The sequence below is a fragment of the Hevea brasiliensis genome, chromosome 10, assembly GCF_030052815.1.
Source record: "Hevea brasiliensis isolate MT/VB/25A 57/8 chromosome 10, ASM3005281v1, whole genome shotgun sequence".
Taxonomy (NCBI): domain Eukaryota; kingdom Viridiplantae; phylum Streptophyta; class Magnoliopsida; order Malpighiales; family Euphorbiaceae; genus Hevea; species Hevea brasiliensis.
The window spans coordinates 55,864,340-56,008,518 of NC_079502.1; positions in this window are offsets into that span (position 1 = coordinate 55,864,340).

Below are 144,179 nucleotides of genomic sequence, written 5' to 3' on the forward strand. Positions count from 1 at the left end.
GACAAATCCCAATAACGGTCGTCAGAATCAGAGCCGAGATAGTTAAAGTGTGGCAGACGAGATCTCCACCGCACGCCTAAGAATCGCCCACAATGCTGACAAGGTGCCAGGGTATGTCATGACAGTCCTGTACACCCCAATCTCCACCGTTGATCTCACTTGTAAGGACAAACCCGGAACCCTTGGATCAAGAGAGAATACGACAATACCAGCGCCTTTCGCTCTTAGCCCTCAGATCGTTCCGGACAAGAAGATTTGGGACCGTTAGATCGAAAGAAGAGAAGGACAAATATTTTGAAGAGAGATCTCAGCCATTCATTTTGATTCTCTTTAGTTCCTGAACATCCGATCATGTCCTTCGAAATCTTGACCCTCCATCTCCCTCCAAATAAATCCTGACCCTTCATGGGGAGCACCCGATTCCTATAAATACCTGCATGAAAAACTATTCAAAGGACGGAAAAATATAGGCAACAGGCAGTGACTATAGTGGAATAACTCTGAAACTTAATTCAGTTTGTTACTCTGCTATTTTGAGTTTTCGTAGAAAAAACTTTTGAAACTAGTTTTCTGAAGTGTTTTCTTGCAAAAGGATTCGGAATATCAAACTATTCATTTTCAGTTCGTTCATTATCCTGTGGCACTCCCACTTTCTGTCTCTGTTATCCTCTATTTCCATTCATATTATCTAAGCTCAACTCCACTCAAGCTTGGTTATTTTGACCTGTTTACATTTTAACAAAGAATACTTCATTTCGAGGCAAACCACAGTCCTCCGGCTGCCAACCTGCAATTTTGCTACTTTTTACGATTCTGTAGTTAGTTCAATAGACTCGACTCCCTACAAGTCAGTGTTAATATCGCCATTTTATTAAGTCTAGCTCTCGCTTCACGTATTTCCTTTGTTCTCTTTCTTATGCCTGTTGTTTTCTTTAAGTTTATGTCGCGCTAAAAAAAAAACAAAGCAAAAATATGTTCTAGTTTACTCCCGTGCTGGTTAACCCACACTTCCGTTAATCTTTATTATTTCTGAACGTAAGTCATCTAGTCCCGAGTTACGTAGAAACTGCTAGACAAAATGTAGGTAACTGTGTTTGAATCACTAGGCTGACGTAGAAGGCGATCCAGAATAATGCCATAAGGAGGAATAAAAATCAAAACTCAGGTAAGTGAAAGGGTACAGATAGGATACTGATAAAGTGACCTTAGGGGAGATCAGCAAAATCCCGCATGACGCCCCTTATTTAGTCCCAAAATGCCAACGAGTTAAAAGAAGTCTTATTTCAACCTTTGGCACCTTTAAATACCAGAACTCTTAAACTTAGGCTTTTAAGATATACAGCTGCGATCAAATTTCGAAGAGATCGGAGGAGAGTTTTTATCCGGTCTCAACTCAAAATTTTAATAAACATTAAATAGGGATCGGAGGAGAGTTCTTATCCGGTCTCAATTCAAAAATTTTAATAAAGGTCTAGAGGAGATCGGAGGAGGGTTCTTATCCGATCTCCCCTCAAAATTTTAATAAACATTAAATAGGGATCGGAGGAGAGTTCTTATCCGGTCTCAATTCAAAAATTTTAATAAAGGTCTAAAGGAGATCGGAGGAGGGTTCTTATCCGATCTCTCCTCAAAATTTTAATAAACATTAAAAAGGGATCGGAGGAGAGTTCTTATCCGGTCTCAACTCAAAAAATTTAATAAACGTCTAGAGGAGATCGGAGGAGGGTTCTTATCCGATCTCCCCCTAAAATTTTAATAAATAACTTAAAAGGGATCGGAGGAGAGTTCTTATCCGATTCTCACACCAAATCTTAACCTGTACGTAAAATAATCCCAAAACCAAGATGATTCGCGACACCAACTCACTAAGGTTGTCTCATTTACTTATGTATCTGGGTAATCCGAATTTAGTGAAAGATCCAATATTCCTTTTACTAAAAGGACTAACATTCCTATTCAAGCCCTCCTAACCAATTTATAAAGAACGCCAAAATTAAATCTACTTACCCTTATTAAGGGACGAGGTGGGGTGCCTAACACCTTCCCCACCCGTTTACGGACCCCGAACCTAGAATCGCTGTCTTGAAGTGGTTTCATTTTTCCTCCAAATGGTTTTCTTTACTTTCCCTCAAAACTAAGGTGGCGACTCCTCACTCCTTCCCACTTTGGTGAGTGATCGTCCAGGCGATCGCAAATCCCCTTGCGACATATATATATATATATATATATATATATATATATATATATATATATATATATATACATATATCAAAATGAAATACGGAGGTGACACTGGCTCTTATTGCAGATAAACTCAAATCTTCCTGTCACAGAGTCTACTGGACTTCATCACTTGAACCAGCACAAGGAAAAACCATCTTGCAAAATATTTCTGCTAGTGGTGCACTAATAGAATGAAAGTATAATATACAAATAAAGGTAATAATTTCATACTTGAAGTAATATAAAGAAAATGCATATTTAATTAATCATGAATAATTTTAAAGGAAATAAAGACCGTGTTATCAAATTTTTGGTTGTCACTTTGTAGTTTAATCACATAATGAATTTTAAGACTTTTCACCATATTTTTCTTGATCTCTCGTGTTTACACTTTTTTTTAATAGTTAGAAGCATTTATTTCTTTGGGATCTTTCTTTCTTTTTATCTTGATATTTAACTTTCTTATTTCAATTCAATGCCCAAGTAACCTTTTACAGGATTGACCATATTGGATATACGAGTTTTATAGGCACTGGACACATCAGTGCCTCGGGCCATCATACCGTCGAACACATCGGTTCCTACTAGGTATGCTATGTAAATTAGGCGTAAAAGCCAAAGGAATAATCAAATTGGACATATCGGTGCTTGCCAATGATTATTCAAAGAAATCATGAACATGGGATAACCATATCGAACACATCGATGGCTGCCAATGGTATTTAGGCATAAAAGCTAAATGCAGTACTGCTAAATCTCATCCCTTCTTGGCATGGTAATCTATCCAACCCTTACACTACTGTCTAGGCATACTTTCATATTTTGACTCATTAGGTTAACATTTCATAATTTCAAGAGTTATTGTCTCGACTTCTTTGACACTTATGACTAAGGTATAGCTGGAATTAGGCCATATCCTCTTCATGAGATTTGTAAATCTATGTTTTAGGTTTATTTTAGCTTTGGAATCACTCAATTTGTATTTGTGTAGCTTAAGTTATAGCCATTTTACCAAAACTAGTCTAGTGACCAATTTTCCAGTTTTTAGGGCATTCTAGAATTCAGGTAGATTCTGGACCCCTTTTTTTAAGCTATTTTGGATAGGTTATAGTCATAATTTAACTTTATGTTCTTCATATAAATTGTTCTCCTATGTCTTAGGATTACACAGGTTCAATAATCACTCAATTTGGGGTTTTGTAAAGTGAGTTATGGCTAAAAGATCAACCCTGGTTCACTGATGCAGTATCCTATGATTTCCAGGTTTCTAGGTTTTCACCTCAATTTTGCATTCAATAGTTTAGCATTCTACACCCAGAATTTAGGCAAGGTCCTTCAAACAAAGTTGTAGGCCTATATCATAGGTTTCCATAACTTTTTGAATCACTTCAATTAGATTTATACAATGAAAGTTATGCCTTGTTTACTACACAGGGGTCATAAGGCATTTTGCTAGAATCACAAGAAATTTTAGTTTCAGCAATATAGATTTTCTCTAAAAATTTGACCAACTTACAATTAGAACTGGGCAGTTTGCTCTTCATGAAGGTTGTTCTTTTATGCCTCAGCTTTCCAATAAAAACAAAAATCGCCTCATTTGGAGTTTCCTAGTGTAAGTTATACTCATTTTAGTGTGTACTATTTATTTAGTCATTTTCCAGGATTCTAAATTTCCATTTCCAGAGTCAACTCAGAATTCAAGTGACTTTAAGTTAGTTTCAAGTCAAGTGTTCATCATGAAAAAATTTAATTTGGCTTTAGTGTCACATTAATTGGAGTTGTCTAGCTCAAGTTATGAGCATTTGAACTCACTGGACTCAGGCTATCTAAGAGCAATTCGAATCCACGACTCTATATTCACTTATTTGTTTCGGAATTTCATCAACATTTCATAACAATAGCACACCAATTGGTCTTAATTTAGGCATAAACACATCAAATAGGGCATAAAAATTGAAAACCCTAATTTCATGAAACCCTAATTTCAAATTACTATAACTTAGAAATTCATTAAAAATCATAACACTAACCTTAATAAAAAGCTTCAATCAACTCCCAATCAACCTTCAAACCAACCAAAACTTGGTCTTCCAACTTGAATTCACCCTTGACCAAAAACCCTAATTCAATTTCACCCATGATCCAAATCAATTTCATGGAAATTTCCACAATTAAACTTGAATATCATCAATTCCATAACTAATAAAGCTCAAAGCATAGCTTACCTCAATTAGGTAGAATTTCACTTCATTAAATCCTCCAAATTCCTTGAGTTTCTTGTGAGCTTTCTTCAAATCAAGCCTCAATTTAGTGTTTTCTTTTCATTTCCTAAAGAAATTATGGAGGAAATTAGGGTTTTAAAGCTTGGTGGTGAGTAACAATGGTGGAAGAAGAAAAGAAAATGAGAGAAAGAGAGAAAATGGTGGACGGCTGAACTTGGAAGATGAGGCTGTTTTATTTTAATTTTATAGATATTTATGATTATTTATTGGTTAATGGTAGTTTTGTAATTAAGGGAAAATGGCAAAATTGTAATTTAGTTGAAATCTATAATCATTACAATTTGACTTTCACTAGTTATATTTATTTTTTCTTAATCTTGATTAGTTTAATTAATCTAACTTCATTAACTCAATTCATCTCATTTTTTTATCAATTTTGAACTCTTAAATTTGATTGACCAAAATTTTCTCTTACTGGGCTTCTGTCTGTCTTTCCTATAATACCTGATACGTTCTTTTCTTCCTTTTTCATCTTAGTTGATTTACTTATTTGTGCTTATTTCTTTTCATTTTCTTGACTTATTAATTCATAATAATTCCTCAATTAATCCTTTATTAAGGGTCTTGTAAGATCCTACATAAATTAAAGTAGTAACCAGATCCATGGTTACTTCCAAGTGAGGTTACTTATCGTTGGGAACTTGTGCTCATTTAATCAATTTGTACTCCACTTTTTTTATTTTTTTTTTTAACCTTAATTGATCTTTATTTAATTTAATTATGACTCCTCACTCTAGTTTAAGTATAGTTCCAGACATTATAGCCTTCTGAATAGACATTAGTTTCCAGAATAGTGGAATGTACGGAACTGTCTATAATGAGAATGTTAAACAGGAGTTTAATTAAGGTTGACTTTCTTTACTTGTAAATGATTCTTTTTGTATAAGTTGAATAAGTAATTAATGATGAAAAGTTGTATCTAAGTGAATGACACATCATGTAAAGTTTGTATTTTGCTTAAATCACTTTTGGTACAATTTTTATGTGATATGTATGGAATATTCATATGAAATTAATATATAGTTCTTATTATAAGTTGTGGAAATTACAGGTAACACACCTGGTTCAGCTGTTATGCTGCCAAATCGGGGGTTGTTATAATTTTTGGTGTTAGAGCCTCGGTTTAGGTAGTTTTGGAACTAGATAAAGGAAATTTTAATAAGTCACATAGGGTATAATAAATAGGATTTGTGTGACTCTGATGTAGATATACTCTCTTGTTTATTGTAGGGATTAGGTATGGATCTTGCCTCGCAACGAGCCATAGATGAGGCTACAAAAAGTAGTAGCCCCATTAGAATAGGCAATAGATACCAAGAAAATGTTCATCCACAAGCCTCAACTGGCCCATCTAATCAAGGCCAGAATGTCTTATTTCAACAAATGATTGACTTCTTGAAACACATGATAGGGGTTATCCCACTGGCTCAACACAAAAGCCAACTGAAAAAATTTAAAAAGTATGGGGCAGTAGATTTCTATGGCAAGAAGGATGATGATCCCTCCACTGCTGAATTCTAGTTGGAAAGGACAAAAAGAGTTCTACATTAGCTCCACTGTACACCAGATCAGAGTTTAGAGTGTGCAGTATCTCTATTACAAGAAGAGGCATACCAGCGGTGGTTGACAATAATTGATCATGTAGAGAAGGCATAGCCTCCACGGGATATTACCTGGGATCTTTTCTTGACTGAATTCAGAAAGAAATACAACAATTGACATTATTTAGAAAGTAAGAGGATGAAGTTTATTTAGATATGTAACACCCCTATGTTTGGTAGTGAGTTCTACTGTTCCGGTGACCAGTGTCTGTCCGAATAGCTAGGATGCTTGGAATTATATTTAAATATTAGTGTGGAGATGTAAGGTAGTGAAATAAAAGAAAAGAAAATACAAGAAAAACAAAGGAAAAATAATAGCAATGAAATGAAACTAAGTTAAACGAGCCTACACCGCAGCGATGAGTGACCACAGGGAGAAGCTACGGCGCAGGCAATAGCCGACCCCAAGACTGTAGGGAACTCTCAGAATTTAATTTCAAGACATAATTAAAGACTTGTTGAAATAAAAATGTCATTAAAAATATCAAAGAAAAATTAATTAATTAGTACAAAGAAAAATGAGAAATCAAGAAAACGACAAAACTCGGTGTTACCAAAAAATTAGGAATGCAACCCGAATAGGGACATTGTAGTCATTTGACACCCTAAGTTGTCTTTTGACCTAAATTTCCATTAAAAAAATGATATTAAACTTTGAAAATAGCATGAAAATTAAAATGGTGGTACATAATCTAAATAGTAAAAGATATGAGCAAAATGTGGGAAATTGGAAACTTTGGATTATTAAACATTAAAATTCACCTAAGTGCCCCATTAACTCAATCCTTGGGGCACCTATATAAGCTAAAGGGAGCAGATTTCATGTCATCTTCAACATTTCCTCACCTTGCCGAAACCATTTCCACCATTAAACCTCCATTGCCATACCTCAACCAAGCTCCATGCACATCACTTTAAGCCAAAATTTCCTCCAAGCTTCTTCATTAAAGTTGTACTACACACCTTGGGCAGCAATAAAGGAGCAAGAAAGATAAGTTTTGGTGGAGTTCTGAAGAAGTCCAAAAGAGGTAGGTGGTTATTTTCAATTCTTGTTTCATTAAAAGTGTAACTAAGGTTGTGGGTAGTTAAATTATTGAAGAAGTTTGAGGTTTGATGAATTATTGGTGATGGAGCATTTTGGCAGCCATGGAACTTCATCATGTACAGCTTGTCTTTGCATGCAAATGGGTGTTTGAGATGCTAAATTAGGTGTTTAAATGTATTGGAGTTGGTTTTCAAGTATAAAGTTTGATTTGTGAGCTTGAAAAGTGAAAATGGAAGTTGATGTGTATGTGTAATTTTTGGGCAGCCTCAAAATGGAAATTGGTAATGTTCAAATTCATGAATTGTTGTTGAAATATTGTACAAAAATTTGGCAACATATATGTGTGTGGAATAGTAGTGATAGGTATGTAATTTGATGATGGAAGTTTGTGTGATAATTAGAAGTATTTATATGTATACATTGTTAGGATTGAACTTTGTGAATGGTGACTACATTTGGTGTATTTGAAGTGGTTATGTTCTGCCCAAGTTGACCTATAATGTAGAGAATTGAATAGTTTTGGTTAGTGTCAAATGCAAAATGGTATGGGAAGTGAATATGTAATTGGTAAACATGTGTTTGGTTTGGTGTTTAAAAAGCATGTTGAGGGCAGTGTGCAAATGGATCTATAACCCTAAGTGTGTGACTCCAATTGGTATGAGGCCAATTGAAGGTGAAACTAGGGACAAAATGTGCCAACTTTCATGAAGAAAACCTACCTAAATTCTGTCCAGAAAGTAACCTTAAAAATGACCAAATCCGGATTAGTGACTTGAAAGCCTGGAAATTGACCATTTGGGCAGCAGTTAGTATTTTGGCCATAACTCACTCAAAGTCCAATTGACCTGACATTTTTGCCATGAATAGTTTAGACATAGATCTACAATTCTTATGAAGACACCAAAGGCCAAAAATGGCCAGAACCAAGCCAAATAGCTTGCACAAGTTCAGGTACCAAAACTGGCTGAACCAAAAGTGACCTAAAAATGACCTAAGCCTATAATTTTAGTGCATTCTGTCTAGCATTGGTAAATTGACCATATCTTAGTCTACACAACTCAGAATGGCCTGAAATTTTGCCCCGCATGCAATAAGACATAGACCTACAAGTTTGCAGTTTGGACCGAAACCCGAAAACTTAGGGAACTAGGTCGTCCTGCTAGGTCAAAATAGTACGCCGAAATCTGGTAAATTGCAATAAAATGCAATACACTTGAAAATGAAATTGGTAACATATACCAACACTAAAGGGCTCTAAAATGTGACATATTGGTAACATTAGAATTGACTCACTTAGAGTGCATCAAGGGTCAACATTATAGGTTGACTAATAAAATGAAATGAAGGGAATAGTACCAAAAAAATTTAAATATTGGATTTTATTGTTAGAAACAAATTCATTGAGTACTGAAACACTTTAAATTCTGTGTTTCAGCTGAAAAGGATATTGGGAAGCATAAGGAATATTAAGTCAAGGCCTAGGGGCGACTCAAATCAGGTTTGTGCACAACTAGTTTTTAACTTATTTTGTTCTGAATATTTCATATGATTAAATGACATATTTTTCTTATGTATTATGTTTAACAAGCATTGGATTTAATTCAATGATTATTGAAATTGTTATAGTATATATGAATTTAGCTTTGTGAAATGGTATTTCCACAAGTATTAAGCATTGTTGTGGATTTAATGAATTATGTTTTGGAAAATTGTGATAAAACATGTTTTCAATTGTGATGGGCAATTTGCATGGAAAAATGCAAATTTATGATTTGAATTGTGATGAGCATAAAAATTACTGGATATTGAAATTGACTTTGGATCTAATTGTACTGTGATTTATGCTTACTAAAAGGATTGTGATATTGTTTTATATCTCGCTGTAGATGCTTGACTAGGTTATTACCCGTCTCTCTCATTTGTTGAGAAAACAATGGAGTTAGTTGTGTTTTGATTACCATGGTTCGTGCACAGGCTTAGATTCTCCTCTTATTAGAGGTTAGATCCATGTTTTTATGTTATGGCTCTTTTGAAAGTTTCATTATTGTGATGTATACTGTGCATGATGATTCGACCTCCCCGACTATAGGGAGTTAGAATCACCCTGAAGATGGCTCTTTCGGATTAGTCTTGCATAATTAGTGAGATAAAGAATGGTTTTTGAGATAAAGAATGGATTTTGAGATAAAGAATGGTTTTTGAGACAAAGAATGGCTTTTGAGATTAAGAATGGTTTTCGAGATAAAGAAAGGTTATTGAATAGTAAAGAATTTCGATTTCAAATGGGATTTATGTATAATTGATTTTATTGGAATTAATCTTTTTTTCCAATAAAGTGTTGGAATTATCTTAAATGGTTAGTTATGATTTGATAAATTGAATTTTGTGATCAAAGTCGTTTTATACAAATGATTTGTATTATTGGCAATGAATATTTTGAGTTTTGGAATTTGATGAGTATTCAGATTTTCAAATTGTTTGCTGTAAATTTTATCAATGTATATTGTGCTGTGTTTTAAATTATAGTTGTGCACCACTGAGTTCACCACTCAGCGATACCTTTGTATGCTGTCGCAGGCGAAAAGAGTATAGAGCAATTGAGTAAGCTTCTTTGAAGAGACATTCAGATCAGCTCCAGGTTTACCCATGTACACAGGTTTTAATGTATGCATGTAATAATATGTATGTAAATTAATTGAGCAGTTGTATAAAAACTCTTGTAAAATATTTTGGGATGTAATTAAATGTAAATTATTGTGATATAAATGTTGAGTCTTGTAATCAATGAAATGTTCTTTATGATGAGATTGGTTTGAAAATGAATTGATTTGATTATTGAGATTTGAATTCTGAGTTGAAATGAAGTTATTGGAGTTGTATTTGAGAAATCATATTGGAAGTGTGCTTCTTTACAGGTTTTGAATAACTGTTTTCTCAAAATACAACCAGCACTCTGCCGAAAATTTGAAAAATTTTTATAACACCAGATTTTAATCGATGATTTAAATTTCATGAAAATTGATTAAAAATCCCTTGTAGTATATTTAATGGGTTACCGGTAGGCGAAGTATGGTATTTCATTAGGTGTACTATGGGATCATGTTACATCTTACAGAGGAGTAGGGTGTGACATATTTTGTGGTATCAGAGCTTGGTTTTAAAGCAAATTTCGAACTGTCAATTTGAAATATTTTTGTCGGTAAATACAACTGCTCAAATGTTTGATACATATAGTACATTTACGTCATAAATATGAACTAATGGAGAGAAATCTCCTTGTGTTGGTTGTACAGGAATAGAAAATCCTATGAAAAGATATGGAAGAGAAGAATGAGACAATAGAACAGTTTGTGATGGTAGAAGTACAAGTTGAGGCCCCAGCTCCATAAAGTGTCAAAGGCCCGACTGTATCAGTTTTACCTGTACAAATTACTGCACAAATGGCCCAGCAAATGGCCACTTTCTTTCAACAAATGGCTATTCTGTCAGCTCAAGCTCAAGCACAAACCCAACCCCCACAAGGGCCGTATGAAATAGAGAAGAGGGAGAAACCTATGGGTCAGAGCTCGAGCAGTAATTTGGGGAAGAGAAAAGAATTTGTGGAGCCCCGAGCTCAGGAATATAATAGAGGCGGATCATCAGGGTAGAGAACACCAAGATCTAGTCATCGAATAACCAGAAGTTCCTATTCTGCCCGTTTCTGCCATGTTTGTGGTAAGCTACATAGAGGCATTTGTCGTAAGGCCTCTGGAGCCTGCTACAATTGTGGAAAGCTTGGACACTTTGTTAGCAATTATACTCGAGTACCTCGATCTGCTCTCGAAAGTTCACAGATAATCAGTAGAGGTCGAGATAGAAATAGAGTTAGTACTCCTCACAACCATAACATAGTGAACAACCTGAACATAGTAGCGCATCAGTTAGAGCATCCAATATGCGCCAAGGAGAAAGAACAGAAACTTCGGAGGTAGCTGCTAGTAAGTTCTTAATTTTTGAAAGAAACAATTAATTATTTTTGTTTGATCCCAGCACTACTTAGTTGTATGTTAGTGTTAGAACTATATATTTTGTTGTTATTCCTTTACAGGGGAATAAATTTTGATGCATTAGTGATTAGTCCTCTAAGATAAGGAATGTGATAATAAGTGAAATTAGTTTTGGAAGAGTTTATCGGAAAAAGGTATTTTCTAACACACCATAAATTATAAAGCTAAATAGCAAGCCTACTTAATGTAAGGCAAGAAGACGTAACAGTAAGTTGTGGTAATAGACTTGCTCTAGATGAGGGCAAAGATGTTACAGTTAGTAATTGTCAATAGATTACAGTACCGACATGGGATTATTGTGTAGAGCTACGTACTACTCGATAGTACACCAAGATGAGAATAGTTGCCAACGGCATCTGTTTTGGTATAGTTATGCCAGGACAGATTTTTATTGTTGGAAATGAGTTTGGAAATCCTACCTAGGGATTTAAAACTCAAAAGTTAGAATATCGAAAGGTTACAGTTCAGTACAAAAGGAAGTAATTTATAGAATATTACTAGATAAACGAGTTGTGGAAGTGAAAATTTGAATAGTTGATTTAAATAAAATAAGAAATGTTACAAATATGACTAAGATTATTGACTAGAATAGTCAGAGGATCAATAATTAGATAAATAATTCTAACATGACCACAATGGTCATTCGATAAGGAAACATGAATTAAAATATTAGACAGAACGATAGTAAGAGAACAATAGTATTATATGAACAAATTAAATATTGTATTAGATTGTTAAAAGTCTTATACAAATTCAAAGGAAATAAGATTATATGATCATATAGAAAGGAGGAAATAAACGTGTGAATATTGTAAGACGGCTATTGGGTAAAATTTCACGAACAAAATTTATTTTAAAGGGGGGAGAATTGTAACACCCCTATGTTCGGTAGTACGTTCTACTGTTCTGGTGACCAGTGTCTATCCGAATAACTAGGACGCTTGGAATTATATTTAAATATTAGTGTGGAGATATAGGGTAGTGAAATACAATAAAAGAAAATACAAGAAAACAAAGGAAAAATAATAGCAATGAAATGAAACTAAGTTAAATAAGCCAACACCGCAGTGATAGGTGACCGCACGAGGAAGTTAGGGCGCAGGCAATAGCCGACCCCAGGACTGCAGGGAACTCTCAGAATTTAATTTCGAAACATAATTAAAGACTTGTTGAAGTAAAAATATCATTAGAAATATCAAAGAAAAATTAATTAATTAGTACAAAAAAAATGAGAAATCGAGAAAACGACAAAACTCGGTGTTACCGAAAAATCGGGAATGCAACCCAAATAGAGGCATTGTGGTCATTTGACACCCCAAGTTGTCTTTTGACCTAAATGTCCATTAAAAATAAATGATATTAAACTTTGAAAATAGCATGAAAATTAAAATGGTGGTACATAATCTAAATAGTAAAAGATATAAGGAAAATGTGGGAAATTGGAAACTTTTGATTATTAAACATTAAAATTCACCTAAGTGCTCCACTAACTCAATCCTTGGGACACCTATATAAGCTAAAGTGAGCAGATTTCACATCATCTTCAACATTTCCTCACCTTGCCGAAACCATTTCCACCATTAAACCTCCATTGCCATACCTCAACCAAGCTCCATGCACATCACTTTAAGCCAAAATTTCTTCTAAGCTTCTTCATTAAAGTTGGACCACACACCTTGGGCAGCAATAAGGGAGTAAGAAAGATAAGTTTGGTGGAGTTTTGAAGAAGTCCATAAGAGGTAAGTGGTTATTTTCAATTCTTGTTTCATTAAAAGTGTAACTAAGGTTGTGGGTAGTTGAATTATGGAAGAAGTTTGAGGTTTGATGAATTATTGGTGATGAAGCATTTTGGAAGCCATGGAACTTCATCATGTACAGCTTGTCTTGCATGTAAATAGGTGTTTGAGATGCTAAATTAAGTGTTTAAATGTATTGGAGTTAGTTTTCATGTATAAAGTTTGATTTGTTATCTTGAAAAGTGAAAATGGAAGTTGATGTATATGTGTAATTTTTGGGCAGCCTCAAAATGGAAATTGGTAATGTTCAAATTCATGAAATGTTGTTGAAATATTGTACAAAAATTTGGCAACATATATGTGTGTAGAATAGCAGTGATAGGTATGTAATTTGATGATGAAAGTTTGTGTGATAATTAGAAGTATTTATGTGTATACATTGTTGGGATTGAACATTGTGAATGGTGACTACATTTGGTGTATTTGAAGTGGTTATATTCTACCCAAGTTGACCTATAATGTAGAAAATTGAATGGTTTTGGATAGTGCCAAATGCAGAATGGTATGGGAAGTGAAAATGTAATTGGTAAACATGTGTTTGGTTTGGTGTTTGAAAAGCATGTTGAGGGAAGTGTGCAAATAGACCTATAACCCTAAGTGTGTGACTCCAATTGGTATGAGGCCAATTGGAGGTGAAACTAGGCACAAAATGTGCCAACTTTCATGAAGAAAGCCTACCTAAATTCTGTCCAGAAAGTAACCTTAAAAATGACCAAATCTGGATTAGTAACTTGAAAGCTTGGAAATTGACCATTTGGGCAGCAGTTAGTGTTTTGCCCATAACTCACTCAAAACAGGTCCAATTGACCTGAAATTTTTATCATGAATAGTTTAGACATAGGTATACAATTCTTATGGAGACACTAAAGCCCAGAAATGGCCAGAACCAAGCCAAATTGCTTGCACAAGTTCAGGTACTAAAATTGGCCGAACCAAAAGTGACCTAAAAATGACCTAAGCCTACCATTTTAGTGCATTCTGTCCAGCATTGGTAAATTGACCATATCTTGGCCGACACAACTCAGAATGACCCTGAAATTTTCCCCCGTGTGCAATAAGACATAGACCTACAAGTTTGTAGTTTGGACCAAAACCTGAAAACTGAGGGAACTAGGTCGTCCGGCTAAGTCAAAATAGTACACCGAAATCCGGTAAATTGCAATAAAATGCAATACACTTGAAAATGAAATTGGTAACATATACCAACACTAAAGGGCTCTAAAATATGACATATTGGTAACATTAGAATTGACTCACTTAGAGTGCATCAAAGGTCAACATTATAGGTTGACTAATGAAATGAATTGAAGGGAATAGTACCAAGAAAATTTAAATATTAGATTTTATTTTTAGAAACAAATTCATTGAGTACTAAAACACTTTAAATTGTGTGTTTCAGTTGAAAAGGATATTGTGAAGCATAAGGAACATTGAGTCAAGGCCTAGGGGTGACTCAAATCAGGTTTGTGCACAACTAGTTTTTAACTGATTTTGTTCTGAATATTTCATATGATTAAATGACATATTTTTCTTATGTATTATGTTTAACAAGCATTGGATTTAATTCAATGATTATTGAAATTGCTATAGTATGTATGAATTTAGCTTTGTGAAATGGTATTTCCACAAGTATTAAGCATTGTTGTAGATTGAATAAATTATATTTTGGAAAATTGTGATAGAACATGTTTTGAATTGTGATAGGCAATTTGCATGGAAAAATGTAAGTTTATGATTTGAATTGTGATGAGCATAAAAATTACTGGATATTGAAATTGACTTTGAATCGAATTGTATTGTGATTTATGCTCACTAAAAGGATTGTGATATTGTTTTATATCTCGCTATAGATGCTTGACTAGGTTATTACCCGTCTCTCTCACTTGTTGAGAAGACAATAGAGTTAGTTGTATTTTGATTACCATGGTACGTGAACAGGCTTAGATTCTCCTCTTATTAGAGGTTAGATTTAAGTTTTTATGTTATGGCCCTTTCAAAAGTTTCATTATTATGATGTGTGCTATGCACAATGATTCGACCTCCCCGACCATAGGGAGTTAGAATCTGATTCGACCTCCCCGACCATAAGGAGTTAGAATCCCCTCGAAGATGGCCCTTTCGGATTAGTCTTGCATAGTTAGTGAGATAAAGAATGGTTTTTGAGATAAAGAATGGCTTCGGAGATAAAGAATGGTTTTTGAGACAAAGAATGGCTTTTGAGATAAAGAATGGTTTTCGAGATAAAGAATGGTTATTGAATAGTAAAGAATTTCGATTTCAAATGGGATTTATGTATAATTGATTTTACTGGAATTAATCTTTATTTCTAATAAATTGTTGGAATTATCTTAAATGGTTAGTTATGATTTGATAAATTGAATTTTGTGATCAAAGTCATTTTATGCAAATCATTTATATTATTGGCAATGAATATTTTGAGTTTTGGATTTTGATGAGTATTCAGATTTCTAAATTATTTGCTGTAAATTTTGTCAATATATATTGTACTATGTTTTAATTTATAGTTGTGCACCACTGAGTTCACCACTCAGCGATAGCTTTGTATGCTGTCACAGGTGAAAAGAGCATAGAGCAGTTGAGTAAGCTTCTTTGAAGAGACTTTTAGATTAGCTCCAGGTATATCATAGGTATACCCATGGACATAGGTTTTGATGTATGCATGTAATAATATGTATGTAAATTATTTGAGCAGTTGTATAAAAACTCTTGTAAAATATTTTGGGATGTGATTAAATGTAAATTATTGTGATATAAATGTTGAGTCTTATAATCAATGAAATGTTCTTTATGATGAGATTGGTTTGAAAATGAATTGATTTGATTATTGAGATTTGAATTGTGAGTTGAAATGAAGTTATTGGAGTTGTATTTGAGAAATCATATTGGAAGTGTGTTTCTTTGCAGGTTTTGAATAACTATTTTCTCAAAATACAACCGGCACTCTGCTGAAATTTTGAAAAATTTTTATAACACCAGATTTTAATCGATGATTTAAATTTCATGAAAATTGATTTAAAATCCCTTGTAGTATATTTAATGGGTTACCGGTAGACAAAGTACGGTAACTCATTAGGTGTACTACGGGATCATGTTACATCTTACAGAGGAGTAGGGTGTGACAAGTTAAGGCAGAGATAATTATCAGTCACTGAGTGTGAGAGAGAATTTATCAGACTTAGTAGATATGCTAGAGAGATTTTCACACCCTACCCCTCTGTAAGGCATAACATGATCTCGTAGTATACCTAATGAATTACCAAACTTCGCCTACTGATAACCCATTAAATACACTACAAGGGATTTTAAACCTTTTCTTATTTCTTTTTACAGTGGTGAGCACTTTTGACAGGTGTTAAAATTTTTTTTACTCGAGTGAAACCAAATAACAAATCTGAGTATCAGTAATTTCTATAAAAATTTTGGCAGAGTGCCATCTGTATTTTGAATAAAACAGTTTTTCAAAAACCTGTAAAAATCACTTCCAATATATATTTCTTCAATCCCAAACACTAATAATAGTTTAATACAATAAATTTCTCAACTCAATTCAACATCAATTTTCTAGTGTTTCCAAAAGCTGAGATAAAAGAAATATGTCACAATATTTTTACAAGCCAAAATAATTACAATTTTAGTTTACAACTGCTCAAAACCAAGTACAATATATACATACAGTGCACATACATTATAATAAAAACTACAAAATATGGTATACTCAATATACCCGGCGAAATCTCAAAATGTAGCACAAGCAGCCTACTCTGCTGCTCTGTCCGTCTGTCTACCTGCGACAGCAATGAAAAAGCTATCGCTGAGCCAATGTCTCAGTGGTGCACAACATTAAGAAAATGCAATTTAAAATTATAAACCATAAATCAAATGAACTATAGATACTTAAAATTATTGTTAAATTCAAAAGACAGTGAATGTCATAAAGAATTAAACTCCATTTCACAATATCACAATAAATATCAATAAATCGCGCACACAGCTTAATCATGATTCCATAGTCCAATTCATCCCAAAAGCCGATGGCTAATAGCTAGCAAATAAATGAGTACTCATCTTATTCATCCTTAACTGACACACCTCAACACTTCAGTCAAAGAGGGAATTCAAAGTCAATTCATCCCACTAAACAAGCTAGCGAGAAATTCAATCAATATACATGATAGCTGTGATTTCAAACCATTTGCAATATTTTTCAAGCAATAAGTATCCATCAAATATCATTCAAACAAATTTTCCACCATTTAAACAATAACATATAAATTTTCATAATTTATTTCAATTGAAAATTTAAAAGAAATAACTGTTGTGCACAAACCTCTGAAGTGTAACCTCTTGGCCCTGACGCAGTGTTTCTTTCCCCTTCCCTGAGTCTTTGCTATCTGAAACACACAATTTGAAGTGTTTCAGTACTCATTTAAACTGTCTCTAACAATAAGGTTCAATAATTAATTTTTTTAATGCTATTGCTTTTCTTAGTTAACCTATAATGTTGACCTTTAATGCACTCTAGGGAAATAAATTTTAATGTTACCAATATGTCACATTTCGCATTTGAATATGCTACCAATATACTGCAATTTACCATTTTTACAAGTTGGCATTCATTGCCAAATTATTTCAAGCATCATTGTATGTAGATGTCAAGTTCTCAATTTTTGTGCTAGATTGGTCTAGCTTAAAGTCCTATTTCTCTTAGTTTTCAGCATCTGGTCAAAGAAGAAAAATTGTAGCTCTATGTCTTATTGCACTCTGGGAAAAATTTTAGGTCATTCTGAGCTGTATAGGCGAAGATATGGTCAATTTACTAAAACTGGACAGATTGCACCTTTAGTGCAAAATTTGGTCAATTTTAGGTCACTTTTAGTTCTAGTAGTTTTAGTTCCAGAACTTGTGCAAGCTATTTGACTTACTTATGGTCATTTCTGGGTTTTGGTGTCTCCATAAGAGTTGTAGCTCTATGTCTACTGTGTCCATGGTAAAAATTTTAGGTCATTTGGACCTGTTTTGAGTGAGTTATGTCCAAAACACTAACTGCTGCCCAAATGGTAAATTTTCAAACTTTCAAGTCACTAATCCGGATTTGGTCATTTCTCAAGTCATTTTCTAGACAGAATTTAGGTAAGCTTTCTTCATGAAGGTTGGCACATTTTGTGCCTATTTTCACCTTCAATTGGCGTCATACCAATTGGAGTCACACACTTAGGGTTATAGGCTCATTTGCACACTGTCCTCTACATGCCTTTCAAGCACCAAACCAAACACACATTTACCAATTACATCTTCACTTCTCCATACCATTCTGCATTTGGCACTAATCATAACCATTCAATTCTTTACAATATAGGTCAACTTGGATAGAATATAACAACTTCAAAATGTACCAAATGCAATCACAATTCTCAAAGTCCAAATCCAACAATGTACACACATAAACATTCCTAATTATTACATATAATTTCACTAATAAGTTACATACATACTTAGCAACTTTAAAATCACATTACATCAAATGTAACACCCCTAAGTTCGGTAGTGCATTCTACTGTTCCAGTGACCAGTGTTGTCCGGACAGCTAGGATGCCTAAAACTACACTTAGATATGAGTGAGGAGACATAAAATAATGAAATACAAGAAAAGAAAATACAAGAAAAATAAAGGAAAAATAATAGCAAATAAATATAACCAAGTTAAACGAACCGAGAACCCTAGCGATGGGTGACCGCACTGGAAAGTCGCTGCGTGGACCGTTGACTAGTCCTGGACTGCAGGGAACCCTGGACAATATGTTTAGGACTTAAATAAATGTCTATTGAAGTATAGATACTATTAGAATTATCAAAGAAAAATTAATTAATTAGTATAAAGAAAAGTGAGAAATCAAAAAAGGGACAAAACCCGGTGTTACCGAAAAATCGGAAATGCAACCCGAACAGGGGCATTGTGGTCATTTGACAGCCTGAGTTGTCTTTTGACCTAAATGTCCATTAAAAATACAAGATATTACACTTGAAAAATATAATGAAAAATTAAATTAGTGGTACCTAATGTAAATAGCAAAAATGGGGAGTTAAATGTGGGAATAAGGAAAGTTAAGGTTAAACTAATATTAAATTAAGCTTAGTGCTCCACTCATCCATCAAAGTGGACCACTAACTCACCATTTGGACAGATTTCATCTTCTTCCTCACCTTGCTAAAGAACCAGCCGAAATGCTCTCAAGGGAAACCACCATTGCCGTCCACCTTGGAGCTCCATGCATTTGAGATTCAAGCTCCTTTCTTGGCACTTTCCTTCATTAAAGATTGTCCATACACCTTGGGCAGTAGATAGGCAACAAGAATACCAAGTTTTGGAGAGGTTTTGAAGAGTTTCCAAAGTGGTAAGTTTGTGTTTTTGGTTATTGCTTCATTAAAGTTAGTAAGAATGTTATGGGTACTTGAATTATGGAGAGATTTTTGAGGTTTGATGTTTAAAGGGAGAGGTGTATTTTTGGCAGCCATGGAAACTCTTTGAGGACAGTTTATTCTTGCTTTTAAATGATAGATTAAAGGGTTGATTATGTGTTTATATGTGTAGGAATAAATTAAGTGATGTATACTAAGTATATTGTGAATGTATACTTGAATTTGGAAGCTTGGACATTAATAGAGAGAGAGGTATATGAATCGACAGCTTGATTTGGTAAACCATAAAAATGTTATTTCATGTTGGTTTATGGAATATTAATGTTGAATTGTGGTACTTGTTATGGCAGCTTGTGCATATGTATGATGGTGTGAGGTTGGACATGTAAATGAGCTAGGTTAGGTGATTGAATTGTTTGTAATTTGAGCTTGAAAAATTCTGCACTATATGGTGCATATTGAGTGTGATTGTAAGCTGCCAAAATGACCAACAATATGTTATGAATTGTGTTTAGGTTATGGTACAAACCAGAATTGGCATGAATGTGTCATTTGGTAAGTGTTAAAAGTGTCATTTGATGAGTAATGAATAAAATGCAATAGGGCAGTTTATGTTATGGGCCTAGAACCTTAAGTTTGTGGCTCCAATTGGTATGAGACCAATTGGAGGTGAAACTAGGCACAAAAAGTGCCAACTTTCATGAAGGAAGCTTACCAAAATTCTGCTTGTAAGGTAACTTGAAAAGTGACCAAATCCGGATTAGTGCATTTAAGGACTGAAAATTTATCATTTGGGCAGCAGTTAGTGTTTAGGCTATACCTCACTCAAAACAGGTCCAATTGACCTGAAATTTTGACCATGAATAGTTAAGACCTATATCTACAAGTCTTATGAAGACACCAAAGCCAAAAAATGATCATAGGCAAGTCAAAAAGCTTGCACAAGTTTGGTCCAAAAACTGGCCAAACCTAAATTGACCTAAAATTACCTAAAGTGACCAATTTTGATGCATTTTGACCAGCAATAGTAAAATGACCATAACTTGGTCTAGTAAACTCAGAATGACCTCAAATTTTGCCCCGCGTGCAATAAGACATAGATCTACAAGTTTGTAGTTTCGACCGAAACCCGAAAACTGAGAGAACTAGGTCGTCCAGTTAGGTCAAACTAGTATCCCGGAATCCAGCAAATTGCAATAAAATGCAATATACATGGAAATAAATTGGGTAACATTTACCAAGCCTAAAAGGCTACAAATGTGACATATTAGTAACATTAAAACATAATTTACCTAGAATGCATCGACGGTCGACATATTAGGTTGACTAAGCAAATAATAGAATTCAGTGAATTAATTATCAAGCATTATCATTAGATACAGTTTAAATGAGTACTAAAACACTTCAAATTGTATTTTTCAGTTAGCAAAGACTCAGGGAAGGGGAAGGAAACACTGAGTCAAGGCCAGGAGATAGTTATCAGAGGTTTGTGCACAATAAACCTTATTTGAGCCTTTTGTCATTGAAAAATTGATTTAGTGTGATTTATGGAAATTTGAAGTTAATTATGAATTGTGTTGCCATCTTGTGAATGAAATTATGACTTTGGAAATTATTGGATTTCTCATGAATTATTTGAATAAAATGTTTGGAATTGATTTTGTGTTCACACTTAGCATGACAGTATCACATTATTCCTCCTCCATTTATGGGGTTGAGATCGTTTATTTTTCTCCCTCTCTGGTTTACCAGTTGAGGTTGTAGATCGGATGAGTACTCATTAGCTAGCTAGCCACCTCCCTCATTGATTTCGATTAGTGGGGTTGTAGATTGCTTTGTCATGGTGTACAACGTGGCATTGATCGAAAATTTGTGTCATGGCTTAAGTTGTGTATGAATTAGCAACACTGTGTTCTTAAATTATTTGACTAAATTGTGTTATTATGAGCTTTGATAATTTGTAAAATGGAGTTTATATTCTTATTGACATTCACTGTCTTTTGAATTTAACCATGTTTTGACTATTGAGATTTATTGTTATATTATGGAATGGAGTTCAAATTCTTTATGACATTCATTGTCTTGAATTTAACTATGATTTAAGTATCCACTATTTATATGACTTATGATTTGTGATTTAAAGTTGTATTTGGTTAATGTTGTGCACCACTAAGACATTGTCTCAGCGATAGCTTTTCATTGCTATCGTAGGTAGACAGACGGACAGGGCAGCAGACTAGGCTGCTAGGACAACACTGAGAGAACATCGGGTATATTGAGTATACCACATTTTGCATTTTGTACTGTAATGTATGTTCACTGTATGTATATATTGTTCTTGGTTTTGAGCAGTTGTAAATTAAGATTGTACATTGAAGTTGTAAAATAAATTATGAGTTATTTTGACTTGTAAAATTCGTACTATATTTCTTTTATCTCATCCTTTGAAGACATTGAAAAAAATTATTGTGGATTTGAGTTGAGAAATATATTGTGTTGTTTAACTGTTTGAGTTGAGATTGAGAAATATGTTTGAAGTGCTTTTTACAGGTTTTTTTTGAAAAACTATTTTATTCAAAATACAGAGGGCACTCCGCCAAAATTTTTATAGAAATTACTAATAATTCAAATTTGTTAGCTCTTTCACTTAAGTTGGAAAAAGTTTTTAACACCTATAAATAGTGCTTACCACTGTAAAAAGAAGTAAGAAAAGTTTTAAAATCCCTTGTAGTGTATTTAATGGGTTATCAATAGACGAAGTTGGTAATTCATTAGGTATACTACGGGATCATGTTATGCCTTATAGAGGGGTAGGGTGTGACATCAAATAATCTTCATGAATTCAAGCATTCCTCATGACTTTCTCAAGGCTGCCGAAATGCTCCAATTTACCAAAGTTTCCCATACTTTCTTCAACTTCAAGATCAATTGCTTAATCACCACATATACTTAATGCAAATTGGCTACAACAACTTATAACATTAATCAATATATTTTCCCATCATTTAAATGTAAACAACAAGTTAAACATTTTAACTTTCATGACTGCCAAAATGGTACATCACCAATAATTCGTTAAACCTCAAAACATCTTCCATTAATCAAATCACCACAACATTAACTCAAAGTTTAACAAGGATGAAGAAATGGCCACTTACCTCTTATGGACTTCCTCAAAACTCTATCAAATTCCTTCTTTCTTGTTCCCTAAGTGCTGCCAAGGTGTGGTGGTCAAGTTTAATGAAGGGAGCTTAACCATTGGGAGCTTGGGTCATGGATGCATGGAGCTCACCATGGAACGGCAATGGTGATTTGAAAGGGAGTTTGAATTCAGCAAGGAGAGAACTTGAGCAAGAAATGGTGTTGCAGAATGTTAGTGGGACAATTCTAGTTTTTTTCATGTTTTAGATACTCCATAGTGGTCCACTAAGTTATTAGAAAATTTAAATTAATGTTAAGCTTTCATTTATTCAACATTATACCCCATATTTTGCCTTATTTATACAACACCTAAAATTTCATTTTTCATGGCATTTTCAAAGTTTAATATCATTTATTTTTAATGGAAATTTAGCTCAAAAGGCAACTCAGGTTGTCAAATGACCACAATACCCCTACTCGGGTTGCATTCCTGATTTTTCGGTAATACTGAGTTTTGTCGTTTTCTGGATTTCTCGTTTTTCTTTGTACTAATTAATTAATTAATTTTTCTTTGATATTTCTAATGAAATTTGTAATTCAATAGATGTTTATTTAAGTCTTAAAAATATTTTTCAGGGTTTCCTACAGTCCAGGGCTAGTCAACAGTCCATGCCGTAACTTCCCGGTGCGATCACATTTCATTGCTATTATTTTTCCTTTATTTTTCTTGTATTTTCCTCTATTGTATTTCAATATTTTATATCTCCTCACTAACATTTAAATGTAGTTCTAGGCATCCTAGCTGTTCGGACAGACACTGGTCACCGGAACAATAGAACGCACTACCGAACATAGGGGTGTTGCAATTCTTCCCCCCTTAAAATAAATTTCGTCTCGAAATTTTACCAGGCATCAATCTCTGGATAGCTGTGGGTGCTGTCTCCTCATGTCCTCTTCACATTTCCAAGTAGCTTCTTGGCTTGAATGATGGTTCCAAAACACTTTCACTGTAACACCCCTATGTTCAGTAGTGCGTTCTATTGTTCCGGTGACCAGTGTCGGTCCGGACAGCTAGGATACCTAGAACTAGATTTAAAAGTTAGTGAGGAGACATAAAATAATGAAATACAATAATGGAAAATACAAGAAAAACAAAGGAAAAATAATAGCAATGAAATGTAACCAAGTTAAACGAGCCAGCACCGCAGCGATGGGTGACCGCACGGGAAAGTTACGACGCAGGCAACAGCCGACCCGAGGACTGCAGGGAACCCTCAGAATTTAGTTTTGAGACATAATTAAAGATTTATTAGAGTATAAATTTTATTAGAAATATCAAAGAAAAATTAATTAATTGGTACAAAGAAAAACGAGAAATTGAGAAACTGACAAAAATCGGTGTTACCAAAAAATTGAGAATACAATCCGAATAGGGCCATTTTGGTAAATTGACACTCCGAGTTGTCTTTTGACCTAAATGTCCATTAAAAATAAATGATATTAAACTTTGAAAATGTCATAAAAAAAATAAATTGTAGTACATAATGTAAATAGTGAAGAATGGTGACAAATTTTCAAAATTTGGAAACTTTGGATTATTAAATCATTAACCAAAGTTTAGTGCTCCACTAACTACATTATGAGAGACATAAAATAAGTCTTAGTGGGCAGAAATTGATCATCTTAAACCTTCACAAAAAACCAGCCGAAACACTCACCATTGAAAGAACTCCGAAGCCGTCCATGGCGAGCTCCATGCAACCTTGATCAAGTCACCTTTTCCACTAGGTTCCTTCACTAAACCTTGTCTACACATCTTGGGCAGCAATAAGGGAGCAAGAAAGATAAATTTTGGTGAGGTTTGAAAGAGCTTCAAAAGAGGTAAGTGGTTATTTTCAATTCTTGTTTCATTAAAAGTGTAACTAAGGTTGTGGGTAGTTGAATTATGGAAGAAGTTTGAGGTTTGATGAATTATTGGTGATGGAGCATTTCGGCAGCCATGGAACTTCATCATGAACAGCTTGTTTTTGCATGTAAATGGTTGTTTGAGATGTTAAATTAAGTGTTTAAATGTATAGGAGTTGGTTTTCATGTATAAAGTTTGATTTGTGAGCTTGAAAAGTGAAAATGGAAGTTGATGTGTATGTATAATTTTTGGGCAGCCTCAAAATGGAAATTGGTAATGTTCAAATTCATTAAATGTTGTTGAAGTACTGTAACACCCCTCACCCGTCTACAGTGTAGCCGAGCAAGGCATGCTACACGGTGTGCCGGAGCACCTGATCTTATCTGATTTCATTACAGTTCTTGATTTATTTATTCAAAAATATTATTTAAGGTTTAGGCTATTTTTACTTTTATCAAAATCTAACGAATTTGAAATTTTCAAAAATTTAACGATAATCCGACAAAGTGTCGGCTGTAATTTGGACTAACAGTTCTTCTGAACCTGCCAAAGACAATTCACAACATATTCAAATTCATAGCTCAATTTATCTCAATAATATCTCATCAGTTTCTCCAAATTTCTTAAACTCAATCTCATTCAGAATCATTATGATTAGACAATCAATTCAGACATCAGAATTCTTACATTTCATTAACTTATATAATTTTGCAACTAAGTACATAAATTTGTCAAGTACAGGATATACAAATGAAATTACAATATACTTAGAATGAGCAAAATACATAACATGTATAATTATGAGCCCTATCTACATGCATTGCGGAGGAGGTGACAATCTTGAACTCTTCTGACACTTCTGCAGATCTGGACTCCAAAAATCTCGATCGATACCATCGGTTTTACCTTCAAGACTGCGCGAGGAAGCAATTCCATCGCGCTAAGCATTTCTGCTTAGTGGTGTAATAGTATAACAAGAAATAATATATACAAATAAAGAAAGAAGTAAATCATAATTCGAATACTCAGGAATCAGTTTAATTTGGTATGGTACTTCTAGTATCAATGATCTTATGTACTAGTTTGTTCCTCTTTGGAAGTGCTTAGTTTATAACTTTTCAGTAATACTACCCAGTATACAAATTATTCTAACTGTATTGTATTTCAAGTCTCTACTGTTCTGCAATTTATATTTTTTTGTTATGTTTCTTTTGCTAATCTCTTTTACTCATTTATTCAATACTTAATTTAATTGTACTGAAATTTCATTATACTTAACTTAGCTTCCTGAATTGAATAATGTGTTAATTGACTGCCCATATAGCCTATACACTTACCAAACTGGATAAATGGATACACTAGCACTGGGTACCTAGTACCTCGACCCGTCACACCATCGATCACAAAATATCTCCTGGTGTGCAAACAGTGTGACTAAAAAGCCATATAATCAATCAGGCATTAAGCCGAGTATAATAACACAATCTGTATAGCCATAGGCTATTAAAATCATAGTATAGCATAATAAGCCATAAAACACAGTATGACGTAAAGTCATTTACAGAACAGCTGTTAGAATCCTATTGGCATGCCAACCTATCCAAACTAGTCAACTAGGCAAATTAGGGCATATTACAATGTTACATATTTAATTCTTTATTCATAGGGTTTATACATCTTTATGCCTTTCACTGGTCAATAAAATTATTGACCTTTTTATGCATCATGGATAGGTTGATTCTAGCATCAACATGTCACAATTTACAATTCAATATGTTGTCAATATAATGCAATTTACCCTTTTCACAAGTTGGCTTTCATTGCCAAATCACTTCAAGCATCATTTTATGTAATTACTAATTTTCAATTTTACTATGCTAGATTGGTCTAGCTTAAAGTCCTATTTTCCTTGGTTTTTAGCTTATGGTCAAAGTAGCAAAATTGTAGCTCTATGTCTTATTGCACGCGGGGCAAAATTTCAGGTCATTTCGAGTTGTATAGACTAAGTTATGGTCAATTTACTAAAGCTGGACAGATTGCACCTTTACTTCAAAATTTGGTCAATTTCTCAATTTTTGTGTGCTAGATTTGTCTAGCTTAAAGTCCTATTTCTCTTGGTACTATTCCCTTCAATTCATTTCCTTAGTCAACCTATAGTGTTGACCCTTGATGCACTCTACGTGAGTCAATTCTAATGTTACCAATATGTCACATTTTATAGCCCTTTAGTGTTGGTATATGTTACCAATTTCATTTCTAAGTGTATTGCATTTTATTGCAATTTACCGGATTTCGGTGTACTATTTTGACCTAGCAGGAAGACCGAGTTCCCTCAGTTTTTGGGTTTCGGTCCAAACTAAAAACTTGTAGTTCTATGTCTTATCACACGCGGGGCAAAATTTCAAGTCATTCTGAGTTGTGTAGACCAAGATATGATCAATTTACCAATGCTGGACAGAAAGCACTAAAATAGTAGGCTTAGGTCATTTTTAGATCACTTTTGGTTCGGCCAGTTTTGGTACCTGAACTTGTGCAACTATTTGGCTTGGTTCTGGCCATTTCTGAGTTTTGGTGTCTTCATAAGAATTGTAGCTCTATGTCTTATTGCACTCGGGGTAAAATTTCAGGTTATTCTAAGCCGTATAGACCAAGATATGGTCAATTTACTAAAGTTGGACAGATTGCACCTTTAGTGCAAAATTTGATGAGTTTTAGTTCTGGCAGTTTTGGTACCTGAACTTGTGCAAGCTATTTGACTTGGTTCTGGCCATTTCTGGGTTTTGGTGTCTTCATAAGAATTGTAACTCTATGTCTTATTGCACTTGGGGCAAAATTTCAGGTCATTCTAAGTTGTATAGACCAAGATATGGTCAATTTACTAAAGATGGACAAATTGCACCTTTAGTGCAAAATTTGGTCAATTTTAGTTCTGGCAGTTTTGGTACCTGAACTTGTGAAAGTTATTTGACTTAGTTCTGGCCATTTCTGGGCTTTTGTGTCTTCATAAGAATTTTAGATCTATGTCTAAACTAACCATGGTAAAACTTTCAGGTCAATTGGATCTGTTTTGAGTGAGTTATGGTTATCCCAAGGACTACTGTTCATATGATCAAAAATCTGGGTTGCAAGGTTGCTAATCCGGATTTGGTCATTTTAAGGTCAGTTTCTAGGCAGAATTTTGGCAATATTTCTACATGAAAGTTGGCCTATTTGGTTTCTAGTTTCACCTCCCATTGGCTTCATATCAATTGGGTTCACAGTTTGGCACTTATGGCCTAATTTAGGTACTGCCTTCAATACACAACCTGCACAAAGCACATACACTTCCAATTTGATATTCCTTCTCCTCCTCATTACTTCAATATTCAATCAATAACAGTTCCATATATATATTGTACACAATTCCAGCAACAATTTTGGGCAGAATATTCAAGTGCTCAATACACACAATTCACCATTAAGTTCAACATTCACTTCCACCAAAATTCAACATATCTCAATGTCAATATTACACATACACTTCAACATAATCATACTTCAATATCACTTACACTTGCTGCCCACAATTTAACATTAGCATATTTCATTAATAATTACATGTTCACACAGAAATTCATGGTTTAATAGGCTGCCAAACATGGCAGTTTGCCCAAAGCATTAAGGTTCCATTACACACCCTTAATTCAAGAACTACATGCACATACTTAGATTTTAACTTGCTACTTCCTCCATTTAAGTTATTCAACCTTAGTTTCCATCCATTTGAGGTAAGAAAAACTCAATTACAATAAACTTTCATGGCTGTCTAAAATTGAATATACCAATAACTCATCAAATCCTTCAAATTTCTTCACCATCCAACTCATCTCAACCTTAATACAAACTTTAATGAAGCAAGGGATGAAAAACTAGCACTAACCTTTTTTGTGCTTCACCAAAACTTCATCAAATCCTCTTCCTTTTGCTTCCAACATACTGCCCAAGGTGTGTGTGCAAGCTTTGATGAAGAAACTATGGTGAAATGAGGGCTTGAACATGGTTGCATGGTGATGGATGGAGTTTGGCCATGGTGGATTTCCATGGAGGTTTTGGTTGGCTATTTCTCAAGCTTGAAGATGATGGTTCTACTGTCCCAAAGGAATATTTAAGTGTCCCAAATTAAGAGTTAGTGGAGCACTAACTTGGATTTTAATGTTTAATAAGTTAAAGTTTCCTTATTTGCTCATTTGGCTCCATTCTTTTACTATTTACATGTTGTATCACAATTTAATTTTTTATGACATTTCTAAAGTGTAATATCATTTATTTTTAATAGACATTGAGGTCAAAAGGCAACCCAAGGTGTGAAATGACCAAAATACCCTACTTCGGGTTATATTCCCGATTTTTCGATAACACCGATTTTTGTCTGTTTCTCAATTTATCGTTTTTCTTTGTACTAATTTATTAATTTTTTCTTTAATAATTCTAGTGTCAATTATATTTCAATAGACCTTTACTTACATCCCCAAATTAAATTCTGAGGGTTTCCCGCGGTCCTGGGGTCGACAACGGCCTACCCAGTGCGGTCACCCATCGCTGCAGTGTTGGCTCGTTTAACTTAGCTTCATTTTCTCTCTTTCATTTGTCTTTGTTTTTTCTTGCATTTTCTTCTTATTTATTTCATCATTATATGTCTCTTCATTATCACCGAAGTGTAGTTCTAGACATTCTGACTTTTCGGGACAGACATTAGCTGTTGGAACAGTTGAATGTACGGACTACGAAAATGAGGATGTTACAAGTACTGTACAAAAAAATAGCAGCCTATGTGTGGAATAGTAGTGATAGGTATGTAATTTGATGATGGAAGTATGTGTGATAATTAGAATGTATTTATGTGTATATATTGTTGGGATTGAACTTTGTGAATTGTGACTGCATTTAGTGTATTTTGAAGTGGTTATATTCTGTCCAAGTTGACCTATAATGTAAAGAATGAAATGGTTTTGGTTAGTGCCAAATGCAGAATGGTATGGAGAAGTGAGGAGGTAGTTGGTGAATGTGTGTTGGTTTGGTGCTTGAAAGGCATGTAGAGGGCAGTGTGCAAATAGACCTATAACCCTAAGTGTGTGGCTCTAGCTGGTATGAGGCCAATTGAAGGTGAAACTAGGCACAAAATGTGCTAACTTTCATGAAGAAAGCCTGCCTAAATTCTGTCCAAAAGGTGACTTGAAAAATGACCAAATCCGGATTAGTGACTTGAAAGCCTGAAAATTTACCATTTGGGCAGCAGTTAGTGTTTTGGCCATAACTCGCACAAAATAGGTCCAAATGACCTGAAATTTTTACCATTGATAGATTAGACATAGAGCTAAAACTCTTATGAAGGCACCAAAACCCAGAAATGACCATAAGTAAGTCAAATAGCTTGCATAAGTTCGGGTATAAAAACTGCCAAAACCAGAAATGACCTAAAAATGACCTAAATTTGCTATTTTAGTGCAATCTGTCCAGCTTTAGCAAATTGACCATATCTTGGTCTACACAACTCAGAATGACCTGAAATTTTGTCCCGAGTGCAACAAGACATAGAGCTACAATTTTACTTCTTTGACCAAAAGCTAAAAACTAAGAGAAATAAGACTTTAAGCTAGACCAATCTAGCACACAAAAATTGAGAACTTGACATTTACATACAATGATGCTTGAAATAATTTGGCAATGAATGCCAACTTGTAAAAATGGTAAGTTGCACTATATTGCTAGCATATTGAAATGCAAAATGTGACCTATTGGTAACATTAAACCTAATTCACCTAGAGTGCATCGAGGGTCAACATTATAGGCTGACTAAGGAAAATAATAGAATTAAATAAATTAATTATTAAGCCTTATTGTTAGAGACAATTTAAATGAGTACTGAAACACTTCAAATTGTGTGTTTCAGTTAGCAAAGACTCAAAGAAGGGGAAGGAAACAATGAGTCAGGGCCAAGAGGCATTTATCAGAGGTTTGTGCACAATAGTTATTTCTTTTGAATTTTTCAATTGAAATGAATTATGACAATTTGTCTGTTATTGTTTAATTGTGAAAATTTGTTTGAATAATATTTGATCAATACTTATTGCTTGAAAAACATTGTAAATGGTTTGAAATCACAGCTATCATGTATATTGATTGAATTCCTTGCTAGCTTGTCTAGTGGGATGAATTGACTTTGAATTCCCTCTCTCGCTAAAGTGTTGAGGTGTGTGCCTGTTGAGGACGAATAGGATGAGTACTCATATTATTGCTAGCTAGCTATGTTATTCCTCACTAGCCATTGGCTTTTGGAACGAATTGGACTTTGGAAACATGATTAAGCTGTGTGTGTGATTTATTGATATTTATTGTGATATTGTGAAATGGAGTTTAAATTCTTTATGACATTCACTGTCTTTTGAATTTAACTATGATTTTAAGTATCCACTGTTTATATGATTTATGGCTTATGGTTTTAAATTATATTTTCTTAATGTTGTGTACCACTGAGACATTAGCTCAGTGATAGCTTTTTCATTGCTGTCGTAGGTAGACAGACAGACAGAGCAGCAAAGTAGGCTACTTATGCTATATTTTGATATTTCACTGGGTATATTGAGTACACCATATTTTGTAGTTTTTATTGTAATGTATGTGCACTGTATGTATCTGTGGTGCTTGGTCTTGAGCAGTTGTAAACTAAAATTGTAAATTATTTTGGCTTGTAAAAATATTGTGATATATTTATTTTATCTCAGCTTTTGGAAACACTGGAAAATTGATTGTTGAACTGAGTTGATAATGTTGAGAAATTTAGTGTGTTGAATTATTATTGGAGTTTGGGATTGAGAAATATATTGAAAGTGCTTTTTACAGGTTTTTGAAGAACTGTTTTATTGAAAATACAGATGGCACTCAACCAAAATCTTTACAGAAATTATTAGTACTTTAAATTCATTATTTGGTTTCACTTCAGTAAAAGAAAAGGTAGACAGACAGACAGAGCAGCAGAGTAGGCTGCTTGTGCTACATTTTGAGATTTCACTGGGTATATTGAGTATACCATATTTTGTAGTTTTTGTTGTAATGTATGTGCACTATATGTATCTATGATGCTTGGTCTTGAGTAGTTGTAAACTAAAATTGTCAATTATTTTGGCTTGTAAAAATATTGTAATATATTTATTTTATCTCAGCTTTTGGAAACATCGAAAAATTGATTGTTGAACTGAGTTGATAATGTTGAGAAATTTAATGTGTTGAATTATTATTGGAGTTTGGGATTGAGAAATATATTGGAAGTGCTTTTTACAGGTTTTTGAAGAACTGTTTTATTCAAACTACAGATGGCACTCTACCAAAATCTTTACAGAAATTATTAATACTTTAAATTCGTTATTTGGTTTCACTTCAGTAAAAGAAAATTTTTAACACCTGTGAATAGTGCTCACCACTGTAAAAAGAAGTAAGAAAAGATTTAAAATCCCTTGTAGTATATTAAATAGGTTATCAGTAGACGAAGTTAGTAATTCATTAGGTATACTATGGGATCATGTTATGCCTTACAGAGGGGTAGGGTGTGACATTCACCAAGGGTATTTGTTTATCCGTTACCTGCTTCACCTCATATGCCAGAATCTCTATAGGTTCTTCTTCATATGAGAGGTCTGGATTTACCTCAATCTCTTCAACTGATAGAACGTGAGATGGGTCAGACCTATACCTCCTCAACATGGACACATGGAAGACACTGTGTATCCTTTCTAGCTCTGGAGGTAATACTAAACGATATGCTAAAGGACCCACTCTTTCCAGAACCTCATATGGTCCGATAAAACGAGGACTCAGTTTCCCCTTTCTGCCAAATCTCATAATCCTCTTCCAAGGAGAAACTTTGAGGAATACTTTATCACCCACTGCATATTCAATATCTCTTCTCTTCATATCAACATAGGACTTCTGACGGTCTAATGCAGCCTTGAGTTGATCTCTGATCAATCTGGTCTTTTCCTCTGTCTGCTGAACAATTTCTGGCCCAATCATCTTTCTTTCACCTACTTCATCCCAACATAGGGGAGTTCTGCACTTTTTACCATACAAAGCTTCATATAGAGGCATCCCAATACTTAATTGGTAGCTGTTGTTACAAGCAAACTCAATCAAAGGCAATTGTGTATGCCAACTACCTTCAAACTTAATCACACAAGCCCGTAGCATATCCTCCAATATATGAATTACCCTCTCAGACTGGCCATCTGTCTGTGGGTGGAATGCCATGCTGAAGTTTAATCTAGTTTCTAGTGCTTTCTGAAGACTACCGCAGAATTTAGAAGTGAATCTAGGATCTCTATTAGATACAATCGATACTGGCACTCCATGCAATCTTACAATCTCATCTATGTAAAATCTAGCCAATCTTTCCAGGCTATGGTCCATCTTGACTGGCATAAAGTGAGCAGACTTGGTCAGTCTATTGACTATAACCCACACTGCATCATGACTATTCTGTGTCCTCGGAAGCCCCATCACAAAATCCATAGTTATTCGTTCCCATTTCTGCTTTGGTACTGGCAATGGATGTAACAAACCAGCTGGCACTTGATGTTCTGCCTTCACTTGCTGACAAGTTAGGCATTTGGAGACAAAATAAGCTATATCCCTTTTCCTACCCATCCACCAGTAATGTTCTTTCAGCCCTCTGTACATTTTAGTTCCACCAGGGTGCATAGCAAAAGGAGACTCATGTGCTTCCTTCATAATGATCTATCTCAAGTCAACATCATTAGGAATGCACATTCTACCTTGATGTAGTAGTAAACCATCTTCTCTCACAGAGAATTCAGGTTTCTTGCCCTGCTGGACTTCTTTCAGCAGCTTCTGATATTTTTTATCATTCTGAGTAGCCATTCTGATATGATCAATCAACATTGGCTGTACATGCTATGCAACTACTGTGTATCCCTCATTATCAATCTCCAAACTGGCATGCTGTGCTTTCAACTCATGTACCATGGACTAAAGAGAAACTCTGAGACTTGCCATAGTCTTGCGACTTAAGGCGTCAGCCACCACATTTGCTTTCCCTAGCTGATAGTCTATTAAGCAATCATAGTCTTTAATCAGTTCTAACCATCTCCTCTGCCTCAAGTTCAATTCCTTCTGGGTGCCCAAGTACTTCAAGCTCTTGTGATCTATGTAGATGTAGCATTTCTCCCCATACAAATAGTGTCTCTAGATCTTCAGAGCAAAAACAATAGCTGCAAGCTCCAAATCATGTGTTGTGTAGTTCCTCTCATGCGGTTTCAGCTGGCGTGGTGCATAAGCAATGACATTCTGATCTTGCATCAATACACAACCTAACCCATTATGAGAAGCATCACTATAAACTGTGTATTCTTTACCCAGAGTAGGTAAAGTAAGGATTGGAGCTTCAGTTAAACACCTCTTCAAGTCATCAAAACTCTACTGGCATTTATTCGTCCGCTAAAATTTTACATCTTTTCGAAACAGCTTGGTCAATAGAGAAGCTAACATAGAAAACCCTTTCACAAACTGGCGGTAATATCTAGCTAAACCCAGAAAATTATGAATTTCTATGATATTCCTAGGTGGCTTCTAATTAAGGATAGCTTCTACCTTGCTGGAATCTACCTTGATCCCAGCTGACACAACATGTGCCAATAAAGAGATTTCTTTTAGCCAAAATTCATACTTTGACAATTTAGCATATAGCTATTTTCTCCCTTAAGGTTTGTAATACAATCTACAGATGTCTGTCATGCTCCTCTGCATTCCTTGAATATATCAAAATATCATCAATAAACACCACCACAAATTGGTCGAGGTATGGTCTGAAGATAGTGTTCATCAAATCCATAAAAGCAGCTGGAGCATTAGTTAACTCGAATGGCATTACTAGAAACTCATAGTGACCATATTGAGTTATGAAAGTAGTTTTTGGAATACTCTGATCTTGCACTTTCAACTGATAATAACCAGATCGCAAATCAATTTTGGAGAATACAGCTGCACCCTTCAACTTATCAAACAGATCATCAATGCAAGGCAATGGATATCTGTTCTTTATTATCACCTTATTCAATTGTCGGTAGTCAATACATAAGCGGAGAGTGCCATCTTTCTTCTTAACAAATAATACTAGCGCTCCCCATGATGATACACTAGGGCAGATGAAGCCCTTTTCAAGTAGTTCTTGCAATTGTACCTTCAACTCCTTCAATTCTACTAGTGTCATTCTGTATGGTGTTATGGAGATTGGATCCACACCAGGCATAACATTAATCTCAAACTGCACTTCTCTCTCTGGAGGTAATCCTGGCAATTCATCAGGAAACACATCTGGAAAGTCATATACTGTAGGGATGTCTCTCAATGCTGGACTCCCCACTTGGGTGTCTACCACATGTGCCAAGTATGCTTCACACCCCTTTCTGATAATTTTTTTGGCTAGTGCAGCTGAAATGATGTTTGATGGCAATAGCTGCCTCTCCCCATGTATTACCATATCACTGTACTGAGGGAGACCAAAAGTGATTATTTTTCAATCTACAGTCAATCATGGCATGATACCTGGCTAACCAATCCATGCCTAAGATGATATCATAACCTTTGAAGAGTATTTCAATGAGATCAGATAGAAAGGTGTGTCCTTGGATCACCAAAGGACAATCCCTATACATTCTATTGACCCTGACCTCCTATCCCAGCGGACTTGTTACTAGCACCTCAAAGTCCATTTTCACACACGGAATAACAATGCAATCAATGATGCTTGTACTCATATGGGAATGGGTAGAACCCGGATCAAATAACATAAATACATCGTGATTAAAGGTTGAGAAGGTACCAGCCACAATGTCAGATGTCTCAGCCTCTTCTCTTTGTCTCATTACGTAGACTCTGACTGGAGCACTACCTTGCTCTAATTGATTTACTGTGCCTTGGCTGCCTGCTGGACTACCTATACCCCTGCCTTTACCTCTGCTAGGTGGTTGTGAATCTCTGGTGACAGGATTCTGAACTGACCCTTTAGCAGTAGTAGGAGATGGCCCAACTCTACGGGCACTGGTGCAGTCTTTGGCAAAGTGTTCTGTGCCTCCACAGTTATAACAGGCTCTTGTGGCCTTATAGCATACCCCACCATGGTTTCTACCACAAGTTTCACATTGGTGGGGAGGGTAAGAACTTCTGGTGGTTTGCTGACCAGGTGGAGGAGGTCTCTATCCTGAAAATCTTCCCCTACTGGACTTTTTACCACCTCTGTTATGTCCCCCAAAGTTCTTCCTCTTCCCAGTAGGACCACTGGAACTCTGATCTACTGACTTCCTCTCTTTCTCTTTTTCTATCTTCTCTGATTTCTTTTGACTCAATTCTCTCTAATTCAAGTGCTTGAGAAATAAGCTTAGAGAAGTTACTATGTTTGAATCCAACCACTTGTAGTCTGAGACTAGGCTTCAGGCTGGTTTCAAACCTCTTACATCTTTCCCTGCTAGTAGAAAGGAGACTTCCTGTATAGTGGCTCAGGCAGAAAAATTTCCTTTCATATTCTGCCACTGATCTACTTCCTTGTTTCAGACTTAAGAACTCCTGTAGCTTCTAGTCCACATAGGCATCTTGGACATATTTTTGTCTGAACTCTCACAGAAAGTCATCCCAGGTTAGTACTGGAGGTTCCACCAAACTATGAGAAATGGTTTTCCACCAGTCATATGTGTCTCCCTGTAGTAGTGACACCGAATACTCAAATATGAGCTCCTCTATACAATGTAGTTTCTTGAACACCCAATCCATTCTCTCTAACCATTGTTCTACCTCTAGAGGATCTACTATCCCCTTGAACTCTACAGCCCCATATTTCATCAATTTATCATACTGCCTAGTAGGAGACGGTGGTTGTACCACTAGTGTCTGTATTGGGACTTGAGTAGGCACATTACTAGCCATTTGTTGGAACATTGCAGCCATCTGCTGTGCAAACTGAGCAGGAAACTACGGTACTGAGGGGGCTGGTGTTGCTGATCCACTCACACTGTGTAGGGCTGGGGCATCCCCTTGTACCTCAGCCTCTATTGATTGATCGACTGAAAGATCCCCTTCTTCCATAGTCAATTTGAGGATCTTAGACCTCCAGAACAAATAACACAAGGAGATTTCCTCCTGTAAGTGTATATTTATAATGTAATGTACTGTATGTATCAAACAATGACATTGAGCAGTTGTACTATGAAGAAAGAATATTCAAATTACAAGAGAAAATAGAATTTAAAAACTAGCTCTGATACCACTAAAACATGTCACACCCTACCCTCTATAAGGCATAACATGATCCCATAGTATACCTAATGAATTACCAAACTTCGCCTACTGATAACCCATTAAATACACTACAAGGGATTTTAAACCTTTTCTTATTTCTTTTTACAGTGGTGAGCACTTTTGATAGGTGTTAAAAATTTTTTTACTGGAGTGAAACCAAATAACAAATCTGAGTATCAGTAATTTCTATAAAAATTTTGGCAGAGTGCCATCTTTATTTTAAATAAAACAGTTCTTCAAAAACCTGTAAAAAGCACTTCCAATATATATTTCTTCAATCCCAAACTCCAATAATAGGTCAACACAATAAATTTCTCAACTCAATTCAACATCAATTTTTCAGTGTTTCCAAAAGCTGAGATAAAAGAAATATGTCACAATATTTTTATAAGCCAAAATTGTAACACCCCTAATTGCATAGCCTGTATATTTCACTGTTCCGGTAACTGGTGTCGGTCTGGATAATTTAGGGGATTAGAACCACACTTAAGACAACTAGAGAAGCCATAAACACAAATAATTAGTAATGTCCAATTAGTTAAGTATAAACAAGAAAAATAGAATATAAGAAGTTAAACGAGCCGAGAGTCACAATGATGGGTGGCCTTTTTGGGAATGACTGCGAAGTCTTTTTAAACTCAAATTTCGAACCGTAAAATGTGACGCTGCGGTCCTTAGGACCCTTATGAACATAGTGGAAAAGAGAAAATCATGAAAAAGAACTGTTAAGCCAGTCAAATAATTAGGTTAGGGAGCCGGAAAAAATATCAAACTAATTGGAAACCGGGAAGAACCGACGAGGGGCAATTTGGTCAATTGACCCCGAGGGCTGACTACTGACCTAATTATCAAATGAAATCGGAGAAAAGAAAATTTCGTAATCGAGAATTAAATTAAAGAACTAATAGAAAAAAAAAAGAGAAAATGAAAAAGGTGTAGGGAGATGACATCATGCATGACATCATGCATGATGCTATAAAAAATATAATTAATAAATTTACTTAAATTGATTTTTGGTCTTCTTAAGAAATAAAAGAAAAGAAAAAAAAATAAAACACAAAAGTCTTCTTCAAAAACGTCACTCTCCCTCTCCCACACCAAAACCTCCATTAAAGCTCAATTTTGAGCTTGCATATTATAAGATTTCACCATAGAAAAGTAAGCCACCATAGTTAAAGCTTGTCTAGAAAACTTGAGAAGAAGATTGGTCATCAAAGAAAAAAGAAAAGAAGAAAGAAAATTGGAGAAAAGGGGAGTTAGAAGTTGCTACACAAAGGTTAGTGATTTAAGTTGCAAATGAGTTTATTACTTGTGTTTATAACTTAGTGAACTTAGAAAAATGCTTAAAATGAAATAAAAATTTGTTGAGGGACCATGAATGATTTTCAGCCAGCATGTATATGGGAGTATATTTGCATGGTTTGATGGATTTAATTGGGTATATAAACCTTAGTTAGTTGAATGACTATGGTTAGAGGCATGAAATCAAGTAAATGTATGAGGTTAGTGAATTAGGGTTTGGACATTAGGGTTTAGAGACCAAAAATGTGAAAAACTTGTAAATGGTGTATTTGACCTAATGTGAAGTGAAAAATGTTAATTTGTGACCAAATGAGGTGTGTTAGAAGTGTTGGAATTAAAATCCAATTCGGATTGGATAAGGTCATGTACTGGTAGCATGACCAAAATTTCATTTGAGGGACCAAAAATGAAATTTTACAAGTCCAATAGATATGGGACCAATTGGGGATGAAAATAGGCACTAAATGACACAATTTTCATTTCGGAATCCTGCCCAAAAAGTGACTAAAACCTAGTGAACAAAGTGACCGAAGTTGAGAAATTGCAGGCTGCCCTGCACAACCTGATCAAATGAACAGTATTTGTTCATTTGGTCGTAACTCGAGCTAGGAAGGTAAAAATGACCTGAGATTTTACCAGTGGTTAGATGGGATATAGACCTAAAACTTTCATGAAGAACACCAACCCAAATTATGCCATTAACCCAATCAAATTACTGAGCAAAGTTGGGTCACTGAATCTGCAGACTACAGATTTGCCATTTGAATAGTAAAGTTTCAATGGCTATAACTCTCTCTAGAAAACTCTGATTGAGGTGATTCTTGAACTGATGGAAACCCTAGGTATAGTAGAACATTTCATATGCAGAAAGTTAGACCAAATTATGGACCTAACTTGATCAAATTACTTAATGAAGTTGGATCAACAAATCTGCAGAACCAAATTCTGCAGCATGAACAGTAAACGTAATTTGCTCATAACTTGAGCTAAAAAACTCCAATTGGGGTGATTCGAAAAGGAGAATAAACTTGAGACAATAGGGAACATTTTCTATGAATAAAGTTTTGCCAAATTCCAATAATAAACTGACCAATGAAATAGTACAATTAGGGACACCAAAACTAAAAATTTTGCAATTTTGCCTAAAAGACCTAAGTTTTGAGAAAATGACCAAAACCAACAAGTTTAGTGACCAAAATGTGGTATGTGGGTGAATTTGGAATTCCCATTCCTATTAAGCCTTAGAAAGTCAACAAATTGAGTTGAATAGTATAGTGAATAGTAACCCGAAGCACAAAATTTCAAGAACGTCGAGTTTAGCACGTTAGAGCTAGGTAAAAATGAGGCTAAATTTATTTTGGATTTATGTTAAGTTCTAGTACTGAAACATTGTAAAATTTTGTGTTTCAGTTGAAAAGAATATCGGGAAGGAACCCGAGGAACCGAGTTGAGGCTAAGGGGCGACTCGCTTGAGGTTTGTGCACAACATCACTATGCTTTAAAATGTAGTGATAAAGTGAATGAAATATGTATTTTACATTTGCTTTGAATTGTTGAAATTTTATTTGTGACATTAGTTATGATGTTTTGACTTAAATTGTTGAAAGTTATTGTGTATATTTGAAATGATAAAGTTTAGCAAATTGTTAAGATAACTTTTGAAACCACAGTGTCATGACTATATATTTGAACACCTCACTAGCATGACTAGTGGGGTTAATTAGTTTCGAATTATGATTCCTTCTCTGGAGAAGTGTTGAGGTGTGCCAGTAGAAGAGGATGTGAATGGATATCCATATATTTGAGCTAGCTAGCCTTGTGATGTGATTTCTCTTTAGCCTCTGGCTATTGAGATTTTATTTATTTCGAATGGCATGATTTAACTGTGGGTTTTATGAAATGTGTTTTGATACTTTGAAATGAACTTGGTTTGCATTTAAAATCTCATAATGCATGATTTGTATTTAATTCTAATGTTCAGCTAAATTTTTGAATAAATGTGATTTAAGTTTTGCATAAAGATTATTTTATTATGTTGTGCACCACTGAGTCCTAGTACTCAGTGATAGCTTCTATTGCTGTCGCAGATACAGAGACTAGAATAACAGCAGACTGAGCTGCTAAGGATTGAGGATCTTCCTATTTTGAAGCTATCGGGTATAATTTATACCCTAATTGTAAATATTTCTTTTGATATATGTATTGCATATAAATGTATGGACATGTAAATGGGTCTTGAGCAGCTTGTTCAAAAATTTGTATGAAATTTGTAATAATGTTTAGTTTGTGTTTCTTTTGATATAAATTTGTAAGGATGTGTATAAAATGTTTTCTCTTTAATGAAATATGAGTGAAACTATTTTATTTAATTTGAATGAAATGTAGTGCTAGTATTTTGAGGATTATTGAATTTTGAACTTGAGAAATTGATTGAAATGGATTGAGTTTGATTGTGAAATTGAAGTAGTTATTGAGAAAAAAATTTAGAAGTGCTTTTACAGGTATTTGAAGAACTGGTTTTTTAAAATACAGACAGAACTCTGTCAAAATTTTTATAAAATTTGTGGAAAAACAAAATGGACCAAAAATATTAACTAGATTTACTTTTAATCATATGTTTTAAATACCTATTAGAAAATGCTCACCACTTGTCAAAAGTAAGAAAATTGTTTCAAATTGATTGTGAGGTACTTAATGAGTTATCGGTAGGTGAAGTTCGATAGTTCATTAGGTATTCTACGGGATTATGTTATGCCTTACAGAAGGGTAAGGTGTGACATGTTTTAGTGGTATTAGAGCAAATTTTTGAAGTATGTTTTAACTTGTGAATTTGTGTTTTTCTTTGTTAAGTACAACTGCTCAATGCCCATAATTGTTACATACAGTGCATTACATCATGAATATTAACTAACGGAGGGAAATCTCCTTGTGTTACTTGTTCAGGAGATACCCTAACTTTAGCCTGAAATGGAAGAAGGAAATCGCTCAGTTGAGCAGTCTGTTGAAGCTGAGGCACAAGGGGAAGCCCCTGCTTTACCGAATGTTAGTGGGTTAGCAGCACCAGCCCCACAAATACTGCAGTTTCCTTCACAGTTCGCACAGCAGATGGCTGCGATGTTTTAACAAATGGTTGGGGTATGCCTGCTCAAGCTCCACCCCAAGCACCTGTGGCACAATCACTACCTCTAGCCAGATAATATGATAAATTACTGAAGTATGGGGCTGCATAATTTAAGGGTACAGTGGACCCTTTAGAGGCAAAGTAATGGCTTGAAAGAATGGACAGAGTATTTAAGAAGCTGCACTGCCAAGATGAACTGAAGTTTGAGTATTCTGTGTCTCTACTGCAAGGGGATGCGTATGATTGGTGGAAGACCATCCCCACGGCTTAAATTTGAACCACCGATCTTGACACAGGATGACTTCATCAGAGAGTTCAGACAGAAATACATCCCAGATGCATATGTTGATCAGAAGTTACAAGAGTTTCTGAGTTTAAAACAAGGCAACAGAACAGTGGCAGCGTATGAGAGGGAGTTCTCCCGCTTAAGTCATTATGCTGGGAGTCTCCTTACTACCAGCAAGGCAAGATGCAAGAGATTTGAGATGGGTTTGAAGCCCAGTATAAGGATCCAAGTTGTGGGATTTCGACACAGCAACTTCTCATAGCTTATGTCTCAAGCACTTGAACTGGAGAGAATTGAATCAGAAGCAACCCCAGTGAATGAAAAATCAAAAAAAGCTGAGAAATCAGAAAAAGACAATGGGGAAAATCAGTTGAATAGAGTTCTGGTGCTACCTCTGGAAAGAAAAAGAAATTTAGTGGACCCAACAGGGGTCGAGGTGGAAGTTTGGTAGGGATATATTTTCTAGACAGAGACCCCCTAGGTCAGGTCAGAAGTCGAGCAGGGGTTCACATTCTGCCCACCCCTGTGAGACTTGTGGCAAGATTTATGGGGGGGAATGCTATTGGGCCATTAGAGCATGCTTTAATTGCAGAGGCAAGGGTCATTTAGCAAGAGATGCACTAGTGCTCCGTATTCGAGATATGGTCCAGCTCCTACTACTGTCGAGGGATCTATTTAGAGTCCTGCTCCCAGAGGCTCACAGTCTATTGGCAGAGTAAGAGGCAGAGGTAGAGGCACAGCTTCAAGCAGTCAAGGCACAGTTGGTCAGTCGGCACAAGAAAGTGCTTCAGTCAGGGTTTATTCAATGAGACAATGAGAAGAGGCTGAGACTTTCGATGTGGCAGTCGGTACATTCTCTATCTCTGATTAAGAAGTATTTGTATTATTTGATCCGGGTTCAACCCATTCATATGTTAGTGCTAGCACAGTCTGTTCACTTGCTGTTCCATGTGTGTAAATGGGTTTTGAAGTGCTAGTAACTAGTCCGTTGGGACAAGAGGTCCGGGTCAATAGAATTTATAGAGACTGTCCTTTGGTGATCCAAGGACATGTTTTCCTATCAGACTTGATTGAAATGCCCTTCAGAGATTATGATATTATCTTAGGCATGGATTGGTTAGCCAGGCATCACGCCATGATTGACTGTAGACTAAAGATAGTCACTTTTGGTCTCCCTCTGTACGGTGATGTGGTATTACATGGGGAGAGGCATTTACTACCATCAAATATCATTTCGGCTGCACTAGCTAGAAGAATGATCAGAAAGGGGTGTGAAGCATACTTAGCACATGTGATGGACACCCAAGTGGGGAGCCCAGCACTAAGGGACATCCCTACTGTATGTGATTTTCCGGATGTGTTTCCTAATGAATTGCCAGGATTACCTCCAGAAAGAGAGGTGCAGTTTGAGATTGATGTTATGCCTGGTGTGGATCCAATCTCCATAACGCCATATAGAATGGCACCTGCAGAATTGAAAGAGTTGAAAGTGCAGTTGCAAGAACTGCTTGACAAGCGCTTTATCCGCCCTAGTGTGTCACCTTGGGGAGCTCCAGTATTGTTTGTAAAGAAGAAGGATGGCACTCTCCACTTGTGTATTGATTATCGACAGTTGAATAAGGTGACTATAAAGAACAGATATCCATTGCCCCTCATTGATGACTTGTTTGATCAGTTAAGGGGTGCGGTATGTTCTCAAAATTGACTGAGATCGAGTTATTATTATTAGCTGAAAGTACAAGAGTAGAGTATTCCTAAAACTGCCTTCAGAACCCGCTATGGCCATTATGAGTTTTTGGTTATGCCATTCGGGTTAACTAATGCTCCGGTTGCTTTTATGGATCTGATGAACACTATCTTCAGACCATACCTCGACCAGTTTGTTGTGGTATTCATAGATGATATATTGGTCTATTCGAGGAATGCAGAAGAGCATGATAGACATCTGCGGATTGTACTGCAGACTTTGAGGGAGAAACAACTATATGCCAAATTGTCAAAGTGTGAATTTTGGCTGAAAGAAATATCTTTCTCGGGGCATGTAGTATCAGAAGAGGGCATTAAGGTAGATCCAAGTAAGATTGAAGCTGTCCTTAATTGGAGGCCACCCAGAAATGTCACAGAGATTCGCATTTTTCTGGGTTTAGCTGGATACTACCGTCGATTTGTGAAGGGATTCTCCATGTTGGCATCTCCATTGACCAAGCTGCTTAGAAAAGATGTGAAATTTCAGTGGACGGATAAATGCCAACAGAATTTTGATGAATTAAAGAAATGTTTGATTGAAGCTCCAGTCCTGACTTTACCTATTCCGAGTAAAGAATACACAGTTTATAGCGATGCTTCTCACAATGGGTTAGGCTGTGTATTGATGCAAGATCGAAATGTCATTGCCTATGCATCACGCCAGCTGAAACTGCATGAGAGGAACTATCCGACACATGATTTGGAGCTTGCAGCTATAGTGTTTGCTCTTAAGATCTGGAGACACTATTTGTATGGGGAAAAGTGTTACATCTACACAGATTATAAGAGTTTGAAGTATTTGGGCAACCAGAAAGAGCTGAATTTGAGACAGAGGAGATGGTTAGAGTTAATAAAAGACTATGATTGTCTGATAGACTATCAGCCAGGAAAAGCTAATGTTGTGGTTGATGCCTTAAGTTGCAAGACTATGACAAGTCTATGGGCTACTCCTTTATCTTTGGTACATGAGTTAAGATCATTGCATGCCAGCTTAGAGATTAATGATGATGGGTAGACAGTAGTTGCAAGGCATGTATAGCCAGTGTTGATTGATCAGATTAGAATGGCTGCTCAGAATGATCAGATGTATCAGAAGTTGATGGAAGAAGTCCGACAAGGCAAGAAACCAGAATTCTCAATCAGAGATGATGGTTTATTGCTACACCAGGGCAGAATGTGTGTTCCTAATGATGTTGATTTGAGGTAAATCATTTTGAAGGAAGCACATGAGTCTCCTTTTACCATGCACCCTGGTGGCACAAAACTGTATAGGGGGCTAAAGGAGCATTACTGGTGGATGGGTATGAAAAGAGATGTGGAAGAGTTTGTATCCAAATGCCTAACTTGTCAGTAAGTGAAGGCAGAGCATCAAGTACCCACTAGGTTGTTACATCCACTACCAGTACCAGAATGGAAATGGGAAAGAATAACAATGGATTTTATGATGGGACTTCCAAGGACACAGAAGAGTCATGATGCAGTATGGGTCATTATCGACAGACTAACTATGTCTGCTCATTTTCTGCCAGTCCGGATGGACTGCAGTTCAGAAAGATTGGCCAACTTATACATCGATGAGATTGTGAGACTGCATAAAGTGCCAGTATCCATTGTGTCAGACAGAGATCCTAGGTTCACTTCTAGATTCTGGGGTAGTCTTCAGAGAGCCCTAGGAACTAGATTAAACTTCAGTACGACATTCCACCCACGCAGCGGATGGCCATGCGAGAGGGTAATTCAGATCTTGGAGGACATGCTACGGGCTTGTGTGATTGAGTTTGAGGGCAGTTGGGATACACACTTGCCTTTGATTGAGTTTGCTTACAACAATAGCTACCAATCAAGCATTGGAATGCCTCCATATGAAACTTTGTATGGCAGATAATGTAGAAACCCATTGTGTTGGGATGACGTGGGTGAAAGAAAAATGAATGGACCCGAAATTATTCAGCAAACTGAGGAGAAAATCAGGGTGATTCGAGATCGACTTAAAATTGCATCAGACCGTCAGAAGTCCTACATTGATTTGAAAAGAAGAGATATTGAGTATGCAGTGGGTGAGAAAGTTTTCCTCAAAGTTTCTCCTTAGAAGAGAATTATGAGATTCGGCAGAAAAGGGAAACTGAGTCATCATTTCATTGGGCCATATGAGGTTCTGGAAAGAGTGGGTCCTTTGGCATATCATTTGGCACTACCTCCAGAGTTAGGTAAGATACATAATGTCTTCCTTGTGTCTATGTTGAGGAGGTACCGATCAGACCCATCTCATGTACTACCAGTGGAAGAAATTGAGGTGAATCCAGACCTCACATATGAAGAAGAACCCATAGAGATTCTGGCTTATGAGGTGAAGCAGCTACAGAATAAGCAGATACCGTTGGTAAAAGTGTTGTGGAACCATCATTCGGGCCAGGAGGCTACTTGGGAACGAGAGGAGGACATGAGGAGACAACACCCACAGCTGTTCAGAGATTAATACCAGGTAAAATTTCGAGACGAAATTTATTTAAGGGAGGGAGAATTGTAAAACCCTATTTGCATAACCTGGTATATTTCATTGTTCCGGTGATCGGTGTGAAGGAACGGAAGCGTGAAAAACACAAGTTTATACCATTGAATTCAAAAATTTTCACCTAGGGTCACATGCATCATGCAAGATTTATTTTTATCTATTTGATTTTAATGATAAACAACATATTAAAACTCTTTTAATATGTTTTTGGATGTGTATTTGCCATTTAAGATTTTAAAATTAATCAGATTAATTTTAGAACCCTAGATTAAATCAAGAACGATTACACTAACCTCTTGATGCACTGCAGCGTGTCTGCGCCTTTGAGAGTCGTCTTCAGGACACCAGATGTTGTCCCTCTAGCTTGTCCACACCAAGAACACCTATGGCAGCCCTTGAACAGCTTCTAAAGCCTTTTCTATTAATTAGAAATTCAAGTTCTGCCTTTTAAGAGATTAGAGATGTAAACAGGACACTAGAAACAATTCCTAGTGTTCTTAATTCAAGAGATTGATGGCTAATCTCTTTGAATTGATAAGAGATGAAGAAGAAGAGATAAAAACCCTCAAAGTGGCGTGACAAAGGAGTGTGGCTGCTGGTTGTGTTTTATTTTCTCATAACAACACTTAAATAGCTAGGTTAACACATTAAACCCTTGCCACATGTCACCCTTTGATTAGCTCTAGGTTTAAGTGACCCAATCACGTTGTGCCAAGTGTCAAACCTATATTTAATCTTGATTTTAATCATCTTACATGATTAAAAACATTTGGCAAGCTTATGTGTTATGCCATGTGTCACCATCTCATGGTGCCACGTGTCACACTGCAAAATGACCAAAATGCCCCTGTGTCTTAATTTTGAGTTCTTAACCCAAAATAATTATTTTCTTCTTCTAATTAATTTATATCAAATATAAATTAATTAATTAATCTCTATTAATTAATTTCTCATTAATTAAATTCATATTTAAACACTTTAAATATAAATTTAACTTATATTATACATCCAATAATTTAGATTTGGTTTCAAGTCATGCTAGGGACTTTGCAATCTAATTGCAAACCAAACCTATTTAATTAATCAATTTAAACTCTTTAATTAATTAATTAAATCATATTTAATTAGGTAATAACTTGTGTATGTGTGTGACTTATTAGGCTCATCACTAATTGGCAATGAGACATGATATCAACTCTTAATATCATCAGAACTCTTTCTTACCATAAATGATTTCTCTAAATCATTTTATGAACCTCATAGACCATGGTTAACACCTAGCATAACATGCCATAGCCACCCAATTAGTAATAAGGTTTACCTTAAATGAACCTATAATCATATGTTACCATGCACTAGAATCTCTCTGTTACAAAATCCCAACTCAAGCTGGAGTCATGGTTTATGTCAAACTCCATTTGCTATGAATATTTTGTTCTCTTTTAATTCCAGTTCTTGATTAAAAAGATTTTCTCATCAGAAACTCTTTTACGAATAAATCTATCATCCTGGCAGAACTTGAAACATGAAGAACAATTAAATGAACATAGGATTTTATCTCTATTTACTTAGAGGAACAGATTCCATCTTGATCAACACCTACCTCCATATATAACTAGTAGGAGCCAACACATGCCCATATACCCATACACAGTACAAGTATGAAAGCAGTATCAAACTCAAACTACCTATATACAAGATAACTGTGCTATCTCAGGTCTAAAGATTATATGCACTGATATGATTTATGACAAAACATTGACAAGAATAAACTCCATGTGCTTGTCATAAGTGTCACTGGTTCGGCCTACTTATCATTTATAAGTGCCTATCATGTTTGTTATATGGCATGAGACTCACCATTCCATCTTATTTATATCTCATATAAATAACTTGGGAACAAACATGAATACAATCTTTCTACATAAGTCATGTCCTTATTATGAAGTATCCTCGATTGTGAACCTATTTATGATACTTTGTGCTAGAAATATTGTCACTCATATTCTTAACAACTTAAGAATAATATTTCTAACAAAATATCAATGGACCTTTTCTATTACACATAAATATATTATGTAAACGGAAAAGTGGAAATGCCTTTTATTAATAAAAATATGTACAAGATACATACTAAATGATATGCTCTAGGGCATACTACTAACACGGTGTCGGCCTGGATAATTAAGGGGATTAGAACCACACTTAAAACAATTAGAGAAGCCATAAACACAAATAATTAGTAATGTCCAATTAGTTAAGTATAAACAAGAAAAATAGAATATAAGAGTTAAATGAGCCGAGAGTTAAACTCAAATTTCGAACCATAAAATGTGACGCCGCGGTCCTTAGGACCCTTATGAACACAGTGGAAAAAGAGAAAATCACAAAAAAGAACTGTTAAGCCAGTCAAATAATTAGGTTAGGGAGCCGGAAGAAATATTAAACTAATTACAAACCAGGAAGAACCGGCGAGGGGCAATTTGGTCAATTGACCCCGAGAGCTGACTCCTGACCTAATTTTCAAATAAAATCGTAGAAAAAAAAAATTTTGTAATCGAGAATTAAATTAAAGAACTAATAGAAAAAAAAAGAGAAAATAAAAAAGGTGTAGGGAGATGACATCATGCATGACATCATGCATGATGCCATAAGTAATATAATTAATAAATTTACTTAAATTAATTTTTGGTCTTCTTAAGACATAAAAGAAAAGAAAAAAAAAATAAAACACAAAAGTCTTCTTAAAAAATGTCACTCTCCCTCTCCCACACCAAAATCTCCATTAAAGCTCAATTTTGAGCTTGCATATTATAAGATTTCACCATAGAAAAGTAAGCCGCCATAGCTAAAGCTTGTGTAGGCAACTTGAGAAGAAGATTGGTCATCAAAGAAAAAAGAAAAGAAGAAAGAAAATTGGAGAAAAGGGGAGTTAGAAGTTGCTACACAAAGGTTAGTGATTTAAGTTGCAAATGAGTTTAATACTTGTGTTTATAACTTAGTGAACTTAGAAAAATGCTTAAAATGAAATAAAAATTTGTTGAGGGACCATGAATGATTTTTAGCCAGCATGTATATGGGAGTATATTTGCATGGTTTGATGGATTTAATTGGGTATATAAACCTTAGTTAGTTGAATGACTATGGTTAGAGGCATGAAATCAAGTAAATGCTTGAGGTTAGTGAATTAGGGTTTGGACATTAGGGTTTAGAGACCAAAAATGTGAAAAACTTGTAAATGGTTTCTTTGACCTAATGTGAAGTGAAAAATGGTCATTTGTGACCAAATGAGGTGTGTTAGAAGTGTTGGAATTAAAAGCCAATTCGGATTGGATAAGGTCATGTGCTAGCAGCATGACCAAAATTTCCTTTGAGGGACTAAAAATGAAAATTTTACAAGTCCAATAGATATGGGACCAATTGGGGATGAAAATAGGCACTAAATGACACAATTTTCATCGAGGAAGCCTGCCCAAAAAGTTGCTAAAACCTAGTGAACAAAGTGACCGAAGTTGAGAAATCGCATGGTGCCCTGCACAACCTGATCAAATGAATAGTATTTATTCATTTGCTCATAACATGAGTTAGGCAGGTCAAAATGATCTGAAATTTTACCAGTGGTTAGATGGGATATAGACCTAAAACTTTCATGAAGAACACCAACCCAAATTATGCAATTAACCCAATCAAATTACTGAGCAAAGTTGGGTCACTGAATCTGCAGACTGCAGATTTGCCATTTGAATAGTAAAGTTTCAATGGCTATAACTCTCTCTAGAAAACTCTGATTGAGGTGATTCTTAAACCAATGGAAACCTAAGGCATAGTATAACATTTCATATGGAGAAAGTTAGACCAAATTAAGGACCTAACTTGATCAAATTACTTAATGAAGTTGGATTAACAAATCTACAGAACCAAATTCTACAGCATGAACAGTAAACTTAATTTGCTCATAACTTGAGCTATAAAACTCCAATTGGGGTGATTCAGAAAGGAGAATAAACTTGAGACAATAGGGAACATTTTCTATGAAGAATGTTTTGCCAAATTGCAACAATAAACTGACCAATGAAACAGTACAATTAGGGACACCAAAACTAAAAATTTGGCAATTTTGCTTAAAAGACCTAAGTTTTGAGAGAATGACCAAAACCAACAAGTTTAGTGACCAAAATGTGGTATCTGAGTGAAGTTGGAATTCCCATACCTATTAAGCCTTAGAAAGTCAACAAATTAACTTGAATAGTGTAGTGAATAGTAACCCGAAGCACAAAATTTCAAGAACATCGAGTTTAGCACGTTACAGCTAGGTAAAAATGAGGCTAAATTTATTTTGGATGTATGTTAAGTTCCAGTATTGAAACATTGTAAAATTTTGTGTTTCAGTTGAAAAGAATATCGGGAAGGAACCCGAGCAACCGAGTCGAGGCTAAGGGGCGACTCGCTTGAGGTTTGTGCACAACATCACTATGCTTTAAAATGTAGTGATAAAGTGAATGAAATATGTATTTCACATTTGCTTTGAATTGTTGAAAATTTATTTGTGACATTAGTTATGATGTTTTGACTTAAATTGTTGAAAGTTATTGTGTATATTTGAAATGACAATGTTTAGCAAATTGTTAAGATAAGTTTTGAAACCACAGTGTCATGACCATATATTTGAACACCTCACTAGCATGACTAGTGGGGGTAATTAGTTTCGAATTTTGATTCCTTCTCTGGAGAAGTGTTGAGGTGTGCCAGTAGAAGAGGATGTGAATGGATATCCATATATTTGAGCTAGCTAGCCTTGTGATGTGATTTCTCTTTAGCCTCTGGCTATTGAGATTTTATTTGTTTCGAATGGCATGATTTAACTGTGGGTTTTATGAAATGTGTTTTGATACTTTGAAATGAACTTGGTTTGCATTTAAAATCTCATAATGCATGATTTGTACTTAATTCTCATGTTCAGCCAAATTTTTGAAAAAATGTGATTTAAGTTTTGCATAAAGATTATTTTAGTATGTTGTGCACCACTGAGTTCTAGTACTCAGTGATAGCTTCTATTGCTGTCGCAAATACGGAGACTAGAATAACAGCAGACTGAGCTGCTAAGGATTGAGGATCTTCCTATTTTGAAGCTATCGGGTATAATTTATACCCTAATTGTAAATATTTCTTTTGATATATGTATTGCATATAAATGTATGGACATGTAAATGGGTCTTGAGCAGCTTGTAGAAAAATTTGTATGAAGTTTGTAATAAAGTTTAGTTTGTGTTTCTTTTGATATAAATTTGTAAGGATGTGTATAAATTGTTTTTTCTTTAATGAAATATGAGTGGAACTATTTTATTTAAGTTGAATGAAATGCATTGCTAGTATTTTGAGGATTATTGAATTTTGAACTTGAGAAATTGATTGAAATGGATTGAGTTTGATTGTGAAATTGAAGTAGTTGTTGAGAAAAGTTTTTAGAAGTGCTTTTTACAGGTATTTGAAGAACTAGTTTTTTAAAATACAGACAGAACTCTATTAAAATTTTTATAAAATTTGTGAAAAAAAAATAGACCAAAAATGTTAACTAGATTTACTTTTAATCATATGTTTTAAATACCTATTAGAAAATGCTCACCACTTGTCAAAAGTAAGAAAATTATTTAAAATCCCTTGTAGGGTACTTAATGAGTTATCGATAGGTGAAGTTCGGTAGTTCATTAGGTATTCTACGGGATCATGTTATGCCTTACAGGGGGGTAAGGTATGACAAAAATAATTTACAATTTTAGTTTACAATTGCTCAAGACCAAGTACAATATATACATACAGTGCTCATACATTACAACAAAAACTACAAAATATGGTACACTCAATATACCCGGCGAAATCTCAAAATGTAGCACAAGTAGCCTACTCTGCTGCTCTGTCCGTCTGTCTATCTGTGACAGCAATGAAAAAGCTATCGCTGAGCCAATGTCTCAGTGGTGCACAACATTAAGAAAATGTAATTTAAAACCGCAAATGATAAATCATATGAATTGTGGATACATAAAATCATAGTTAAATTCAAAAGACAGTGAATGTCATAAAGAATTAAACTCCATTTCACAATATCACAATAAATATCAATAAATCACACACACAGCTTAATCATGATTTCATAGTCCAATTCGTCCCAAAAGCCGATGGCTAATGAGGAATAACATAGCTAGCTATCAAATAAATGAGTACTCATCCTATTCGTCCTCAACTGACACACACCTCAACACTGCAGTAGAGAGGGAATTCAAAGTCAATTCGTCCCACTAAATAAGCTAGCGAGGAATTCAATCAATATGCATGATAGCTGTGATTTCAAACCATTTGCAATATTTTTCAAGCAATAAGTATCCATCATATATCTTTCAAACAAATTTTCCACCATTTAAACAATATTATAGCCAATTGTCATAATTTATTTCAATTGAAAATTCAAAAGAAATAACTGTTGTGCACAAACCTCTTGGCCCTGACTCAGTGTTTCTTTTCCCTTCCCTGAGTCTTCGCTAACTGAAACACACAATTTGAAGTGTTTCAGTACTCATTTAAACTGTTTCTAACAATAAGGTTCAATAATTAATTTATTTAATACCATTGCTTTCCTTAGTCAACCTATAATGTTGACCCTTAATGCACTCTAGGGGAATAAATTTTAATTTTACCAATATGTCACATTTCGCATTTCAATATGCTGCCAATATAGTGCAATGTACTATTTTTATAAGTTGGCATTCATTGCCAAATTATTTCAAGCATCATTAAATGTAAGTGTTAAGTTTTCAATTTTTGTGTGCTAGATTGGTCTAGCTTAAAGTCCTATTTCTCTTGGTTTTTAGCTTCTGGTCAAAGTAGCAAAATTGTAGCTCTATGTCTTATTGCACTCTAGGCAAAATTTTAGGTCATTCTGATTTGTATAGGCCAAGATATGGTCAATTTACTAAAGCTGGACAGATTGCACATTTAGTGTAGAATTTGGTCAATTTTAGGTCACTTTTAGTTCTGGCAGTTTTAGTACCCGAACTTGTGCAAGCTATTTGACTTGCTTATGGTCATTTCTGGGTTTTGGTGTCTTCATAAGAGTTGTAGCTCTATGTCTACTCTATCCATGGTAAAAATTTTAGGTCATTTGGACCTGTTTTGAGTGAGTTATGTCCAAAACACTAACTTTTGCCCAAATGGTAAATATTCAGGCTTTCAAGTCACTAATCCGGATTTGGTCATTTCTCAAGTCATTTTCTGGACAGAATTTGTGACACCCCTTACCCGTCTACAGTGTAGCCGAGCAAGTTATACCACTCAGTGTGTCGGAGCATTAATTTATATTTCTATTTTAATTCATTTATTTTCAATTTTGATAAATCTGAATTTATCCACAAATTTTATAGAAAATCCAGCAGAGTACCGGCTGTAAATTGGAAAAACAGTTCTTCTGAACCTGTTTAAAAACACTTCCAAAATAATTTCCAAATCCAAACTCCATTATATATATTCAAGTCAATCTCAAAATCTCAATCTCAAATCACAATACTATTTTCAAAACCTTTCTGTTCACTTCATCACTTGAAGCATATTCACAAATAATTCTCAACATTTCATTTATCAACATACATAATGCAGAAAATCTCAATAATATGAAATTTCATATGTTTACATTAATACATAATTACAGGAGTTTATAGTTACAATCCAAACTAATACAAAATGCAAAAATACAAAAGGGCCACCTATAGTCCTAATGTCCTACCATATGTAGTGCAGATGTGAGGTGACTTTGCACCCTGGATGCAGCTTTGAAGGCTCACCCCGTCTGATGTCTGCTGAGCTCCCTAGCTAGGTCTCCAGTACCTGCGCGTGGCAAAAGCGACACGCTAAGCAATTCTGCTTAGTGGTGACAATATAAAATAAAATAAAATATAATAAAAATAAGTATGCAGAATGTATGTTTACATTTTTAGGTAGACTTAACTTCTGATATTATTTGCATTATGATTCGATTAAAATTTTATAAGGTTTATTATCATTGCCCGAGTAACCCATACTAATTGACTGGACTGGGTAAACGGATAAACTGGCACTGGGTACTAAGTACCTCGGACAATCACACCATCGATCACATTGTGTCTCCCGGTGTGCAACAGAACAGCTAACAAGCTGTAATAATTATCAGGGTCAAAACCCAAGTATATTAACTCAATAACATAGACAAAGGCTATTATGTCATAGAATGGCATGGGAAAGCCATGAAACACAGAATGGCATGAAGCCATATGCAGTACTGCTAACAGAACCCTATTGGCATGCCAAGCTATCCAAACCAATCTTGTTAGGTATACTAGGGCATTTTACACTTTTAAGTTTTATAATTTATGAATTTCAAGTTTTGGTGTTACTATTCACTTCATTAGTCAACCAACATGTTGACTTTTGCATAGACAATAGGTACATTGGTTTTAATACTCCCAACATACCACATTTTGCATTCAAAATTTGTTGGTATTAGTTGCCAATACAATTTCTAAGCTTAAAGTTAATTGAGCAGAAATTTCATTTTTCATACCTTATTTTTACTGTTCTATTGGTCATTTTTGCGGTGGGAATTTGGCAAAATGATCAACATGAAAGTTGTTCCCTATTTTGTCTAGTTGAATTTCCTTTTTTGAATCACTCCATTTGGAGTTTTGTAGCTCAAGTTATGGTCTAAAAACTACAACTGGCCGGATTGAAATATTTATGGATTGACCATATCTACAGTGCAATGAACAGTGATTGCAACTCCCTTGTTGGATAGGTTATGGTCATAATTTGAGGTAGGTTTCTTCATAAAAATTGTTGGTCTATATCTTAGCTTGTTGCTGGTAAAATTTAGGTCAATTGGACCTTTCTACATTGAGTTATGGCCAAATGAACAATCACTGTTCATTTGGTCATTCTGCAGAAACAGACTGCAGGTCACCCGGATTTGGGCAAGCTTTTGGTCCACTTGGTTTGGTTTTATAGGCATGGTTTCTTCACCAAAGTTGTGCTATTATGTGTCTAGTTTCATGCCCAATTGGCCTTGCACCAATTGAACCTCTACAATTCAAGTTATGGCTGCTCAAACCTACTGGACTCATGTCCAATTTTGCAGGTCACCTAGGGCAGCCACACCAAACCCAAATCCCATCACTCAACACACTTCATTTTTGGTTTAAACAGAACTAAATGGTCACTAATTGACCATTAATACCCATTTTCATCATCACAAGGTCAAAGTCCCATTTCTCCACCCCAAACCCTAACTCAAACATTACCATTCATGCATTTTCATTGTATTTCTTCAATCCACTTACAAAATGCACATTAAGGGCAGCCATAATAACCTTTTAAATTCATTAAAATTATCGCAAACAAACCCTAACCATGGCTGCCAAAAATTTAGGGCTTACATACAATTGGGATTCAATAATTTTTCTTTGTAATTTACACTTATTTATACTTACTCAACATAAATTTGAAGAGAAACATAAGTTTAAGTCACTTAACTCTTAGGGAGCTAATCCAAAGCTTGTAAGAACTCTTTATTTTTCATTCTTTTTGCTCCCAAAAGAATCTCTAAGATGCAAGAACACTTTTTTGTGTTGGGAGTTTAGGGTTTAGTTGGGCAGAAGTTGGTGAAATTAAGCTTGAAAAAGCTTGAAAATGGTGGCTATGGTGGAGGCTTACGGCAAGGAAGAAAGAAGAAATGAGAAATCTGGTTTTCTCTCATTTTTCAGCCCATTTGTCTTTTTTAAATAAAGTTATGCCATGTGTCAATATTGGGTTGGGTGGGAGAACTTTAATGACATCATTATGATGTCATAAGTCGATTTTCCTTTATTTTCTCTTCATTTCTTGTCTATTTAATTGCAATTAAATTTTTAACAATATTTATTCATATTTTATGTTATATAAATTATTTATTTAACTAGAGAAGTTGGTCAAAAATCATCTCTGAAGACGAAATGACCAAAATGCCCTCCGTTTGGCTTAACAGGCCAAAATTGTCTGTGCCGATTGAAAATTTTTTTAAGTATTTTCTTGACATTTTAATACCATAAGAACCTCAATAACCCTTCTCTAGAGTCCCAGAAATTATTTTATAATTTTTTCCTCGGGTCTAGGGCTCTTAGTTGCGAGAACCGCAACCTCTCACTAGGTTACCCATCGCTAGGACACCGGCTCATTTAACTTGGTTGTATCTTATTTCTAGAATTTTTGCTAAATTTTTCTTATTAATATTTGAGTTAATTATGGTTTTTCACTTTAGTTTAAATATTTTTTCGGATGTTCTAGCTGTCCGGACCGGCACTGGTCACTGAAACAGTAGACTGCACAGTCTAGCTAAAGTAAGGATGTTACAACTCTTTCCCTCTAATAAAAATTTTGTCCTCGAAATTTACCTGATACAAACAGTTGAGGAAATTGTTGCCTCATTATCTCTTCACGTTCCCAAGTTGCCTCTTCAGTGTTGTGGTGCCTCCAAAGCACTTTCACCAGTGGAATTTGTTTATTTCTCAGTTCCTTTACTTCTCGAGCTAGGATTTGTATAGGTTCTTCTGTGTATATCAAGTCCGATTGGATTTCAATCTCTTCTACGGAAATGAAATGTGAAGGGTCTGAGCGATATCTTCTCAATATAGAAACATGGAATACATTGTGTATTTTATCCAGTTCTGGTGGTAAGGCTAGCCGATAGGCCACTGGTCCCACACGTTCAATGACTTCGTATGGGCTAATGAACCTAGGGCTTAACTCACCCTTTCTTTCAAATCTCAGTACTTTCTTCCATGGTAAGACTTTGAGAAACACTTTATCACCAACTGCATACTCTATCTCTTTTCTCTTTAGGTCAACATAAGACTTCTGTCTATCTGAGGCAATCTTCAGGTTAGCTTTGATTATTTTCACTTTTTCCTTAGTCTGTTTCACCAGGTCTTGTCCTACCAGCTTATCTTCGTCCAATTTAGTCCAACACACTGGGGTTCTACATTTCCTCCCATACAGTGCTTCATACGGAGCCATTTGAATGCTAGCTTAGTAGCTATTATTGTATGCAAATTCTGCCAGTGGGAGGTATCTATCCCAACTCCCCTCAAACTCAATAACACAACTCCTCAGCATATCCTCCAGGATCTATCACATAATTCACAGTGTTGCTATCATTTCAATTTATTAATTGCAAAAATTCAATTAGGTCTTAGGTTTACTTGGATTACTCGTTCTAACTGTCCATCCATCTAGGGATGAAAAGTTGTGCTAAAACGGAGTTGTGTGTCCAAGGCTTCTTGCAACTTTTTCCAGAATCTCGATGTAAACCTTGGGTCTCAATCAGATATGATGGAAAGTGGGATTCCATGTAGTCTAACTATCTCACTGATATACAATTCTGCTAGCTTCTCCAGTGAGTAGTCAGTCCTAACTGCCAGAAAATGTGCTGACTTCATCAATCTATCCACTATCACCCATACTGCATCATGCTTCCTTTGGGTGAGAGGTAGACCACTAACAAAATCCGTAGTGACCCGGTCCCATTTCCATTCAGGTATGCTTATAGGCTGTAGCAATCCTGATGGAACTTGATGTTTTGCTTTGACTTGCTGACATGTCAAGCACTTAGTCACATAGTCAGCTATATCCCTCTTCATACCAAGCCACCAATAATGAGGCTTCAAATCATTATATATTTTTTTGCTCCCTAGGTGCATAGCATAAACACTAGTGTGCTTCTTTCAGAATACTAGTCTTCAGTTCCCCATCATTTGGTACACACACTCTTCCTCTGTAGTACAGACACCCATCTGCTTTCACCTCATAATCATTTTCCTTCCCCTCAGGAATTTTACCCACAATGGCCATTAGCTTTTTATCTGCCCTCTGCCCATCTTGTATTTGCTGTAGCAGGGTTGGCCTCACTTGCAACTCAACCAAAATAGCTCCATCTTGAGCGAAGGACAGACAGGCATTGAGTGATCTTAAAGCTGTGATGGACTTGCTGTTCAAAGCATCAGCAACTACATTTGCCTTCCCAAGATGATAATCTATCACACAATCAAAGTCCTTTAGGAACTCAATCCATCGCCTCTGTCTAAGATTGAGCTCCTGGGTTGGCAAATATTTTAGACTCTTGTGGCCTGTATAGATGTAGCATTTTTCACCATATAAATAATGCCTCCATATCTTCAGTGCGAAGATAATTGCTACTAACTCTGGGTCATAAGTAGGGTAGTTCTGTTCATGTGGCCTTAACTGCCTAGAAGCATAGGCGACCACTTTCCCCTCTTGCATCAATACACACCCTAGCCCATTATGTGAGGCATCACTGTAGACCACAAAGTCTTTCCCCGACACTGGCTATGTTAGCACTGGTGCTTCTGTCAACATAGCCTTTAGCCTCTCAAAATTGGCTTGGCACTTGTCGTTCCAGCCAAATTTCACATTCTTGTGCAACAACTTAGTCATTGGAGCAACTATAAGAGAGAACCCCATCACAAATCTTCTGTAATACCTAACTAGTCCCAAGAAACTTCTGACCTCAGTTGTATTTTTGGGAGGCTTCCATTCCATCACTGCTTCTATCTTTTTAGGATCTACTCTAATCCCCTCAGCTGATACTATGTGTCCCATAAAGGAGATTTCACTCATCCAGAAGTCATACTTGGACAGCTTAGCATACAGCTTCTTTTCTCGCAGGGTTTATAGAACAATCCTCAAATGTTCATCATGTTCTTTCCTGGTCTTAGAATACACCAGAATATCATCAATAAAGACCACTACAAACCGATCTAAGTATGGATGGAAGATATGGTTCATAAGGTCCATAAATGTTGCTGGTGCATTTGTTAACCCAAACGGCATCACTAGAAATTTATAATGCCCATACCGGGTTCTGAATGCAGTTTTTGACACATCTGCATCCTTTACCTTCAACTGATGATACCCTGATCTGAGATCAATTTTTGAAAATAAACCGGCTCCTTTCAACTGATCAAACAGATCGTCGATTCTGGGCAATGGATATTTGTTCTTCACAGTTACTTTGTTCAACTGCCGGTAATCAATACACAATCTCAAGGTTCCATCCTTTTTCTTCACAAATAGCACCAGAGCTCCCCATGGTGACACACTGGGGCGTATGAACCCCTTATCAAGCAACTCTTGCAACTAAGTTTTCAACTCCTTCAATTCAGTGGTTGCCATCCTATAAGGAGCAATAGAAATGGGTGCTGTACCCGGCATTACCTCAATAGCAAGCTCGACTTTCCTTTCTAGTGGTAAACCAGGCAACTCTTCAGGAAATACATCTGGGAAGTCTCTTACTATGGGTATGTCACCCAAGTTTGGCTTAGCCTGCCTAGTATCAACCACGTGTACTAGGTAAGCTTCACAGCCTTTTCTCATCAATCTTCTTGCAACTGTGGCTGAGATAACATTGGACAGGAAGTCTGTCTTTTCACCCACAATAGTGATCTCATTACCCTCAGAAGTTTTCAGAGAAATCCTCTTCAATTTGCAATCAACTATTGCCTGATGACGTGAAAACTAGTCCATACCCAAAATCACGTCAAACTCGTGGAAGGGCAACTCAATTAGGTCTGCCGAGAATTCATACCTTTGAATCCTCAATGGGCAACCCTTATACACTTTATTCACTACCACACTGTGGCCTAGTGGATTTGTGACCAGAATGTCTTGATCACTCTCCTCTACTAGAACTCCCCTCTCTATGCGTAGTTTGATGCAAATGTAGGAATGAGTGGATCCTGGATCCACCAATGCATTCATAGAAGTGTTTTAGAGGGAAAATGTACCCCTGATGACATCCGGGGCATCTTGCTCCTCCTGACCTCTGATGGCATAGGCCCTGGCAGGTATCCTAGTGTCTGGCCTCTCAGCTGACTCGGATGCAGGCCTCAGTGATGGACCAGCTGCCTCAGGTTTACTAGGCTTCCTACCCCTTTGTGGTGCAGGAGCAGGTCTGTCAGTTTCTGTTGGAGCAACAGTAGTAGTCCTCTTTGGACAATTCTTTATCTGATGTTCTATTGATCCACACCGTAAGCATGCACAGATCACTCGCCAATATTCCCCCTTATTCCACTTCTGACAGTACTGACAAGCAGAAGATGCAGGGGCTCCCCTAAACACCGTCCCTGGAGAGCTGCCCATTGATGGTGTGGACTGGCCTCTCCTAGGTGTGAACTATGGTCTGGGCCCCTGAGACTGGCCCTGACATTGTGGTGGTCCTGAACTCTGAGCAGGAGGACCCTTACTCTTCTTACTGGAAGTAGAAAATGTACTGGACTGACCCGGACCCCTCTTCTGCTGTCTTTCCTTTCTATTTTGTTCATTGATTCTGACCCTTTCCACTTTTGATGTTGCATCTACCAGTTTAGAAAAATCTGTGATCTCTAGTGCTGTGATCATGACTTTGATGTTGTCATTGATGTAACACCCCTAAGTTCGGTAGTGCGTTCTGCTGTTCCGGTGACCAGTGCCAACCGGATAGCTAGGATGCCTAGAACCACACTTCAATGAGAGTGAGGAGACATAAAATAATGAAATACAAGAAAAGAAAGTACAAGAAAAACAAAGGAAAAATGATAGCAAAGAAATGTGACCAAGTTAAACCAGCCGGGAAACCTAACGATGGGTGACCGCACCGGGAAGTCACGGCGTGGACCGTTGACTAGCCCTGGACTGCGGGGAACCCTGGAAAACATTTTTTGGACTTAAATAGAACCTTATTGAAGAATAAATATCATTAGAAAGATCAAAGAAAAATTAAATAATTAGTACAAAGAAAAGTGAGAAATCGAAAAACAGACAAAATACGGTGTTACCGAAAAATCGGGAATGCAACCCGAACAGGGGCATTATGGTCATTTGACATCCCGAAGTGTCTTTTCACCTAAATGTCCATTAAAAATAAATAGTGTTACACTTAGAAAATAAAAGGAAAAATTAATTTAGTGGTACCTAAAGTAAATAGCTAAAATCATTGGTTAAATGTGGAATAAATGAACAGTTACCTTATTATATGATTTAAACTTTGTTAGTGGACCACTAAAGATTTAATTAAACATAAAATGGTGCTGATGCAAGTCCACTAACCAGCTGAACTTCATCTTCCTCAAAGTTATCTCAACATTGCCGTGAATGAAGGTGAGAGGAAACACCATAGCCGTTTTTCATGCAAGCTCATCTAACCACTCATTTCACTTCTAATCACTTGAGTTCCTTCATAAAACTTTGTCTACACATCACAAGGAAGATATTGATACCAAATTTGAGAAGTTTGGTGAAGGTTTAGCAAGATACAATCAAAGGTAAGTTTACATTTTTGAGAATTCCTTTGTTAAGTTTTGTGTGCATGTTATGCGTATTGGTTTTGTGAAGGAAAATTTTGAGTTTGAAGAGTTATTGTTGTTTTCATTTTGGACAGCCATGGAGTCACGTTTTTTATGAGATAATTGTGCATATAATTGATGAGAAATAATGTTGATCATGGTGATTTAATATCGTAGTGAATTATTTCACATATATATGTTGATTTATGCACTTGGATGGGAATTGGTTAATTTGTATGGCACTTTGATGTTGGAGGACAATTTTCGGCAGCTTGGAAAACTTGAGTAAATGTATGTAGTCATGGAAGTGTAGGCAGAATATTGACCTAGAAGTATTGATGGATATGTATGTAGATTGATATTGTAAAGTGTATGTAAGATTTGTAATGGTTAAGTGTGTATGTAATGGTATTTAGAACTTGTGAATGTGAATTATATTTAGTGTGTTGAGGGTAATTGTAATCTGCCCAAAGTAATGTTAATGTAAAGTAGAATATGCTTTTGGTAATGTACCAAAACAGATTGGTAGGGAAGTGAACAAATTGCAAGGTAAATGTGTGTTTGAATTGGGATTTGAAAGACATATAGAGGGCAGTGTATATTTTAGCCTATAACTTTAAATGTGTAACCTCAATTGGTATGAGACCTATTAGAGGTGAAACTAGGCACAAAATGTGCCAACTTTCATTGAGAAAACATACCAAAATTCTGCTTGCAAGGTGACCTAAGAAAATGACCAATTCGGATTAGGTGCAATTAGGACCTGAAAAATGACCAATTGGGCAGCAGTGAGTTTTTAGGCCATAACTCACTCAAATCAGGTCCAATTAACCTGAAATTTTAACCATTAATAGTTAAGACCCATACCTACAAGTCTTATGAAGACACCAAAGCCCAGAAATGACCATAAGCAAGTCAAAAAGCTTGCACAAGTTCTGGTCCAAAAACTGGCCGAACCAAAGTTGACCAAATTGACCAAAAAAAAAAGACCTAATTGATGCCATTTGACCAGCAATAGTGTAATGACCATAACTTGGTCTACTTAACTCGGATTGACCTAAAATTTTGCACCGTGGTCCATAAGACCTAGATCTACAAGTTTGTAGTTTCGACCGAGACCCGAAAACCGAGGGAACTAGATCGTCCGGCTAGGTCAAACTAGTGTCCCGGAATCCAGCAATTTGCTTTAAAATGCACTAAACAAGGAAATGACTTTGGTAAAATGTACCAAACCTAAAACCCTATCGAATGTGACATATTAACGACATTAAAACCTAATTTACCTAAAACGCAACGAGGGTCGGTATATTAGGTGATTAAGTGAATAATTGAGTTCAGTGTATTATTTACCAAACACCATCAATAGAGACAGTTTAATTTAGCACTGAAACACTTCAAATTGTGTTTCTCAGTTAACAAGGACTCAGCAAAAGGGAAGGAAACACTGAGTCCAGACCAGGGGGACAGTCATCAGAGGTTTGTGCACAACAACTGTTTCTTTTGAATTATTTTCAATTGAAATAAATATTGACTATTTGTATATTATTGTTTTAAATTGTGGAAATGAGTTTGATGGACACTTATTGATTGAAAAATATTGTGAATGGTTTGTAACTGTGAAAATTTGTTTGAATGACATTTATGGATACTTATTGATTTAAAAGCATTGGAAATGGTTTGAAACCACAGCTATCATGTATATTGATTGTATTCCTCATTAGCTTGTCTAGTGGGACGAATTGAATTCCCTCTCTGGCTGAAGTGTTGAGGTGTGTGCCTGTTGAGGACGAATTGAATGAGTACTCATATTTTTGCTAGCTAGCCATGTTATTCCTCATTAGTCATCGACTTTTGGGACGAATTGAATACCTCATTAGCCATCGGCTTTTGGGACGAATTGAACTATGGAGGATGATTAAGCTGTGTGTGATTTATTGATGTGTAATTTGAGATTGTGAATTGGATTTTAACTCTCATCGACTTATATTGTCTTTTGAATTCAAACATGATCTGACTTATGAAAATCTATTGTGATATTGAGAAATGGAGTTTAAATTCTTATTGACCTTTATTGTCTTGAATTTGACTATAGTTTCAAGTATCCATTATTTACATGATTTATGAACTGTGATTTAAATTTGTATTTGGTTAATGTTGTGCACCACTGAGACATTGTCTCAGCGATAGCTTTATTCTTTGTCGCAGTAGAGAGACGAGCAGGTGGCAGACTAGGCTGCATATACATCCAGCGAAGGATTACCTGGTATAATGAGTATACCAGTATTTTTCATTTTGTACTGTAATGTATGACACTGTATGTACATTTTGTTTTTGGTTTTGAGCAGTTGTAAATTCAAATTGTACCTTGAAGTTGTAAATTAATTATGAGTTATTTGACTTGTGAAAATTGTATTATATTTCCTTATCTCATAATTTGAAAAATTTCTATGGAATTGAGTTGATAAATTGTTGTGTTGAGAAATGTATTGGAGTTGAGATTTAGAAAATTATTGAAGTGCTTTTTACAGGTTTTCTGAAGAACTATTTTGTCCAAAATACAGATGGCACTCTGCCAAAATTTTTACAGAAATTCCAAATAAACCAAATGAGTTAGTTATTTCACTTCAGTTCACCAAAGTCTTTAACACCTGTAAATAGTGCTCACCACTGTAAAAGAAGTAAGAAAAGTTTTTAAAATCCCTTGTAGTGTATTTAATGGGTTATCAGTAGACGGAGTTGGTAATTCATTAGGTATACTACGGGATCATGTTATGCTTTACAGAGGGGTAGGGTGTGACATGTTTTGGTGGTATCAGAGCACAGTTTTTGAATTCTGTTTTCACCTGTTATTTGAATGTTCTTTCTTCATAGTACAACTGCTCAATATCATTTTTGATACATATAGTACATTACATTATAAATATGCACTAACGGGAGGAAATCTCCTTGTGTTATTTGTTCAGGAGATCTAGAATCCTCGCATTGACTATGGAAGAGGGTGATCGTTCAGTCGATCAATCTATTGAGGCTGAGGTGCAAGGGGATGCCCTGTGCCTACAAAATGTCGGTGGTTCAAAGACACCGGCCCTGCATCTGCAGATTCCTGCTCAGTTCGCTCAGCAGATGGCTGCAGTGTTCCAACAAATGGCTGGTAACGTGCCTACTCAAGTCCCAATACAGACACCAGTGGTACAACCACACTCTCCTACGAGGCAGTATGATAAATTGATGAAGTATGGGGCTACAGAGTTTAAGGGGACAGTAGATCCTCTAGAAGCTGAACAATGGTTAGAGAGGATGGATAGGGTGTTCAAGAAGCTACATTGTACAGAAGAGCTTAGATTTGAATACTCAGTGTCCTTACTACAGGGGGATGCTTATGACTGGTGGAAAACCATTCCCCACGATGCAGTAGAGCCTGCAGTGCTAACATGGAATGACTTCCTCAGGGAATTCAGGCAGAAATATATCCCTGATGCTTATGTAGACCAGAAGCTGCAAGAGTTCCTAAGTTTGAAACAGGGGAACAGATCAGTGGCTGAGTATGAAAGAGAATTTTCCCGCCTTAGCCATTATGCAATGAGTTTACTCTCTACCAGCAGGGAAAGATGCAAGAAGTTTGAAACTGGCTTGAAGCCCAGTATCAGAGTACAAGTGCTCGGCTTCAAACACACTAACTTCTCTGAACTTGTTTCTCAAGCCCTAGAGTTGGAAAGAGTTGAGTTTGAGACTGCTCCAGAGAAAAAGAGATCAGAGAAGACAGAGAAAGAGGGAAAATTAGCAGAACAGAGTTCTAGTGGTTATACTAGAAAGAGGAAGAACTATGGGGGACATGGCAGAGGTGGCAAGAAATCTGGTAGGGGAAGATATTCAGGACAGAGACCTCCCCTATCTGGACAGCAAAGTACCAGAGGTTCCTATCCTCCCCGCCAATGTGAAACATGTGGAAGAAATCATGGTGGGATCTGCTACAAGGCTATTGGAGCCTGTTATAACTGTGGAGGCACAGGACACTTTGCCAAGGACTGCACCAGTAGTCGCAGAGTTAGACCACCTCCTCCTACTGCAGAAGGGTCAGTTCAGAGCCCTGTCACCAGAAGCTCACAACCACCTAGCAGAGGTAGAGGCAGGGGTAGAGGTAACCTAGCAGGCAGCCAAGGCACAGTAAAACAATTAGAGCAAGATAGTGCTCCAGTTAGAGTCTATGCCATGAGACAGAGGGAAGAGGCAGAAACATCTGATGTAGTGGCTGGTACCTTCTCAACTTTTAACCAGAATGTGTTTGTGTTATTTGATCCGGGTTCTACCCATTCTTATGTGAGTGCTAGCATCATTGATTGCATTGCTGTTCCATGTACAAAAATGGACTTTGAGGTGCTAGTAACAAGTCCACTAGGACAGGAGGTCAGGGTTAATAGAATGTATAGAGATTGTCCTTTGGTGATCCAAGGACACACTTTCCTGTCTGATTTCATTGAAATGCCCTTCAGAGATTATGATATCATCTTGGGCATGGATTGGTTAGCTAGGCATCATGCCATGATTGACTGTAGCCTGAAGATAGTCACTTTTGGCCTTCCTCAGTACAGTGATGTGGTGATGCAAGGGGAGAGGTAGTTATTGCCATCAAACATCATTTCGGCTGCACTAGCCAGAAAGATGATCAGAAAGGGGTGTGAAGCATACTTGGCACATGTGGTAGACACCCAAGTGGGGAGTCCAGCATTGAAGGACATCCCTACAGTACATGACTTTCCATATGTGTTTCCTGATGAATTGCTAGGATTACCTCCGGAAAGAGAAGTGCAGTTTGAAATTAATGTTATGCCTGGTGTGGATCCAATCTCCATAACGCCATACAGAATGGCACCAGCAGAGTTGAAGGAGTTGAAGATACAATTGCAAGAACCACTTGAAAAGGGCTTCATCCGCCCTAGTGTGTCACCTTGGGGAGCACCAGTGTTGTTTGTTAAGAAGAAGGATGGTACTCTCCACTTATGTGTTGACTATCGGCAGTTGAATAAGGTGACAATAAAGAACAGATATCCATTGCCTCGCATTGATGATCTGTTTGATCAATTGAAGGGTGCAGCTGTATTCTCCAAAATTGATTTGCGATCTGGTTACTATCAGTTGAAGGTGCAAGAGCAGAGTATTCCAAAAACTGCTTTCAGAACTCGATATGGCCACTATGAGTTTCTAGTAATGCCATTCGGGTTGACAAATGCTCCAGCTGCTTTTATGGATCTGATGAACACTATCTTCAGACCATATCTTGATCAATTTGTGGTGGTGTTTATTGATGACATTTTGATATACTCGAGGAATGCAGAAGAGCATGACAGACATCTCTGCGGATTGTCTTCGCAAACCTTAAGGAGAAAGCACTATCGCCAAATTGTCGAAGTGTGAATTTTGGTGAAAGAAATCTCCTTTTTGGGACATGTTGTGTCACTGAAGGGATCAAGGTAGATTCGGCAAGGTAGAAGCTATCCTTAATTGGAAGCCGCCAGAACATCACGAGAAATTCACGATTTTAGGTTTAGCTGGATATTACCGTCGGTTTGTGAAGGGGTTTTCTATGTTATCTTCTCCACTGACCAAGCTGCTTCGGAAAGATGTGAAATTTCAGTGGACTGATAAATGTCAGCAGAGTTTTGATGAGTTGAAGAGGTGCTTAACTGAAGCTCCAGTTCTCATTTTACCTACTTCGGGTAAAGAATACACAGTTTATAGTGATGCTTCTCACAATGGGCTAGGCTGTGTACTGATGCAAGATCGGAATGTCATTGCTTATGCATCACGCCAGCTGAAACCGCATGAGAGGAATTACCCAACACATGATCTGGAGTTAGCAGCTATTGTTTTTGCTCTGAAGATCTGGAGACACTATTTGTATGGGGAGAAATGCTACATTTTCATATATCACAAGAGCTTGAAGTACTTAGGTACCCAGAAGGAATTGAATTTGAGGCAGAGGAGATGGTTAGAACTCATTAAAGACTATGATTGCTTAATAGACTATCAGCCAGGGAAAGCAAATGTGGTGGCTGACGCCTTAAGTCGCAAGACTATGGCAAGTCTCAGAGTTTCTCCTTTGTCCATGGTATATGAGTTGAAAGCACAGCATGCCAGTTTAGAGATTGATGATGAGGGACAGACAGTAGTTGCATGGCATGTACAGCCAGTGTTGATTGATCAAATCAGAATGGCTGCTCAGAGTGATGAAAAATATCAGAAGCTACTGAAAGAAGTCCAACAGGGCAAGAAACCTGAATTCTCTGTGAGAGATGATGGTTTATTGCTACATCAGGGCAGAATGTGCGTTCCTAGTGATGTGGAATTGAGACAAGTCATTATGAAGGAAGCACATGAGTCTCCATTTGCTATGCACCCTGGTGGAACTAAAATGTACAGAGGGCTGAAGGAACATTACTGGTGGATGGGCATGAAGAGAGATATAGCTGAATTCGTTTCCAAATGCCTAACTTGTCAGCAAGTAAAGGCAGAACATCAAGTTCCAGCTGGTTTATTACATCCTTTGTCAGTACCAGAGTGGAAATGGGAACGAATAACTATGGATTTTGTTACAGGACTTCCAAGGACACAGAGTAGTCATGATGCAGTATGGGTTATAGTTGACAGATTGACCAAGTCTGCTCACTTTTTACCAGTTCGGATGGACTATAGCCTGGAAAGATTGGCCAGATTGTACATATATGAGATTGTAAAACTGCATGGAGTGCCAGTATCAATTGTGTCTGACAGAGATCCTAGGTTCACTTCTAGATTCTGGGGTAGTCTTTAGAGAGCCCTAGGAACTAGATTGAACTTCAAAGACATTCCACCCACGCATGATGGCGATGCGAGAGGGTTATTCAGATATTAGAGGATATGCTACGGGCTTGTGTGATTGAATTTGAAGGTAGTTGGGATACACACTTGCCTTTGATTGAGTTTGCTTATAACAATAGCTATCAATCAAGCATTGGGATGCCTCCATATGAAGCTTTGTATGGCAGGAAGTGCAGAACTCCTTTATGTTGGGATGAAGTAGGTGAAAGGAAGATGATTGGGCCAGAAATTGTCCAGCAGACAGAGGAAAAGATCAGATTGATCAGAGATAGACTCAAGGCTGCATCAGACCGTCAGAAGTCCTATGTTGATATGAAAAGAAGAGATATTGAGTATGCAGTGGGTGATAAGGTATTCCTCAAAGTTTCTCCTTGGAAGAGGATTATGAGATATGGTAGAAAGGAGAAACTGAGTCCTCGTTACATCGGACCATATGAGGTTCTGGAAAGAGTGGGTCCTTTGGCATATCGGTTGGCATTACCTCTAGAGCTAGCAAGGATACATAGTGTCTTCCATGTGTCCATGTTAAGGAGGTACAAATCAGACCCATCTCATGTACTGTCAGTTGAAGAGATTGAAGTAAATCCAGACCTCTCATATGAGGAAGAACCCATAAAAATTCTGGCTTATGAGGTGAAGCAGCTGAGAAACAAACAGATACACCTGGTTAAAGTGCTGTGGAACCATCATTCAGGCCAGGAAGCTACTTGGGAACGTGAAGAGGATATGAGGAGACAAAGCACCCACAAATGTTCGAGACTAATGCTGTAAAAATTTCAAAGACGAAATTTATTTAATGGGGGGAGAATTGTAAAACCACTAAGAACGGTAGTGCGTTCATTGTTAGGTGACCGATCTGCCAGGATAGATAGCTAGGATGCCTAGAACCACACTTCAATGAGAGTGAGGAGACATAAAATAATGAAATACAAGAAAAGAAAGTACAAGAAAAACAAAGGAAAAATGATAACAAAGAAATGTGACCAAGTTAAACCAGCCGGGAAACCTAACGATGGGTGACCGCACCGGGAAGTCACGGCGTGGACCGTTGACTAGCCCTGGACTGCGGGGAACCCTGGAAAACATTTTTTGGACTTAAATAGAACCTTATTGAAGAATAAATATCATTAGAAAGATCAAAGAAAAATTAAATAATTAGTACAAAGAAAAGTGAGAAATCGAAAAACAGAAAAAATACGGTGTTACCGAAAAATCGGGAATGTAACCCGAACAGGGGCATTATGGTCATTTGACATCCCGAAGTGTCTTTTCACCTAAATGTCCATTAAAAATAAATAGTGTTACACTTAGAAAATAAAAGGAAAAATTAATTTAGTGGTACCTAAAGTAAATAGCTAAAATCATTGGTTAAATGTGGAATAAATGAACAATTACCTTATTATATGATTTAAACTTTGTTTGTGGACCACTAAAGATTTAATTAAACATAAAAAGGTGCTGATGCAAGTCCACTAACCAGCTAAACTTCATCTTCCTCAAAGTTATCTCAACATTGCCGTGAATGAAGGTGAGAGGAAACACCATAGCCGTTTTTCATGCAAGCTCATCTAACCACTCATTTCACTTCTAAACTTGAGTTCCTTCATAAAACTTTGTCTACACATCACAAGCAAGATATTGATACCAAATTTGAGAAGTTTTGTGAAGGTTTAGCAAGATACAATCAAAGGTAAGTTTACATTTTTGAGAATTCCTTTGTTAAGTTTTGTGTGCATGTTATGGGTATTGGTTTTGTGAAGGAAAATTTTGAGTTTGAAGAGTTATTGTTGTTTTCATTTTGGACAGCCATGGAGTCACGTTTTTGATGAGATAATTGTGCATATAATTGATGAGAAATAATGTTGATCATGGTGATTTAATATCCTAGTGAATTATTTCACATATATATGTTGATTTATGCACTTGGATGGGAATTGGTTAATTTGTAGGGCACTTTGATGTTGGAGGACAATTTTCGGCAGCTTGGAAAACTTGAGTAAATGTATGTAGTCATGGAAGTGTAGGCAGAATATTGACCTAGAAGCATTGATGGATATGTATGTAGATTGATATTGTAAAGTGTATGTAAGATTTGTAATGGTTAAGTGTGTATGTAATGGTATTTAGAACTTGTGAATGTGAATTATATTTGGTGTGTTGAGGGTAATTGTAATCTGCCCAAAGTAATGTTAATGTAAAGTAGAATATGCTTTTGGTAATGTACCAAAACATATTGGTAGGAAAGTGAACAAATTGCAAGGTAAATGTGTGTTTGAATTGGGATTTGAAAGACATATAGAGGGCAGTGTACATTTTAGCCTATAACTTTAAATGTGTAACCTCAATTGGTATGAGAGCAATTGGAGGTGAAACTAGGCACAAAATGTGCCAACTTTCATTGAGAAAACATACCAAAATTCTGCTTGCAAAGTGACCTAAGAAAATGACCAATTCGGATTAGGTGCAATTAGGACCTGAAAAATGACCAATTGGGCAGTAGTGAGTTTTTAGGCCATAACTCACTCAAAACAGGTCCAATTGACCTGAAATTTTAACCATGAATAGTTAAGACCCATACCTACAAGTCTTATGAAGACACCAAAGCCCAGAAATGAACATAAGCAAGTCAAAAAGCTTGCACAAGTTCTGGTCCAAAAACTGGCCGAACCAAAGTTGACCAAATTGACCAAAAAAAAATGACCTAATTGATGCCATTTGACCAGCAATAGTGTAATGACCATAACTTGGTCTACTTAACTCGGATTCACCTAAAATTTTGCACTGCGGTCCATAAGACCTAGATCTACAAGTTTGTAGTTTCGACCGAGACCCGAAAACCGAGGGAACTAGATCGTCCGGCAAGGTCAAACCAGTGTCCCGGAATCCAGCAATTTGCATTAAAATGCACTAAACAAGGAAATGACTTTGGTAAAACGTACCAAACCTAAAACCCTATCGAATGTGACATATTAACGACATTAAAACCTAATTTACCTAAAACGCAATGAGGGTCGGTATATTAGGTGATTAAGTGAATAATTGAGTTCAATGCATTATTTACCAAACACCATCAATAGAGACAGTTTAATTTAGCACTGAAACACTTCAAATTGTGTTTCTCAGTTAACAAGGACTCAGCAAAAGGGAAGGAAACACTGAGTCCAGACCAGGGGGACAGTCATCAGAGGTTTGTGCACAACAACTGTTTCTTTTGAATTATTTTCAATTGAAATAAATATTGACTATTTGTATATTATTGTTTTAAATTTGTGGAAATGAGTTTGATGGACACTTATTGATTGAAAAATATTGTGAATGGTTTGTAACTGTGAAAAATTGTTTGAATGACATTTATGGATACTTATTGATTTAAAAGCATTGGAAATGGTTTGAAACCACAGCTATCATGTATATTGATTGTATTCCTCATTAGCTTGTCTACTGGGACGAATTGAATTCCCTCTCTGGCTGAAGTGTTGAGGTGTGTGCCTGTTGAGGACGAATTGAATGAGTACTCATATTTTTGCTAGCTAGCCATGTTATTCCTCATTAGTCATCGACTTTTGGGACGAATTGAATACCTCATTAGCCATCGGCTTTTGGGACGAATTGAACTATCGATCATGATTAAGCTGTGTGTGATTTATTGATGTGTAATTTGAGATTGTGAATTGGATTTAAACTTTCATCGACTTATATTGTCTTTTGAATTCAAACATGATCTGACTTATGAAAATCTATTGTGATATTGAGAAATGGAGTTTAAATTCTTATTGACCTTTATTGTCTTGAATTTGACTATGGTTTTAAGTATCCATTATTTACATGATTTATGAATTGTGATTTAAATTTGCATTTGCTTAATGTTGTGCACCACTGAGACATTGTCTCAAATGATAGCTTTATTATTGTCGCAGTAGAGAGACAGATGGCAGACTAGGCTGCATATACATCCAGCGAAGGATTACCTGGTATAATGAGTATACCAGTATTTTGCATTTTGTACTGTAATGTATGACACTGTATGTACATTTTGTTTTTGGTTTTGAGCAGTTGTAATTTCAAATTGTACCTTGAAGTTCTAAATTAATTATGAGTTATTTGACTTGTGAAAATTGTATTATATTTCCTTATCTCAGACTTTGAAAAATTTCTATGGAATTGAGTTGATAAATTGTTGTGTTGAGAAATGTATTGGAGTTGAGATTTGGAAAATTATTGAAGTGCTTTTTACAGGTTTTCTGAAGAACTGTTTTGTCCAAAATACAGATGGCACTCTGCCAAAATTTTTACAGAAATTCCAAATAAACCAAATGAGTTAGTTATTTCACTTCAGTTCACCAAAGTCTTTAACACCTGTAAATAGTGCTCACCACTGTAAAAGAAGTAAGAAAAGTTTTTAAAATCCCTTGTAGTGTATTTAATGGGTTATCAGTAGACGGAGTTGGTAATTCATTAGGTATACTACGGGATCATGTTATGCTTTACAGAGGGGTAGGGTGTGACAATTGAGCCCTTCTTCAAACCGTCTGCACCTCTCTGCCTCTGTAGGGACTATCTCCCTCCCATATCGGCTCAGTCTAACAAACTCACGCTCATACTCAGCCACTGACAACTGTCTCTATCTCAAACTGATAAATTCCCTTCATTGCCCTTCTACATACACTTTGCTAATATATTTCTTCCTGAACTCTGTGAGGAAGAATTCCCAGATGATCCGTTAAGGTTGCATCTCACTGGTTATTGTGTCCCACCACTGATATGCATCATCCTGAAGGAGGGACACAACACCCACCAGGTTTTGCTCGGGGTGCAATTTAACTGCTTCAGCACTCTGATGGTTCTATCCAACCAGTTTTCTGCGGCCATGGGATCATCCTCTCTCTTTCCAAAGAAGTCCACAGCCTCATACTTTCTCAATTTCTCCAGATGAGATTTCTGTGGTGCTGGTGGAGGTTGTAGCTGTGGTTGTGGTGGTGGAATCACCCCCATCATTTGCCGATAAAACTCGATCATTTGTTGAAATAGTGCAAACTAAGGTTGGGCAGGTGTCTTAGCTGCTGGTGGAGCAGATTCTACCCTGCCCCCAGATTCAGCCCCTGGTGGAGTACGGCTCTCCACCTCTTCCTCAACTGCTCTTTGCGAAGCAGGATCCATATCCTATTCAAAATAAGAAAATAAACAGATATGCATCAGTGCCACCTCAACACTTACAAATGTAATGCAATGGTATGCACTCTATCTAGGCCCTGAAATGCCTAAACTGATGCTCTAATACCACTAAATGTGACACTCCTTACCCGTCTACAGTGTAGCCGAGCAAGTTATGCCACTCAGTGTGCTGGAGCACCAATTTATATTTCTATTTCAATTTATCCCTTTTAATTCATTTTATTTTCAAATTTGATAAATCTGAATTTATCCACAAATTTTATAGAAAATTTGGCAGAGTGCCGGCTGTAAATTGGAAAAACAGTTCTTCTGAACCTGTTTAAAAACACTTCCAAATTAACTTCCAAATCCAAACTCCATTATACACATTCAAGTCAATCTCAAAATCTCAATCTCAAATCACAATACTATTTTTAAAAACTTTCTGTTCACTTCATCACTTGAAGCATATTCACAAATAATTCTCAACATTTCATTTATCAACATACATAATGTAGAAAATCTCAATAATATGAAATTTTATATGTTTACATTAATACATAATTACAGGAGTTTATAATTACAATCCAAACTAATACAAAATGAAAAAAAATAAAAGGGCCGCCTATAGTCCTAATGTCCTACCATATGCAGTGCAGATGTGAGGTGACTCTGGACCCCGGATATAGCTCTGAAGGCTCACCCCGTCTGATGTCTGCTAGGCTCCTCAGCTAGGTCTCCAGTACCTACGCGTGGCAAAAGCAACGAGCTAAGCAATTCTGCTTAGTGGTGACAATATAAAATAAAATAAAATAAAAATAAGTATGCAGAATGTATGTTTACATTTTTAGGTAGACTTAACTTCTGATATTATTTGCATTATTATTCGATTAAAATTTGTTAAGGTTTATTATCATTGCCCGAGTAATCCATACTAATTGACTAGACTGGATAAATGGGTAAACTGGCACTGGGTACTAAGTACCTCAGACCATCACACCATCGGTCACATTGTGTCTCACGGTGTGCAACAGAACAGCTAACAAGCTATAATAATTATCAGGGTCAAAACCCAAGTATATTAACTCAATAACATAGACAAAGGCTATTATGTCACATAATGGCATGGGAAAGCCATGAAACACAGAATTGCATGAAGCCATATGTAGTACTGCTAACAGAACCCTATTGGCATGCCAAGCTATCCAAACTAATCTTGTGAGGTATACTAGGGCATTTTACACTTTTAAGTTTTACAATTTTTGAATTTTAAGTTTTGGTGTTACTATTTACTTCATTAGTCAACCAACATGTTGAATTTTGCATCGACAATAGGTACATTAGTTTTAATACTTCTAACATACCACATTTTGCATTCAAAATTGTTGGTATTGGATGCCAATACCATTTCTAAGCTTAAAGTTACTTGAGCAGAAATTTCAGTTTTCATACCTTATTTTTTCTGTTCCATTGGTCTTTTTTGTAGTGGGAATTTGGCAAAATGATCAACATGAAAGTTGTTCCTTATTTTGTCTAGTTGAATTTCCTTTTTTGAATCACTCCATTTGGAGTCTTGTAGCTCAAGTTATGGTCCAAAAACTACAACTGGACGGATTGAAATTTTTCTGGATTGACCATATTTATAGTGCAATGAACAGTGATTGAAACTCCCTTGTTCGATAGGTTATGGCCATAATTTGGGGTAGGTTTCTTCTTGAAAGTTGTTGGTCTATATCTTAGCTTGTCTCTGGTAAAATTTCAGGACAATTGGACCTTTCTACATTGAGTTATGGACAAATGAACAATCACTGTTTATTTGGTCATTCTACAGAAATAGAATGCAGGTCACCCGGATTAGGACAAGCTTTTGGTCCACTTGGTTTGGTTTTATGGGCATAGTTTCTTCACCAAAGTTGTGTCATTATGTGTCTAGTTTCATGTCCAATTGGCCTTGCACCAATTGAAACTCTACAATTCAAGTTATGGCTGCTCAAACCTGCTGGACTCATGTCCAATTCTGCAGGTCACCTAGGGCAGCCACACCAAACCCAAATTCCATCACTCAACACACTTCATTTTTGGTTTAAACAGAACTAAATGGTCACTAATTGACCATTAATATCCATTTTCATCATCACATAGTCAAAGTCCCATTTCTCCACCCCAAACCCTAACTCAAACCTTACCATTCATGCATTTTCATTGCATTTCTTCAATCCACTTACAAAATGCACATTAAGGGCAGCCATAATAACCTTTTAAATTCATTAAAATCATAACAAACAAACCCTAACCATGGCTGCCAAAAATTTAGGGTTTACATACAATTGGTATTCAATAAATTTTTTTTTGTAATTTACACTCATTTATACTTACTCAACATAAATTTGAAGAGAAACATAAGTTTAAGTCACTTACATCTTAGGAAGCTAATCCAAAGCTTGTAAGAACTCTTTATTTTTAATTCTTTTTGCTCCCAAAAGAATCTCTAAGATGCAAGAACACTTTTTTGTGTTGGGAGTTTAGGGTTTAGTGGGGTAGAAGTTGGTGAAATCAAGCTTGAAAAAGCTTGAAAATGGTGGCTATGGTGGAGGCTTACGGCAAGGAAGAAAGAAGAAATGAGAAATCTGGTTTTTCTCTCATTTTTCAGCCCATTTGTCTCTTTTAAATAAAGTTATGCCATGTGTCAACATTGGGTTGGGTGGGAGAACTTTAATGACATCATTATGATGTCATAAGTCCATTTTCCTTTATTTTCTCTTCATTTCTTGTCTATTTAATTGCAATTAAATTTTTAACAATATTTATTCATATTTTATGTTATATAAATTATTTATTTAACTGTACAAGTTGGTCAAAAATCATCTCTGAATATGAAATGATCAAAATGCCCTCCGTTTGGCTTAACGGGCTGAAATTGTCTGTATCGATTGAAAATTTTTTCTAAGTATTTTCTTGGCATTCTAATACCATAAGAACCTCAATAACCCTTCTCTGGAGTCCCATAAATTATTTTATAATTTTTCCCTCGGGTCTAGGGCTCCTAATTGCGAGAACCGCAACTTCTCACTACGTTACCCATCGCTAGGGCACCGACTCATCTAACTTGGTTGTATCTTATTTTTAAAATTTTTGCTAAATTTTTCTTATTAATATTTGAGTTAATTATGGTTCCTCACTTTAGTTTAAATATTTTTCCGGACGTTCTAGCTGTCCGGACCTACACTTGTCACTGGAACAGTAGACTGTACGGACTAGCTAAAGTGAGGATGTTACATAATTTAGGTAAGCTTTCTTCATGAAAGTTGGCACATTTTTGTGCCTAGTTTTACCTCCAATTGGCCTCATATCAATTGGAGTCACACACTTAGGGTTATAGCTCATTTGCACACTACCCTTTACATGCCTTTCAAGCACCAAACCAAACACACATTTATCAATTACACCTTCACTTCTCCATGCCATTCTGCATTTGGCACTAACCATAACCATTCAATTCTTTACATTATAGGTCAACTTGGATAGAATATAACAACTTCAAAATGCACCAAATGCAATCACAATTCACAAAGTCCAAATCCAACAATGTACACCCATAAACATTCCTAGTTATTACATATAATTTCACTAATAAATTACATACATACTTAGCAACTCTAAAATCGCATTACATCAAATAATCTTCATGAATTCAAGCATTCCTCATGACTTTCTCAAGGCTGCTGAAATGCTCCAATTTACCAAAGTTTCCCATACTTTCTTCAACTTCAAGATCAATTGCTCAATCACCACATACACTTAATACACATTGGCTACAACATCTTATAATATTAATCAACAATTTTTCCCATCATTTACATGTAAACAACAAGTTAAACATTTTAACTTTCATGGCTGCCAAAGTGTTAGATCACCAATAATTCATCAAACTTCAAAACTTATTCCATAAATCAACTCACCACAACATTAACTCAACATTTAACAAGGAAAGGATGAAGAAATGGCCACTTACCTCTTATGGACTTCCTCAAAACTCCATTAAATTCCTTCTTTCTTGTTCGCTAAGTGTTGCCCAAGGTGTGGTCAAGTTTAATGAAGTGAGCTTAACCATTGGGAGCTTGGGTCATGGATGCATGGAGCTCACTATGGAACGGCAATGGTGATTTGGAAGGGAGTTTGAATTCGACAAGGAGAGAACTTGAGGAAGAAATGGTGTTGCAGAATGTTAGTGGGACAATTCTAGTTTTTTTAATGTTTTAGATACTCCATAGAGGTCCACTAAGTTATTAGAAAATTTAAATTAATGTTAAGCTTTCATTTATTCAACATTATACCCCATATTTTGCCTTTTTTATACAACACCTAAAATTTCTTTTTTCATGGCATTTTCAAAGTTTAATATCATTTATTTTTAATGGAAATTTAGGTCAAAAGGAAACTCGGGGTGTTAAATAACCACAATGCCCCTACTCAGGTTGCATTCCCGATTTTTCGATAACACCAAGTTTTGTCATTTTCTCGATTTCTCGTTTTTCTTTATACTAATTAATTAATTTTTCTTTGATATTTCTAATGAAATTTATAGTTCAATAGATGTTTATTTAAGTCTTAAAAATATTTTTCAGGGTTCCTAGCAGTCCAAGGTTAGTCAACGGTCTACGCCGTAACTTCCCGGTGCGGTCACCCATCGCTATGATTTTCGGCTCGTTTAACTTAGTCACATTTCATTGCTATTATTTTTCCTTTGTTTTTCTTGTATTTTCCTCTATTGTATTTCAATATTTTATATCTCCTCACTAACATTTAAATGTAGTTCTAGGCATCCTAGCTGTTCGGACAAACACTGGTCACCGGAACAGTTGAACGCACTACCGAACATAGGGGTATTACAGAGATAGTTGACACTAAGGAGATCAGGTGTAGGAGGTTTGAGGATGGCTTGAATGATTACCTCAAACTCTAGTTCACTGGGATGCAGATAGACGACTTCTCCAAATTAGTGTCAGCTGCCTTAAACATTGAAAGAGTTAAGGTAGAAGAACAAAGTAGAAAGAATAGAGATTAAAAGAGGGGACAACTGAGTAACATCTCCTTCAGTAATATGAAGATGAGGGGACCTCAGAGTCAGACAGCAGCTCACAGTACTAGGCAGGGGACCCCATTTAGGCATGGTCCATAACAACAGGGTTCCACTGCTAGTTTACCGGCTGCTTCCTCCAAGAGACCAGCATTAGTACAATATGAGTATTATGGCCGTTCTCACCCAGGCACTTGCATGAAAATGATGGGGGCCTATTTTAAATGTCGCCACTGATCATTTCCAGAAGGATTGTCCTAAGTTGAAAGATATTGATGCACCACAAACTTCGACACAGACATCCATGCCTGGTAATCAGAGAGGCAAGAAGCCAGGCAGATCGAAACTAGCTGGGACTAGTCAGAGAGAGGTATCAGAGACAGTTAATAGACCCCAAGAAAATAAAGCCCCAACCAGAGCATATGTAATGAAAGCTAGAGAGGATCAAGATGCTCTTGATGTGATAGTTGGTAAATTTCTATTATTTGATGCTGATGTGTATGCATTGATTGATCAGGGATCCATACATTCTTATATCTACACCACTGCACCAAGTGAGAAGGGTTTACATGCTTAATTATTGTCACATGATATATTGGTAACTAATCCTATAAGACATAGTGTGACCGTAAACAAGGTGTTTAGATACTACCCAATTAAGGTGTATGATAGGAAATTTCCTACTGACTTGATGGAATTGCCTTTCCATGAATCTGATGTTATCCTGGGTATGGATTGGTTAGCTAAACATCAGGTTGTGATTGATTACAAATTATAAAGGGTAGTGTTAAAAGCTTTTGATAATTCTAATGTGGCTGTATATGGTGAGAGATAGAATTTATTTTCAAATGTGATTTCGGCTATTACAGCTAGGAAACTAATCAGAAAGGGGTGTGAGGCATTTTTAGAACATGTCATAGACATTAGAAAAGAAGGTTTGAATATTTAGGATATTCCTATAGTCAATGAATTTCAGGATGTATTTCCTGAAGAATTGCTTGGGCTTCCATCACACAGGGAGGTAAAATTCTCAATTGATATGCTCCTTGGTACTGCACCAATATCAATAGCACCCTATAGAATGGCTCCCACTAAGTTGAAGTAGTACTGCTCTAATAATCCCCTATTGGCAAGCCAATCTATTCAATTTGACATATGTGTCTAGGCAATACATGGACACACTAATGCCATTAAATGTTCATATGTTTTGTTATTTCATTATGTTTTCTATTTATATTTTATAGCATTTTAATTCTAGTTATGATGGAAGCATAATTTCCAAATCACATTTCTACATAATTTATACATTTATTATGTGATCTATATTGATCACAATTCACATCAATTATTTTTACATATCATTGTACTCAAAACATTCTTCCTTTCTCTCATGATGAGAACTATTGTCCCATTCACACATTCATATTACTCATTTATTCATTACAATATTTATATGAATTCATAATTCAAGAAGTATTTTACTTACTAAGTATTTATGATTCACTTTAATTCCTCTCATGTACCATTTATTGTACAAGGTATTATTATCTTATTTGTAATAGAAACATAAGTCCTAATGTTAACTTCATCTCATTTATACTTAACAATCCATTTAGGTTAATTTCATTTCATTTTTCAATTTGTATTACTTATGTCTTATGAGTTATACTAGTGATGGGAATACAAATTCTAACTACTTATTCACATAACTTAAGTATTGATTAATTCATTTAGGTGAATTACCATTCCTATTCCAAGTAATCCATGAACATCTGATGGATTTCAAATTTCATATCTTAATTTCCTCTAGCAATTTAGTTCTTGCATTTTGTGTTATTGAATTTACTATTAACATTACTATTCATGTAAAATGTTGACTTTTCCATAATTAATAGGTATATCATTTCTAAACACATGGTCATACCACATTTTGGGTTATAAATTTGTTGGCATTGGTTGCCATTTACAATTCAAGACTCCCTAGGATTATTTCCAAATTTCTAGATTTTGTCACCTATGTTTACTATTCCATTGGACTAATCTACAGTGGAATTTTGGCTAACCTTTCTTCATAAAAGTTGTTCCCTAATGTCTCTATTTTAATTCTCTTTTTGAATCACTCCATTTGGAATTTTGTAGCTCAAGTTATGGTCAATTTACCATAACTAGTTCATTAACTCTTTCTAGTTCCAGAACCAGGCAGATTATGGAGTCCAATTTTGTCTAATTATTTGGGCATGCTACAATCATTTTTAGGTCTAATATCCATCATATAAGTTGTTACCCTATGTCTTAGGATCACTCAGATTCAAAAATCATAATTTTTCTAGTTATGGAGAGTAAGTTATAGCCAATTAACTGACCTGGACTTTTGAACCCTATACCTTCAGGATTTCAAGTTTAGGTCAGCATTTTTGGTTCCCATTTTAGGGGACTTGCACTCAAAATTTGAGGAAGGTTCCTAAATCAAAGTTGAAGTTCATTTCTTAGGTTTCCAAAACAATTTGGCTCATTCCATTTGAAATTTCCTAGTGGGAGATATGACCTAAATACTATTATGGGGTCAAGTGTCTATTTGGTTCAATCTCGGGATTTGGAATACTAAAATTTCCTAGCAATTTCCCCAAGTTCCATTAGGTTTTGGGTTTTGGTCAAAATACCATAATTTGAGTTCTAGGTCTTATAGAGAATTCGGTATTGGTTTCACTAAATTTTCCATTTTGTAGACTAAGTTATGGCATTTTTGCCAAAAATGGTCAGGTAGGTCCAAGTCCAGAATTTTTGGGCAGTTTTGGTTCTGGTAGTTTTAATGAGCTAAATTTGGTTAGCAATTTGATTATGTTATGGTCAGAATTTGAGTTTCTATTCTTCATGAAAGTTGTTCTACTATGTCTAAGCTTTTCATAGGTTTAAAAATCAGCTCAATTGGAGCTTCCTAGAGTGAGTTATGACTAATTTACTAAGTACTGTTCATTTGGTCATTTTCTGGGATTCTAGAATTTCACTTACGGATTCTAGCCCCAATTCCAACCTCTTCCAGCCATTTCTAGGCCAAGCCCCTACATGAAAATTATAGTATTATGCCTTAGGTTTATTTTGTAATTGGTTTCACCTCAATTGAATTTACCTAGCTCATGTTATAAGCAAATTCATCTACTGGACTCAAGTTGTCCATATTCTGTCTCAATACACAACATTGCTCCCAATCAATTGTTTGGTCATCTCATCAACACATATCAACAATTGTGTGCCAAATTGACTAAATTTAGGCATAATTACATCAATTAGATCATAATAATAAAAATCCCCAATTTCAGCAAATCCTAAATCAACTTGCATAAACTTTAAATTCCAAGAGAATTTCTAACACTAACCTTATTCCTTAGCTTCAATCAAGCTCAAATCACCCTTCTATTAGTTCAAACTTCACTTCCACTTGTTGAACCACTTCTTGGCTGAATTTTCTTGCTTTCTAAACTCCCATGCTTTTTTGATTTCTTAGGAGTTTTCTTCAATTCATTGTTGAATTTGGTAGTTTCCATTGATTTCCTAAAGAAATCGTGTGAGAAGCCTAAGGTTTTAAGCTAAATTTTAGGTGTTAATGGAGGAAAGTGTAGGAAAGAGAGAGAGAGAAAGAGCAATGGATGGGAATTGATGAAGATGAAGGCTGAAATTTCAGTTCAATAATAGACATATATATTAAATAAATGTTTAATGGAAATATTGTAAGTAAGTGGAATGGCAATTTTGTAATTATTTTAAATTTTATAATCATTAAATTTTAACTTTTCAATAATTATATTTAATTTTCATAATTTCAATTAATTAAATTAATCTAGCTTCATAAATTTAATAACTCTTATTTTTTTGTTAATATTGAACCTTTAAATTTAATTGATCACATTTTACTCTTACCGGGTTTATGTCTATCTATTCCATAATACCCGATAACTCCTTATCTTCTCTTGCTTTGTGCTTATTTCTTTTCATTTTCTTGACTTATAAATTCATAGAAATTCCTTTAATTAAGTCCTAAATAATTATTTCACAGGGTTCCTTATGGTCTAGGGTTGCCAACTGTTTTCACAGTCACTTCCTGTTAGGGTTACCCATCGCCGGAGCTTCAGCTCATTTAACCTATCTCCATTTCATTTCTTTTAATTTTTCCTCAATTATTCTTGTCATTATTTAGGTTATTTATGACTCCTCACTCTAGTTTAAGTCTGGTTTCAGACATTCTGACTATCCGAACAGATGTTAGTCATCGGAACAGTAGAATATATAGACTTTCTAAAACGAGGATGTCACAACTCTTCCCCTCAAAATAAAATTTCATCCTCAAAATTTACCTGGTGTAAAAGGTCAAGGAATCTGCTATCTCCTTACTTCTCCACTTCCTTGTGTTGCCTCTTCACTATTTGGATTTGACTCCTCACTAGCTTGGATGACATTTACAAGTGGTGCTACTCTTGCATCTGGTCCTTCCACAGTCTAAAATGTAGACCTCACAGTACTGCCAGTTGCCGCAATTCCCTCCAAACTGTTATCACTCTTTGCAGTGGAAGGTAATTTCTTTGTCTGTGTCCATGGAAAATTCTTCTTAAAGAAATCTTTCAGAAAATGGTCCATGGCCACACATATATAACAGGCTCCAGTCAAACTCTTACATTCACTTCTATGCCACTTTTTATAATGGCCACATTTTCTTAGGGTAGAACTTCTCACTGCTAGTCCTGGTGTATTCACTGCTAGTCCCGGTCCATGGCCCCACATCTATGAGCAAAATTGATTTTGTTGGTTGCATGATGAAATTCTTACATTTCTTGTCACTGCTCTAACTGTGACTAGAGTCTGGAACAGTTTGCACACTTTTATTCATAACTTGAGTTGTGGCCCTGATTTTGATATGATTCAAATTGGAGACTGAAATGAACATATGAAAGTTCATTTTTGGAAAAGATGCCATGAAGTCCTTATTGCTAGAATTTTTGGTTGAATTTTAACTTTGCTACCCTGTTCACCTGAACTTGACTGGAAATTTAGGACAACAATGATTCATAGGCTTATAATTTGCATTCTATAATTCCGAATGACATGAAATTTATGGAAAATGAAAGTTAAGATATAAGGATAAAACTTTCATGAATAAATGTTGTACAAAAATTATGGGTAAGTAACCTTAAAATTAACTAGAAGATAGGGTACAGAATCTGGAACCTTGTAGGAGTGCATTCTGGACTATCCGGAGTAAAATAGGTACAACTTACCCTAGGAAACTCCAAATAAAGTGATTCTTATTTTGTTAGAAATTTAAGATCCCAGGGCTCAACTTTCTTGAGATTGAATTAGAAAATCTAATTGCAACTTGTTTAAATCCATACTTTAAAATGTGTCTAGAACCTGCCCTATAACTGGTGAAGTTGAAATATTACTTAAGGACAACTATTGATTAATTGACCATAACTTTGATCCTTAAATCCAAATTAAGTGATTCAAAAACTATATTAAATTTAAGACATAGATTTAAAAATCTCATGAAGAAAGTTGAATTTAAATCCTACAATTACTAGGTCAAAATGCTTGAGCAAAGCAATACATAAAGTCTGATTTTTGTTGGAATTTGACAATGGACATCATATGTGTAAATTTTGTACAAATGTATTAAATTTAAATGTATGCAATATGAAAATATGATAATGGAAAAAGTTTATGCGCACATAAATATTATTGATTACATCATGTGAAAATAAAAATGATAATTCCTTATTAAGCCCGAGTAAACCTAGATAGTGAATTATAGGTTTGGATAGATTGGCATGCCAATAGGGGACATCATTAGCAGTATTGCATTAATTATGTTATTGGATTGATGAATGACTATATAGAGGCACCGAGTGCCCATTGTTAAACTGGTCAGAGATACCGAGTGTTCAATACCGCGAGTTCCATATCCAGTTCATATAGTTCTATCATAGGTTACTATGGCCACATGACAAATCTTAAAATGTGATTTTAATTAAGAAAATGCACATAAATATAATAAGAACTATGTTAAAACTTAGCATTATTTATAAAATCTCTTACAATATATATACAAGTTTTACTTTTATTCTTTTTAAATTATTAGCACACCACTAAGCTGTGAAGCTTAGCGTGTAGGTTTTTCCTTGTGCAGGTACAAAAGATAAGGAGTAGGTAGATAGAGACAGGAGAGGAGGGAGTGGATCTGCAGAAAAGTCTGATGTCACCTCATACGTGGACTTTGTGGTAGATACACTACCAGCACTAGATTCAATTTTGGTCACTGATAAACTTGTATTATATAGATGTTTTTAGGCGTAATTGTATAACATTTTATAGCATTTAAATAGGTAATTGCATGCATATTTGATTATTTCATTAGTTTTTGTAAATTTCATTGATCCTCACTAAAATCTATGTTTTCTGCATACTTTTAGGCTTTCTAAAGGAAATTCAAGGTATTGGAACAAATGAGGGAGCTTGGAAGAACTTAAAAAGCAAGGCAAGTTGCTGATACACCTTACACGGGTCGTGTAAACATGTCCTCAAACCCATGTAACCTCCTGCCTGGTGAAACTTGAAGAAGTATAGAAAAGCCACAGTACACGAGCCGTGTAACTTGGTCTGTATAACCTTCAGAGTGTAACACCCCTATATGCATAGCTATGTGTAATTTACTGTTCCAGTGATTGGTGTCAGTTTGGACAATTAAGAGGATTAGAACTATGTTTAAAGACACAATTTTCATTTAGAGTCCGTGCCCAGAAAGTGATTCTAAGTTAGTGAACAATTAGGTCAAATCCGGTTAGTGTGCACTGCCACTGTACAAAAATAACCGAATGAATAGTGTTTGTTCATTTGGCCATAACTTAGTCTAAGCAGGTCCAAATGACCTGATTTTTGAACCATTAGAAAGCTATGACATATTACTACAACTTTCGTGAAGAATACCAACCCAAATTCTACCCATAACCAAGTCATTTTGCCACCCAAAGTTAGTTATCCAAAACTGTGAAAAATAGAATTTATCAAACATTTTACTTAGGTTTTAAACTTCAATTAAAAGGTTTTAATTCCTACCAAAAATGCTCGCCACCCTCAAAAGAGATAAAATTGTTTTAAAATCTCTTTTAGTGTATTTAATGGGTTATCGGTAGGTGAAGTTCGATAATTCATTAAGTATATTATGAGATCATGTTATACCTTATAGAGGGGTAAGGTGTGACACGGAGACCCGTGTAACTTTCTGGCGCAAAAGCTTGAAGAAGTAAACAGAGCATTCACAAGTACACAAGCTGTGTAATCATCCAAGGCCCATGTAAGGTACTATCCTCCATCCAAAAGAAGCCATCAGCTACGGTAACTTACACGCCCCAGGCCGTGTAGTAACACATGAGCCGTGTACTACATTTCAGCAATTTTTTTAATCTAACTCTAACTCTTATTTTGGCACACCAATTACACTTCTAATGCCTTTGGGACTCTAAAGCTTAACCCTAAGGCACCTAATATAAATAGAAGCTAGCAAAAAACATAGGGGGAGAGCTTTTTGGGGAGACACACACACACAAAGGGAAGAGTTTTGAAAGAAGCCTTCCTCAGGAACCCTAGCCGTTTTGATGAAGGATCACATCAATGCCAAGGACAACCTTCTAAACCAAAGTTCCACAAGTTCACAGCTGCAGAATCCTCCCTCGGTTCTTTTGTGTTTTAATCTTTGGATTGGTTTTATGTGCTTTTATTTTTATTACATTGTGTTTGTCAAGCTCACCATAACTAAGTAACTCCTTAAATTCTATAATTAAGAAAGTAGCATTCTTGACTTTTGTTATGGATATATATTGAGTTTTATTTAATGAAATTGAGTTTTGTTCTTTGATTCAATCTCTTGTGCTCTTATTGCATGCTATGTGATGGTACCCACTTAGTCATGATCTAAGATACTAATTAATGAACTGAGAGGTGAAGATTAGTATTGGAAAATAAAGATTTTGAACGTAGGAAATCTGACCTAAAGATAGGCTGATAACCTTTGTGGAGTTGAAAAAAATTAATCATAGATCTCAAAGGGTTTTGATTAGGACTAATCACCAACAAAATTAGGGTTTAACTCTAATTGAAACACACTTTAGATACCTTGAGAGAGGATCTAGGATACCTTAGGATTAATTTCCATAAAGAAACAAACACTCAATCCAATGATAAAGAGAGATTAAAACTATAACAAAGTTAAGGTGTGAAATCTAAAATTCTAGAATTGTTCACACAATTAAAAATCTCTTCAAGTTTCCAAACTCACTTTCTTTCTTAATAGTTATTCGTTTTAGTTTAAAATTTACCCTTTCACAACTGTCGATAGTTTAAACAATTAAGATTACTGTATAGTTTAGTACATACGCCTTTAACTCCTCGTGGGAACAATACACTACTCATCACTTTATTACTTGTTAGTGATCCGCATACTTGCGGTGGTTGTAAAAACAGGCAAACAAGTTTTTGACACCGTTGCCAGAGAATTTAGTAACATTAGATGATGGGCAATTTAGCTGACTTAAACACTTATTTCTTTTGTTATTTTATATTAACTTATCTTTTTCTTCTTTCAGGGAGAGAAATTAGTACATGATCAGAACAACTAAACCTGAAAAAAGAATTGCTAGAATTGGATCCTGAAGTAGATAAGACTCTAATAACCATCAGGAGAGACAAAAGAAATCAAAAGCTAGAACCTAAACCTAAAGCTATATAAGGTCCAGTTATGGCTAATAATAATAATAACAGGCAAAGATCCTTAAGGGACTACGGAGTAACTAATATTTAAGGATATCAGTCTAGCATCAGTAAGCCTACAATCGAGGCCAATAATTTCGAACTTAAACCAATATGGCTCCAGATGATCTAGCAAACTCAGTTTGGAGGCTCACCTATGGAGGATCCGCACTATCACCTATTGTGTTTCCTCACTCTATTTGATACTTTCAAAATGAATGGAGTCTCGGATCAAGCCATTTGACTTCGAGCATTCCCATTCTCATTAAGAGATAAAGCAAGGAAGTGGCCACTCTCTTAACTAGTTGATACATTCACTAATTGGGAAGGGTTCTCATAAGCCTTCCCAGCAAGGTACTTCCCACTTGCAAAAACAATAAAATTGAGGTTAGAACTGAACATCTTTAGGCAAAAGGAAGGAGAGTCACTCTATGATTCATGGGAGAGATACAAAGACCTTCAAAGGGAATGTCCCCACCATGGCATAAAAGATTGGCTCCTTGTCCAGAATTTCTACAATGGTTTGCTACCATCCACAAGGAGTTCAGTTGATTCAGTAGCAGGACGAGACCTTGTCACACCTTACACCACTGTAAGGCATAACATGATCCCGTAGAATACCTAATAAACTATCGAACTTCACCTACCGATAACTTATTAAGTACCCTATAAGGGATTTTAAAACCATTTTCTTACTTTTTAGAAGTGGTGAGCATTTTCTTATTTTTAAAAGAAGTTTAAAAACCAGTTCAAATTTTTGTCCATTTTTATTTTTCCACAATTTTTGGAAAAATTTCGGCAAAGTGCCGTCTATACTTGGGGAAAACAGTTCTTCAAAAACTTGTAAAAACACTTCCAATAATTCTTTTTCATCAAAATCCATCACTACCACAACAAACTCAACATCAATTTTTCCCAAACTCTAAAACTCCAACATAATTCTCAATTCAAATATCATCAAACATAATACTAAATAATTTCATTAAAGTAAAATCAATTTACATTCATCAACCAAACTTTGCATAAGCAAATCCAAAATAATATTATTACAACCTCTATACAACTACTCATGACCAATTTTTACATATACATACAGTTACATACACAAATATAAACATTACATTCAGGGTATAAAATTATACCCGATAAAACTTTAGGGAAGTGGCTCCAAGATCCTCAGTAGTTCACTCTGCTGCTCCTCTAGTCTCTATATCTGCGGCAGCAATAACAGCCATCGCTTAGTACTATGACTCAATGGTGCACAACATACTAAAATAACATTTATGCATAATTGAAATCTCATTTATTCAAATATTGAACTGAACATGAAAAATATATACAAAACATGATTTATAATTTTTTTGTCTAAACAATCTCATTTAAGAAGTCTCAAAACAAATTTCATCAAAACACACAGTTATATCGTGCCATTCAAAACATGTTCATCTCAATAGCCGGAGGCTTATGAGAAGTCACAAGGCTAGCTAGATCAAATATATGGATATTCATTCAAGTTTCTTCTTCTACTGGCACACACCTCAACACTTCAGCCAGAGAAGGAATCAAAATTCAAAACTAATTTCCCCCACTAGTCATGCTAGTGAGGCATTCAAATATATGGTCATGACATTGTGGTTTCAAAACTATCTTAGCAATTTACTAAACATTTATTGCCATTTCAAACACATACAAGTAAACTTTCAACAATTTAAGTTAAAAGCATAATAACCATTTCAATACAATTGAGTCACAATTTAATATCTCAATTCATTTAAAACAATTTATAGAAGAAAATTTATAGAAATTCTATGTTGTGCACAAACCTTATACGAATCGCCTCTTCGCCTTGACTCGATGCTTCGGGTTCTTTTTCGGTATTCTTTTCCACTAAAACACACAATTTCATAGTGTTTCAATACCATAAATTATCATAAGTCCAAAAATAATTTCAAATCTAACTTTAATATGCTTAATTTGACGTTCTTTGAAATTTGTATTTTGGAGTTGCTATTCATGATACTATTCAAGTTAATTTGTTGACTTTCTAATGCTTAATAGGTATGGGAATTCTAATTTCACCCACATACCACATTTTGGTTATCTAATTTATTGGTTTTGGTTGTTTTCTCAAACTTCAAGTCCCTTAGGCACAAATTTCAAATTTTCAGTTTTGGTGTTCAGTTTTGCACTATTCCATTGGTCATGTTGCTGTTAGAATTCGGCTAAGTTTTCTTCATAGAAGTTGTTTCTTATTGTCTTAACTTAATTTCCATTTCTGAATCACTCCATTTGGAGTTTTGTAGCCCAATTTATAGCCATTTGAACATGGCTGGCCAGATTGATCTAACCCAGATTTTCTGGGCACCTAATTTGGTTCTGGCAGTTTTGGGTCACTAAATTTGGGTGGCTAAATGACTTGGTTAAGGGCAGAATTTGGGTTTGTGTTCTTCATGAAAGTTGTAGTAGTATGTCATACCTTTCTAATGCCACAAAAATCAGGTTATTTGGGCCTGCCTAGCCCAAGTTATGGCCAAATGAACAAATACTATTCATTTGGTTATTTTTGTACAGGTCAGTTTGCCTAATCCAAATTTGGCCAATTTGTTCACTAAGTTATGGTCACTTTCTGGGCATGAAAAATGTGCCATTTTGTGTCTAGTTTCACTCTCAATTGGTCTCACAACAATTTGGTTGGTAAATTTTTAGTTTTGGTCCCTGAAAGGGACCTAGGTCAAGCTGCCTGCAGATTGACCATAACCAATCCGAATTTAAACTTAGTTCCAACACTTCATACACACCACAAATGGTCACACTTGACCATTTCTTAACTCAAGTAAGTTCAATAACATCATTTGGCCAATTCTCAAATTTTTCTTCAATTTTTTTTTCACATGGGTCAAGAACCCTAATCATGCAATTAATTAATTCATACCCAATTCACTACACCAATCACATATTCAACCTTAATGATGTTCAAATTGATGTCTAATTTAAATTGAACATATCAAAACTCCAAGGTACCATGGCTGGCCAAATTTCCCTCTCTTCCTAATCATGAAATTTTTCCAATTTCTTCATATAATGTCATCCATTTCTACCCTAAATCAATCATGTATACTGAAAAGAAAGGTTGGATTAGCTTACCTTAAGTGAGTAGAATTTATATCTCTAATTCATGAAACTTTTCTTGATTTATTTACTCCCAATCTTCTTATCAAAGCTCAAACACAAGTTTTAGTTAAGGGATGTAGGGATATCATGGCAAAATTTAGGGTTGAAGAGAGCTTTAGGTGGGCTTCAATGGAGGTTTTATGAGAGAAATGAAAGAGATGGGAGAGAGAGGGTAGACGGGTTGAAGATAGGAAAGAAGACTAATTTTTTTTTCTTTCCTTAATTTGTCTTTTAATTGTTAGAAATTATCCCAAAATTTCAAAATTTAAAAATAAAAATTTATTACATCATGCTTATGTTATGCATGATGTCATAACTTTTGATTTTTTTTGGATTTTTCATTTATTTTTCATTTCTTTTCTATTTACTTCTTTAATTTAATTCTTGATCCTTAAATTTTCTTTTCTCTGATTTTATTGGGCAGTTAGGTCAGGAGTCAGCTCTAGGGGTGAATTGACCAAATTGCCCCTTGCTGGTTTGATCCGATTTGTAAGTAATTCAATATATCTTCCGGATCCCTGACCTAATTATTTGACCTGCTTAACAATTCTTTTTTATGATTTTCTCTTTTCCACTAAGTTCACAATAGTCTTACTGACTGCGGCGTCACATTTTACGGTTCGAACTTCGAGTTTAAATCGACCTCGCAGTCCTTCCAGAGAAGGTCACCCATTGCTGTGACTCCCGGTTTATTTCACTTCTTGTGTTCGATTTTTCTTATTTATACTTAACTATTTCATAATTACTAATTATTTGTTTTCAGGGCTTATCTAGTTGTCTTAGATGTGGTTCTAGTCCCCTTAATTATTCGGATTGACACCGATCATCAGAATAGTAAAATATACCAGGCTATGCAAATAAGGGTGTTACAATTCTCCCCCTCTTAAAATAAATTTTATCTTAAAATTTTACCGGGTATCAGTCTCTGAACAGCTATGGGTGCTGTCTCCTCATGCCCTCCTCTTGTTCCCAAGTAGCCTCCTAGCCTGAATGATGGTTCCATAGCACTTTCACTAATGGCATCTGCTTGTTCCGTAGCTGCTTCACCTCATAAGCCATAATCTCTATGGGTTCTTCCTCATATGTGAGGTATGGATTCACTTCAATCTCTTCTACTGGTAGTACATGAGATGGGTCAGATCTATACCTCTTCAACATAGACACATGGAAGACGTTATGTATCTTCTCCAATTCTGGAGGTAGTGCCAAACGATATGCCAAAGGACCCACTCTCTCCAGAACCTCATATGGCCCGATGAAATGAGGACTCGATTTCCCCTTTCTGCCAAATCTCATAATTTTCTTCCAAGGGAAAACTTTGAGTAATACTTTGTCACCCACTGCATATTCAATATCCCTTCTCTTCATATCAATATAGGACTTTTGACAGTCTGATGCAGTCTTAAGTCGATCTTTGATCAATCTGATTTTCTCTTCACTTTGTTGAACAATGTCTGACCCAATCATCTTTCTTTCACCTACCTCATCCCAACACAATGGGGTTCTACACTTCTTGCCATACAAAGCTTCATATGGAGGCATCCTAATGCTTGATTGGTAGCTGTTGTTGTAAGCAAACTCAATCAAAGGAATGTGTGTGTCCCAACTGCCCTCAAACTCAATCACACAAGGCCATAGCATGTCTTCCAAGACTACCCCAGAAGTACTGAAGTTCAATCTAGTTCCTAGGGCTCTCTGAAGACTACCCCATAATCTAGAAGTGAACCTAGGATCTCTATCTGATACGATGGATACTGGCACTCCATGCAGTCTTACTATCTCATCAATGTACAACTTGGCCAATCTTTCTAAACTACAGTCCATCCGGATAGGCAGAAAATGAGAAAAGTTGGTCAGTCTGTCAACAATGACTCATACTACATCATGACTCTTCTGTGTCCTCGAAAGTCCCATCACAAAATCTATAGTTATTCTCTCTCATTTCCATTCCGGTACTGGTAGTGGATGTAACAAACCAGCTAGGACTTGATGCTCTGCCTTTACTTGCTGATAAGTTAGGCATTTAGAAACAAATTCCGCTACATTTCTTTTCATACCCATCCACCAGTAGTGCTCTTTTAGCCCTCTATACATTTTTGTGCTACCAGGGTGCATAGCAAAAGGAGACTCATGTGCTTCTTTCAAAATGACATGCCTTAAATCAACATCATTAGGAATGCACATTCTGCCTTGGTGTAGCAATAGACCATCATCTCTTACTGAGAACTCAGGTTGCTTGCCCTGCTGGACTTCTTCTAATAGCTCCTGATACTTCTGATCATTTTGAGTAGCCATTCTGATCTTATCAATCAATATTGGCTATACATGCCATGCAACTACTTTCTGCCCCTCATTATTAATTTTTAAGCTGGCATCTAATACTCTCAACTCATGCACCATAGACAAAGGAGTAACTCATAGACTTGCCATAGTTTTGTGACTTAAGGCGTCAGCCACCACATTATCTTTCCCTGGCTGATAGTCTATCAGACAATCATAGTCTTTTATCAACTCTAACCATCTCCTCTGTCTCAAATTCAACTTCTTCAGAGTGCCTAGATACTTTAAACTCTTATGATCTATATAGATGTAGCATTTCTCCCCATACAAATAGTGTCTCAAGATCTTAAGAGCAAATACAATAGCTATAAGCTCTAAGTCATGTGTCGGATAGTTCCTCTCATTCGGTTTCAGCTGGCATGATGCATAGGCAATGACATTCCTCTCTTGCATCAATACACAGTCTAACCCATTGTGAGAAGCATCACTGTAAAAAATATACTCTTTACCTGTGGTAGGTAAAGTAAGGACTGGAGCCTCAGTTAAACATCTCTTCAACTCATCAAAATTCTGTTGGCATTTATCCGTCCACTAAAATTTCACATCTTTTCGAAGTAATTTGGTCAATGGAGATGCCAACATGGAGAATCCCTTCACAAATCGACGGTAGTATCCAGCTAAACCCAGAAAACTGCGAATCTCCGTGATATTTCTGGGTGGTCTCCAATCAAGAACAGCTTTTATCTTTCTTGGATCTACCTTGATGCCCTCTACCGATACTACGTGCCCCAAGAAGGATATTTCCTTCAGCTAAAATTCACACTTTGACAATTTGGCATATAGCTGTTTCTCCCTCAAAATCTGCAGTACAATCCACAGATGTCTATCATGCTCTTCTACACTACTCGAATAGACCAATATATCATATATGAATACCACAACAAACTGGTCAAGGTATGGTCTGAAGATAGTGTTCATTAGATCCATAAAAGTAGCCAGAGCATTAGTTAACCCGAATGGCATGACTAAGAACTCATAATGGCCATAGCGGGTTCTAAAGGCAGTTTTCGGAATACTTTGCTCTTGAACTTTCAGCTAATAATAACCCGATCTTAGGTCAATCTTAGAAAGCACAACTGCACCCCTCAACTAATTAAACAAGTAATTAATACGGGGTAATGGATATCTATTCTTTATTATCACCTTATTCAACTGTCGGTAGTCAATACATAAATGGAGAGTGCTATCCTTCTTCTTAACAAACAACACTGGCGCTCCCCATGGTGACACACTAGGGCGAATGAAGCCCTTGTCAAGCAGCTCTTGCAACTGCACTTTCAATTCTTTCAATTCTACTGGTGCCATTCTATATGGTGTTATAGAGATTGGATCCACACCAGGCATGCCATCAATCTCAAACTGCACTTCTCAATCTGGAGGTAATCCTAGCAATTCATCAGGAAACACATCCGAAAAGTCACATACGGTAGGGATGTCCCTCAGTGCTGGACTCCCCACTTGGGTGTCTATCACATGTACCAAGTATGCTTCACACCCCTTTCTTATCATCCTTTTAGCTAGTGTAGCCGAAATGATGTTTGATGGCAGTAACTGTCTCTCGCCATGTATTACCACATCACCGTACAGAGGGAGACTAAAAGTGACTGTCTTCAGTCTACAGTTAGTCATAGGGTGATGCCTAGCTAATCAATCCATGTCCAAGATGATATCATAATCTCTAAAGGGCATTTCAATCAAATCTGACAGAAAAGTGTGTCCTTGGATTACCACAGGACAATCTCTATAGATTCTATTGACTCAGACCTCTTGTCCTAACGGACTAGTTACTAGCACTTCAAAATTCATTGCGGCACACGGAACAGCAAGTGAACTGACTATGCTAGCACTAACATATGAGTGGGTAGAATCTAGATCAAAAAGTACAAATACATCTTGATCAGAGATAGAGAATGTACCAGCTACCACATCGGAAGTCTCAGACTCTTCCCGCTATTTCATCGTGTAAACTCTGGCCGAAGCACTCCCTTGTGCTGACTAGTTAACAGTACCCTGACTGCCAAAAGCATTGCCTCTACCTCTGCCTCTTCCTCTGCTAACCAGTTGTGAACCTCTGATAGCAGGACTTTGAACAGACCCTTCTGCAGTTGTAGGAGCTGGCCCAAATCTAGGGGCACTGGTGCAGTCCTTAGCAAGATGGCCTTTGCCTCCACAGTTAAAGCAAGCTCCTGTTGCCCAATAACATTCTCCCTCATGAATCTTGTCACATGTCTCATAGGGGCGGGGAGGATATGAACCCCTGGTCGACTATTGACCAAATCTAGGGGGTCTCTGTCCAGAGAATCAGCCCATTCCAAACCTTCCTCCTTTGTAACACCCCGAACCTCCAAGTTATGAATAATACCATTTTTAGTCTGTGACTAGCACTATTCAAAGATACCTTGAGGACCAAAAATATATAAAAAATTAATGGAGATAGACACAATAAAAATTCAAGTGACCCAAAAATATAAGGATTCACCAGGTATATTGTAAAAGAGGGATTATGATCCGATAAGGGGCATTTTGGTTAATTCACTTTAAGAGTTGATTTGTTTGACCAAAAGGTTAATTTAATTAAATAAAAATAAATTATTGAATTATAAAGAAATATTAAGGAAAATTTAGTGTAAATATAAAAAGAAAAGAAAGGAAATAAAATTATAAGTTTTATGACATTTTTGACACAATTAAAATTTTTAATTGAAATAAACTAATTTTGGGAATAAATATATATGAAAGATAAGACAAATTAAAAAGTCATTTCTTCCCTTTCTTTCCGATTTAGTTACCACCTACTCTCTCTTTTTCTCTCTTTTTTTCTTCCTTCTTCTTCCTTCTTTCTCTATTGACACCCATTCTGAAAACTCAATTCCTTGCTTTTCCTCTATGGGTTTTGCATCTAATTGGTAGAGAGCATCAAATTAATATTTGATTTAGAGATTAAAAGTAAGGAGAAATAAGAGATTAGAAGAAAATTGAAGATTTGGGGAGTTGGAAGGAAGCCATCAAGAGGTAAGTTTTTTAATGCTCATTTTGTTATAGAAACCTTAAATTAAGTTAGATTATGATGAAATTTCATAAGAAAAAAAAAAAAAAAACATGCATGGAACCTAAACTAGGATTTTGGCCAAATTGGAGAAAAATTAGGGTTTGATATATTTCAATGAAAATGATAATGAAATCAAGCTTAATTGAAGTAGTATGCATGATTAGAGTAAAGAAATTGCATGGAATGTGTATAAATTTAATTATGGGAGATTAGGGTTCATGGGAAAATTGGAGTTTTGGTGCTAGAGAGTGAAATTGGTGTGTGTAGTGTTAAATTATGATCATTTGAGGTTTATTTAGTTTGAATTGACATTGGGTTGATGAATGGAAGTAACGAAATGGTACGATTAGGGAAAATTGCAAACTTTAGAGTTTGAAAATTATGGGTTTTGTACTAGGAAGTGCCATTAATGTATCAATGCTAAATTATAGTCATTTTGGGTGAATTAAACATGAATTGAGGTTGGTTAGTGGGAATAATTGAAGAAATGAAAATTTTGAACCTAGGGCAGAATTTGCACACTGAGTTTAGTGTGTTTGACAGCCCATAAATTGAGCTACACAACTCCAATTGGTGTGAAACTAATTGGAAATGAAACTTAAGACATAGGGCTAGAATTTTTGTGAAGATGCCCTGCCCTAAAAATGACCGTAAGCTATTCGAAATGAGCCTTCAACTTAGAGACAAAATTTTGGAACCTGCAGAATTTGACCATATGAACAGTTAATTTTGCTTGGCCATAACTCTCTCTAGAAAACTCTGATTTAGGCGACTCTTGAACCGATGGAAACCTAAGACATATTAGAACATTTCATATGAAGAACTTGAGGCCAAATTATGGATTTAACCCAATCAAATTGATCAGCAAAATTGAATCACTGAATCTGTAGAACTACAGATTTACCATATAAATAGTAAAATTTACATGGCCATAACTCTCTTTAGAAAACTCTGATTTAAGCAATTCTTAAACCGATGGAAACCTAAGACATAGTATAACATTTCGTATGAAGAACATTAGACCAAATTATGGACTTAACTTGATCAAACTACTAAACAAAGTTGGATCGATAAATCTGCCAGAGCTGAATCTTCAGGATGAATAGTAATGTGAGCAGTAACTGTGTTTTGGCCATAACTTGAGCTACATAGCTCTGAATTAGGTGATTCAAAAAGGAAAATAAAGTTAAGAAATAAATGAAAATTTTTCATGAAGAACACCTCACCAAATTATGATCGAAACTAGGTAAACATTGGGTTCAAATATTGGGGTGCCAAGTTGTCCTAAAACCAAAACTCCCTAAACTTTGCAAAGCTAATTTACGATGTATTAGAAATTCATGTAATGAGTTCTTGATAGCAATTGAGATTGGTGTTGAGGTATTCTATTTATATATTTTTAGTAGAGAAAGAAGTTGGGACGGACAAGGAATAGTGAGTAAAGAGAAAGGAGAGCATTAAAGGTTTGTGCACAACTAACCTTTACTTCATTTTTAAACTTGTAAATTTCTTGGAATGTATTAAATTGAATAGGTTTGCGTTGAACAAGTTTACTTTGACTGAAAAATGATTTTTCCTTTACATTTAAGAAATTTGGGGTTGCCACCTTTATATGGATATTATGATGAATTTAAATGTGTTTATTGGTTTAGAAATGTAATTGTTGAGTGGGAAATTTTTGGAAACTGTTTTGAAACCACAGTTAGCATAACAGTCCCTTTTGGAACTCCCCAGTAGTAACGGCTACTTGAGGTTGATAATTGATATTGATTATGTCTTCCATTAACAATGGTTAGTGGGATAAGACTACATGAGTACTCATTAGCTAGCTAGCCCTTCCCTCATTAATAATGGTTAGTGAGGTTAAGATTGCTTTGTCATGGTGTGCAACACGGCATTGATCGTAAAATTTTGTGTCATGGCCTAAATTGTGTGTTGATGTTGGCAACACTAATGCTTTGCAAATTGTGATTTATGAAGTGTGATTTCTCATTTGAAATATTATTCGAATAAATGACTCTTATGAACTTAGAACTATTGTGATGTTTTCATGCTTAAGAAGGATGTGATTTATTATGCTTTGAGAAATTGTGTTTTACCTTAAGTTTTAAAGTTATTAGTTGTACACCACTGAGTGATATACTCAGCGATAGCTTCTTTATGCTGTTGCAGGTAAGGGAAAGGAGAAGGTTGCCGAGTGAGAGACTTAGAAGCAGCATTTTGGTATTGATTGTGGGTATTTATGTTAGGTATACCCTTGTGATTCCTTTGGATGTATTTTTTACCTATATGTATGGATTTACGAACATTGAGCAGTTTGTATTAAAAAGTACTGCATTACTAAAGTATTTTGAGTTTGTAAATATTTGTATTTTATTTTGAGACTTATGAAAATGTTACTTTTGCAATATTTAGTCTATCATTATTTCTAATGAATGTTTATATGGAATCTTAACTATTCTCATGCAATTTTCTGCAAAAGAATTGATAAGATAAAAAGTTATGATTTATTTTAAAATCCTTTGTAACATAACTAATGGGTTATCGGTAGGTGGAGTTCGGTAATTCATTAGGTATGCTACGTGAACATGTCATGCCTTACAAGGGATAAGGTGTGAGATGTTTTAGTGGTATCAGAGCTTTGGTTTTTATACAAGTTTTGAAATTGCATGTTTGAAAATTTTTTATAAGTAAAACTGCTCAACTGTCATTAATTGATACATATAGTGCATTACATCATAAATATGGACTAATGGAGGGAAATCTCCTTACGTTGGTTGTCCAGGGAGTAGAATTCTTTGTGATTTGGTATGGAAGAGGGGGATCACATAGTAGAGCAATTAGTAGCAGCTGAGGTACAAGGGGAGGCCCCAGCTCCTCAGAATGCCAGTGGGTCAGCTGCACCCGTCCCACCCATGCAGTTTCCTGCTCAGTTTGCTCAGCAGATGGCTACATTATTTCAGCAAATGGCTAGCAATATACCAGTCCAAGCTCCTGTGCAAGCACCTCCAGTGCAACCACCATCCCTAGCCAGACATATATAACAAGTTAATGAAGTATGGGGTAATAGAGTTTAAGGGTACATGGACCCATTGGAAGCTGAGCAATGGTTAGAACGGATGGAGAGTGTCTTCAAGAAATTGCACTGCACAGATGAGTTGAAGTTTGAATATTCAATTTCCCTGCTGCATGGAGATGTATATGAGTGGTGGAAGACCATTCCCCATGGTTTGGCTGAGCCGCCAGTGCTGACATGGTATGACTTTCTAAGGGAGTTTAGACAGAAGTATGCTCCTGATACCTATGTGGATATGAAGCTACAGGAGTTTCTTAGTTTGAAGCAAGGGAACAAGACTGTAGCCGAGTATGAGAGAGACTTTTCTCGCATCAGCCACTATGCTGGAAGCCTACTCACTACCAGTAGAGACAGATGCAAATGGTTTGAGGCCTAGTTTGAGATTGCAAGTGGTTGGATTTTGACATGACAACTTCTCTGGGTTGATATCACAGGCCCTTGAATTGGAAAGGATATAACTGGAAGGGGCATCTGAGAAGGTAACCACTGAAAAAGAGAAGAGCAGTAAGCCTACAGGTCAGAGTCCAAGTAACAATTCGGGTAAAAGGAAAAGCTTTGGGGAACCAAGTAACAGAGGATCTAGTAGGGGAAGATTCTCAAGGTAGAGGCCACCTAGATCCAGACAGCATACATCTAGGGGTTCCTTCCCTACTCGTACCTATGAAACCTGTGGTAGGAATCATGGAGGAGTATGTTATAAGGCCATAGGAGCCTATTACATGTAACACCCCTAAGTTCGGTAGTGCGTTCTGCTGTTCTTGTGACTAGTGCTGTCCGGACAGCTAGGATGCCTAGAACTACACTTCAATATGAGTGAGGAGACATAAAATAATGAAATACAAGAAAAGAAAATACAAGAAAAACAAAGGAAAAATAATAGCAAAGAAGAGTAACCAAGTTAAGCGAGCCGAGAACCCTAGCGATGGGTGACCGCACCGGGAAGTCACGGCGTGGACCGTTGACTAATACGGATCGGGGAACCCTGGAAAACATTTTTAGGACTTAAATAGACCCTTATTGAAGAATAAATATCATTAGAAAGATCAAAGAAAAATTAAATAATTAGTACAAAGAAAAGTGAGAAATCGAAAAACAGACAAAACTCAGTATTACCGAAAAATCGGGAATGCAACCCGAACAGGGGCATTATGGTCATTTGACATCCCGAAGTGTCTTTTGACCTAAATGTCCATTAAAAATATATAATATTACACTTAGAAAATAAAATGAAAAATTAATTTGGTGGTACTTAAAGTAAATAGCTAAAATCATGGGTTAATGTGGGATTAAGTGAACAATTAGATTATTATATGATTATTTGGAGTTAGTGGACCATTAATGGATTAATTAAACACTAAATGGGGGCTGATGTAAGTCCACTAACCAGCTGAACTTCATCTTCCTCAAGGTTCTCTCAACATTGCCGAATTGAAGGGAGAGGAAACTCCATGGGCGTTTTGCATGAGCTCACTTAACCTCTCCATTTTCAACTCCAATCCCTTAACTGGCTTCATGAAAGTTTGTCTACTCATCACAAGGAAGAGTTTGATACCAAATTTGAAAAGTTTAAGCAAGGTTTAACAAGCACCAACCATAAGGTAAGTTAGTATTTTTGAAGATAGCTTTGTTAAGTTTTGTGTGCATGTTATGGGTGTTGGATTTGTGAAGAAAATTTTTGAGTTTGAAGAGTTATTGTTGTGTTCATTTTGGACAGCCATGGGGTCATGTAATTGATGAAATAATTGTGCATATATTTGATGAGAAATGGTGTTGATCATGATGATTTAATAACCTAGTGAATTACTTCACATGTATATGGTGAATTTTGCACTTGGAATGGGATTTAATGAATTGTAGGACACTTTGATGTTGAAGGACAATTTCGGCAGCCTTGATACTCTTGGATAAGTGTATGTGTTCATGAAGATATGGGCAGAATTGTGGCATTAAGGATTGAAGGATATGTGTATAAAATTATTTTGTAAAGTGTATGTGAGAATTAGTGATGTTTAGGTGTGTATGTGATTGTATTTAGACTTTGTAAATGTGAACTTTAATTGGTGTATTGAAGATAATTGTAATCTGCCCAAAGTGAGGATAATGTAAAGTGGGATGTGGTTTTGGTAATGAACCAAAACATAAATGGTAGGGAAGTAAACATATTGCAAGGTAAATGTGTGTAATTAATGTGTGTTAAGCAAAGTAACTAAGGGCAGTGTATATTTTAGCCAATATGTTTAAATGTGTAACCTCAATTGGTATGAGACCAATTGGAGGTGAAACTAGGCACAAAATGTGCCAACTTTCATTGAGAAAGCATACCAAAATTCTTCTTGCAAGGTGACCTAAGAAAATGACCAATTCGGATTAGGTACAATTAGGACCTGAAAAATGACCAATTGGGCAGCAGTGAGTGTTTAGGCCATAACTCACTCAAAACAGGTCCAATTGACCTGAAATTTTAACCATGAATATTTAAGACCCATACCTACAAGTCTTATGAAGACACCAAAGCCCAGAAATGACCAGAAGTAAGTCAAAAAGCTTGCACAAGTTCGGGTCCAAAAACTGGCCGAACCAAAGTTGACCAAATTGACCTAAAATTGACCTAATTTGATGCCATTTGACCAGCAATAGTGTAATGACCATAACTTAGTCTACTTAACTCGGATTGACCTAAAATTTTGCCCTGCGTGCAATAATACATAGATCTACAAGTTTGTAGTTTTGACCGAAACCCGAAAACTGAGGGAAATAGGTCGTCCGGCTAGGTTAAACTAGTATCCCGAAATCCAGCAATTTGCAATGAAATGCAAGAAAACGCAATATACATAGAATTGAGTTTGGCAACACGTACCAAACCTAAAACCCTATCGAATGTGACATATTAATGACACTAAAACCTAATTTACCTAGAAAACATCGAGGGTCGGTATATTAGGTGATTTAGCAAATAAAAGTATTCAGTGAATTGTTTATCGAACATTATCGTTAGAGGCAAATTAATTTAGCACTGAAACACTTCAAATTGTGTTTCTCAGTTAACAAGGACTCAGAAAAAGGGAAAGAAATACTGAGTCAGGACCAGGAGACAAATATCAGAGGTTTGTGCACAACAACTATTTCTTTTGAATTATTTTCAATTGAAATAAATATTGACTATTTGTATATTATTGTTTTAAATTGTGGAAATGTATTTGAATGAATATTTATTGCTTGAAAAGCATTGTAAATGATTTGAAACTGTGAGAAATTGTTTGAATGACATTTATGGATACTTATTGATTTAAAAGCATTGGAAATGGTTTGAAACCACAGCTATCATGTATATTGATTGTATTCCTCATTAGCTTGTCTAGTGGGACGAATTGAATTCCCTCTCTGGCTGAAGTGTTGAGGTGTGTGCCTGTTGAGGATGAATTGGATGAGTACTCATATTTTTGCTAGCTAGCTATGTTATTCCTCATTAGTCATCGACTTTTGGGATGAATTGAATACCTCATTAGCCATTGGCTTTTGGGACGAATTGAACTATGGATCATCATTAAGCTGTGTGTGATTTATTGATATGTATTGTGAGATTGTGAAATGGATTTAAACTCTCATTGACATATACTTTCTTTTGAATTCAAACATGATCTAACTTATGAAAATTATTGTGATATTGACAAATGGAGTTTAAATTCTTATGGACAATTACTGTCTTGAAATTGACTATGGTTTTAAGCATCCACTATTGATATGATTTATGAATTGTGATTTAAATTGTATTTGGTTAATGTTGTGCACCACTGAGACATTGTCTCAAATGATAGCTTTTATTGTCGCAGTAGAGAGAGACAGACAGGCGATGGACTAGGCTGCATATACCTCCAGCAAGAGATTTTTTGGTATAGTGAGTATACCACATTTGGCATTTTGTACTGTAATGTATGACACTGTATGTACATTTTGTTTTTGGTTTTGAGCAGTTGTAAATTCAAATTGTACCTTGAAGTTGTAAAATAATTATGAGCTGTTTTGACTTGTAAAAGCTGTATTATATTTCCTTATCTCAGACTTTGAAAAATTTCTATGGAATTGAGTTGATAAATTGTTGTGTTGAGAAATGTATTGGAGTTGAGATTTGGAAAATTATTGAAGTGTCTTTTTACAGGTTTTCTGAAGAACTGTTTTATCCAAAATACAGATGGCACTCTGCCAAAATTTTTACAGAAATTCCAAATAAACCAAATGAGTTAGTTGTTCCACTTCAGTTCACCAAAGTCTTTAACACCTGTAAATAGTGCTCACCACTGTAAAAGAAGTAAGAAAAGTTTTTAAAATCCCTTGTAGTGTACTTAATCGGTTATCAGTAGACGGAGTTGGTAATTCATTAGGTATACTACGGGATCATGTTATGCCTTACAGAGGGGTAGGGTGTTACATTACAACTGTGGTGAATGTGGGCATTTTGCTAGAGATTGCACTAGTGCTCGTAGGTCTAGGCCGCCTACCACCACTGAGGGATTTGTTCAAGGTTCTACTTCCAGAGGATAACAGACAGCTAGTAGAGGCTGAGGCAGGGGTAGAGGTAACACTTCTGGCAGCCAGGGCACAGTGAGCCAACCAAAGCAGAGTGGTGCATTAGCCAGGGTGTACACCATGCGCCAGCGGGATAGAGCTGAGACATCAAATGTTGTGGCTGGTACTTTCTCCATCTATGGTAGAGATGTATATGTGTTGTTTGACCCTGGTTATACACATTCTTATATTAGTGCTAGTATTGCATGTTCTGTTGCCATTCCTTGCTTGAATATAGATTATGATGTGCTAGTGACTAGTCCTTTAGGACAAGAGGTTAGGGTGAACAAATTGCATAAGGATTGTCCTTTGGTGATCCAAGGACATACATTCCTATCAGACTTAATCGACATGCCCTTCGAGATTATGATATCATCTTAGCCATGGATTGGCTAGCTAGGCATCACGCCATGATCGACTGTAGACTGAAGACAGTCACTTTTGGTCTTCTCGAGTATGTAGACATAGTGATACACAGGGAGAGGCCGTTATTGCCATCCAACATCATTTTAGTTGCACTTGCAAGAAAGATGATTAGAAAGGGATGTGAAGCTTATCTAGCTAATGTGATAGACACCCAGGTGGGGAGTCTAGATCTTAAAGATATTCCTACGGTATGGGATTTTCCGGATGTCTTTTCGAAAGAATTACTGGGATTACCTCCGAAAAGAGAGGTGCAGTTTGAAATTGAAACTATGCTTGGTGTGGAGCCAATCTCCATCACTCCTTATAGGATGGCACCTACTGAGTTGAAAGAGTTGAAGGTGCAATTGCAGGAATTGTTAGATAAGGGTTTTATCCGCCATAGCGTGTCACCTTGGGGAGCACCAGTATTATTTGTGAATAAAAAGGATGGTACTCTCCGCCTATTCATAGACTACAGACAGTTGAATAAGGTGACCATAAAGAATAGATATCCTCTGCCACGGATCGATGATTTGTTTGATGAGTTGAAGGATGCAACTGTATTCTCCAAAATTGACTTGAGATCGGGCTACTACCAGTTGAGGGTGCAGGAGCAAAGTATTCCTAAAACTGCCTTTAGAACTGGGTATGGCCACTATGAGTTCTTGGTAATGCCATTCATGTTGACTAATGCTCCAACTGCTTTTTATGTGCCTGATGAACACTATCTTCAGGCCATATTTGGACCAGTTTGTTGTGGTGTTCATTGATGATATTTTGGTGTACTCAAAGAATACAGAGGAACACGACAAGCACTTGAGGATAGTATTGCAGACTTTGAAGGAGAAGCAGTTGTATGCCAAACTGTCGAAATGTGAGTTTTGGCTAAAGGAGATTTCATTTTTGGGGCATATTGTTTCTGCAGAAGGTATCCAGGTGGATCCTAACAAAGTTGAAGCCATTTTTAATTGGAAGCCACCCAAAAATGTCATAGAAGTTCGGAGTTTCCTTGGTTTGGCCGGGTATTACCGAAGGTTTGTGAAGGGATTCTCCATGCTAGCATCTCCACTGACCAAGCTACTTAGGAAGGATGTAAAATTTTAGTGGACTGATCAGTGCCAGGAAAGTTTTGATGAGTTAAAGAGGCGTTTAACTGAAGCTCTAGTCTTAACCTTGCCCACTTTGGGTAAAGAGTATACCATATATAGTGATGCTTCTCATAACGGATTGGGCTGTGTATTAATGCAAGATAGGAATGTCATTGCCTATGCTTTACACCAGCTTAAACAGCATGAGAGGAATTATCCTACGCATGACTTGGAGCTGGTAGCCATTGTCTTTGCCTTGAAGATCTGGAGACATTACTTGTATGGGGAGAGATGTTATATATACACAGATCATAAAAGTATGAACTACTTAGGCACACAGAAGGAGTTAAATTTGAGGTAGAGGAGATGGTTAGAGCTGATAAAAGATTATAATTGCTTGATAGATTATCAGCCTGGAAAGGCAAATGTTGTAGCTGATGCTTTAAGTCGCAAGACTATGGCTAGTTTGAGGGCTTCTCCATTGTCCATGGTGCATGAGTTAAGGGCCTTGCATGCTAATTTGGAGATTAATGAAGATGGGCAGATGGTAGCTACTTGGCAAGTGAAACCAATACTGGCAGAACAAATTAAAGCAGTTGCACAGAAGGATGATAAGTATGTGAAGTTGATGGAAGAGGCTCGGGATGGCAAGAAACCAGAATTATCAGTAAATGATGAGGGCTTATTGTTATATAAGTGCAGAATGTGCATATCCTGAGAATGTAGAACTGAGGCAGACGATTTTAAAGGAAGCACATGATTCACCTTTTGCAATGCACCCTGGTGGAACCAAAATGTATAGAAGTGTGAAAGAGCACTATTGGTGGAGAGGAATGAAGAAAGACATTGCAAAAATTGTTGCCAAATGCCTAACTTGTCAACAAGTAAAGGTAGAACACCAAGTGCCTGCAGGGTTGCTACAGCCATTATCAATTCCCGAGTGGAAATGGGAAAGAATCACTATGGATTTCGTGACAGGACTTCCACTTACACAAAAGAATCATGATGCAGTTTGGGTTATTATTGATAGATTGACCAAGTCTGCACACTTTTTGCCAGTGAGGATGGATTACAACTTAGAAAGATTGGCCAAACTGTACATTGATGATATGGTGAGGTTACACGGAGTGCCAGTGTCTATTGTGTCAGACAGAGATCCAAGGTTCACTTCTAGATTCAGGGGTAGTCTCCACAAAGCCCTAGGAACTAGATTGAACTTCAGCACAGCATTCCATCCACAGATAGACGGCCAATCTGAAAGGATCATTCAGATTTTGGAGGATATGCTTCGGGCTTATGTAATTGAGTTTGAAGGGAGTTGGGACACACACTTGCCTTTAATTGAATTTGCCTACAACAACAGTTATCAGTCAAGCATCGGGACGCCTTCATATGAAGCACTTTATGGCAGAAAGTGTAGAACTCCCTTGTGTTGGGATGAAGTGGGCAAGAGGAAGTTGTTTGGCTCAGAATTAGTGCAGCAAATGGAAGAAAAGGTTAAGCTCATTAGAGACAGACTCAAAGTTATAACGGATAGATAAAAGTCCTACATTGACCTAAAGAGAAGAGATATTCAGTACAGTGTGGGTGACAAGGTGTTCCTGAAAGTTTCCCCATGGAAGATGATCATGAGGTTTGGCAGAAAAGGGAAACTAAGTTCTCACTTCATTGGGTCGTATGAGGTTTTAGAAAGAGTGGACCCATTGGCATATAGACTTGCATTGCCTCCGGAGTTGGAAAAGATTCACAATGTCTTCCATGTCTCCATGTTGAGGAGGTACAGATCAGACCCCTGTAACATCCCGAACATCCGAGTTATGAATAGTACCATTTTTGGTCCGTGACTAGTACTATTCAAAGACACCTTGAGGACCAAAAATAAATAGAAAATTAATTGCGATAGACACAATAAAAATTCAAGTGACCCAAAAATATAAGGACTCACCAGGTATATTATAAAAGAGAGATTATGACCCGGTAAGAGGCATTTCGATTAATTCACTTTAAGAGTTGATTTTTGACCAAAATGTCAATTTAATTAAATGAAAATAAAATATTGAATTATGAAGAAATATTGAGGGAAAAATTAGAGTAAAAGTGGAAAGAAAATAAAAGAGGCAAAAATCTAGAATTTAAATTTCATTTTTGACCTAATTAAAATTAATAACTTATGGGCTTTTGACAATTAAACTTAATTATTTAATTAAAAAGGAATAAATAAATATAAAAGAAGACAAGTCTCCTTCTTTCCCTTCTTCCATGCCACCACCCATCTTCCCTCTCCCTCTATTTTCTTTTCTCTTCTTCTCCAATCTTCTTCCACCATTGTTTTCCCTTCCAAGTCTTGATTCACTTCAATTCCCTTCATACATTCCATAGCCCACTAAAAGAAAACATCAAAGAGATCTTTGATTGAGATATTAAAAACAAAAAGAGCAAGATTTGGAAGAGATTAGAAGTGGGAAAAATCATCAAGTGAGGTAAGCTCTCTCCTTCATGCTTGATTAACCAAATATGCTTTGAATCAAGTTTGGTTTGATGATTTTACATGAGAAAGCATGACATTTCATAAGAAAATGAAAGGAAAAATGCATGGAACCTAAACTAGGGTTTTAGCCAAATTGGAGAAAAATTAGGGTTTGATATATTTCAATGAAAATGATGATGAAATCAAGCTTAATTGAAGTAGTATGCATGACTAGAGTAAAGAAATTGCTTGAAATGTGCATAAATTTAATTATGGGAGATTAGGATTCATGGGAAAATTAGAGTTTTGGTGCTAGAGCGTAAAATTGGTGTGTGTAGTGTTAAATTATGATCATTTGAGGTTTATTTAGTTTGAATTGACATTGGGTTGATGAATGGAGGTAATGAAATAGTAGGATTAGGGAAAATTGCAAACTTTGATATTTGAAAATTGTGGGGATTGAGCTAGGAAGTGCAATTGATGTGTCAATGCTTAATTATAGTCATTTTGGGTGACTTAAATGTGAATTGAGGTTGGTTAGTGGGAATAATTGAAGAAATGAAAAATTTGAACCTAGGGCAAAATTCGCACACTGAGTTCAGTGTGTTTGATAGCCCATAAATTGTGCTACAGAACTCCAATTGGTGTGAATCTAACTGAAAATGAAACTTAAGACGTAAGGCTAGAATTTTTGTGAAGATATCCTGCCCCGAAAATGACCTTAAGCTATCCGAAATGAGCCTTGAACTTAGAGACAAAATTTTGGAACCTACAGAATTTGACCATATGAACAGTAAATTTTGGAAGGCCATAACTCTCTCTAGAAAACTCCAATTTAGGTAATTCTTGAATCGATGGAAACCTAAGACATAGTAGAACATTTCATATGAAGGACTTGAGGCCAAATTATGTACTTAACCCAATCAAATTGCTGAGCAAAATTGAATCACCGAATCTGCAGAATTGTAGATTTACCATATAAACAGTAAAGTTTGCATGGCCATAACTCTCTCTAAAAAACTCCAATTTAGGCAATTCTTGAACCGATGGAAACCTAAGACATAGTAAAACATTTCATATGAAGAACATTAGACCAAATTATGGACTTAACTTAACCAAATTGCTGTACAAAATTGGATCGATAAATCTGCCGGAACTGAATCTGCAGCATGAATAGTGACGCGAACAGTAATCGTGTTTTGAGCATAACTTGAGCTACACAGCTCCGAATTAGGCGATTCAAAAAGGAAAATAAAGTTAAGACCTAGATGAACAATTTTCATGAAAAACACCTCATCAAATTATGATCGAAGCTAGGTAAAAATTGGGTTCAAAGATTGGGGCACCAAGTTATCCAAAACCAAAATTTTCTAAAACTTGCAAAGCTAACTTGGGATGCATTAGACATGCATGTAATGAGTTTTTGGCAGCAATTGAGATTGGTATTGAGGTATTTTATTTGTGTATTTTCAGTAGAAAAAGAAGTTGGAACGGACAAGGAGAAGTAGGTAACAAGGAAGGAGAATTATTGAAAGTTTGTGCACAACTAACCTTTTTCTTTGTTTTAACTTTGTAAATGGATTTGAATGAGTTTATTTGAATGAGTTTGATTTGGAATGAGGTATAGTTTTTCTCTTGCATTCGAGAAATTTGTGTGTTGCCACCCCTTTTATGGGTTTTATGATGATTTGAATATGTTATTGTTTTGCAAAGGTGATTATTCATTTAGAAACTCTTGAAAGTTGTTTTGAAACCATAGTTAGTATGATAGTCCCTTCGAAACTCCCTGATAGTAATGGCTACTTGGAGTTTGATATTTGATATGATTATGTCTCCCATTAATAATGGTTAGTAGGGTAAGACTACATAAGTACGCATTAGCTAGCTAGCCCTTCCCTCATTAATAACGTTTAGTGAGGTTGAGATTGCTTTGTCGAGGTGTACAACACAGCACTGATCATGAAATTTTGTGTCATGGCCTGAACTGTGTGTTGATGTTGGCAACACTAATGCTTTGTGAATTGCAATTTATGAAGTGTGATTTCTCATTTGAAATGTTATTCCAATAAATGGCCTTTATGGACTTAGAACTATTATGAAGTTTTCATGCTTAAGAAAAATATGATTTATTATGCTTTGACAAATTGTGTTTTACCTTAAGTTTTAAAATTATTAGTTGTGCACCACTGAGTGATATACTCAGCGATAGCTTCTTTATGCTATCGCAGGTAAGGGAAAGGAGAAGGCTGCCGAGTGAGAGACTTGGAAGCAGCATTTTGATATTGTTTATGGGTATTTATGTTAGGTATACCCTTGTGTTTTCTTTGGATGTATTTTGTACCTATATGTATGGATGTAAGGACATTGAGCAACTTGTATTTAAAAGCATTGCATTGCTATCACATTTTGAGTTTGTAACTATTTTGTATTTTACTTTGAGACTTATGAAAATGTAACTTTTGCAATATTTAGTCTATCATTATTTCCAATGAATGTTTACATGGAATTTTAACTATTCTCATGCAATTTTCTGCAAAAGCATTGATAAGATAAAAAGCCATGGTTTGTTTTAAAATCCTTTGTAGCATAGCTAATGGGTTATCGGTAGGTGGAGTTCGGTAATTCATTAGGTATGCTATGGGAACATGTCATGCCTTACAAGGGATAAGGTGGGACACCCCTCTCACATTTTGCCAGGAGAAGAGATTGAAGTGAATCTAGACTTGACATATGATGAAGAGCCCATAAAGATCTTGGCATATGAGGTAAAACAGCTGAGGAAGAAATAGATACCTCTGGTGAAAGTGCTGTGGAACCATCATTCAGGCCAGGAGGCTATATGGGGGCGTGAGGAGGACATGAGGAGACAACACCCATAGCTATTCAGAGACTGAGACCAGGAAAATTTCGAGGATGAAATTTATTTTTAAGGAGAGGAGAATCGTAACACCCCGAACCTCCAAGTTATGAATAGTACCATTTTTAGTCATTGAGTAGTACTATTCAAAGACACCTTGAGGACCAAAAATAAATAGAAAATTAATTGAGATAGGCACAATAAAAATTCAAGTGACCCAAAAATATAAGGATTCACCAGGTATATTGTAAAAGAGGGATTATGATCCGATGAGGGGGCATTTTGGTCAATTCACTTTAAGAATTGTCTTTTTTTTTTTACCAAAAGGTCAATTTAATTTAAAAAAAAATATTGAATTATGAAGAAATATTGAGGAAAATTTTGTGTAAATATAAAAAGAAAAGAAAGGAAATAAAATTGTAAGTTTTATGACATTTTTGACACAATTAAAATTTTTAATTGAAATAAACTAATTTTGGGAATAAATATATATGAAATATAAGACAAATTAAAAAACCATTTCTTCCCTTTCTTTCCCATCTAGTTACCATTCACTCTCTCTTCTTCTCTCTTTCTTTCTTTCTTCTTCTTCCTTCTTTCTCCATTGACATCCATTCTCAAAACTCAATTCCTTGCTTTTCCTCTATGGGTTTTGCATCTAATTGGTAGAGAGCATCAAATTAATATTTGATTTAGAGATTAATAGCAAGGGAAAACAAGAGATTAGAAGAAAATTGAAGATTTGGGGAGTTGGAAGGAAGTTATCAAGAGGTAAGTTCTTTAATGCTCATTTTGTTATACAAACCTTAAATTAAGTTAGATTATGATGAAATTTCATAAGAAAATGAAAGGAAACATGCATGGAACCTAAACTAGGGTTTTGGCCAAGTTGGAGAAAAATTAGGGTTTGATATATTTCAATGAAAATGATCATGAAATCAAGCTTAATTAAAGTAGTATGCATGATTAGAGTAAAGAAATTACATGAAATGTGTATAAATTTAATTATGGGAGATTAGGATTCATGGGAAAATTGGAGTTTTGGTGCTAGAGAGTGAAATTGGTGTGTGTAGTGTTAAATTATGATCATTTGAGGTTTATTTAGTTTGAATTGGCATTGGATGGAGGAATGGAAGTAACGAAATGGTAGGATTAGGGAAAATTACAAACTTTAATGTTTGAAAATTGTGGGTTTTGTGCTAGGAAGTGCCATTGATGTGTCAATGCTAAGTTATAGTCATTTTGGGTGAATTAAATGTGAATTGAGGTTAGTTAGTGGGAAAAATTGAAGAAGTGAAAAATTTGAACCTAGGGCAAAATTTGCACACTGAGTTCAGTATGTTTGACAGCCCATAAATTGAGCTACACAACTCCAATTTGTGTGAAACCATTTGGAAATGAAACTTAAGACATAGGGATAGAATTTTTGTGAAGATACCCTGCCCCGAAAATGACCTTAAGCTATTCGAAATGAGCCTTGAACTTAGAGACAAAATTCTGGAACCTGCAGAATTTGACCATATGAACAGTAAATTTTACAAGGCCATAACTCTCTCTAGAAAACTCCGATTTAGGCGATTCTTGAACTGATGGAAACCTAAAACATAGTAGAACATTTCATATGAAGAACTTGAGGCCAAATTATGGACTTAACCCAATAAAATTGTTGAGCAAAATTGAATCACCGAATTTGCAGAATTGCATATTTACCATAAAAATAGTAAAATTTGCATGGCCATAACTCTCTCTAGAAAACTCTAATTTAGACGATTCTTGAACTGATGGAAACCTAAGACACAGTAGAACATTTCATATGAAGAACGTTAGACCAAATTATGGACTTAACTTAACCAAATTGCTGTACGAAATTGGATCGATAAATCTGCTGGAACTGAATCTGCAGCATGAACAGTTACGTGAACAATAATTGTGCTTTGAGCATAAGTTGAGCTACACTGCTCCGAATTAGGCGATTCAAAAAAGAAAATAAAGTTAAGACCTAGATGAACAATTTTCATGAAAAACACCTCACCAAAGTATGATCGAAGCTAGGTAAAAATTGGGTTCAAAGATTAGCGCACAAGTTATCCAAAATCAAAATTTTCTAAAATTTGCGAAGCTAACTTGGGATGTATTAGACATGCATGTAATGATTTTTTGGCAGCAATTGAGATTGGCATTGAGATATTTTATTTGTGTATTTTCATGAGAAAAAGAAGTTGGAACGAGTAAGGAGAAGTAGGTAACAGGGAAGGAGAATTATTGAAAGTTTTTGCACAACTAACCTTTTTCTTTGTTTTAACTTTGTAAATGGATTTGAATGAGTTTGATTTGGAATGAGTTTATTTTGAATGAGGTATGATTTTTCTCTTGCATTTGAAAATTTTGTGTGTTGCACCCCTTTTATGGGTTTTATGATGATTTGAATATGTTATTGTTTTGCAAATGTGATTATTGATTTAGAAACTCTTGAAAGTTGTTTTAAAACAACAGTTAGCATGATAGTCCCTTCAGAACTCCCCAGTAGTAACGGCTACTTGGAGTTCGATATTTGATATGATTATGTCTCCTATTAATAATGGTTAGTGGGGTAAGACTACATGAGAACTCATTAGCTAGCTAGCCCTTCCCTCATTAATAATGGTTAGTGAGGTTGAGATTGCTTTGTCGAGGTGTACAACACAGCACTGATCATGAAATTTTGTGTCATGGCCTGAACTGTGTGTTGATGTTGGCAACACTAATGCTTTGTGAATTACAATTTATGAAGTGTGATTTCTCATTTGAAATGTTATTCCAATAAATGGCCTTTATGGACTTAGAACTATTGTGAAGTTTTCATGCTTGAGAAAAATATGATTTATTATGCTTTGACAAATTGTGTTTCACATTAAGTTTTAAAGTTATTAGTAGTGCATTACTGAGTGATGTACTCAGCGATAGCTTCTTTATGCTATCGCAGGTAAGGGAAAGGAGAAGGCTGCCGAGTGAGAGACTTGGAAGTAGCATTTTGGTATTGTTTGTGGGTATTTATGTTAGGTATACCCTTGTGATTTCTTTGGATGTATTTTGTACCTACATGTATGGATGTACGGACATTGAGCAGTTTGTATTTAAAAGCATTGCATTGCTATCACATTTTGAGTTTGTAACTATTTTGTATTTTACTTTGAGACTTATGAAAATGTAACTTTTGCAATATTTAGTCTATCATTATTTCCAATGAATGTTTACATAGAATTTTAACTATTCTCATGCAGTTTTCTGCAAAAGAATTGATAAGATAAAAAGCTATGGTTTGTTTTAAAATCCTTTGTAGCATAACTAATGGGTTATCGGTAGGTGGAGTTGGGTAATTCATTAGGTATGCTATGGGAACATGTCATGCCTTACAAGGGATAAGGTGCGACACCCCTCTCACATTTTGCCAGTAGAGGAGATTGAAGTGAGTCCAGATGTAACACCCCTAAGTTCGGTAGTGCGTTCTACTGTTCCGGTTACCAGTGCTGTCCGGACAGCTAGGATGCCTAGAACTACACTTCGATATGTGTGAGGAGATATAAAATAATGAAATACAAGAAAGGAAAATACAAGAAAAACAAAGGAAAAATAATAGCAAAGAAATGTAACCAAGTGAAGCGAGCCGAAAACCCTAGCGATGGGTGACCACACCGGGAAGTCACAGCGTGTACCGTTGACTAGCCCTGGACTGCGGGGAACCCTGGAAAATATTTGTAGGACTCTAATAAATATTTATTGAAGTATAAATATCATTAGAAATATCAAAGAAAAATTAAATAATTAGTACAAAGAAAAGTGAGAAATCGAAAAACGGACAAAACCCGGTGTTACCGAAAAATCGGGAATGCAACCCGAACAGGGGCATTATGGTCATTTGACATCCCGAAGTGTCTTTTGACCTAAATGTCCATTAAAAATAAATAATATTACACTTAGAAAATAAAATGAAAAATTAATTTGGGGGTACCTAATATAAATAGCCAAAAGTGGAGTGAAAATTGTGTAATTAGCACTTAAATCTTATTAAATCATTTTTCTTAAGTAAGTGGTCCACTAATGAATAAACTAAACATGAAGTGGTGCAGGTGTAAGTCCATAATGCAGCTGAATTCTTCATCTTCTCCAATTCTCTCAACATTGCCGAATTGAAGAAGAAGAAAACCTCCATTAACGTTTTTCATTCAAGCTTGATCCACCCTTCCATTTCACCTTCAATCACTTAGGTTCCTTCATGAAAGTTTGTCTACACATCATAAGGAAGAGCTTGATACCAAATTTAAGAAGTTTAATCAAGGTTTGGCAAGTTCTAACCATAAGGTAAGTTTACATTTTTGAAGATTTCTTTGTTAAACTTTGTGTACATGTTATGGGTGTTGGTTTTGTGAAGGAAATTTTTAAGTTTGAAGAGTTATTGAGATATCCATTTTTGGGCAGCCATGTAGTCATGTATTGATGAAGTATTTGTACATATATTTGATGAGAATTATGTTGGTTATGGTGATGTAATATCCTAGTAAATTATTCCATATATATATGGTGATTTTTGCATTTGGATGGAAATTGATGAATTGTGGAATACTTTGGTGTTGAGAAAGTTTGCGGCAGCCTTGAGATTCTTGAATAAATGTATATGTTCATGAAAGTATTGGCAGAATATTGACCATGAGAATTGATGGAGATGTGTATAGATTGATTGTGTAAGTATATGTAAAAATTTGTAATGTTTAGGTGTATATGTGATTGTACTTAGAACTTGCAAATGTGAGTTTTAATTGGTGTATTGAGGATAATTGCAATCTGCCCAAAGTGAAATTTAAGTGAAGTGGAATATGGTTTTAGTAATGAACCAAAACAGAAATGGTAAGGGGAAGTGGACATGTAGTAATGTAAGTGTGTAATTGATGTGTGTTAAGCAAGGTAACTAAGGGCAGTGTACATTTTAGCCTATAACTTTAAATGTGTAACCTCAATTTGTATGAGACCAATTGGAGGTGGAAATAGGCACAAAACGTGCCAACTTTCATTGAGAAAGCATACCAAAATTCTGCTTGCAAGGTGACCCAAGAAAATGACCAATTCGGATTAGGTACAATTAGGACCTGAAAAATGACCAATTGGGCAGCAGTGAGTGTTTAGGCCATAACTCACTCAAAACAGGTCCAATTGACCTGAAATTTTAACCATGAATAGTTAAGACCCATACCTACAAGTCTTATGAAGACACCAAAACCCAGAAATGACCATAAGCAAGTCAAACAACTTGCACAAGTTCGGGTCCAAAAACTGGCCGAACCAGAGTTGACCAAATTGACCAAAAATTGACCTAATTTGATACCATTTGACCAGCAATAGTATAATGACCATAACTCGGTCTACTTAACTCTGAATGACCTGAAATTTTGTACCGCGGTCCATAAGACATAGATCTACAAGTTTGTAGTTTTGACCGAAACCCGAAAACCGAGGGAACTAGGCCGTCCGCCTAGGTCAAACTAGTATCCCGGAATCCAGCAAGTTGCATTAAAATGCACTAAACGAGGAAATGAGTTTGGTAAAACGTACCAACCTAAAACCCTATCGAATGTGACATATTAATGACACTAAAACCTAATTTACCTAGAACGCATCGAGGGTCGGTATATTAGGTGATTAAGCAAATAATAGCTTTCAGTGAATTACTTATCGAACATTATCGTTAGAGACAAATTAATTTAGCACTGAAACACTTCAAATTGTGTTTCTCAGTTACCAAAGACTCATGAAAAAGGGAAGGAAACACTGAGTCCAGACCAGGAGACAAATATTAGAGGTTTGTGCACAACGGCTATTTCTTTTGAATTTTTCAATTGAAATGAATTATGACTATTGTACATTATTTTTTTAAATTGTGATTGTGCACAACTAGTTTTCAACTAATTTTGTTCTGAATAATATTTCATATGATAAATTGTATGTTATTATTTTAAATTGTGTTTGTGCACAATATTTATTTCTTTTGAATTATTTTCAATTGAAATAAATTATGACTACTTGTATGTTATTGTTTTAAATTGTGGAAATGTACTTGAATGGATATTTATTGCTTGAAAAGCATTATAAATGATTTGAAACTGTGAGAAACCGTTTGAATGGTATTTGATGGATACTTATTGATTGAAAAGCACTGTAAATGGTTTTTGTGGAAATTGAAGTGAATTACGAATTGTGTTGCCATTTTGTGAATGAAATTATAACTTTGGAAATTTATTGGATTCTTCGGATCATTTGAATAAAATGTTTTGAATTGTTTTGATTCACAATTGGCATGACACTGTTACTATGTTCCTCCTCCATTAATGGGGTGAGTGTGATTATTCCTCCCTCTTTGACTTATCAGTCTGGGGTGAGTATGATTATGTTCCTCCCTCTTTGACTTCCCAGTCTGAGGTGAGTATGGATGAGTACTCATTATTCAGCTAGCTTCCTCCCTCATTGATTTCGATTATTGGGGTGAGTGTGTCTTGTCGTGGTGTACAACACGGCATGTGTGGAAAAATTGTGTCCTGGCTTAAATTGTGATATTGATCGGCAACACTGTGTTATTAAGTATTTTGATCAAATTGTGTATGAATTGGCAATACGGTATTCTTAAATTATTTGACTAAATTGTGTTATTATGAATTTTGATAAATTGTGAATTGGAGTTTAAATTCCTTATGACATTCATTGTCTTGAATTTAACTATGGTTTTATGTATCCACTATTTATATAGTTTATGAATTGTGATTTAAAGTTGTATTTGGTTAATGTTGTGCACCACTGAGACATTGTCTCAGCGATAGCTTTTTATTGCTGTCGCAGGTAGACAGACAGACAGGGCAGCAGACTAGGCTGCTGTACCTTCAGCGAGAGATTTTTCGGGTATAGCGAGTATACCGCTTTTTGCATTTTGTACTGTAATGTATGACCACTGTATGTACATATTGTTTTGGTTTGAGCAGTTGTAAATTCAAATTGTAACTTGAGGTTGTAAAATAATTATGAGTTATTTTGACTTGTGAAAATTGTATTATATTTCCTATATCTCAACTTTTGAAAAATTACTGTGGATTTGAGTTGAGAAATATGCTGTATTGAGAAAAATGTTGGAGTTGAGATTTGGAAAATAATTGAAGTGCTTTTTATAGGTTTTCTGAAGAACTGTTTTATCCAAAATACAGATGGCATTCTGCCAAAATTTTTACAGAAATTCCAAATAATTCAAATGTGTTAGTTCTATCACTTCAGATCAAAAAGGTTTTTAACACTTGTAAATAGTGCTCACCACTGTAAAAGAAGTAAGAAAAGTTTTTTTAAAATCCCTTGTAGTATATTTAATGGGTTATCAGTAGACGGAGTTGGTAATTCATTAGGTATACTACGGGATCATGTTATGCCTTACAGAGGGGTTGGGTGTGACACCAGACCTGACATATGATGAAGAGCCCATAAAGATCTCGGCATATGAGGTAAAATAGCTGAGGAACAAACAGATACCTCTGGCGAAAGTGCTCTAGAACCATCATTCAGGCCAGGAGGCTACATGGGAGTGTGAGGAGGACATGAGGAGACAACACCCACAGCTATTCAGAGACTAAGACAAGGAAAATTTCGAGGATGAAATTTATTTTTAAGGAGAGGAGAATTGTAACACCCCGAACCTCCAAGTTATGAATAGTACCATTTTTAGTCAGTGACTAGTGCTATTCAAAGATACCTTGAGAACAAAAAATAAATAGAAAATTAATTGAGATAGACACAATAAAAATTCAAATGACCCAAAAAATATAAGGATTCACCAGGCATATTGTAAAAGAGGGATTATGATCCGATAAGGGGCATTTTGGTCAATTGACTTTAAGAATTGTTTTTTTTTTTTTGACCAAAAGGTCAATTTAATTAAACAAAAATAAATTATTGAATTATTAAGAAATATTGCAAAAAATTTAGTGTAAATATAAAAAGAAAAGAAAGGAAATAAAATTATAAGTTTTATGACAAAGTGGTGGGAGTTCAAAGGAGTAAAGCAAGTGAAGTTCAAAAATGAGCTTCTCGAGTCCGAAGTATGGAAACTAGATATGGAGGCCAATGATATGTGGATACAGATGACATCAAAGATTAGAGAAGTAGCTAGAAAAGTACTTGGAGAGTCTAAAGGACACGGACCACCCTCAAAAGAGAAATGGTGGTGGAATGAGGAAGTACAAAAGGCAGTGAAGAGAAAAAGGGAATGGTATAAGAAATTACCTAAATGTGATAATAATGAGGCATATGAACAGTACAAGATAGCAAAGAAAGAGCCGAAAGAGGCAAAAAAGGCAGTTAGTCAAGCAAGAGCACAGGCCTTTGAAAAGTTATATGAGAAACTTGGAAATAAAGAAGGAGAGAAAGATATTTATAGATTAGCAAGGAGTAGAGAAAGGAAATGTCAAGATCTTAATCAAGTTAGGTGCATTAAGGATAAAGAAGGAAAAGTGTTGGTGAAAGATGAGGACATTAAAGAAAGATGGAGAAATTATTTTAATGATCTCTTTAATAATAGTCAAAATGGTAATAGCGTGAATATAGATTATAGAATAATAAAAAATAATGTAAATTATACTAGAAGGATTCGATCTTTAGAAGTAAAGGAAGCACTTAAGAAAATGAAAGTGGGTAAAGCCTGTGGACCCCATGAAATACCAATTGAAGTGTGGAAGTATTTGGGAGATATAGGAGTGGCATGGTTAACTAAATTATTTAATAAGATTCTAAACTCAAAGAAAATGCCTGATGAATGGAGGAAGATACCTATTTTTAAAAATAAGGGAGACATACAGAGTTGCTCAAACTATAGGGGAATTAAACTCAAGAGCCATACTATGAAGTTGTGGGAGAGAGTGGTGGAGCATCGACTACGTCATGATACTTCTATCTCTCTCAATCAATTTGGTTTCATGCCCGGTCGTTCAACTATGGAAGCGATCTTTCTCATTAGAAGCTTGATGGAGAAATATAGAGATGTGAAGAAAGATCTACACATGGTTTTTATTGATTTGGAGAAGGCTTATGATAGTGTTCCAAGAGAGGTCTTATGGAATGTGTTAGAACAAAAGAGGGTATCTATTAGGTACATACAAGTATTGAAAGATATGTATGAAGGAGCAACTACTATTGTGCGCACAGTGGGAGGGGACACAAGAAATTTTCCGATCTCAATTGGATTACACCAAGGATTAGCCATAAGCCCTTACCTTTTTACATTAGTTTTAAATGAACTGACGAAACATATACAAGAGAGTATTCCCTCGTGTATGATGTTTGTGGATGATATTGTTTTGATAGATCAGACACGAGAAGGAGTCAATAGAAAGCTAGAACTTCGAAGAAGTACTCTAGAGTCAAAGGGTTTTAAGTTAAGTAGGACAAAGACAGAATAAATGTATTGCAAGTTCAGTGAAGGCCAAACTGGTGATAGGGAAGGAGTTAGTTTGAATGGAGTGGTACTGTTACAAAGTAATCACTTTAAATATCTAGGCTCTGTCCTTCAAGTAGATGGGGGATGTGAGGAGGATGTTAGTCATAGGATTAAAGCCGGATGGTTGAAGTGGAGACGTGCCACGGGAGTTTTATGTGATCGTAAGATTCCCAATAAATTGAAAGGAAAATTTTACCGTACAGCCATACGACCGGCTATGTTATATGGTAGTGAGTGTTGGGCACTGAAAGAGTCGTATGCATCTAAGATAAGAGTTGCAGAGATGAGAATGTTAAGGTGGATGAGTGGCCATATTAGACTAGATAAAGTCCGTAATGAGAGTATTAGAGAAAAGGTAGGAGTGGTGCCAATTGAAGATAAGTTGAGAGAAGGAAGATTGAGGTGGTTTGGTCATGTGAAGCGTAGACATACGGAGGCTCCAGTTAGACAAGTAGAGCACATTAGGTTAGAGGATAGAAAAAAAAAAAAGGGTTAGACCTAAATTGACTTGGAGGAGAGTAGTACAACATGACTTAGAAGCATTACACATTTCTGAGGATTTAACCCAAAATCGTTCAGAGTGGAAAAAGCAAATCCATATAGCCGACCCCAAATTTTTGGGATAAAGGCTTAGTTGAGTTGAGTTGAGTTGAGTTATGACATTTTTTACACAATTAAAATTTTTAATTGAAATAAACTAATTTTGGGAATAAATATATATGAAAGATAAGACAAATTACAAAGCCATTTCTTCCCTTTCTTTCCCATTTAGTTACCACCCACTCTCTCTTCTTCTCTCTTTCTTTGTTTCTTCTTCCTCCTTCTTTCTACATTGACATCCATTCTCAAAACTCAATTCCTTGCTTTTCCTCTATGGGTTTTACATCTAATTGGTAGAGAGCATCAAATTAATATTTGATTTAGAGATTAACAGCAAGGGGAAACAAGAGTTTAGAAGAAAATTAAAGATTTAGGGAGTTGGAAGGAAGTCATCAAGAGGTAAGTTCTTTAATACTCATTTTGTTATACAAACCTTAAATTAAGTTAGATTATGATGAAATTTCATAAGAAAATGAAAGGAAACATGCATGGAACATAAACTAGGATTTTGGCCAAATTGGAAAAAAATTAGGGTTTGATATATTTCAATGAAAATCATGATGAAATCAAGCTTAATTGAAGTAGTATGCATGATTAGAGTAAAGAAATTACATTAAATGTGTATAAATTTAATTATGGGAGATTAGGATTCGTGGGAAAATTGGAGTTTTAGTGCTAGAGAGTGAAATTGGTGTGTGTAGTGTTAAATTATGATCATTTGAGGTTTATTTAGTTTGAATTGGCATTGGATGGAGGAATGGAAGTAACGAAATGGTAGGATTAGGGAAAATTACAAACTTTAGAGTTTGAAAATTGTGAGTTTTGTGCTAGGAAGTGCCATTGATGTGTCAATGCTAAGTTATAGTCATTTTGGGTGAATTAAATGTGAATTGAGGTTGGTTAGTGAGAAAAATTGAAGAAATGAAAAATTTGAACCCAGGGCAGAATTTGCACACTGAGTTCAGTATGTTTGACAGCCCATAAATTGAGCTACACAACTCTAATTGGTGTGAAACCAATTGGAAATGAAACTTAAGACATAGAGATAGAATTTTTGTGAAGATACCCTGCCCCGAAAATGACCTTAAGCTATTCGAAATGGGCCTTGAACTTAGAGACAAAATTCTGGAATCTGCAGAATTTGACCATATGAACAGTAAACTAGGCATGGCCATAACTCTCACTAGAAAACTCTGATTTAGGTGATTCTTGAACTGATGGAAACCTAAGACATAGTAGAATATTTCATATGAAGAATATAAGGCCAAATTATGGACTTAACCCAATCAAATTGCTGAGCAAAGTTGAATTACAGAATCTACAGAACTGCAGATTTATCATATGAATAGTAAATTTTGCATGGCCATAACTCTCTCTAGAAAACTCCGATTTAGGCAATTCTTGAACCGATGGAAACCTATGACATATTATAATATTTTTTATGAAGAACAGTAGACCAAGATATGGACTTAACTTGATCAAACTGCTGAACGAATTTGGATCGATAAATCTGCTAGAGCAAAATCTGCAGGATGAACAGTAATGTGAACAGTAACTATTTTTTGGTCATAACTTGAGCTACACAGCTCCGAATTAGGCAATTTAAAAAGAAAAATAAAGTTAAGACCTAAATGAACAATTTTCATGGAGAACACCTCATCAAATTATGATCAAAACTAGGTAAAAATTGAGTTGAAAGATTGGGGCACCAAGCTATCCCAAAACCAAAACTCTCTAAAATTTACAAAGCTAATTTATGATCCATTAGACATTCACGTAATAAGTTCTTGGTGGCAATTGAGATTAGTATTGAGATACTCTATTTGTGTATTTTCAGTAGAGACAGAGGTTGCGACGGATAAGAAATAGTGAGTAAAGAGAAAGCAGAGCATTGAAGGTTTATGCACAACTGACATTTTCTTTGTTTTTAAACTTGTAAATTGCTTGAAATGTGTTAAATTGAATGAGTTTGCTTTGAACAAGTTTACTTTGACTAAAATATGATTTTTCTCTTGCATTTAAGAAATTTGGGTGTTGCCACCTTTATATGGATATTATGATGAATTTAAATGTGCTTATTGGTTTATAAATGTGATTGTTGAGTGGGAAATTTTTGGAAACTGTTTTGAAACCATAGTTAGCATGACAATCCCTTTTGGAACTTCCCAGTAGTAACGGCTACTTGGGGTTGATAATTGATATTGATTTTGTCTCCCATTAATAACAGTTAGTGGGGTAAGACTACATAAGTACTCATTAGCTAGCTAGCCCTTCCCTCATTAATAACGGTTAGTGAGGTTGAGATTGCTTTATCGTAGTGTACAACACGGCACTGATTATGAAATTTTGTGTCATGGCCTAAACTGTGTGTTGATGTTGGCAACACTAATGCTTTGTGAATTGTGAATTCTCATTTGAAATATTATTCCATTAAATGGCTCTTATGAACTTAGAACTGTTGTGATGTTTTCATACTTAAGAAGGATGTGATTTATTATGCTTTAACAAAATGTGTTTTACCTTAAGTTTTAAAGTAATTAGTTGTGCACCACTGAGTGATATACTCAGCGATAGCTTCTTTATGCTATCGCAGGTAAGGGAAAGGAGAAGGCTACCGAGTGAGAGACTTGGAAGCAACATTTTGATATCGATTGTGGGTATTTACGTTAGGTATGCCCTTTTGATTCCTTTGAATGTATTTTGTACCTATATGTATGGATTTACGGACATTGAGCAGTTTGTATTAAAAAGTATTGCATTACTAAAGTATTTTGAGTTTGTAACTATTTTTATTTTATTTTGAGACTTATGAAAATGTAACTTTTGCAATATTTAGTCTATCGTTATTTCCAATGAATGTTTACATGGAATTTTAACTATTCTCATGTAGTTTTCTGCAAAAGAATTGATAAGATAAAAAGTTATGATTTATTTTAAAATCCTTTATAACATAACTAATGGGTTATTGGTAGGTGGAATTTGGTAATTTATTAGGTATGCTACAAGAACATGTCATGCCTTATAAGGGACAAGGTGTAACATCCTCTACCTCTGTTAGGACCCCCAAATTTCTTCTTTTTCCCAGATGTACAACTGGGACTTTGCTCTACTGACTTTTCCCCTTTATCTTTCTCTGATTTTTCAGTCTTCTCAGATTTTTCTTTTGCTGGGGTCACTTCTAATTTAATCCTTTCCAACTCAAGTGCCTGATAGATGAGCTCAGAGAAGTTACTGTGTCTGAATCCCACTACTTGCATCCTCAAACTGGGCTCCAATCGGTCTCAAATCTCTTGCACCTTTCTTTGCTAGTGGACAGGAGACCCCCAGCATAGTGGCTTAAGTGAGAGAACTCCCTCTCATACTCTACCACTGATCTGTTGCCTTGCTTCAGACTCAGAAACTCTTGCAATTTCTTATCTACATATGCATCTGGGATGTATTTCTGTCTGACTCTCTAATGAAGTCATCCCAAGTCAATACTGGCAGTTCTGCCAAGCTATGGAGGATGGTCTTCCACCAGTCATACGCATCCCCTTGCAACAAGGACACGGAGTATTCAAATTTTAGTTCATCTGGGCAAAGCAACTTCTTGAACACTCGATCCATCCTCTCCAACCACTGCTCTGCCTCTAAAGGGTCTACTGTACCCTTAAATTCTATTGCCCTATACTTTAATAGGTTGTCATACCGTCTGGCTAGAGGCGGTGGTTGTACCACAGTTGTCTGAAGTGGAGCTTGAGTAGGCATACCCTTAGCCATTTGTTGGAACGTTGTCGCCATCAGTTGTGCGAATTGTGCAAGAAACTGTGGCATTTGTGGGGCTGGTGCCACTGACCCACTGATATTTTGGAGAGCTGGAGCTTCCTCTTGGGCCTCACCCTCTACAAACTGCTCAACAGAGCGATCCCCTTCTTCCATTTCAAATTGGAGTTGAGATATCTCCTGAATAAATAACACATGGAGATTCCCTCCATTAGTTCATATTTATGATGTAATGTACTGTATGTAACAAATAAGGACATTGAGCAGTTGTACTTATCAAAGAAAAGACATAAATTCACAAGTTAAAACATACTTTAAAAATTCGCTCTGATACCACTAAAATATGTCACACCTTACCCCTCTGTAAGGCATAACATGATCCTGTAGAATACCTAATGAACTATCGAACTTCACCTACCGATAACTCATTAAGTACCCTACAAGGGATTTTAAAACCATTTTCTTACTTTTTATAAGTGGTGAGCATTTTCTTTTTTTTTTTAAAAGAAGTTTAAAAACTAGTTCAAATTTTTATCCATTTTTATTTTTTCACAATTTTTGGAAAAATTTCGGCAGAGTGTCGTCTATATTTGGGGAAAATAGTTCTTCAAAAACCTGTAAAATCACTTCCAATAATTCTTTTTCATCAAAATCCATCACTACCACAACAAACTCAACATCAATTTTTCCCAAACTCCAAAACTCCAACATAATTCTCAATTCATATATCATCAAACATAATACTAAATAATTTCATTAAAGTAAAATCAATTTACATTCATTAACCAAACTTTACATAAGCAAATCCAAAATAATATTATTACAAACTCTATACAATTGCTCATGACTAGTTTTTACATATACATACAGTTACATACGCAAATATAAACATTACATTCAGGGTATAAAATTATACCCAATAAAACTTCAGGGAAGTGGCTCCAAGATCCTCAGCAACTCACTCTACTGCTCCTCTAGTCTCTATATCTGCGACAGCAATAACAGCCATCGCTGAGTACTATGACTCAGTGGTGCACAATATACTAAAAAAACATTTATGCATAATTGAAATCACATTTATTCAAATATTGAACTGAACATGAAAAATATATACAAAACATGATTTATAAATTTTTAGTCTAAACAATCTCATTTAAGAAGTCTCAGAACGAATTTCAAAAAAACATACAGTTATATCATGTCATTCGAAACATATTCATCTCAATTGCCGAAGGCTTATGAGAAATCACAGGGCTAGCTAGCTCAAATATATGGATATCCATTCAAATTTCTTCTTCTAATGGCACGCACCTCAACACTTCAGCCAGAAAAGGAATCAAAATTTAAAACTAATTTCCCCCACTAGTCATGCTAGTGAGGCATTCAAATATATGGTCATGACACTGTGGTTTCAAAACTGTCTTAGCAATTTACTAAATATTTATTGCCATTTCAAACACATAGAAGTAAACTTTCAACAATATAAGTCAAAAGCATAATAACCATTTCAATACAATTGAGTCACAATTTAATATCTCAATTCATTCAAAACAATTTGCAGAAGAAAATTTATAGAAATTCTATGTTGTGCACAAACCTTATACGAGTCGCCTCTTGGCCTTGACTCGATGCTTTGGGTTTTTTTCCGGTATTCTTTTCCATTAAAACACACAATTTCACAGTGTTTTAGCACCATAAATTATCATAAGTCCAAAAATAATTTTAAATCTAACTTTTATATGCTTAATTTGACGTTCTTTGAAATTTGTATTTCGGGGTTACTATTTATGAAACTATTCAAGTTAATTTATTGACTTTCTAATGCTTAATAGGTATGGAAAATCTAATTTCACCCACATACCACATTTTGATTACCTAATTTGTTGGTTTGGTTGTTTGCTCAAACTTCAAGTCCCTTAGGCATAAATTTCAAATTTTCAGTTTTGGTGTTCAGTTTTGAACTGCTCTATTGGTCATGTTGCTGTTAGAATTTGGCTAAGTTTTCTTCATAGAAGTTGTTCCTTATTGTCTTAAATTTATTTCCCTTTTTGAATCACTCCATTTGGAGTTTTGTAGCCCAAGTTATAGCTATTTGAACATGGCTGGCCAGATTGGTTTAACCCAGATTTTCTGGGCACCTAATTTGGTTCTGGCAGTTTTGGGTCACTAAATTTGGGTGGCTAAATGACTTGGTTAAGGGCAGAATTTTGGTTTGCGTTTTTCATGAAAGTTGTAGTGCTATGTTATACCTTTTTAATGCCACAAAAATTAGGTCATTTGGACCTGCCTAGCCCAAGTTATGGCTAAATGAACAAACACTATTCATTTGGTCATTTTTGTATAGGTCAGTTTGCCTAATCCAGATTTGGCCAATTTGTTCACTAAGTTATGGTCACTTTCTGGGCATGATTCCTGAATGAAAAATGTGCCATTTTGTGTCTAGTTTCACTCCCAATTGGTCTCACACCAATTGGGTTGGTAAATTTTTAGTTTTCGTCCCTGAAAGGGATCTAGGTCAAGCTGCCTGCAGATTGACCATAACTAATCCGAATTTAAACTTAGTTCCAACACTTCATACACACCACAAATGGTCACACTTGACCATTTCTCAACTCAAGTAAGGTCAATAACATCATTTGGCCAATTTTCAAATTTTTCTTCAATTTTTTTTCACATGGGTCAAGAACCCTAATCATGCAATTGATTAATTCATACCCAATTCACTACACTAATCACATACTCAACCTTAATGAAGTTCAAATTCATGTCTAATTTAAATTGAACATATCAAAACTCCAAGGTACCATGGCTAGCCGAATTTCCCTCTCTTCCTAATCACGAATTTTTTTTTAATTTCTTCATATAATCTCATCCATTTCTACCCTAAATCAATCATGTATACTAAAAAGAAAGGTTCGATTAGCTTACCTTAAGTGAGTAGAATTTATATCTCCAATTCTTCAAACTTTGCTTGATTTATTTACTACCAATCTTCCTATCAAAGCTCAAACATAAGTTTTAGTTAAGGGATGTAGGATTTCATGGCAAAATTTAGGGTTTAAGAGAGCTTTAGGTGGGCTTCAATGAAGGGTTTATGAGAGAAATGAAAGAGATGGGAGAGAGAGGGTAGACGAGTTGAAGATAGGAAAGAAGACCAATTTTTTTTCTTTTCTTAATTTGTCTTTTAATTGTTAGAAATTATCCCAAAATTTCAAATTTTAAAAATAAAAATTTATTGCATAATGCTTATGTCATGCATGATGTCATAACTTTTGATTTTTTTTGGATTTTTCATTTCTTTTCCATTTACTTCTTTAATTTAATTCTTGATATTGAAAATTTCTTTTCTATGATTTTATTGGACATGTAACACCCCTATTTGCATAGCCTGGTATATTTCACTATTCTGGTGACCAGTGTCAGTCCGAATAATTAAGGGGATTAGAACCACACTTAAGATAACTAGATAAGCCCTAAACACAAATAATTAGTAATTATCAAATGGTTAAGTATAAATAAGAAAAACAAAACATAAGAAGTTAAACGAACCGAGTGTCACAGCGATGGGTGAACTTCTCGGGAAGGATTGTGAAGTCGATTTAAACTCAAATTTCGAATCGTAAAATGTGACGCCGCGGTCCTTAGGACTAGTGCGCAACAATGGAAAAGAGAAAATCATGAAAAAGAATTGTTTAGCCAGTCAAATAATTAGGTCAGGGATCCGAAAGAAATATTGAATTATTTTCAAATCGGGTCGAACCGGCAATGGGCAATTTGGTCAATTGACCTCGAGAGCTGACTCCTGACCTAACTGTCAAATAAAATAAAAAAAAAAAAAGAAAACTTTAGAATTGGGAATTAAATTAAAGAACTAATAGAAAAATAAATAAAAAAATTGAGAAAAAGGAAAAGTAAAAAGTGATGACATTATGCATGATGCAATAATTATTATAATTAAAATTTATTTAATTTAAATTTGCGGTCTTCCTAAAGACATAAAAAAAAAAGAAAAGAAAAAAAAAATCAAAAGTCTTCATCGTCTTCAAGTTTCCATCCACCATTCTCTCTCCCTCTCCCTCACCAAAATACCATGGAAGCTTGCACTCAAGCTTTTGAACCCACCAATTAAACACTAAATTCCCTAAATTTCTCCATTACAACTTGATAACCTAACTTGAGAAGAAGCTTGAACAAGAAAGAAAGAAGAAAAGAAGAAGGGAATTGAAGATTTAAAATCAAAGTTTGACGTTAGTGAGCAAACTTCCATTTCTTAGTTTAATTTCTATGTTTTTGGTTCAAGTAGCTTAGATTTTAACTTAAAATTAAAAGAAAATAATTGTTGGAGGACTAAAGGAAAAAATTGGCCAGTTAGGGTTTTTGATGATAATATGTGAATTTAATTGAATAAATAGTGTAGGTAAGCTTGTATGAGTATAGAAGTATAGAAGTAATGCTAGTATTCTTGAAATTAGTAAAATGTAACAAATAGGTGAATTAGGGTTTGGCACCTAGGATTTTGGGAGGAAAAATGTGAGAAATTATTAAATGATGTGTTTGACCTAGTTTGAGCTGAGAAATGGTCATTTGTGACCAATTGGAGTATGTTAGAAGTGCTGGAACCAAATGCAAATTCGGATTGCTTAGGGTCATGCTGCAGGCAGCAGGACCAAGGTCCCTTTTAGGGACCAAAACTGAAAATTTACAAGCCCAATTGGTTTGGGGCCAATTGGGAATGAAATTAGATACAAAATGACACATTTTTCATTTAGGAATCATGCCCAAAAAGTGACAAAAACCTAGTGAACAAATTGACCAAATCCGGCCTTAGGCAATCTGACCTGTACAAAAATGACTAAATGAACAGTGTTTGTTTATTTAGCCATAACATGGGCTACGCATATCTAAATGACCTGAAATTTTACCAGTGGAAAGCTGAGATATAGACATAAAACCTTTATGAAGAATATAAGCCCAAATTATGCCCTTAACTAAGTCATTTGGCCACCCAAAGTTGGTGACCTAAAATTGCCAGAACCAATTTGGTGCCCAGAAATTTGGGTTAAGTCCAATCCGGCAGCCATGATTCAAATGGCTATAACATGAGCTATATAACTCTAAATGGAGTGATTCAAAAAGGAGAATAAAGTTAAGACAATAAGGAACAATTTCTATTAAGAAAACTTAGCCAAATTCTAATTGAAAAATAACCAATGGAACAGTGCAACATAAGACACCAAAACTAAAAATTTGCAATTTTGCTTAAAAGACCTAAGTTTTGAGAAAACAGCAAAAACCAACAAAATTGGTGACCAAAATGTGGTATGTGAGGATAATTGGAGTTCCCATACCTATTAAGCCTTAGAAAGTCAACAAATTGACCTAAATAGTGTCATGAATAGTAACCCCGAAACATAAATTTTAAAGAACGTCAAGTTTAGCATATTAAAGCTAGGTATAAGTGAATTTTAATTTATTTGTGAATTAATGATGAGTTATGATACCGAAACACTGTGAAAACTGTGTGTTTCAGTAGAAAAGAACACCGGAAAAGAACCCGAGGGATCGAGTCAAGGCTAAGAGGCAACTCGCCTAAGGTTTGTGCACAACATCAATATGCTTTAAAATTCATTTACAAAGTGCGTGAAATGTGTATTATGCTTTTGCTTTGAATTGTTAAAAGTTTATTTGTGTATGTTTGAAATGGCAATAAATGTTTAGTAAATTGTTAAGATAAGTTTTGAAACCACAGTGTCATGACCATATATTTGAACACCTCACTAGCATGACTAGTGGGGGAAATCAATTTCGAATTTTGATTCCTTCTCTGGCTGAAGTGTTGAGGTGTGTGCCAGTAGAAGAAAAAAAAGAATGGGTTCCCATATATTTGAGCTAGCTAGACTTGTGATGTGACTTCTCCTTAGCCTTTGGCTATTGAGATTATATTTGTTTCGAATGGCATGATATAACTGTGTGTTTTTATGAAATGTGTTTTGAGATTTTTGAAATGAAATTGTTTGGATTAAAATTTCATAAGTCATGTTTTGAATGTATTGGTCATGTTCAATTTAAATTTTCAATAAATGTAATTTAAATTCCGCATAAAGTTTATTTTAGTATGTTGTGCACCACTGGGTCTTAGTACTCAGCGATAGCTGTTATTGCTGTCACAGATATAGAGACTAGAGGAGCAGCAAAGTGAGCTGCTGAGGATTGTGGAGCGACCTACCCTGAAGTTCTATTGGGTATATTTTATACCATGATTGTAAAAATTTATTTTTATGTATGTAATGTATGTAAATGTATGGACATGTAAAATTAGTTATGTGCAGTTGTATAAAGTTGTTTGGAGTTGTATAAAACTTATAATAAATTTTAGTTTGGATTTTTTCTAATGTAAATTTTTAGTATGATGTATATAAATTGTTTTACATTTAATTACATATGAATGGAAGTATTTTATTTTAATTTGAATGAAAGTAATTAGTAATATTTTGGATGATATTTGATTTGGAAATTGTGGATTTGAATTTTTGGAAATTGATAAATGATGTTGAAATTAATTGGGATGGTTATGAAGTTGAAGAAGTTGTTGAGACAAATTATTGAAAGTGTTTTTTACAGGAATTTGAAGAACTGTTTTCTCAAAATACAGACGGCACTCTGCCGAAATTTTTATAAAATTTACAAAAAAATAAAATGGGAAAAAAATTTTACTAGTTTTAAAACTTTGAATAAATGATTTTAATACCTATTAGAAAATGCTCACCACTTATAAAAGTAAGAAAATTGTTTTAAAATCCCTTGTAGGGTACTTAATGAGTTATCGGTAGATGAAGTTCAGTAGCTCATTAGGTATTCTATAGGATCATATTATGCCTTACAGAGGGTAAAGGTGTGATAGGACAGTTAGGTCAGGAGTTAGCTCTAGGGGTGAATTGACCAAATTGCCCCTCGCCGGTTTGATTCTGTTTGTAAGTAATTTAATATTTCTTTCGGATCCTTGACCTAATTATTTGACCTGCTTAACAATTCTTATTCATGATTTTATCTTTTCCACTATGTTCGCAATAGTCCTAAGGACAGCGGCGTCACATTTTACTGTTCGAATTTCGAGTTTAAATTGACCTCGCAGTCCTTCCCGAGAATGTAACACCCTCCTTGTAACAACTTTGTGCATTCTACTGTTCCGGTGACCGGTGTCGGATCCGGATAGCTAGAACGCTTGAAAAGATACTTAAACTAAAATAAAGAACCATAATTAACTCAAATATTAATAAAAAAAAAAATTTAGGAAAAATTTTAGAAATAAAATACAACTAAGTTAAATGAGCCGGTGCCCTAGCGATGGGTAACCCTGTGGGAAGTTGCGGTTCTCGCAACTAGGAGCCCTAGACCAGGGAGAAAATTCATAAAATAATTTTTGGGACACCATAGAAGAGTCATTGAGGGTTATATGACATTAGAATGCTAAGAAAATGCTTAGAAAAATTTTTCAATCGGTACAGGCAATTTTAGTCTGTTAAGCCAAACGGAGGGCATTTTGGTCATTTCGTCTTCAGAGATGATTTTTGACTGATTTGTCCAGTTAAGTAAATAATTATTATGAAATAAAATATGAATTAATATTTATGAGAAAATAATTAAAAATGAGTGAAAGAAATGAAGAAAAGAAAAGAAATAAGATTAATATATATATAAATTATGTCATAATGACCTCAATTAAAATTTTGAAACCAATGGGAGATTAACAAGTTTTATTAAGGGATAAGAGAGATATAAAATAAGACCAAATAATAGAAAGAAATTATCATCTTCCTCTTTGTTTCCCATGGCCGGCGCCCTTCTAACACTTTCTTCCTCCTTTGTTGCTCAAATTGAGCTTGAAATCTCCCTACATCCCACCTTAAAATCCTAATATCCTTTCACAAAAATTCATCCCCACATCACAAAGGCAACTCTAGGTAGCCATAAGAAGTAGAAATTCTAAGGTTTATACAAGTCCAAGAAGTACCACTTAAAGGTTAGTGTCCAACTCTTACTCTTTTTGCTTTAGTTCATGTTAAATGGCATGAAATGTGTAGGAAATGTAAAAAAATAAAACAAACATGTGTGTGTGTGCACCTTACAAATTTTGGCAACAAGGGTTAGTTAGGGTTTGATGATTTTCTTGATAGCAAAATGGTTATGAGCAGCCTTTGATAGTGGATGGGTGATTGAATATAGTTAAGTAAGTGAAATGAAAGAATTGTGCATGCATGAACATGAAAAAAATTGGACACTTGAATAATTCTAGGGTTTGCTCATGTGATGGTTTATTAATCTTATAATGGTCAATTAGTGATCATTTGAATGTGTGTGAGGAGGAAATGAAGTGAGTTGTGGCTTAATATTTGAGTTTGGGTGAGCTGCCTTGGCTGACCTGCAGGACTGAGTGTGAGTCCAGCAGGTTTAGGCAGCTATAAATGGAGTTGTAGAGGTTCAATTGGTGAAAGGCCAATTAGACATGAAACTAGATACATAATGGCACAACTTTGGTGAAGAAACCCTGCCCAGAAAACCAAATCAAGTTAACCTAAAAATTGCCCTAATTCGGGTGACTTGCATTCTGGCTAGGCAAAATGGCCAAATGAACAGTGTTTATTCAATTGGTCATAACTCAGTGTATAAAGGTCCAATTGACCTGAAATTTACCAGGAAAAAGCTGAGACAAAGACCTATAACTTTCATGAAGAACACAAATCCAAATTCTGATCATAACCTAGTCAAATTGCCAACCAAACATAGGTTACCAAATTTGGCAGAACCAGTTTTGCCCAGAATTTTGGATTTTGTTCAATTTGGCCAGTTATGGTTTTTAGGCTATAACTTGAGCTACAAAACTCCAAATGGAGTGATTCAAAAAAACAAATGTAACTAGACACAATAAGGAACAACTTTCATGCAGACAATTTTGCCAAATTCCTACTGCACAAATGACTAATGAAATAGTAAACTTAGTGCTTAAAATATGAATTTTGTGAATAACCAACACTAAGCTTAGAAATGGTATTGGCAACCAATACCAACAATTTTATAATGCAAAATGTGGTATATTAGTAATATTAGAACCAATGTACCTATTGTCTATGCAAAAGTCAACATTTTAGTTGACTAATGAAATAAATAGTAACACTTAAACTTCAATTTCAAGAATTGGGAAATTTAAAAGTGTAACATGCCCTAGTACACCTAGCAAGATTGGCTTGGATAGGTTGGTATTCCAATAGGGTTCAGTTAGCAGTACTGCACATGGCATTATGCCATTCTGACATTGTGATGATACTTAGCCTTGTGCCTAATATTTATTACAGCTCATTAGCTGTTCTGTTGCACACCGAGAGATACATATGTAACCAATGGTGTGACGGCCCGAGGTGCTTGATACCCAGTGCCAATTTACCCGTTTATCTAGTCCAATCATCCAGTATAGGCTACTTGGATAATAAAAAAATGAAAGAGGATAAATTTAATGAAATAATGAATATAACATGTACAAAACAAATAAGACTACAAATAATTATCGAAAAATGGTCTGCATAAGAAATCAGAATATTTACTACATATTTATTTTCTGTTATTTCTTTTATTTCTATTATTGGCACCACTAAGCATTATTGCTTGCGCATTGGTTTTTGCCATGCGTAGGTTCTAGAGAGACCGATAGAGAGCCTAGTAGACCACAGACTGGGTGAGACCATCTGCAGCTCTGCATAGTGTCCGTGTTACCTCACTGTCTTGAGTGCATTGGTAGGACACTAGGTTTCACTTTGGTATTATGTAATCAAACTTTTATTTTCTTATGTATAATTAAGACTTATGTAATGTATTTTGATATTAATGTAAATAGTGGAAATTGTGTTTATGAATGGAACATTGAGTATTTATTTATGACTTGTATATGAATATTATGTGAAATGAATGAATGAGAAATGGAAATATTGTTGAAAAATATTGAGACATTGTTGATGAAATGAAGTTTGGGAATGATTGAAAACATATTGGAAGTGTTTTTCACAGGTTCCGAAGAACTGTTTTCTCCATTTTTAACCGGTACTTTGTCGGATTTTCTATAAAATTTGTGGAACCTCAAATAAATTTATGATTTCAATAACTGACTTAAATAAATTATACTTTACTTCATAACTATGAAAGAAATAAATTAGAAAGAATAAAAATAATTGAAATAAAATAGGGTGTTTCGATACACTGTGTGACATATCTTACTTGGCTATACTGTAAACAGGTAAGGAGTGTCACAGAGAAGGTCACCCATTGCTGTGACTCTCGGCTCATTTAACTTCTTGTGTTTTGTTTTTCTTATTTATACTTAACTATTTGACAATTACTAAATATTTGTTTTCAGGGCTTATCTAGTTGTCTTAGATATGGTTCTAATCCCCTTAATTCTCTAAACCGACACCAGTCACCGGAACAATAAAATATAACAGGCTATGCAAATAGGGGTGTTACAGACCTTATGGAGAAAACAGTGGCTGAAGCTTTGGAATTACCGGAAAGGGTTGCAAACCATAATTTTGAGTGGTCACATGAAAGGGGAGATGCAAGAAGAATAGTGAGGGTCCTAGAGTTGGATGTTACACCTTACCCGTCCGTAAGGCACAACATGATCCCATAGTATATCTAATAAATTACCGAACTTCACTTACCGATAACTCATTATATACACTACAACGAATTTTAACAAATTCAATTCATTTTAAAGTGAAAAAAGATGTTAAAACATTATTAAAAAGTCTTTAATTGGGGTTTATGTCATAAGCAAATATTTTGATAAATTTGATCTTTCGCAAATTTTATAAAAATTTCTGCAGAGTGCCGGCTATAATTTGAGAAAACAGTCTTCAAAACCTGAAAAAAAAGCACTTCCAATACTAATTTTTCAATCTCAACTTCAATACTCCCCAATTCAACACAATCTCAATATATTTTCAATATCCATCAATTCTCAATTCAACGCAATTTAAAATAAACATCAATTTTATTTAATGTATCCAATATAAACACAAAAGTCTTAATTTTTCAGAAAAGAAAACAAAAATAATATCATTACAATTTGTACTGTACAACTGCTCAACTAGTATAAAAGATACATATGAACAAAAATATTTACATCAAACTAAATTACAAAGAGTATAAATTATATACCCGTGCAAAAATCCTCAAACGGTGCTCTCCTATCACTAGAACAGCTCACTCTGCTGCTTTGTCCTTTTCCCTATCTGCAACAATAATAAAAAGCCATCGCTGAGCAAACACTCAGTGGTGCACAATAAAATTTTAAAATAGCTGAATATAAAAAGCATACATCGATAAACACATTTTTTCACAATCACACTTCATGAAATTGATATCACTTTTACAATACAATTTTATTAAAATAATTTATGAGTCACAGTGTTGCCAATCAATACACAACTTAGGTCATGACACAAAATTTCCAGTCAATGCCGTGCTGTACACCACAACAAAGCAATCTCAACTCTACTAATCGAAATCAATGAGGGAGGTGGCTAGCTAGCTATATGACTACATCCAATCTCAACCTCAAACTAGCAAGCCAGAGAGGGAGGAATATAACCAATCTCAACCCCATAAATGGAGGAGGAACATAGTGATATTGCCATACCAAGTGTGAATCCAAAACCAAATTCAAAATCATAGTGTTCAAACATTTCATGCAAAGCACTAAGAAATTTTTATTCCAAATTTCTATTCACAAAATAGGCAACACCACATTTCTGAAAGCTATAATAACATAAATTGCTCATAATGCATGTTCAAATAAATTTTTAAGTAGAAAATTAGAAATCAAAAATTATTGTGCACAAACCTCGTATATGAGTTTTTCCTTACTTCACTCCCGTCTAGTTCTTTCCTCGAAAGGCTCTTTCTCCACTGAAATACAATATTAAGGTGTTTCAATATTTATTCAAATTTTGTCTAACCATATTTCTAGTAATTGCATTTTACATTTGAAAGTGACTTATAAGGTCTTATAAGTAGAGCTCTTTATATTCTTGGTTATGGAGGTTACTATTCATTTGATCAATTGGGTAAAATATTGACTTTTTCATACTTAATAGGTATACTAGTTTTAATTGCACCCACATACCATCTTTTGGGTTACAATTTTGTTGGCATTGACTGCTAATTGAAATTCCAAACACCCTAAGTAAAATTCCAAAATTTCAATTTGGGGTCACTTGATTCTACTGTTCCATTGGACCTTCTACAGTGGCACTTTGGCTAACTTTCCTTCATGAAAGTTGTTTCTTAATGTTTTAGCTTTAATTCCCTTTTTGAATCACTCTATTTGGAGTTTTGTAGCTCAAGTTATGCCACTTTTTCTAAGGCTGGCCAGATTGGTCAAAAATCCAGAATTCTTGTCCAATTCTGGTTATGGCAGATTTAGGGACCTAGGTTTGGTTGGCAATTTGACTTGGTTATGGTCAAAATTTGGGTTTGTATTCCCCATGATGGTTGATATACAATGTCTAAGATTTCCATTGGTATAAAATTTAGGTCATTTGGACCTTTCTACACCAAGTTATGACCATTTGAATAAGTACTGTTCATATGATCAATTCTGTACAGTGACAGGGTACCAAATCTGGATTTAACCAAATTTTACACTAACTTATGGTAAGTTTTAGGGCAAGGTTTCTCCATGAAAATTGTTGCTTTGGGTCTTAATTTTCATCTCCAATTGGCCTCACACCAATTGGAGCAACAGAATTTCAATTATGGCCATTTGAGTGGACCATGGTTAGGCTGTCCATAGTTGGACATTACACATTCACAATTCACTTTCAATTCCAATCATTCAATCACACTCCAAATCACACCAATTGACCACTTTAAGCCTTAATTAGGTCAATTGACATCAATTCACTAAATCCTCAAAATTTTCCCCAAATTTCCCATTGGTCAAGAACCTTAATTCACCCATTGCTTCAATTCATGAAATCAAAGTGTATAATTTTTATCTACACACTCATTCAAGCATACTTACACATTTAATTCCCCTAAACACCATAAACTCCAACATTCTCAACTTGGCCGAATTTCCTAAGGTCCCCTAACATGCCCTTTTTGTTTCAATTTCAATAATTTCTAACTTAATTTAAGTGCTTAATTATAAATACAGAGAGAAAAATGGAAGAACCATCACTAAACTCTTTCAAGCTCTTTTCCAAATCTTCAATTCACCAAATTTCCTTTTTCTTTTTGCTCCCAAATGGTTTATCAAAGTCTAAAGATGAATTTTGGTGTTGGGATTTATAGAAATTGTGAAGGAATTTTAGGGTTTTATGAGCTTCATTTGGTCATTCATGGAGGTTTTGGGAGAGAATTAGAGAGAGAGAGAGATGGCACTAGATGGAAGAAGATGAAGATCATTTTTATTTCTTTTAATTTGTCCTTTTATGTACACGATTACCCATAATTTCATAATTTTAAAATATAAATCATTTATGATGTCATAATTCCTTTTAATTTTGAATTTTTTTTTCTTTTCTTTTTCTTTCATTTACCTCTTCAATTTAAATCTATCTTTCAAAATTTTAATTTTCTAGTTTTCAATGGACAATTAGCCCAAAAGTCACCTCTAAGGGTGAATTGACCAAATTGCCCTTTATCGGTCTAATCCGTTTTTCTAATAACACTTAATTGTTTCCTGAATCCTGATTCAATTATTTGAGCTTGTTCTCAATTCTTTTCTGTGGTTTTCACATTTCCCCTAGCTTCGTAATTATCTCTAGGCCTGGGGTGTCATAGTGTCCCATAAGAAATTTGGGTAGCAACTGAGCTCGCAGTCACTTCCCGGTACGGTCACCCATTGCTCTGATCTTGGCTCATTTAACCCATTATGCTTTGTTTTCTTTATTCCCATTTCATCTTCATATAACTTCTATTAATTTTTTTTTATAGCTTTTTTAAATGACTTAATTATGCTTTTAAGCCTCTTGACTGTCCGGACCGACACTGGTTACCGAAACAGTGGAATGTACAAAACTACTGAACATAGGGTTGTTACAACTCCCCCCCCCCCCCCTTAAAATAAATTTAATCTCGAAATTTTACTTGGGGTTAGTCTCTGAACAGCTGTGGGTGCTACCTCCTCATATCCTCCTCGCGCTACCAAGTAGCTTCTTGGCCTGAATGATGGTTCCATAGCACTTTAACCAATGGTATCTGCTTGTTTCTCAGTTGCTTGACCTCATGTGCCAGAATCTCAATGGGTTCTTCTTCATAAGTGAGGTCCAGATTCAACTCAATCTCTTCAACAGGTAGCACATGAGAGGGGTCTGATCTGTACCACCTCAGCATAGATATAAGGAAGACATTATGTATCTTTTCTAACTTTAGAGGTAGTGCTAATCTGTATGCCAGAGGACCCACTCTCTCCAGAACCTCATATGGTCCAATAAAGTAAGGACTCAGTTTCCCCTTTCTGCCAAATCTCATAATCTTCTTCCAAGGGGAAACCTTGAGGAATACCTTGTCACCTACTGTATATTCAATATCCCTCCTTTTCAAATCAATATAGGATTTTTGCTGATTTGATGTAGCCTTGAGTCGATCTCTGATAAGTTTAATATTCTCCTCTGTCTGCTGAACAATCTCTGGGTCTATCAGCTTTCTTTCAACTACTTCATCCCAACACAGAGTAGTTCTACACTTCCTACCATACAAGGCTTTATATGGAGGCATCCTAATGCTTGATTGATAGTTGTTATTATAAGTAAACTTAATCAAAGGCAAGTGTGTGTCCCAACTACCTTCAAATTCAATCACACAAGCTTGTAGCATATCCTCTAATATTTGAATCACCCTCTTAGACTGGCCGTCTGTCTATGGATGGAATGTCATACTGAAGTTCAATCTAGTTCCTAGGGCTCTCTGCAAATGATTCCAGAATCTAGAAGTGAACCTTAGATCTCTGTCTAACACAATCGATACCGGTAACCCATGAAGTCTCACTATCTCATCAAGGTACAATTTAGCCAATCTATCCAAGCTGTGATACCCCTTACTCGTCTACAGTGTAGCCGAGTAAAGCGTGCCACATTCAGTGTCGGAGCACCTTATCTTATCCTATCTTGTCCATTGTTAATTTTAAACTTCATAGAAAACATGTGGTAAAAAAATTTTTTTTTTTTATCACAGATTATTTCTGTGGATACCCGGGCAGGACCTCTTCTTTTTTATTAGCATCTAGCGGGTTCCAATATTTACTTGTTATAAATAATTTCATATCCATTTCATATTTCCATATATATCATGTCATATCATATCATTTCTGCTTATACAATTTCAATAAAATATACTTTTCATTCATTCATTCATATGGAAGTTTATATACAAAAGTTCATAACTTTATTTACAATCCAAAATATAATTACAATTTATTTACAATATGAAAATGAATTACACTGTATCTACTTATGTACAATAAACAAAATGCAAAATCCAATAACATGAGCCCTACCAAAATAAATACGACTGAGGTGACTAGCATACACTGTCAAATCTGATCAATCTCTGCCAGGGCACTACTGCTGTGGCTGCTGCTGTGGCTGTGTCTAGTCTCCAGTACCTACGCGATGGAAAAACCAACGTGCTAAGCGAATTGCTTAGTGGTGCATAACTTTAAAAAAATAACTGAATAATTAAAATTAATAATTTTAGGCAAATTTCATAAATTCTAAGTCATTTATGAGTTTTTAACACTTTGGAAACAATTATATTTAATAGTATGTTATCTGTACATTTATTTCATTTTCAGTCTCTTTAAAATCGTATCAGCACCCAAGTAACCTATGACAAACTATAAAGGTTGGATACACGGGAGTATACTAGTTAGACAACCATATATCTACCCTGTATATGTGACCCTAGGTGAAAATTTTTGAATTCAATGGTATAAACTTGTGTTTTTCACGCTTCCGTTCCTTCAATTGGTATCAGAGCCACTATATTTGCCATTTAGATTGCTTATTATATGATTTAATTGTATGATTTGATCATGAGATGATTGATCCATTGCTGGTTGGATCAAGAGGTGTGGCGGCATGCTTGATGAACTCCAACATGGTGCGCATGGCTTTGGAAGATCAAGGTGCGCATGGTTGTTATTAAATTCTGCAATTGTTGCATGATGAAAAGTTCATCATATGACTAATTAAAATGTTTAATTAGGATTTTTAATCACACAATTAAATTATGATTCAAATCAAAAATTTAAAAAATTGTTTGAATGTGATTCAAATGTAAATTTTAAAAGTTGTTTGAATGTGATTCAAATCTGAATTTTTAAAGTTGTTTGAATCATATTTAAATCTGAATTTTTAAAATTGATTGAATAAAATTCAGATCTGATTTTTTTAAAAAAAATGTTTGAATGTGATTCAAATCTGATTTTTTAAAAAATGTTTGAATGTGATTCAAATATGAATTTTTGAAGTTGTTTGAATGTGATTCAAATGTGAATTTTTAAATTTGTTTGAATGATATTCAAATCTGAATTTTTAAATTTATTTGAATCATATTCAAATCTGGATTTTTAAGTTGAATATGAGATATTCAATTTAATTTAAGTATGTATGTTTTATTTAATTGTTAAATAGTAATATGCATGATGGATGATCATGGACTATAAAAGACCAATGTGATTGGATTTATTTCTTTTACGTTTCTTTGGGATTGTAAATTAATTAATTTATTTTAATTTATTTTGGGCATGTATTATTAAGTTTGTAATAATTTTTGGGTTGTAATTTCATTTATTTAAGTTCTTGTAAATTCGCCTTGGTATGCCAAGGATTACTATGTAATATTGGATTGCAAGAAGTTCAAGGAGGTCAAGAGCATTGGTGGGACCAGTGGGAGGAATTCAAGATCAAGTGTTGATTATGTACTCCTTCAGCAACTCTTGTAAAATGAATGAATGAAATGCACCTAGGAATGCCCTGATTCAATTCTTGGTGGCTCAGAATTGAATCCCTTAGAAAGTCCATGATCATACCATATTTACTGCTTATCCATGAATGCATGAGATATATGGAAATGTATGCAATTATATGATATATGCATGCTAAATGGATAATATGCAAAGTGAGACCTTAATAGTAATTAGAATGACCATAAAATCTTCCAAACAAATGATTAAGTTGGATATGCTATAATTAAAGTAATTATAACATAGGCCCTCCATTGGGGCAATTATTTTAAGAAATTTTAAATAGTTGCATGAGATGCAATTAATTTAAGAGATTTTCTTAAGAATAATTGTTAAGCATGAGATATTGTAAATATGTAAATGGTTTGGTGGCCAATATTGGATGTACCTGAGGACATTAAAATTATTTACATAATTACTGGCTCAATGGGATCAACTTAACTAATGCAAGATAAGTCAATAATGGATGTACCTGAGATTTTGAGCATTAGGGGCTAGGTAAAGGATTGAACCTCACATGAGATGTGATGGGCAAGGAGTTGCTCACTTATAGTTTATTGTAATTCCAATAACGGATGTACCTGAGGATGATCAATAGAATTATAAGAATTCAATCACCCACTAGAAATCCATCCAACTAGGATTTCCGCTTTCTACTTTGGAAGTGTAGAATTCGCTAAGTTAGTGGGAGAACCAATTTGATTAAAAGACCATAATCATTTTGGTTAATTACATGATACATTTACTAATTAATCTGGTTATTTTCTGCAGTTAATTTTCTGATAAAATAAGCACAAAACAACCACCACCATCCAATATCCTTGCAAGCATACTTGATCATAATAGGTTGACAGGACCTAATCTGTCTGATTGGCTAAGAAATTTGAAACTTTTCCTGAACCTTGAACATATAAGATATGTTCTAGATTCAAATGTTCCTGGTCCCTTACCTCCAGAGGCCACACAAGAGGAACATAAAACTTTGGACAAGTGGAAGGAGCATGATATGAGAGCTAAGTGTTACATGCTTGCTTCCATGAGTAATGAGTTACAGAAGCAGCATGAGAACTTGCAGAGTGCGAGTGAGATCCTCCTTCACCTACAAGAGTTGTATGGTGAGCACAGCAGGAATGCTAGGTATGAGATATCTAGACAGCTATTTCGTATGAGGATGTCTAAGGGACAGAATGTTGGGGATGATGTCCACAAGATGATTCGGCTGATTGAGCAGTTGGAACATCTTGACTTCAACATGGATTTCCAACTACAGACGGATTTGATCTTTCAGTCCCTTCCTGAGTTTTTTGGGAATTTGTGTGACAAATTTCCATATGACTAAACAGGAATGCACCTTAGCTTGTTTACTCAACATGCTGGTTATTGCCTAAAAGAATATGCCAGGCAATAAAGGAAAATAGGTAGCTTTAGTTGCATCTTCTTCTGCTGGAAAGTCCAACAAGAAGAAGGGCAATAAGAAAAAGAAACCTCAGATTCCTGGTCCTTCCAAGAAAATAGCTAAACAGAAAGGGAAGACCAAAGCTGACACTGCCAACAGGAAAGTGTTTCCATTGCCAACAGGAAAGTGTTTCCATCGCTAGTAAGAAAGTGTTTCCACTGGCCAGAGTATAGCAATCTAAATGAATGTAATGCCATGGTGAAAAACCAACTCAAGTTCAAAATATATTTGGCACTTAAGGTTATGTCATGTTGCAGAAGATAGGATTGCAAAACTGGAGAAAATGGGGATTCTATCCTCATTGGGCTCTAAGCCTACTCCAATTTGTGAATCTTGCCTTCAGGGCAAAATGACTAGATCACCCTTTGTTGGACAAGGGCTAAGAGCTGAAAATATTTTGGAGCTAATACATAGTGATGTATGTGGTCCATTTAAAGAAATGGCTAGAGGGGGTTTTCATTATTTTATTACCTTTACTGATGATAAATCAAGGTTTGGGTATTTGTATTTGATGAAATACAAACATGAATCTTTTGAAAAGTTCAAAGAATTTAAATCTGAAGTAGAAAATCAAACAGGAAAGAATATTAAAGTTCTTCGATCAGATCGTGGAAGTGAATATTTGAGTACTAAATTTGATGAATACTTGAGAGAGCATGGCAATGTTTCTCAGCTGACTCCTCCAGGAACGCCACAGCTGAATGGTGTATCTAAAAGGAGAAATCATACCCTATTGGATATGGTATGTAGTATGATGAGCTATACTGATATGCCAATCTTCTTTTGGGGATTTGCATTAGAATCAGCTTTGTATATTCTGAATAGGATTCCATCAAAATCAGTTTCTTCCACACCTTATGAGATATGGCATGGAGGAAAACCAAGTCTTAAGCATGTTAAGATTTGGGTTCGTCCAGCTTGTATCAAAAAGCTTAACACTGATAAATTGGAGACCAGATCAGAAAAAGGTCGATTTGTTGGATATCCAAAAGATAGTTTTGGATATTATTTTTATTTGCCTACTTCACAAAAGGTTGTGATAAGTAGAGATGCCACATTTCTTGAACAACAGTTTGTTCAAGAAGGAGGCAAAGGAAGGCAAATAGAGTTAGAATTGGAGAATTTCGACCAACCAATGCATCGATGGATATAGATCCATCTAGTCAACCAATACCCGTTGATGAAACATCTACAGCTGTTCCTCGTAGAACAACCAGGGTATCTCACCCACCAGTGAGATATGGTTTTCTTCATGAAGAAGAACAAGAGTTGTCTACTCATGAAGAAGTAGATCATGGAGATGATCCACTTACCTATGAAGAAGCTATATCAGATATAGACTCTTCAAAATGGATTGATGCTATGAAATCCGAGATTGATTCCATGTATAAGAATCAACTTTGGGATCTTGTTGACCCACCTGAAGGTATTATACCTATAGGGAACAAATGGGTTTTTAAGAAGAAAATTGGTTCTGATGGAAAGGTAGAGACCTATAAGGCAAGGCTAGTAGCGAAAGGGTTTCGCCAAAGGCAAGGAATCGACTATGAGGAGACTTTCTCGCCTGTTGTCATGCTTAAATCAATTAGGATTTTATTAGCAATAGCTGCATACTATGATTATGAGATTTGGCAGATGGATGTCAAAACAGCTTTTCTCAATGGATACATTGAAGAAAACATTTTCATGGAACAACCTAGGGGATTTGAATCCCAAGATGGTTCCAAAGTATGCAAGCTAAAGCGATCCATTTATGGGTTGAAACAAGCTTTGAGGAGTTGGA